Below are 144,179 nucleotides of genomic sequence, written 5' to 3' on the forward strand. Positions count from 1 at the left end.
TCTCAGTCAGACCATTAAGTCTGGTCTTTTTATGAGAATTTGGGGTCTGCATCCCACTGATCTCCTGCTCCCTCAGGAGTTCTCTGTTGTGCTCCCTGTCAGGGCAGTCATCGGTTGTAGCCGGGCACCATCTAGTTCTTCTGGTCTCAGGATGATGTAAGTCTCTAGTTCATGTGGCCCTTTCTGTCTCTTGGGCTCATAATTACCACATGACCTTGGTGTTCTTCATTCTCCTTTGATCCAGGTGGGTTGAGACCAATTGATGCATCTTAGATGGCCGCTTGTTAGCATTTAAGACCCCAGACGCCACATTTCAAAGTGGGATGCAGAATGTTTTCATAATAGAGTTTATTATGCCAATTGACTTAGACGTCCCCTTAAGCCATAGTCCCCAAACCCCACTCTTGCTCCACTGACCTTCGAAGCATTCAGTTTATCCTGGAAACTGCTTTTGGTCCAGTCCAGTTGAGCTGACCTTCCCTGTATTGAGTATTGTCCTTCCCTTCACCTAAAGTAGTTCTTATCTACTAACTAATCAGTAAATAACCCTTTCCCACCCTCCCTCCCTCTCCCTCTCCTAACCACAAAAGAATGTGTTCTTCTCAGTTTATACTATTTCTCAAGATCTTATAATAGTGGTCTTATACAATATTTGTCCTTTTGCCTCTGACTAATTTCGCTCAGCATAATGCCTTCCAGGTTCCTCCATGTTATGAAATGTTTCACAGATTCGTCACTGTTCTTTATAGATGCGTGGTATTCCATTGTATGAATATACCGTAATTTACTTAACCATTCATCCGTTGATGGACACCTTGGTTGCTTCCAGCTTTTTGCTATTGTGAACACTGCTGCAATAAAAATAAACATGGGTGTGCATATATCTGTTCGTGTAAAGGCTCTTATTTCTCCAGGGTATATTCTGAGGAGTGGGATTTCTGGGTTGTATGGTAGTTCTATTTCTAACTTCTTAAGAAAATGCCAGATAGATTTCCAAAGTGTACCATTTTACATTCCCACCAGCAGTGTATAAGAGTTCCAATCTCTCCGCAGCCTCTCCAACATTTATTATTTTGTATTTTTTGGATTAATGCCAGCCTTGTTGGAGTGCGATGGAATCTCATCGTAGTTTTAATTTGCATTTCTCTAATGGCTAATGATCGAGAGCATTTTCTCATGTGTCTGTTAGGTGCCTGAATATCTTCTTTAGTGAAGTGCGTATTCATATCCTTTGCCCACTTTTTGATTGGGTTGTTTGTCTTTTTGTGGTTGAGTTTTAACAGAATCAAATAGACTTTAGAGATCAGGCGCTGGTCAGAGATGTCATAGCTGAAAATTTTCTCCCAGTCTGTAGGTGGTCTTTTTACTCTTTTGGTGAAGTCTTTAGATGAGCATAGGTGTTTGATTTTTAGGAGCTCCCAGTTATCTGGTTTCTCTTCGTCATTTTTAGTAATGTTTTGTATTCTGTTTATGTCTTGTATTAAAGCTGCTAACATTGTCCCTATTTTTTCTTCCATGATCTTTATCATTTTAGTTTTATGCTTAGGTCTTTGATCCACTTGGAGTTAGTTTTTGTGCATGGTGTGAGGTATGGGTCCTGTTTCATTTTTTTGCAAATGGATATCCAGTTCTGCCAGCACCATTTGTTAAAAAGACTATCTTTTCCCCAATTAACTGACACTGGGCCTTTGTCAAATATCAGCTGCTCATATGTGGATGGATTTATATCTGGGTTCTCAATTCTGTTCCACTGGTCTATGTGCCTGTTGTACCGATACCAGGCTGTTTTGACTACTGTGGCTGTATAATAGGTTCTGAAATCAGGTAGAGTGAGGCCTCCCACTTTCTTCTTCTTTTTCAGTAATGTTTACTTATCCGGGGCTTCTTTCCCTTCCATATGAAGTTGGTGATTTGTTTCACTATCACATTAAAAAATGTCATTGGAATTTGGAACAGAAGTGCATTGTATGTATAGATGGCTTTTGGTAGAACAGACATTTTTACTATGTTAAGTCTTCCTATCCATGAGCAAGGTGTGTTTTTCCACTTATGGAGGCTCCTTTTAGTTTCTTGCAGTAGTACTTTGTAGTTTTCTTTGTATAGGTCTTAGGTCTTTTACATCTTTGGTAAGATTCATTCCTAAGTATTTTATCTTCTTGGAGGCTACTGTGAATGGTATTGCTTTGGTTATTTCCTCTTCGATGTTCTTTTTGTTGATGTAGAGGAATCCAAGTAATTTTTGTGTGTTTATCCTGTAACCTGAGACTTTGCCGAACTCTTCTATTAGTTTCAGTAGTTTTCTGGAGGATTCCGTAGGGTTTTCTGTGTATAAGATCATGTCATCTGCAGAAGATATTTTTACTTCTTCCTTGCCAATCTGGAAGCCCTTTATTTCTTTTTCTAGCCTAATTGCTCTGGCTAGGACCTCTAGCACAATGTTGAATAAAAGTGGAGCTAAAGGGCATCCTTGTCTGGTTCCCGCTCTCAAGGGAAATGCTTTCAGGCTCTCTCCATTTAGAATGATGCTGGGTGTTGGCTTTGTATAGATGCCCTTTATTATGTTGAGGAATTTTCCTTCAAATCCTATTTTGCTGAGAGTTTTTATCATGAATGGGTGTTGGACTTTGTCAAATGCCTTTTCTGCATCAATTGATAAGATCATGTGGTTTTTGTCTTTTATTTATATGGTGGATTACATTAATGGTTTTTCTAATATTAAACCAGCTTGCATACCTGGTATAAATCCCACTTGGTTGTGGTGGATTATTTTTTTGATATGTTATTGAATTCTACTGGCTAGAATTTTGTTGAGGATTTTTGCATCTATGTTCATGAGGGATATAGGTCTGTAATTTTCTTTTTTTGTGATGTCTTTACCTGGTTTTGGTATCAGGGATATGGTGGCTTCACGGAATGAGTTAGGTAGTATTCCATCATTTTCTATGCTTTGAAATACCTTTAGTATTAGTGGTGTTAACTCTCCTCTGAAAGTTTGGTAGAACTCTGCAGTGAAGCCGTCCGGGCCAGGGCTTTTTTTTGTTGGGAGTTTTTCGATTACCTTAACAATCTCCTTTTTTGTTATGGGTCTATTCAGTTGTTCTACTTCCAATTGTGTTAGTTTAGGTAGGTAGTGTTTTTCTAGAAATTCATCCATTTCTTCTAGGTTTGCAAATTTGTTAGAGTAAAATTTTTCGTAATAATCTGATATGATTCTTTTAATTTCAGCTGGGTCTGTTGTGATATAGCCTATCTCGTTTCGTATACGGGTTATTTGTTTCCTGTATTTCTATAGTTGATCTGGCCACTGGTTTATTAATTTTGTTAATTTTTTCAAAGAACCAGCTTTTGGCTTTGTTAATTCTTTCAGTTGTTTTTCTATTCTCTATTTCATTTAGTTCAGCTCTAACTTTTATTATTTGTTTTCTTCTGGTAACTGATGGATTCTTTTGTTGCTCACTTTCTATTTATTCAAGTTGTAGGGACAGTTCTCTGATTTTGGCTCTTCTTTATGTATGTGTGCATTTATCGATATAAATTGACCTCTGAGCACTGCTTTTGCTGTGTCCCAGAGGTTTTGATAGGAAGTGTTTTCATTCTCATTGCATTCTATGAATTTCTTTATTCCCTCCTTAATGTCTTCTATAACCCAGTCTTTTTTCAGCAGGGTATTGTTCAGTTTCCAAGTATTTGATTTCTTTTCCCTAATTTTTCTGTTATTGATTTCCACTTTTATGGCCTTGTGGTCTGAGAAGATGCTTTGTAATATTTCGATGTTTTGCATTCTGCAAAGGTTTGTTTTATGACCTAATATGTGGTCTATTCTAGAGAATGTTCCATGTGCACTAGAAAAAAAAAGTATACTTTGCAGCAGTTGGGTGGAGTGTTGTGTATAATTCTATGAGGTCAAGTTTGTTGATTGTAGCAATTAAGTCTTCCTTGTCTCTATTGAGCTTCTTACTGGAAGTCCTATCCTTCTCTGAAAGTGGTGTGTTGAAGTCTCCTACTATGATTGTGGAGGTGTCTGTCTCACTTTTCAGTTCTGTTTGTTTTATGTATTTTGAGGCCGTGTCATTGGGTGCATAAATATTTAATATGGTTATGTCTTCCTGGTCAATTGTCCCTTTAATCATTATGTAGTGTCCTTCTTTATCCTTTGTGGTGGATTTAACTTTAAAGTCTATTTTGTCAGAAATTAATATTGCTACTCCTGCTCTTTTTTCATTGTTGTTTGCTTGATATATTTTTTTCTATCCTTCGAGTTTTAGTTTGTTTGTGTCTCTAAGTCTAAAGTGTGTCTCCTGTAGGCAGCATACAGACTGATTGTGCTTCTTTATCCAGTCTGAGACTCTCTGTTTATTGGTGCATTTAGTCCATTTACATTCAGCATAATTATGGATAAGTATGTGTTTAGTGCTGTGATTTTGATGTATTTATGTGTGTGTTGTTGACAATTTCATTTTTCCACTTACTTTTTGTGCTGAGACGTTTTTCTTTGTAAATTGTGTGTTCCTCATTTTCATAGTAGTCGAATTTATGTTTGCTGAGTCGTTATGTTTTTCTTGGTTTTTATTTTGAGTTATGGAATTTTTAGACCTCTTTGTGGTTACCGTAATATTTACCCCTGTTTTTCTAAGTGAAATCCTAACTTGTATTGTCCTATATCGCCTTGTTTTCCTCTCCATATGGCAGCTCTATGCCTCCTGTGTTCAGTCCCTCTTTTTGATCTTTTACATAATGATTTCCATGATTCCCAGTTTTGAGCATTTTTTTCTTTCCAAAATTAATCTTAATTTGTTTTTGTGATTTCCCTATTTGAGTTGATATCAGGATGTTCTGGTCTATGACCTTGTGTTGTGTTGGTATCTGATATTATTGATTTTCTGACCAAAAAATTTCCTTTAGTATTTCTTGTAGTTTTGGTTTGGTTTTTGCAAATTCTCTAACCTTGTGTTTATCTGTAAATGTTTTAATTTCACCTTCATATTTGAGAGGGAGTTGTTCTGGATATATGATCCTTGGCTGGCAGTTTTTCTCCTTCAGTGCTCTATATATGTCATCCCATTGCCTTCTTGAATGCATGGTTTCTGCTGAGTAGTATGAACTTAATGATTCTCCTCTGTAGGAGACCTTTCTTTTCTCCCTGGCTGCTTTTAAAATTTTCTCTTTATCTTTGGTTTTGGCGAGTTTGATGATAATATGTCTTGGTGATTTTCTTTTTGGATCAGTCTTATATGGGGTTCGATGAGCATCTTGGATAGATACCCTTTGTCTTTCCTGATGTCAGGGTAGTTTCAACTATTCTCTCTGTATTTTCTGTTATCCCTCCCTGTTCTGGAACTCCAATCACATGCAAGTTATCCTTCTTGATAGAGTCCCACATGATTCTTAGGGTTTCTTCATTTTTTTAAATTCTTTTATCTGATTTTTCTTCAACTATATTGGTGTTAATTGCCTTATCCTCTAACTCCCCCACTCTGCATTCCAATTCCTCGATTCTCCTCTTCTGACCTCCCATTGAGTTGTCTAATTCTGTAATTTTACTGTTAATCTTTTGGATTTCTGAATTCTGCCTCTCTATGGATTCTTGCAGCTTATTAATTTTTCCATTATGTTCTTGAATAATCTTTTTGAGTTCTTCAACTGCTTTATCATTGTGTTCCTTGGCTTTTTCTGTACATTGCCTTATTTCATTTCTGAGGTCATCCCTGATGTCTTGAAGCATTCTGTGTATTAGTTTTTTATATTCTGCAACTGGCAATTCCAGGACTGTATCTTCATTTGGGAAAGATTTTGATTCTTTAATTTGGGGAGTTGTAGAGGCAATCATGGTCTGCTTCTTTATGTGGTTTGATATCGACTGCTGTCTCTGACCCATCTCTAAGATAATGTAGTGATTTATTTTATATTTGCTCACACTGAGTCTTATCTTGTTTCCATTTCTGTTAATATACTTAGATAGGCTACTAGATTGCGCTGTCTTGATTGTTGTAGCCTTTGAATCACTTATATCCGATTGCTAGGTGGTTTGGGCTGTTACCAGATATATAAGCCTAAGAGTCCATTCACTATTCTTGAGTAGAATCTGATTTTGGATTACCAAGTGTGTGGTGTAGACTGTCACCTATTCACTTAGAGGAATAGTGGTGATAGTTGTGTGCACCAGATTCTAGTAGCAGCAGGGGGTCACACTCCAGGGAGGGCAGGATGCTGACAGGCTTCCCCCAAGTGCCAGTGAGGTAGGTGTGTCTCTATTCCTAAAGCACTTTGGTGGGTGGGCTCTGCAACTGTACCTTAGGCACCCAATGCATGTACCTCTACAGATTGGTAGGTGTCACTTTCCTCAGACCCCTATGGCAGGAGGCTAGGTGGTTTGGGTGGAGCTTCAGCCCTCAGTTCCCCGTTGTGGGTCAGTGAGGGCTCTGTTTAATAGGTACAGATATCAGACCTGGGAAACTTGTCTTTCCAGTAATCAGCTAAAACAATTAAGTCAGATCAGTATCAGAATGCCTTTGCATTATAATAGCCACCTTGTTCCCTGTAGGGATGAAAGCCCAAGACGGTGGATCTCATATGCTTGGCTGGAGCTGGTTCTGTATTTTTAGTCCAATTTCAGGAAGTCAGGGAAGGATTTTTGGTCCCTGGGTTTTTTGTAGCCGCTTCTTTCAGGCCAGGAGAATGGGTTAGGAAAAGATAAAAACAAACAAACAAACAACCCGCAGAGCACTTCACTCTCTGGCTCAGGAAATTCCAATGTTAATGAAGCCGACTGGGAGGGGGAGGGGAGGGATCAGATAGATAGGAGAGAGTAGCACCCAGGAATATAGACAGTTACTTATCTTGCTTGGTGATGACTGTTTTATCTGATATTCCCAAGGGGTGTGTAGTCTGTGTGCGTTGGCTGGCTCCAGATTGTCCCGGAGGCTCAGGCCCACATCCTGTGCTTGTGCTGTCTCAGAAGCCGTGGTCAGTTCCTCTGCTCCCAGTCCAAAGCCCATCGCCAAGGTTCCTGGGCTGGGAAGCCACACTCCAGGCTCCAAAACCAGTCGCTGCCTCCCGGTGACTTCTCCTCCTGTCAGCTGCGTTGCTGCACTGCCTGCATGCACTGGCTGGAGTTCCCCCGATGTCACTTCTGGGGGCTAGGGCTGCATCCTGTATTTGCGCCGCCTCAGGATGCCCTGCTCAGCTCCTCTGCGCCCAGTCCAAAGCCCGGTGCCAAGGTTTCCTGACTGGGACGCTGGCTCCAGGCTCCGAAAACAGTCACTGCTTCCCCGTGGTTGCTTGTTCTCTCGTTAGCTGCGTCAGTGTGTATCCTGCTTGCACTGGCTGAGTCTCTGTCACTCAGGTCAACTCTTTAGATCTGTGTTTGATGGTCAGGGCTCTTAGATTGTCATGTATGTGATTGATTCACTTGTGTTTCCGAGTCTTTTTTGCAAGTGGGATCCGAGGTAGCTTCTACCTAGTCAGACATCTTGGCCCCGCCTCCTCGTTTCTTATTTTGATTACATTTTTTCTTTGTCAGTCTAGTGAGGGGTTTGTCAGTTTTATTGATCTTTTTCAAAGAATCACCTTCTGAATTTGATTCTTTCTACTGTTTGTCATCTTATTTATTTCTTCTCTGATCTTTATTATTTCTTTTCTTCTGGTAGCTTTAAGTTTAGTTTTTTTTTTTTTTTTTCTAGTTCCTCAAGCTGTAGAGTTAGACCATTTATTTGAGATCTTTGTTCTTTTTTTAATGTAGGTGTTTATTGGTAGAAATTTTCCTCTTAGGACTGCCTTCACTGCATTCCATAAGTTTTGGTATGATGCATTTTCATTTTTATTTATTGCCATTTTTTTTTATTTCACTCTTTTTTAAAAAATAATTTTTATTGTGATTTAAGTGAAAGTTTAAAAATCAAGTCAATCTCTCACACAAAAACCCATATACACCTTGCTATGCACTCCCAATTACTCTCCGCCTAATAAGACAGCCCGCTCTCTCCCTCCACTCTCTCTTTTCGTGTCCTTTTCATCAGCTTCTAACCCCCTCCACCCTCTCATCTCCCTTCCAGGCAGGAGATGCCAACATAGTCTCAAGTGTTCACCTGATCCAAGAAGCTCACTCCTCACCAGCATCCCTCTCCAATCCATTGTCCAGTCCAATCCATGTCTGAAGAGTTGGCTTCAGAAATGGTTCCTGTCCTGGGGCAACAGAAGGTCTGGGGGCCAAGACCACTGGGGTCCTTCTAGTCTCAGTCAGACCATTAAGCCTGGTCTTATGAGAATTTGGGGTCGGTATCCCACTGCTTTCCTGCTCCCTCAGGGGTTCTCTGTTGTGTTCCCTCTCAGGGCAGTCATCGGTTGTAGTTGGGCACCATCTAGTTCTTCTGATCTCAGGATGATGTAGTTGCTGGTTCTTGTGGCTCTGTCTGTCCCTTGGGCTCGTAATCATCTTGTGTCCTTGGTGTTCTTCATTCTCCTTTGATCCAGATGTGTCGAGACCAATTGATGCATCTTAGATGGCTGTTTGCTAGCGTTTCAGACCCCAGACACCACTCTTCAAAGTGGGATGCAGAATGTATTGTTAATAGATTTTCTTATGCCAATAGACTTAGATGTCCCCTGAAACCATGTTCCCCAGACCCCTGCTCCTGCTATGCTGGCCTTTGAAGCATTCAGTTTATTCAGGAAACTTCTTTGCTTTTGATTTAGTCCAATTGTGCTGACCTCTTCAGTATTGTGTGCAGTCTTTCCCTTCACCTAAAGTAGTTCTTATCTACTATCTAATTAGTGAATACCTCTCTCCTGTCCTCCCTCCCTCCCCCCTATTGTAACCACAAAAGAATGTTTTCTTCTCAGTCTAAACTATTTCTCAAGTTCTTATAATAGTGGTCTTTTACAATATTTGTCCTTTGCAACTGACTTTCACTCAGCATAATGCCTTCCAGGTTCCTCCATGTTATGAAATGTTTCACAGATTCCTCACTTTTCTTTATCCACTTGTGTGAATATACCATAATTTATTTATCCATTATTCTGTTGATGGGCACCTTGGTTGCTTCCGTCTTTTTGCTATTGTAAACAGTGCTGCAATAAACATGGGTGTGCATATATCTGTTTGTGTGAAGGCTCTTGTTTCTCTAGGATATATTCCAAGGAGTGGGATTGCTGGTAGTTCTTTTTCTAACTTTTTAAGGAACCGCCAAATCACTTTCCAAAGTGGTTGTACCATTTGACAATCCCACCAGCAGTGTAGAAGTGTTCCAATCTCTCCACAGCCTCTCCAACATTTATTATTTTGTGTTTTTTGGATTAATGCCAGCCTTGTTGGAATGAGATGAAATCTCATTGTAGTTTTGATCTGCATTTCTCTAATGGCTAATGATCGTGAACATTTCCTCATATATCTGTTAGCTACCTGAATGTCTTCTTTAGTGAAGTGTCTATTCATACCTTTTGCCCATTTTTTAATTAGGTTATTTGTCTTTTTGCAGTTGAGTTTTTGCAGTATCATGTAGATTTTAGAGATCAGGCGCTGATCAGAAATGTCATACCTAAAAACTTTTTCCCAGTCTGTAGGTAGTCTCTTTACTCTTTTGGTGAACTCTTTGAATGAGCATAAGTGTTTGATTTTTAGGAGCTCCCAGTTATCTAGTTTTTCTTCTATGTTCTCCATAATGTTTTTTATACTGTTTATGCCATGTATTAGGGCTCCTAATGTTGTCCCTATTCTTTCTTCCATGATCTTTATCGTTTTAGATTTTGTATTTAGGTCTTTGATCCGTTTTGAGTTCGTTTTTGTGCATGGAATGAGGTAAGGGTCTTGTTTCTTTTTTTGCAGATGGATGTCTAGTTATGCCAGCATCCTTTGTTAAAAAGACTGTCGTTTCCCCATTTAACTGTTTTGGGGCCTTTTTCGAATATCAACTGCTCATATGTGGATGGATTTATGTCTGGATTCTCAATTCTGTTCCATTGATCCATGTATCTGTTGTTGTAGCAGTACCAGGCTGTTTTGACTACTGTGGTGGTATAATAGTTTCTAAAATCACGTAAAGTAAGGCCTCCCGCCTTGTTTTTATTTTTCAGTAATGGCTTATTTATCCGGTCCTCTTTCCCTTCCATATGAAATTGGTGATTTGTTTCTCCATCTCATTAAAGAACGTCGTTGGGATTTGGTTCGGAATGGCATTAAATGTATAGATCGCTTTTGGCAGAATAGACTTTTTTTATAATGTTAAGTCTTCCTATCCAGGAGCAAGGTGTGTTCTTCCACTTATGTAAGTCGCTTTTGGTTTCTTGCAGAATTGTACTGTAGTTTTCTTTGTATAAGTCTTTTACATCTCTGGTAAGATTTATTCCAAAGTATTTTATCTTCGTGGGGGCTACTGTAAATGGCATTAATTTGGTGATTTCCTCTTCAATGTTCTTTTTGTTGGTGTAGAGGAATCCAACTGATTTTTGTATGTTTATCTTGTATCCCAATACTGTGCTGAATTCTTCTATTAGTTTCAGGAGTTTTCTGGAGGATTCCCTAGGGTTTTCTGTGTATAAGATCATGTCATCTGCAAATAGAGATACTTTGACTTTTTCCTTGCCTATCTGGATGCCCGTTATTTCTTTATCTAGCGTAATTGCTCTGGCTAGGACGTCCAGCACAATGTTGAATAAGAGTGGTGATAAAGGGCATCCTTGTCTGGTTCCCGATCTCAGTGGGAATGTTTTCAGGCTCTCTCCATTTAGGGTGATGTTGGCTGTTCGCTTTGTATATATGCCCTTTATTATAATGAGGAATTTTCCTTCTATTCCTATTTTGCTGAGAGTTTTTATCATGAATGAGTGTTGAACTTTGTCAAATGCCTTTTCTGCATCAATTGATAAAATCATGTGATTCTTGTCTTTTGTTTTATTTATGTGGTGTATTACATTAATTGTTTTTCTAATGTTGAACCACTCCTGTATACCTGGTATGAATCCCACTTGGTAATGGCAAATTATTTTTTTGATATGTTGTTGGATTCTATTGGCTAGAATTTTGTTGAGGATTTTTGCATGAGGGATATACATCTACAATTTTCTTTTCTTGTGGTGTCTTTACCTGGTTTTGGTATCAGGGATATGGTGGCTTCATAGAATGAGTTTGGTAGTATTCCATCCTTTTCTATGCTCTGAAATACCTTTAGTAGTAGTGGTGTTAACTCTTCTCTGAAAGTTTGGTAGAACTCTGCAGTGAAGCCATTTGGACCAGGGCTTTTTTTTGTTGTTGGGAGTTTTTTGATTACATTTTCAATCTCTTCTTTTTTATGGGTCTATTTAGTTGTTCTACGTCTGTTTGTGTTAGTTTAGGTAGGTAGTGTGTTTCTAGGAATTCATCCATTTCTTCTAGGTTTTCAAATTTGAGTACAGTTTATCATAGTAATCTGATTCTTTTAATTTCAGCTGGGTCTGTTGTAATTAGTCCATCGCATTTTTTATTCAGGTTATTTGCTTCCTCTCCTGCTTTTCTCTTGTCAGTTTGGCCAATGGTTTATCAATTTTGTTGAGTTTTTCAAAAAAACAGCTTTTTATCTGATTTTTCTTCAAATATATTAGTGCCAAGTGATTTATCTTTGAGTTCAGAAATTCTAGGTTCTACTTGCTCAATTCTGCTCCTCTGACTTTCTACTGAGTTGTCTAATTTTGTAATTTTATTGTTAATCTTCTGAATTTCTGATTGCTGTCTATCTATGGATTTTTCCAGCTTATTAAACTTTTCATTATGTTCCTGAATAATCTTTCTGAGTTTTTCAGTTGCTTTATCTGTGTGTTCCTTGGCTTGTTCTGTGTATTGCCTCATTTTCTTCCTGATGTCTTGAAGGATTCTGTATATTGAACTTTTGTATTCTGCATCTGATAATTCCAGGAATGCACTTTCATCTAGAAGATCCCTGGATTCTTTGTTTTAGAGCTTGTTGAGGTGATCATGGCCTGTTTCTTTATGTGACTTGATATTGACTGTTGTGTCTGAGCCATCTACAAGTTATTGTATTAGTTTTTGCTTGCTCACTGTGTCACAGTTGCTTGCTTTCTTTTGTTTTGGTGTACCCCTGTGGGTTGCTTGAGTGAGCTAGCTTGATTATTTTCGCCTTTGGAGGTCTGGTGTCCTATCCCCAGCTGGCTAGAGCTGTTATCAGGTATATCTGTCTAGGAGTTCATTCAGTTTTCTTGTATGAATTCAGCTCAGGTTTCCAGGTAGCTGATATCAAGTGTGTGGTACAGGCTCTGTCCTACAGTCTTAGAGGGGCAGGGGTGGTTGGCATACATACATGTATCTGATTGCAGCAGGGGGTCATGCTCTGAACAAGGCAGGGGGCTGAGAACCGACCCCCAAATGTCTCTGAGGAATACGCATCTCTGTTTCCTAGAGCATGGTGGTGGGTGAGCTCTGCAGAGGGACCATGAGCACCCAAAGTTTTTGTTGTAAGGACTGGGAAGTACCAGTTATCCCTGGACCCCTGTTGCGGGTGGCTGGGTGACCCAAGTGGAGCCACCAGTCCTTGGGTCCCTGTTGTGGGTAGGTGACGACCTTGTTTAATCGGCAAAGCAATGTCAAATGTCAAACACCTACCTCTCCACCGTACCACTGAAATTGTTGGAATTTGTCAACAAGGGCCAATTCTCCCGAAATAGGCCCACACAGGTCCATGCAGTAGGGAAAGATGCTCAGGGTCCACTGGCGGTTTATGCCTGGACAGGAACTGCTTCTGTCCTGAGCTCCCCCCAGTTAATGGAGCTAGCAAATTATCTTTTCCCCCTAGTTGGAAATTTTTTCCTTCCCCAAGACTGGGAGAACAGGTCCAGGTGCTCACCAGGGTCTCTCTCAGGCCTAAGGATTCAGCTGCTGAAGGTGGGTTGGGGGTGGGGGTGGCGCGGTAAAATATACGCAAGTACTTAGCTTTTGCCGAGAGCGCCCTTCTCCTCAGGTTCTGGAGGTGTGAGTGGGCTGTGTGGCTGGCTGCTTCTCCCTGAGGAAACTGCCGCAGAACGCTAGTACCGGCCTACCACCGCCACTGCCGTTCTGGGAATGGTGCCTGAGGGCTCCCCACGATTCAGGTTCGGTAACTCCTCTCCGCTTCTGAATGGTCTCTTCCTTCCCCTGCCCCTCAGTTCCTTGTCTAATCTTGCCTTTGATTCTCAGGGCTCCCAGCTTGTCACAAATATACTCATTTCACTTGTTTTTTCGGGTCTTAGTTGTAAAGAGGGCTCGACAAAAGAGTCTGTCTATTCCGCCACCTTGGCTCCGCCTCCTTAATTTCACTCTTGATTTCTTCCTTGACCGAATAGTTTTTTAATAGTGCATTTTTTAATTTCCATGAATTTGTATGTTTTCTAGTTTTACTTCTGCTGTTAATTTCTAATATTCCTTTGTGGTCAGAGAAGATATTTCACATAACTTCATTTTAAATTTGTTGAGACTTGTTTTGTTGCCTAGCCTATGGTCTATTCTGAAAAATGTTTCATGTGCACATGAGAAGAAAGTATATTATTCTGATGTTGGGTAAAAAAAATAAAAAAAAATTTTTTTTCTTTTGTTGGGTAGAGTGCTCTATATATGTCAATTAGGTCTAATTGGTTTATGGTATTGCTTAAGTCCTCTGTGTTTTCATTTACCTTGTTTTTAGATGTTCTGTCAAGCATTAAAAGTGGTGTACTGATGTACCCAACTGTTAATGTGGAATTGTGTATTACTCCTTTCAGATCTGTCAGTATTGGTTTTATATACTTTGGAGTATTGATGTTAGGTGTATATGTATTCATATTTGTTATGTCTTCTTGATGTTCTTGATGCAGTGACACTTTTATTATTGTGTAATGTCCTTCTTTATTTCTTATAATAGATTCTGATTTAAAATTTATTTCATTTTATATCAGTGTGGCCACTCTTTTTTGGTAACTAGTTGCATGGAACATGCTTTTCCATCCTTTTACTTTCAGTCTGTATCCTATATCATCTTTGTCCCATTATTCCCATATTTCTGCTATTTTTTATGTTTAGCTGCTTTTTTGTGTTGAGCCTTTTTGATTTCTTCTTCACTTTTGTATATTTTTTCTAAGTATTTTCTTAGTGGTTACCACAGATATTATAATGAACCACTTAAAATTGCTGCAACTTATTTAGCTTGCTGCCAACATATGACATACAAACAGCAAGTAGCATACAAAATTAGCGTATAAAACTCCATTCCTGTTTTGCTCCTCTTTCCCCCTTTTTGTCACATCATTATACCCTATATCTGATAGGTTTGATTTTGTATTTATTTCTTATGCATGTGACATTGTTTAGCTTATGGAACTTAACTATTGAATTTACCCCTTAAGAATACTGTCTACTTGGTCTCTATGCTTGCCAATGTCTCTACCTTTATTGCAGATTCCTCTCTCTCTTGTTTTCCCCCTTTCCCATGTGCAGATCAAGTATTTGTCTAGTATCCTTTCCTTTCCACTGGAAGAAGTTTCCTAAATAAATTCCCAGAGTTTCTGCTTATTTGGGAATGTCTTGATTTTCCCCTCATTTTTGAATGACAGCTTTGTGAGGTAAAGAATTCTTGATTGGCAATTATTTTCCTCCAATACTTTATATGTGTCGCTTCATTGTATTCTGGCCTCCAGGGTTTCTACAGAGAAATCCATAGTAATTATTACAAATGATCCTTGATAAGTTATATGGCGCTTTCTTCTTGTTGTTTTCAGAATTTTCTGTTTTTCTTTGGTTTTTATGAATTTTACTACAATGTGTTGTGATGAAGACCTCTATATTTTTTCTTCTTGGGGTTCACCTAGCTTCTTGGATTTGCAGGCTTGATTCCTTATTTAGGTCTGGGAAATTCTCAATGGCTACCTTTTGGAAAAATGTTTCTATACCTTTTTTACTATCGTGTTCTTTTCGAATTCCAAAAATCCTAACGTTGGATTTCTTAATTGAATTCTAAATTTCCATTTGGCTTTGTTTATCGTTCTCTGTTCTTTCCTCTTATTTCTCTTGAAACCTGATAAACCCAGTTACCCTGTCTTCTAGTTCACTTATTCTATCTCCTGTCTGTTCAAATGTATTGTTGAAAATTTCTCTTGCAATTTCTGATTCAATTATTTTATTCTTCAATTCCAGTATTTCTCTCTCTCTTTTTCTTTTGATTTCAGTCTCCTTATTGAGTTTTTATTTTGTTTCCTGATGTCCATTAGTTTATTTGTTGTGTGTTCTTTACTTTCTTTGAACATACTTAACATTGTTATCCGGGGGTCTTCTATTTTTCCCATTAACCTGGTTTCCATCAGAGAAATATCTGCTTCTTCATGGTTTCCTTTTTATTGGGCCATCTTCTTCTGTGATCATATACGTTTTATAATTTTTTTGTTGAATGTGAGAATTATAATATTTTACTGTGTTAGTCAGGAACTTAGAATTTTTTTATTTCCAGGAATTATTTTATGTATCTATAACTTAATTCCACCTTCTTCTCCTAAGTCCAACTAATGGACACTCTGGCCCTTTGACTCTTTCAGCATGGACTCAGTCTTTCTGTGGTTTGGTTGTGTGTATCCTTCCAGAAGGCTGCAACAGTGGGGCAGATTTCCCTCACATCTATTTGTGGGTGTGGGGCTTGGCTTTTCCTTTGTGGCTAATTGTGCAGGCTTGGGACTTTTCTGCTGGCTGAATGTGGAAGGAGTGGGGCAAGGCTTTCCCAAGGCAGAGTGTGGTAGTGCTTTGTGTCCTTTCCCCAGGGGCAATCCTTAGGAGCCTGGCTGTTAAGTAGGGAGGCAGTTGGTTACTGCTGGGTTTCCTGTTTGATGTACTTTTCTCTTCCTGGCCTGTGGATGGGTCCCATGGCTCTTCTTTGGCTCTGGGTCCTAATACCTACCTGTCTTTGGTCTCAGTGAGACTCAATAGCACTCACCCTCCAGCTTTTTGCTTCCCCCTGCCCCTGCCCAAGTGTGCGCTTGGGCTTCCCTGCTCATGTATTTCCACAACCAACCTTCATCACTTTAATCAGATTGTGATTTCCTTAGTTTCCTGGATTTCAAATCCAATCGTGCCAATATACCAGTATCTCTCACTTTTTCCCCAATTGAGAAGGCACCCCACCCACTTTGTTTGATCTTTCCAAAGCAATTTTCCTAATATCTCTGAGCTGGTGTGTGTCCTTATTGCAGATTCTGTCCTGGGTTCTTTTTCAGTGGCGTTTCCTGCCCAAGTCCCAAAATGGCTGCAGTGAGCTGCAACAGCAGGTAGGGTGCTGGCAGTCAGCAAAACTCAGCCTTTCCACCATCTCTGCTGTCTTTCCTGATTTGGTCTCACTCCTGTTTGGAGCTCCGGAATTTCTGTCTGTACTAATTTTCATTTGTTGTTCCCTGACTTAGTTGTAGGTGGATGTAAGGGAGCAACTGCTATTCCACCATCTTGCCCTGTCCTCCAGCCAGCAGTCTCTTGAAATTAATGTGTGTTGAGGGAAAATTTGGGCCTACAGAAAAATAGATAAAACAAATTACTGGCAATCCCAATAACTGGAAAAGTTCATTTCCTTCCAGTCTTTTTTCTCTGTGCATATGTACACATACTATATATGCATTCTACATTCTGTTCATTTTGTTTTACTTCATAGCATAAGAAATTAACCAGATAATTTAAAAACTATTATTTGAACAACTGGGTGAATAACCTATGAAGTAAGTGAAGTGAACCATAACTTATTTAACGTTTTCCCTATGTTGGAGATGATTTAACCTTTGCCATACATCATTTCTGATCCTTCTAGCCCAAAGCAAAGCACTACAAACCTGTGTGCTGGAGGTAAAGGACAGGACAGCCCTGGGGATCTCATGGCCTTAGAACCTTCTGGAACTGAATTAGGCCTCGGTCTCTCTTCTCCCCCTCCCACTGGCTGAGCACATCACAGCCCAGGACTCCTTAGCAGGGTTGGTTTCTAGGCAGTTTTCTCTTTTTCACAGTTAAGTTCCAGTCTTCCTGATAGGAGCCTGTTGTATGAGTGAGCTTGGGGTCCTGACTGGCACAGGAGCTCTGGGGGGCTGAAGGTAGATACTTGAGGGTAGGCTTTTTGAGCCTCGTTCTGCCACCTTCCAGTAATTCTCCCTAAAATGTGGCCAGTGTCTTAACCTTTTTGTACTTAGTTTTGTCTGTTTTTGAAGTTCATGTCAATGAAATCACATGTATGTCCTCTCTTGTGTCTGATTTCTGTTATCCAACTTTATGTTTATAAGGTCCACCCGTGTTGTGGTATGTACTTGTAGTAGTTTTGTTTTACTGGATGAATTTCTATCCATTGTAGTTTAGTGGACATTTGGGCTGTTTTTTAACTATTATGTGTAGTGCTGCTATGAACCTTCTAATACATGTCTTTGGGCGAATATGTTTTTGTTGTGTCTGTACCTTAGAGGGGAATTGCTGGGTCATGGGGAATGTCTACAATCAGCTACAGAATATACTGCCAATTTTCTAAAGTGACTGTACCATAGTATATTTTCACATCAGACTTCTACCTTTTTATATTATACTTTTGTACACTACTTGAGTACTTTTTCAAGTTCACACTATTTTTATAACTTAAAAAAACTCATCTGCTATCCTTTATATGACAGAAAGTTTCTTTTTATACTAAAGAAATAATAATAATAAAACTCTGAGACTAAATGACAGCTTTTCCAAAAAGAATGATTGGGAGACCTTACCCCAACTTTTATATGTGCACAGCACTGTCCTTGTGGAGATTGTTTTACTGCAACCAGCAAAACCAGGAGCACTAGGGCAGAGCCAAGATAGTGGAATAGACAGATGTTCCCGGCGAGCCCTCTTTAAAACAAAGACCTGAAAAAACAAGTGAAACGAGTATATTTGTGACAAGCTGGGAGCCTTGAGCATCAAAGGCAAGCTGAGAAAATGAACTAGGGGTAGGGGGAGGAAGAGACCATTCATAAGCAGAGAGGAGTTACCAGACCTGAATCACGGGGAGCCCTCAGGCACCATTCCCGGAGCAGCAGCGGAGGAGGGCTGGTACTAGCATCTGGCCAGTTTCCTCATGGAGAAGTAGCCAGCCACACAGTCCACTCACACCTCCAGAACCTGAGAAGAATGGCGCTCTTGGCAAAAGCTAAGTACTTGTGTATATTTTACCATGCCCCCCAAACCCCAAGTCAGCTTCAACGGCTGATTTCCCTGGGCCTGAGATAGGCACTGTTGACCACCTAGAGCCATCCTCCTGGCTTTGAGGAAGGAAAAGCTTTGCAACTGGGGGAAACGATAATTTTCTAGCTCCACTAACTGGGGGAGTTCAGGACAGAGGCAGCTCCTGTCCAGGCATAAACTGTCCATGGACTTTGAACATCTTTCCCTTCTGCATGGACATGTCTGGGCCTATTTCGGGAGAATAGTCCCTTGTTGGCAGGCTCCAACTGTTTCAGCTGTGTGGTGCAGAGGTGGGTGTTTGATGTCTGACATTGCTTTGCCCATTAAAAAAAGATCCTCACTTACCCACATCAGGGACCTAAGGACTGGTAGCTCCAATCTGGTCACCCAGCCACCTGCGACAGGGTCCAAAGATAACTGGTACCTCCCAGTCCTTACAACAAAAACTTTGGGTGCTCATGGTCCATCTACAAAACCCACCCACCTGCACCCTACAGGAAACGGAGGCACTTTCCTCAGACACACTTGGGGGTCAGTTCTCAGTCCCCTGCCTTGTTCAGAGTGTGACCTTTTGCTGCAATCAGATACCGGTATATACACCAATCACCCTGCCCTTCTAAGACTGTAGGACAGAGTCTGTACCACACACTTGATGATCAGCTACCTGGAAACCTGAGCTGAATTCATACAAGAAAACTGAATGCACTTCTAGACTGATATACCTGAAAATAGCTCTAGTTATCTGGGGACAGGAAGTCAGAGCTCCATATGGAAAAATAAGCTAGATCACTTAAGCAACCCATAGGGATATGCCAAAACAAAACAAAGCAAGAAGCTACGAAACACTAAGCAAGCATAAACTAATGCAATAACTTATAGATAGCTCAGAGACAACAGTCAATATCAAGTCACATAAAGAAACAGACCATGATCACCTCAACAGGCTCTCAAAACAAGGAATCCAGGGATCTTCTAGATGAAAGTGCATTCCTGGAATTACCAGATGCAGAATACAGAAGTTTAATATACAGAACCTTTCAAGACATCAGGAAGGAAATGAGGCAATACACAGAACAAGCCAAGGAACACACAGATAAAGCAATTGAAGAAATTAGAAAGATTATTCAGGAACATAATGAAAAGTTTAATAAGCTGGAAAAATCCATAGATAGACAGCAATCAGAAATTCAGAAGATTAACAATAAAATTACAAAAGTAGACAACTCAATAGAAAGTCAGAGAAGCAGTGTTGAGCAAGTAGAAGCTGGAATTTCTGAACTCGAAGATAAATCACTTGGCACTAATATATCTGAAGAAAAATCAGATAAAAGAATTTTTAAAAAATGAAGAAACCTTAGGAATCATGTGGGACTCTATCAAGGGAAATAACCTACAAGTGATGGGAGTACCAGAAGAGGGAGGGATAACAGAAGATGCAGAGAGAATTGTTGAAGATTTGTTGCCAGAAAACTTCCCTGATATCATGAAAGATGAGAAGATATCTATCCAAGATGCTCATCGAACTCCACATAAGGTAGATCTTAAAAGAAAGTCACCAAGACATATTATAATCGAACTTGCCAAAACAAAAGATAAAGAGACAATTATAAGAGGAGCAAGGGATAAATGAAAAGCCACCTACTAAGGAGAGCCAATAAGAATAAACTCGGACTACTAGGCAGAAACCATGCAGGCAAGAAGGCAATGGGATGACATTTAAAAAATTGAAGGAAAAAAATTGCCTGCCAAGAATCATATATCCATCAAAACTGTCTCATAAATATGAATTTGAAATTCAGACATTTCCAGATAAACACAAGTTTAGGGAATTCATAAAAACCAAACCAAAACTGCAAGAAATACTAAAGACAGTTCTGTGGTAAGAAAATCAGTAATATCAGGTATCGACCCAAGACTAGAACACTGGGCAGAGCAACCAGAAGTCGACTGAGAGAGACAAATCTAAAAAAAAAAACAAAGCAAGAATACAAAAAAAAAGCTCCAAAAAAGGTAACAGGGATGTTATTATATAAAAGAAGACAATATTAAAATAATAAAGACTGACTAGGAAATGTAATCATACACCTTTCATATGGAGAGGAATATACACTGATACAAAAAATAAAAATTAGGTTTAAATGTAGAAAAATAGGAGTAAATAATAAGATAACCAAAAAGGAGACGAACTATCCTACTCATCCAAATAAAATACAAGAAAAAAATAGAAACTCAGCAGAAACAAAATCAACAACAACAAAATATGAGGAAAGGACAATATATAAAGAAAATCTACTCAGCACATAAAATGAAGAGGGAACAAGTAACTGTCAACAACGCACAAAAAAAGACATCAAAATGATAGCACTAAATTCATACCTATCCGTAGTTACCCTGAATGTAAACGGACTAAATGCACCAATAAAGAAACAGACAGTGGCAGAATGGATTAAAAAACATGATCTATCTATACGCTGCCTACACGAGACACACCTTAGACTTGGAACCACAAACTAAAACTCAAAATATGGAAAAAAATATATCAAGCAAACAAAAATCAAAAATGAGTAGGAGTGGCAATATTAATTTCTGACAAAATAGACTTTCAAGTTAAATCCATCAGAAAGGGTAAGGAAGGACACTATATAACGATTAAACAGACAATACAACAAGAAGATATAACCGTATTAAATATTTATGCAGCCAATGACAGGGCTCCAAGATACATAAAGCAAACTCTATCAACATTGAAAAGTTAGATAGACAGCTCCACAATAATAGTAGAAGACTTCAACACACCACTCTCAGTGAAGGACGGGACATCCAGAAAGAAGCTCAATAGAGACACAGAAGATCTAAACGCCACAATCAACCAACTTGACCTCGTAGACATATACAGAACACTCCACCCAACAGCAACAAAGTATACTTTCTTTTCTAGGGCACATGGAACATTCTCTAGAATAGATCACATATTAGGTCATAAAGCAAGCCTTAGCAGAATCCAAAACATTGAAATATTACAAAGCATCTTCTCTGACCAGAAGGCCATAAAAGTGGAAATCAATAACAGGAAAAGCAGGGAAAAGAAATCAAATACTTGGAAACTGAACAATACCCTGCCCAAAAAGGACTGGATTATAGAAGACAGTAAAGATGGGATAAAGAAATTCATAGAATCCAATGAGAATGAAAACACTTCCTATCAGAACCTTTGGGACACGGCAAAAGCTGTGCTCAGAGGCCAATTTATATCAATAAATGCACACACACACAAAGAAGAAAAGGCCAAAATCAAAGAATTATCCCTACAATTTGAACAAATAGAAACCCACAGGCACCAGAAGAAAACAAATAATAAAAATTAGAGCAGAACTAAATGAAATAGAAAACAGAAAAACAATTGAAAGAATTAACAAGATCAAAAGCTGTTTTTTTTTTAAAAATCAACAAAATTGACAAACCATTGGCCAAACTGACAAAAGAAAAACAGGAGAGGAAGCAAAGAATCCAAATAAGAAATGAGAGGGGCGATATTACAACAGATCCAATTGAAATTAAAAGAATCATATCAGATTACTATGAAAAACTGTAACAAATTTGAAAACCTAGAAGAACTGGATGAGTTCCTAATAACCTACTAAATTAATGCAAACAGAAGTAAAACAAATAAATAGACCCATAATAGAAAAAGAGATTGAAAAGGTAATCAAAAAACTCCCAACAAAAAACAGCCCTGGTCCAGACAGCTTCACTGAAGAGTATTATCAAACTTTCAGAGAAGAGTTAACACCACGGCTACAAAAGGTATTTCAGAGCATAGAAAAGGAAAAAATACTACCAAACTCATTCTATGAAGCCACCATGGCACCACAAGAAAAGAAAATTATAGACTTATATCCCTCATGAACGTAGATGCAAAAATCATCAACAAAATTCTAGCCAACAGAATTCAACAACATATCAAAAAAATAATTCACCATGACCAAGTGGGATTCATACCAGGTATGCAGGGATGGTTCAACATTAGAAAAACAATTAATGTAAACCATCATACAAATAAAACAAAAGACAAGAATCACATGATTTTATCACTTGATGCAGAAAAGGCATTTGACCAAGTTCAACACTCATTCATGATAAAAAAAACTCTCAGCAAATTAGGAGTAGAAGGAAAATTTCTCAACATAATAAAGGGCATTTATACAAAACCAACAGCCAACATCACCCTAAATGGAGAGAGCCTGAAAGCATTCCCACTGTGATCGGGAACCAGACAAGGATGCCCTTTATCACCACTCTTATTCAACATGGTGCTGGACGTCCTAGCCAGAGCAATTAGGGTAGATAAAGAAGTAAAGGGCATCCAGATTGGCAAGGAAGAAGTAAAAGTATCTCTATTTGCAGAAGACATGATCTTATACACAGGAAACCCTAAGGAATCCTCCAGAAAACTACTGAAACTAATAGGAGAATTCAGCAGAGTACTGGGATACAAGATAAACATACAAAAATCAGTTGGATTCCTCTACACTAACAAAAAGAACATTGAAGAGGAAATCACCAAATCAATGTCATTTACAGTAGCTACCAAGAAGATAAAATACTTAGGAATAAAACACAGTACACTTCTGCAAGAAACCAAAAGAGACTTAACTAAGTGGAAAAACATACCTTGCTCATGGATAGGAAGATTTAACGTTATAAAAATGTCTATTCTACCAAAAGCGATCCATACATCTAATGCACTTCCGATCCAAATCCCAATGGCATTCTTTAATGAGATGGAGAAACAAATCACCAACTTCATATGGAAGGGAAAGAGGCCCCGGATAAATAAAGCATTACTGAAAAAGAAGAACAAAGTGGGAGGTCTTACTTTATGTGATTTTAGAACCTGTTATTCTGCCACGGTAGTCAAAACAGCCTGGTACTGCTACAACAACAGCTACATAGACCGGTGGAACAGAATTGAGAATCCAGACATAAATTCATCCAGATATGAGCAGTTGATATTTGACAAAGGCCCCAAAACAGTTAAATGGGGAAAAGACAGTCTTTTTAACAAACGGTGCTGGCATAACCGGATATCCATCTGCAAAAAAATGAAAGAAGACCCATACTTCACACCATGCACAAAAATGAGCTGATAATGGATCAGAGATCTAAATATAACGTCTAAAACAATAAAGATCATGGAAGAAAAATAGGGACATTAGGAGCCCTATTACATGGCATAAACAGTATACAAAACGTTATTAAGAATGCAGAAGAAAAGCCAGATAACTTGGACCTCCTAAAAATCAAACACCTATGCTCACCCAAAGAGTTCACCGAAAGAGTAAAAAGACTACCTACAGACTGCGAAAAAGTTTTTAGCTATGTCATTTCCGGTCAGCGCCTGCTCTCTAAAATCTACATGATACTGCAAAAACTCAACCACAAAAAGACAAATGAACCAATTAAAAAATGGGCAAAAGATATGAGTAAAGACTTCACTAAAGAAGACATTCAGGTAGCTAACAGATACATGAGGAAATGTTCACGATCATTAGCCATTAGAGAAATGCAGATCAAAACTATAATGAGAATTCATCTCACTCCAACAAGGCTGGCATTAATCCAAAAAACACAAAATAATAAATGTCGGAGAGGCTGTGGAGAGATTGGAAAACTTCTACACTGCTGGTGGGAATGTCAAATGGTACAGCCACTTTGGAAATTGATTTGGCGCTTCCTTAAAAAGCTAGAAATAGAACTACCGTGCGGTTCAGCAATCCCACTCCTTGGAATATATCCTAAAGAAACAAGAGCCTTTACAGGAACAGATATATACACATCCGTGTTTATGGCAGTGCTCTTTACAAAAGCAAAAAGATGGAAGCAACCAAGGTGCCCATCAACAGATTAAGGGATCAATAAATTATGGTATATTCACACAATGGAATACTATGCATGGATAAAGAACAGTGATGAATCTTTGAAACATTTCGTAACATGGAGGAACCTGGAGGGCATTATGCTGAGTGAAATTAGTCACTCATAAACGGACAAATATTGTATAAGACCACTATTATAAGAACTTGAGAAATAGTTTAAACTGAGAAGAAAACATTCTTTTGTGGTTATGAGAGGAGGGAGGGAGGGAGGGTGGGAGAGGAGTATTCACTAGTTAGATAGTAGATAAGAACTACTTTAGGTGAAGGGAAAGACAACACAATACAGGGGAGGTCAGCACAACTGGACTAAACCAAAAGCAAAGAAGTTTCCTGAATAAACTGAATGCATTGAAGGCCAGTGTAGCAGGGGCAGCGGTTTGGGGACCATGGTTTCTGGGGACATGTAAGTTAATTGGCATAAAGAAAACATTCTGCATCCACTTTGAAGAGTGGCGTCTAGGGTCTTAAACGCTAGCAAGCAGCCATCTGAGATGCATCAATTGGTCTCGACCCACCTGGATCAAAGAAGAATGAAGAACACCAAGAACACAAAGTGATTACGAGCCCAAGAGACAGAAAGGGCCACATGAACCAGAGACTACATCATCCTGAGACCAGAAGAACTAGATGGTGCCCAGCTACAACTAATGACTGCCCTGACAGGGAACACAACAGAGAACCCCTGAGGGAGCAGGAAAGCAGTGGGATGCAGACCCCAAATTGTATAAAAGACCAGACTTAATGGTCTGACTGAGACTAGAAGGACCCCAGTGGTCACGGCCCGCAGACCTTCTGTTGGCCCAGGAGAGGAATCATTCCCAAAGCCAACTCTTCAGACATGGATTGGACTGGACAATGGTTGGAGAGGGATGCTGGCGAGGAGTGAGCTTCTTGGATCAGGTGAACACTTGAGACTATGTTGGCATCTCCTGCCTGGAAGGGAGATGAGAGGGTAGAGGGGGTTAGAAGCTGGCAAAATGGTCAAGAAAAGAGAGACTGGAAGGAGGGAGCAGGCTGTCTCATCAGGGGGAGAGTAATTGGGTGTATGTAGTAAGGTGTATATAAGTTTTTGTGTGAGAGACTGACTTGATTTGTAAACTTTCACTTAAGGTACTATAAAAATTATTTAAAAAAATAAAAAGACCAGACTTAATTGTCTGACTGAGACTAGAAGGGCCCAGGTGGTCATGGCCCCTAGACCTTCTGTTGGCCCAGGACAGGAACCATTCCTGAAGCCAACTCTTCAGACATGGATTGGACTGGACAATGGGTTGGAGAGGGATGATGGTAAGGAGTGTGCTTCTTGGATCAGGTGGACACTTGAGACTATGTTGGCATCTCCTGCCTGGAGGGGAGATGAGAGGGTAGAGGGGGTTAGAAGCTGGCAAAATGGACATGAAAAGAGAGAGTGGAGGGAGAGAGCGGGATGTCTCATTGGGGGAGAGTAATTGGGAGTATGTAGGAAGGTTTTTTTTTTTTTTTTTTAGGAAGGTGTATATAAGTTTTTGTGTGAGAGACTGACTTGATTTGTAAACTTTCAATTAAAGCACAATAAAAATTATGAAAGAAAAAAACAGAAACCAGGAGTGCTAGTGGCAGGGTTGGCATTAAGGGGAGCACTGGGCCCAGGGAGTAGCCCCTGGCAGGCCTCTCAATTTCATGTTTTGGCCACGAGGAAGGGCAGGTAAGAACATCAGTTGTGAATACTCCAGCATATGTCTTGCAGTTGGGTAGACCAAGCTTCTGATCCTCTGTTTTTTTTTTTCCTTAGAAAAGGTGCTAAGGCATTCCTAGGTAGCACAAACAATTAATGATCTCCGCTACTAACTGAAAGGATGGAGGTTCGAGTCCACCCAGAGATGTCTTGGAAGAAAGGCCTGGTGATCTACTTTCAAAAAATCAGCCACTGAAAAACAGAGCAAAATAAAAGAGCCCTGGTGGCACAGTGGTTAAGAGCTATGGCTGCTAACTAAAAAGTCAGCAGTTTGAATCCACCAGCTATTCCCTGGAAACCCTATGAGGTCATTCTACCTCACCTTATAGTGTTGCTATGAGTTGGGATCAACTCAATGCCATTTTTTTTTTATTAACTTTTATTGAGCTTCAAGTGAACGTTTACAAATCAAGTCAGTCTGTCACATATAAGTTTACATACATCTTACTCTGTACTCCCACTTGCTCTCCCCCTAATGAGTCAGCCCTTCCAGTCTCTCCTTTCGTGACAATTTTGCCAGCTTCCCTCTCTCTCTATCCTCCCATCCCCCCTCCAGACAGGAGATGCCAACACAATCTCAAGTGTCCACCTGATATAATTAGCTCGCTCTTCATCACCATCTCTCTCCCACCCACTGTCCAGTCCCTTTCATGTCTGATGAATTGTCTTCGGGGATGGTTCCTGTCCTGTGCCAACAGAAGGTCTGGGGACCATGACCGCCGGGATTCCTCTAGTCTCAGTCAGACCATTAAGTCTGGTCTTTTTATGAGAATTTGGGGTCTGCATCCCACTCATCTCCTGCTCCCTCAGGGGTTCTCTGTTGTGCTCCCTGTCAGGGCAGTCATCGATTGTGGCCGGGCACCAACTAGTTCTTCTGGTCTCAGGATAATGTAGGTCTCTGGTTCATGTGGCCCTTTCTGTCTCTTGGGCTCATAGTTATCGTGAGACCTTGGTGTTCTTCATTCTCCTTTGCTCCAGGTGGGTTGAGACCAATTGATGCATCTTAGATGGCCGCTTGTTAGCATTTAAGACCCCAGACGCCACATTTCAAAGTGGGATGCAGAATGTTTTCATAATAGAATTATTTTGCCAATTGACTTAGAAGTCCCCTTAAACCATGGTCCCCAACCCCCCACTCTTGCTCTGCTGACCTTTGAAGCATTCATTTTATCCTGGAAACTTCTTTGCTTTTGGTCCAGTCCAATTGAGCTGACCTTCCATGTACTGAGTGTTGTCCTTCCCTTCACCTAAAGCAGTTCTTATCTACTAATTAATCAATAAAAAACCCTCTCCCTCCCTCCCTCCCTCCCCCCCTCATAACCACAAAAGTATGTGTTCTTCTCAGTTTATACTATTTCTCAATATCTTAAGTGGTTGTATGATTTTACATTCCCACCAGCAGTGTATAAGAGTTCCAATCTCTCCACAGCCTCTCCAACATTTATTATTTTGTGTTTTTTGGATTAATGCCAGCCTTGTTGGAGTGAGATGGAATCTCATCGTAGTTTTAATTTGCATTTCTCTAATGGCTAATGATCAAGAGCATTTTCTCATGTATCAGTTAGCTGCCTGAATATCTTCTTTAGTGAAGTGTGTGTTCATATCCTTTGTCCACTTCTTGATTGGGTTGTTTGTCTTTTTGTGGTTGAGTTTTGACAGAATCATGTAGATTTTAGAGATCAGGCACTGGTCGGAGATATCATAGCTGAAAATCCTTTCCCAGTCTGTAGGTGGTCTTTTACTCTTTTGGTGAAGTCTTTAGATGAGCATAGGTGTTTGATTTTTAGGAGCTCACAGTTATCGGGTTTCTCTTCGTCATTTTTGGTAATGTTTTGTATTCTGTTTATGCCTTGTATTAGGGTTCCTAGGGTTGTCCCTATTTTTTCTTCCATGATCTTTATCGTTTTAGTCTTTATGTTTAGGTCTTTGATCCACTTGGAGTTAGTTTTTGTGCATGGTGTGAGGTATGGGTCCTGTTTCATTTTTTTGCAAATGGATATCCAGTTATGCCAGCACCATTTGTTAAAAAGACTGTCTTTTCCCCAATTAACTGACACTGGGCCTTTGTCAAATATCAGCTGCTCATATGTGGATGGATTTATATCGGGGTTCTCAATTCTGTTCCATTGGTCTATGTGCCTGTTGTTGTACCAATACCAGGCTGTTTTGACTACTGTGGCTGTATAATAGCTTCTGAAATCCGGTAGAGTGAGGTCTCCCACTTTCTTCTTCTTTTTTCAGTAATGCTTTGTTTATCCGAGGCTTCTTTCCCTTCCATATGAAATTGGTGATTTGTTTCTCTATCAGCTTAAAAAATGACATTGGAATTTGGATCGGAAGTGTATTATATGTGTAGATGGCTTTTGGTAGAATAGACATTTTTACTATGTTAAGTCTTCCTATCCATGAGCAAAGTATGTTTTTCCCCTTAAGTATGTCTTTTTTAATTTCTTGTAGTAGAGCTTTGTGGTTTTCTTTGTATAGGTCTTTTACATCCTTGGTAAGATTTATTCCTAAGTATTTTATCTTCTTGGGGGCTACTGTGAATGGTATTGATTTGGTGATTTCCTCTTCGGTGTTCTTTTTGTTGATGTAGAGGAATCCAAATGATTTTTGTATGTTTATTTTATAACCTGAGACTCTGCCAAACTCTTCTATTCGTTTCAGTCGTTTTCTGGAGGATTCCTTAGGGTTTTCTGTGTATAGGATCATGTTATCTGCAAATAGAGATAATTTTACTTCCTCCTTGCCAATCTGGATGCCTTTTATTTCTTTGTCTAGCCTAACTGCCCTGGCTCGGACTTCTAGCACGATGTTGAATAAGAGCGGTGATAAAGGGCATCCTTGTCTGGTTCCCGTTCTCAAGGGAAATGCTTTCAGGTTCTCTCCATTTAGAGTGATCTTGGCTGTTGGCTTTGCATAGATGCCCTTTATTATGTTGAGGAATTTTCCTTCAATTCCTATTTTGCTGAGAGTTTTTGTCATGAACAGTGTTGGACTTCGTCAAATGCCTTTTCTGCATCAATTGATAAGATCATGTGGTTTTTGTCTTTTGTTTTATTTATGTGATGGATTACATTAATGGTTTTTCTGATATTAAACCAGCCTTGCATACCTGGTATAAATCCCACTTGATCGTGGTGAATTATTTTTTTGATATGTTGTTGAATTCCATTGGCTAGAATTTTGTTGAGGATTTTTGCATCTATGTTCATGAGGGATATAGGTCTGTAATTTTCTTTTTTTGTGATGTCTTTACCTGGTTTTGGTATCAGGGAGATGGTGGCTTCATAGAATGAGTTGGGTAGTATTCTGTCATTTTCTATGCTTTGAAATACTTTTAGTAGTAGTGGTGTTAACTCTTCTCTGAAAGTTTGGTAGAACTCTACGGTGAAGCCATCCGGGCCAGGGCTTTTTTTAGTTGGGAGTTTTTGGATTACCGTTTCAATCTCTTTTTTTGTTATGGGTCTATTTAGTTGTTCTACTTCTGAATGTGTTAGTTTAGGTAGGTAGCGTTTTTCCAGGAATTCATCCATTTCTTCTAGGTTTGCAAATTTGTTAGAGTATAATTTTTCGTAATAATCTGATATGATTCTTTTAATTTCAGTTGGGTCTGTTGTGATGTGGCCCATCTCGTTGCTTATTCGGGTTATTTGTTTCCTTTCCTATATTTCTTTAGTCAGTCTGGCCAATGGTTTATCAATTTTGTTAATTTTTTCAAAGAACATGCTTTTGGCTTTGTTAGTTCTTTCCATTGTTTTTCTGTTCTCTAATTCACTTAGTTCAGCTCTAATTTTTATTATTTGTTTTCTTCTGGTGCCTGATGGGTTCTTTTGTTGCTCACTTTCTATTTGTTCAAGCTGTCGGGACAGTTCTCTGATTTTGGCTCTTTCTTCTTTTTGTATGTGTGCATTTATTGATATAAATTGGCCGCTGAGCACTGCTTTTGCTGTGTCCCAGAGGTTTTGATAGGAAGTATTTTCATTCTCGTTGCATTCTATGAATTTCCTTATTCCCTCCTTAATGTCTTCTATAACCCAGTCTTTTTTAGGGGGGTATTGTTCAGTTTCTAAGTATTTGATTTCTTTTCCCTAGTTTTTCTCTTATTGATTTCTGGTTTTATTGCCTTGTGGTCTGAGAAGATGCTTTGTAATATTTCGATGTTTTGGACTCTGCAAAGGTTTGTTTTATGACCTAATATGTGGTCTATTCTAGAGAATGTTCCATGTGCGCTACAAAAAAAAGTATACTTTGCAGCGGTTGGGTGGAGAGTTCTGTATAAGTCAATGAGGTCAAGTTGGTTGATTGTTGTAAGTAGGTCTTCTGTGTCTCTATTGAGCTTCTTACTGGATGTCCTGTCCTTCTCCAAAAGTGGTGTGTTGAAGTCTCCTACTATAATTGTGGAGGTGTCTATCTCACTTTTCAGTTCTGTTAAAATTTGATTTATGTATCTTGCAGCCCTGTCATTGGGTGCATAAATATTTAATATGGTTATATCTTCCTGATCAATTGTCCCTTTTATCATGATGTAGTGTCCTTCTTTATCCTTTGTGGTGGATTTAAGTCTAAAGTCTATTTTGTCAGAAATTAATATTGCTACTCCTCTTCTTTTTTGCTTGTTGTTTGCTTGATATATTTTTTTCCATCCTTTGAGTTTTAGTTTGTTTGTGTCTCTAAGTCTAAGGTGTGTCTCTTGTAGGCAGCATATAGACGGATCGTGTTTCTTTATCCAGTCCGAGACTCTCTGTCTCTTTATTAGTGCATTTAGTCCATTTACATTCAGCGTAATTATAGATAAATAAGTTTTTAGTGCTGCCATTTTGATGCCTTTTCATGTGTGTTGTTGACAATTTCATTTTCCACATACTTTTTTGTGCTGAGATGTTTTTCTTAGTAAATTGTGAGATCCTCATTTTCGTAGTGTTTGACTTTCTGTTTCTTGAGTCGTTACGTTTTTCTTGACTTTTATCTTGAGTTATGGAGTTGTTTTACCTTTTTGTGGTTACCTTATTATTTACCCCTATTTTTCTAATTAAAAACCTAACTTGTGTTGTTCTATATCGCCTTGTATCACTCTCCATATGGCAGTTCTATGCCTCCTGTATTTAGTCCGTCTTTTTGATTATTGTGATCTGTTACATATTGACTTCCGTGATTCCCTGTTGTATTTTTTTTTAATTAATCTTAATTTGTTTTTGTGATTTCCCTATTTGAGTTGATATCAGGATGTTCTGTTTTGTGACCTTGTGTTGTGCTGGTATCTGATATTATTGGTTTTCTGACCAAACAATTTCCTTTAGTATTTCTTGTAGCTTTGGTTTGGTTTTTGCAAATTCTCTAAACTTGTGTTTATCTGTAAATATCTTAATTTCGCCTTCATATTTCAGAGAGAGTTTTGCTGGATATATGATCCTTGGTTGGCAGTTTTTCTCCTTCAGTGCTCTGTATATGTCGTCCCATTCCCTTCTTGCCTGCATGGTTTCTGCTGAGTAGTCTGAACTTATTCTTATTGAATCTCCCTTGAAGGAAACCTTTCTTTTCTCCCTGGCTGTTTTTAAAATTTTCTCTTTATCTTTGGTTTTGGCAAGTTTGATGATAATATGTCTTGGTGTTTTTCTTTTTGGATCAATCTTAAATGGGGTTCGATGAGCATCTTGGATAGATATCCTTTCGTCTTTCATGATGTCAGGGAAGTTTTCTGTCAGGGGTTCTTCAACTATTTTCTCTGTGTTTTCTGTCCTCCCTCCCTGTTCTGGGACTCCAATCACATGCAAGTTATCCTTCTTGATAGAGTCCCACATGATTCTTAGGGTTTCTTCATTTTTTTTAATTCTTTTATCTGATTTTTTTTCAGCTATGTTGGTGTTAATTCCCTGGTCCTCCACATGTCCCAGTCTGCATTGTAATTGCTCGAGTCTGCTCCTCTGACTTCCTATTGCATTGTCTAATTCTGTAACTTTATTGTTAATCTTTTGGATTTCTGAATGCTGTCTCTCTATGGATTCTTGCAACTTACTGATTTTCCCACTATGTTCTTGAATAATCTTTTTGAGTTCTTCAACAGTTTTATCAGTGTGTTCCTTGGCTCTTTCTGCAGTTTGCCTTATTTTGTATCTGATGTCTTGAAGCATTCTGTAAATTAGTTTTTTATATTCTGTATCTGATAATTCCAGGATTGTATCTTCATTTGGGAAAGATTTTGATTCTTTTGTTTGGGGGGTTGTAGAAGCTGTCATGGTCTGCTTCTTTATGTGGTTTGATATGGATTGTTGTCTCCGAGCCATCACTGGGAAACTAGTTTTTCCAGAAAATCCACTAAAAAAAATGCAGTCAGATCCCTATCAGAATTGCCTTTGGATTATAACCGCCACCTTGTTCCCTGTAAGGATGAAAGTCTGAGATTTGGATCATTTATGCTTGGCTCTAGCTGGTTCTGTGTTTTTAGTTCAATTAGGGGTGGATTTTTGGTCCCTGGGTGTTTTTTTTGTTGTTGTTGTTTTGTTCCTTCTCTCAGGCCGAAAGAGTGGGTTAGGAAAAGACCAAAAGAAAAAAAAGGGGGGGGAAGCAAAGCCGCCGCGGAGCAGGAGCCGTTCTCCCTCTGGCTCAGGCAATTCCAATGTTAATGAAGCCGCCTGGGGAGGGTGGGAGAGGGATCAGAGAGATAGGAGAGTAGCACCTCAGAATGTAGCCAGAGTTGCTTGTCTTGCTTGGAATGACTATTATATCTGAGATTCCTGCGGGGCGTGTCGCCTATGTGTCCTGGCTGTGTGGAGATTGCCCCCGGGGGTCTGGCCCGCTGAAGTCATGGTCAGATCCTCCGCTGCCAGTTCAAATTCTAGCGTCAAGGTTCTCCTGCTGGGACGCTTTACTCCCGGCTCCAAAATCAGTCGCTGCCTCCCAGGGACTTCTCGTCCTGCCAGCCACATCGCCACGCCGCACCAGCGAACCGGCTGGGCCCCCTCCCAGTGTTAGTTTAGGGGAGTGGAGCAGATCCCCGTGTTTGTGCCGTGACAGCACCCAGTCAGATGTCCGGCGGCACGATTCCCAGGCTGGGCCGCTGCTCTCCCAGCTCCAAGACCAGTCACTGCCTCCGGGGGACTTCTCCCAACGTCTGCTTCGCCACGCTGCCTGTGCAAACCAGCTGGGCCCCCTCCCGGGGTGAGTTCAGGGGGGGTAGGGCTGGGCCCCTTGTTTGCGCCATCAGGTCCCCTGGGCTCTGCCCTAAATTGGGCGCCAAAGGTTACATGACTGAGATGCTGGCTCCAGGCTCTGAAAACAATCGCTGCTTCCCCGTATTTGTTCATTTTCCGTCTCTAAATCTGTGTTTGTTGTTCAGGGTTCATAGATTTTTATGTACATGATCGATTCACTTGTTTTTCCGAGTCTTTGTTGCAAGAGGGATCCGAGGTAGCGTCTACCTAGTCCGCCATCTTGGCCCCGCCTCCTGGATGCCGCAATTTTTTTTTTAAATATCTACTTGGACAGGGTGGTTGTTAAGATGAAATTGGACCCGTTTCTGGCTTGGTTAATGATAATTATAAGCTCACAGTGCTTACTTTTAAGTGGCTGAGCAGGGAGCACTGAGAAGGGGCATAACAAACTAAAACAACCAGAGGTTGTTCAGAGTGATCTGTGTGAGCTACAGGGTAGCAGGGTGTATATTGTGTGTAGGTGGATTTGTGGCCTTTGGAAATGCTGAAAATCTCCTGCCTCTGGCAGTACCTTGTTTTAGCTATATGTCTCATGACACCATCTAGGACTAATATTTTACCCACAAACTGACCACAGAATGGTCTTATCTGTTGAGGTCAAGCTTGGAAGCCCCATCTGAAACTTGTTTGGTCAGCAAGTGCAGGGCCCCCACGTCACTGCTGATCAGAGGAAGTAAGCCACATTGCTCCTCTGTAGCCACGTGGTTAAAGTTCTTGGTCCAACCAGGGGACTGACCTGTCTTGTTTTCCCTGGGTTGATTTCCAGAAGCCCCTTCCTTCCTAATATTTTCTTTGTTCCCTTCCCCACAGAAGTTTTCATGGGCTTCTCTGGGCAAGAGTCAGCCCTGCTTAGCACTGATGACGACAACTTTGCTCTGCTGAATGATGGAACAGTCTAAGTGAAACACTATGTCCACCTGCAGGATGGGAGAAGGATGTTCTCTGTGCATGCCCAAAACAATGATGGTCAGGAGTCCTTGGTCACTGTGGCTTTTGTGAGCCAGCTTAAGCCTTCGGAGGAAGTAGTGTTAGCCCAGAGTTGTCCACAGCTGTGGGTATGGGCACTGATCTACGCAGGGTAGAATTTCCAGCTACCCAGAGGGGCTGCCAGAGAGTCAGAGCAGTGGGGCAAAAAGCTGTCTTGTGAGTAATCACCCTAGGAAAGCTCAGTGCCCTTTGTCCCTTAGATGTCCTCTCCCATCTTTCTCTCTTTATCTAAACCCCAAAAGAAGGCAATTCTAACAGTACTGACAGTTTCATGAGTCTCTGGGAAGATGGACCTAAGGCACTTGGCCACACTTCTTTGTTTCTTTTAATTTGATTTCTTGAATAGATGATATATCCACATGGTTTAAATTTTTTAAATATGAAAAAGTTATACAATGAAAAATTTCCACTTGCCTGTCTCCTTCTGCCTAATTTCCTCTCTACTCCCCCAACAGAAAACACAGATAGCCGTTGTTACCATTTTATCTTTTCAGAGTTTGGTTTACATAGACCAATGCAAATATAAAAATAGACCCTTATTCCTCCTCCCCTTTATGCAAAAGATAACACTATTCATATGTCTGCACCTTTCTTTCTACCCTTAAGAATATGTCTACATAATTCCTATCTCCTCATCACACATAACCAGTTATTAATTTCTCCTCTATGCTCATAGACTTTGTCTATATATAAGCTTTTGTTGTTGTTGTTAGGTGTCGTCGAGTTGGTTCCAACTCAGGGCCTGTGTTCAACAGAATAAAACACTGCCCAGTCCTGTAGCATCCTCACAATCATTAAACCCATTGTTGTAGCCACTGTGTCAATTCATCTTGTTGAGGCTCTTCCTCTTTTTTGCTGGTTTTCTACTTTACCAAGCATGATGTACTTCTCCAGGGATTGATCCCTCCTGATAAATCTCCAAAGTATGTAAGATGAAGTGCAGCCATCATTGCTTCTAATGAGCATTCAGGCAGTACTTCTTCCAAGACAGATTTGTTTGTTCTTCTGACAGTTCATGGTATATTCAATATACTTATACATAACCAAACATGAAAAATGTCTTCTTTTTATACTTTTTACACAAAAGCTGGAATAGAGCCCAGCACTGTATTAAGATGTTCTGAATCTTGCTCTTTTCAGTTAGCAACATATATTAAAGATCTTTCCATGTCAGCACATAGAGAGCTTCCTTGCTCCTCATTTTTGAAGATGCATAGTGTTCCACTCGGTAGACAGACTGTAGTGTTTTTACTCAGTCTTCTGTAAGTGAGAACTTAGGTTGTTTCCAAGTTTCCTTTTGCAATAGACCCAGCTAGGTCTTTCTCCTCACCCTTAACTCCTGTACATGAGGGGGCACTGAGATGCGTTTCTGATGTTTGCACATTTGGGTTAAGGGGTCTTCTCTTCCTGCAGAAGAAGAAGGCATTGAAGATATCCCCATCCAAACATATGAAGATGCAAGAGAATGTCTGACCTGGCCAATATTTGTCCCTGACAATGCCAAGGGTCCTTTCTCCCAGAGGTTATGTCAGGTATGACTATGGCCCTTCTCCCTGGAAGTCACTGGTGGCTGCAGGGACCCCACCCAGAGGCTTGAATGTGGAGTTTCTCCCTACTGGGCCTGTAGAGGGACAGCTCTATCATGGAAGCAGTCTGATAAAGTGGTCCTGCAGGCTCCCACCACACCACAGAGGATTCTTTGCTGCAATTATGAGATACTTTCACTTCATCAGTTGCCACTTTCTTTTGCTTCCAGCTCATATCCAATAATAACAAAGGCTCCAAGATTTTCTACAGCCTGGGGCTGATAGTTCCTGTCTTAGACTGTATTCTCTAGAGAAGCAAAACCAGTAAAAGCATAGAGAGAGAGAGAGAGAGATTTTTTTCAAGGAAATGGCTCATATGATTTTTAGAGGTTGTAACATTTCAAGTCCATGGGGCAACAAAGACGCTTTTTTGTATTCACGTAGCCACAGGAGCTGATGATCCCAAGATCGACAGGCAAGAACACTGGTAAGCTGCTAGCCTAAGTCCCAAGAAATGGAGGTCAAACAGGAGCCAGCTGCAGAATCTGGAAAAAGCAAAAGCCCCAGCAAATAGAGCAGGAAGGACTAGGAGGTGGAGGCCTGAGAGATGAAGGCTGAGGGGTCGGTGAGCTACCACAGCCCTCGCCCCCACTGGTACCATGCAGCAGATCCCATCATGGGGACGATCACATATCAAATCTCAACAGGGAAGTGATCATAACACTACACGGCTGCCAAAACACTGAGAATCCTGGCCCAGCCAGGACAACACACAATCTTAACCATCACATCCCCCCACCCCAAGGTTGTCTTTACCACACAGAAGGAGAGTGGCAGGTTGTTGTCGAATAAGCCACTGGACTGAGAGAAGATCGTCAAGTGTCTTAGTTATCTAGTGCTGATATAACAAAAATACCAGCTATGGATGGCTTTAAAAAACAGGAATTTATTCTTTCACAGTTTAGGAGACTAGACTTTAGAAATCATGGTGCCAGCTCCAGGTGAAGGGGTTCTCTCTCTGTTAGCTCTAGGGAAAGGTCCTTGTCATCAATCTTCCCCTGTTCTAGGAGCTTCTCAGCTCAGGGACTCTGGGTCCAATGGATGTGCTCCACTGCTGGCTCTACATTCTTGTTGGTGGAAGGTTCATTTCTCTCTGCTAGATTCTCTCTCCTTTTATCTCTTGTTAGATAAAAAGTTATACAGGCCACACCCCAGGGAAACTCCCTTTACATTGGAGCAGGGCTGTGATCTGAGTAAGGGTGTTGCATCCCACCTTAATCCTCTTTAACATGCTCTAATCTTGCCTTATTAACCACAGGCAGCAATTAGGATTTACTTCATATAGGAATATCACATCAGATCACAAAATATAGGACAACTACACAATACTGGGAATCATGGCCTAGCCAAGTTGGCACATATTTTAGGGGGACACAATTCAGTCTGTGACTCCAAGTATGAGGCAAGTAGCCTTTAGCATCAAGAGGGTAGGGTGAAGATGGCAGAGTAGTCAGATTCTTCCTGTGGTCCCTCTTACAACAAACACCTGAAAAAACAAGTGAATCAATTATATATGACAATCTAGGATCCCTGAACGTCAGACAAAGTTGAGGAGTCAGACCGAGTGGCAGAAGGAGGCAGAGACAGTTCAGACGCAGCGAGAATTTGCCAGACCTGACCTGGCTGGCACCCTGCAGGCTGGATCAGCTGGTGCATGCAAGCTGAGGCAAGTAGTACCGCTCAGGACAAGTTTTCCATATCAGGAGAAACCAAGTGGTAGAGAGTCTGCAGAAGCCTCCAGAGCCAGGGGGAGGTGGCACTGGATCTTTGAAAGTTAAGGGCAAGCGTCTAACCTACCCCCACAGGATCAAAACAGCCCTTCTCTAGGAAGTACCTCTCTCCCATTCCCCTACTCCTCCCCTGATCTGCTCTGGCTCCAGGCTGGTTTCAGTGATTGCCAAGTCCCTGGCATTTTCCCTGCTTTGGAGAGGGAACAAATGACAAACAGGAAAAAACAATCTGCCAGCTCCCATAAGCTGGGATCTAGGGGCAGGCACAGCCCCTTTGCCTAAGCACAGGCATCAAGGGTCCATGGACTTTGAATGCCTCTCATCCCTGCATAGACATGTGTGGGCCCATTTCAACAGAGTAGGCCCTCATTAGCATAGTACAACAGGACATATACCCAAAGCCTATTTTCAACCGCAACAACTAAGGGGGAGTGGCAGATTTGTGATATTTGACCCCACCCTGCCCTTTAAACAGGGTCCTCACCCACACATATCAGTGGCCTGAGGACTAGTAGCTCCACCCACTCCACCTAGCCACCCATGACAGGGGTCTGAGAAGAAGTAGTGCCTCCCAGTACAGCCAACAGCACTGGGTGCCCGAAGTCTGGCTGCAAAACTCACCCACCTATGTGCTCTAGAGAACAAGGACATGCCTTCTACCCAAGGACTCAGGGACAGCCATTTGCTCCCTAACTTGCTAAACACATAACCTTCTACTGTAGCCAAATACCTGTGCCTGCTCCAATTCTGCCTATGGAGCCCTGCTCATCTAGGACTGTAGGTGAGAGGCTGCACTACACACTTGGTGACCAAAAACCTGGACACCTGAGCTGAATCCACACAAGAAAAGTAAATGTATTCTTGGGCTCAGATACCTAGTACCAGCTCTAACCACCTGGTGACAGGACCTGAGAGCTTCAAAGGTGCCAATAATGAGAGTAGCTCACAAGACCAGCCTATTTGGACGTATCAAAACAAAAGAAGAAGCTAGGACACAGTAAGCAAACATAAAATAAATGTAATACCTTATTGATGTCTTAGAGACAACAGTCGATACTAAATTGCATAAGGAAACAGACCATGACGGCTTCAGCAAGCAACCAAAATAAAGAACCAGGAAACCTCTGGAGGAAGAGAAAGTCTTGGAATTACCAGAGGTAGAATTCAAAAGACATATACAGAGCTCAAAACACAGAGCTTTTCAAGAGATCGGGAAGAAGACCAGGCAAAACACAGACCAAGCCAAGGAACACAGAGACAAAACAATAGAGGAATTTAAGAGGGCTATAAAAGAGCAAAAAGACAAATTTAACAGGCTGAAAGAATCCATAGAGAGACATCAAATAGAAATCCAAAAGATTAGCAATAAAATTTCAGAATTAGACAACTCAATAGAAAGTCATAGGAGAAGAATTGAGGAAATGGAAGTCAGAATTAGTGAGCTTGAAGGTAAAGCATTTGACACCAATTTATTTGAGGAAAAATCAGGTAAAAAAATTTTAAAAATGAAGAAACTCCAAAAAGTATGTGGGGCTATATCAAGGGGAATAACCTTCAAGTGATTGGAGTACTAGAGTGGGGAGGATAACAGAAAATACAGAGAGAATTGCAGAAGATTTGTTGGCAGAAATCTTCCCTGATACTATGAAAAAGAGAAGATATTTCTCCAAGAAGCTCATCAAACCCCACACAGGGTAGATTCCCAAAGAAAGTCACCAAGACATATTATAATCAAACTTGCCAAAACCAAAGATAAAGAGAGAATTTTAAGAGCAGTTTTTTTTTTTTTTTTTAGGGATAAACTAAGTCATTTACAAAGGAGAGTCCATAAGACTAAGCTTGACTACACAGCAGAAACCATGCAGGTCAGAAGGCAATGGGATGACATATATAAAGCCTTGAAGGAAAAAAACTGCTAGCAAAAAAATTATATTTCCAGCAAAACTGTCTCTGAAATACGATGGCAAAATTAGGGTATGCCAGATAAACAGAAGTTAAGGGAATTTGTAAAAACGAAACCAAAACTGCAGGAAATACTAACAGGAGCCCTCTGGTCAGAGAATCAATAATATCAGATAACAACCCAAGACTAGAACACAGGACAGAACAACAGATATCAACCCAGATAGGGAAGTCACAAAACAAATGAAAGCTAAAACACAGAAAATAGAGAAACAGACATTAATATGTAAAACCTGACAACATTAAAACAAAGAACAGGGACTAAATAATGTAGCCATAGAACTTTTATATGGAAAGGAAGTTAAGGTGATATCAAGAAATAAAAGATTGTATTAAGAAAACATTCTGCATCCCACTTTGGAGAGTGGCGTCTGGGGTCTTAAACGTGAACAAGTGGCCATCTAAGATGCATCAATTGGTCTCAATCCACCTGGATCCAAGGAGAATGAAGAACACCAAAGACATAAGGTAATTATGAGCCCAAGAGACAGAAAGGGCCACATAAATCAGAGATTACATCAGCCTGAGACCAGAAGAACAAGATGGTGCCCAACTACAACCAAGGACTGCCCTGACAGGGAACACATCAGAGAACACCTGAAGGAGCAGGGGAGAAGTGGGATGTAGACCTTAAATTCTTGTAAAAAGACCAGACTTAACAGTCTGAGACTAGAAGGACCCTGGAGGTCATGGTTCCCAGACATTCTGTTAGCCCCAAGCTGGAACCATTCCCAAAGCCAACTCATCAGACAGGGATTGGACTGGACTATAAGACAGAAAATGATACTGGTGAGGAGTGAGCTTCTCGGATCAAGTAGACACATGAGACTATGTGTGCAGCTCCTGTCTGGAGGGGAGATGAGAAGGTAGAGGGGGACAGAAGCTGGCTGAATGGACACAATAATAGAGGGTGGAGAGAAGGAATGTGCTGTCTCATTATGGGGAGAGAAACTAGGAGTATATAGAAAGGTGTATATACATTTTTGTATGAGAGACTGACTTGATTTGTAAACTTTCACTTGAAGCAGAATAAAAATTTAAAAATAAATAAAAATAGCTATTTTAAAATAAAAATTCTATAACAAAAAAGAAATAAAAGATTGGTTTAAACTTAGAAAAATAGAGGTAAATTTTAAGGTAATCACACAGGAAACTAACAACCCTACACATTAAAATAAAAAAAGAAGAAAAATATAAAGACTCAGCAAATACAAAATCAACAACAATGAAAAAGATGAAAAGAAAATACATAAAGAAAAATGACTAAGCACAGAAAATTAAGTGGAACAAAGAAACTGTCAACAACACACACAAAAAAAGTCAAAATGATAGCCGTAAACTCATACTTATCAATAATTACACTGGATGTAAATGGACTAAATACACCAATAAAGAGGCAGAGAGTGGCAGAATGCATAAAAAGACAAGATCACACCTTAGACTCAAAGGCACAAACAAACTAAAACTCAAACCATGGAAAAAAATATACAAAGCAAACAAGAAAGAGCAGGAATGGAGATATTAATCTCTGACAAAATAGACTTTAAACCAAAATCCACCGCAAAGGATAAGGAAGGACACTATACAATGATTAAAGGATCAAGACACCAGGAGGACATAACCATAATAAATATTTATGTACCCTACAACAGGGCTCCAAAATACATAAAACAAACTCTAACAGCACTGAGAAGAGAGATAGCTCCATAACAATAGTAGGAGACTTCAACACACCACTTCTGGTGAAACACAGAACATCCAGAAAAAAGCTCAATAAAGACACGGAAGATCTGAATGCCACAATCAACCAACATGACCTCATAGACATATACAGAATGCTCCGCTCAACAGCAGCCAAATATACCTTCTTTTCCAAAGCACACTGATCATTCTTCAGAATAGACCACATAGTAGTCCACAAAGCAAGCCTTAGAACACAATCCAAAACATCAAAATATTACAAAGAGTCTTTTCTAACCATAAACCCATAAAAGTAGGAATCAATTACAGAAAAAGCAAGGAAAAAAAAATACATGGAAACTGAACAATACCTTGCTCAAAAACTACTACGTTATAGAAGAAATCAAGTATGGAATAAAGAAATTCTTAGAACGAAATGAAAATGAAGACACATCCCACCAGGACCTCTGGGACGTAGCAAAAGCACTGCTCAGAGGTCAATTTATAGCAATAAATGGACACATTCAATAAGAAGAAAGGGCCAGAATCAAAAAATTAACACTACAACTCGAACAAATAGAAAGAGAACAGCATAAAAAGCTCTTGGGCACCAGAAGAAAGAAAATAATAAAGATTAGAGTAGTAGCCTTTAGCATTCAATGTAAACGTCCTATTGGGGGACAAGAAGCTGGCCCTGCTGAGGAGAGTAGCCACAGGTGGATCCCAGGCCTGTGTGCCCACAGCTATTTGGTCATGCTGTATCTGAGAATGGTGTCTCAGTGGAGGAGTCACTGGATTATCATGACAAACAAGAATGACTATAAGCCCAAGTTCACCCAGGATGTCTTCAGAGGAAGTGTCTTGGAGGGGACACTGCCAGGTAAGAGGATTCCAGAGGGGACTGCTGTGGGTCTGTTGGGTGTAGACCTGGTCTTGAGTTAACTTCTGAAACCATCTGGGGATCAACCCAGACCCTTAAAAGTTGGAAGACCCCTCTGCATCTGATTTCCTTGAGTGTGCATCAGATCACATGGAATCTTCTTAAACTTTCAGACTCCCCTACTCCTTCTCAATATTCCTGAACCAGAATGATCCTGGGGCAGAGCCCTGGAATCTGTAAAAATAAAAATTTTCCAGAACACTCAGATGATGTAAAACACTAACGTTGTATCTGCGAATGCCTAGATTTGAATTTTGACTTTGCTTCTCTGCCAGCTGTGACCCTGGCAAGTTCTTGACCTTGAGCCTCAAATCTCACATCTGGAAATGGGGCTAATATCTACCTGAGTAACTGTGAAGATTAGAAATAGTATGTGAATCCTGTTATGTAATATAAGCACCTGACATGTGCTTATTCAGTGAATGGCAACTACAAGGAAAGCAGCAAAGGATGGAAGGTGTTAGAACATGGTTTTTTGTTTCTAATAATTTATTTAATTTTTGTTGAACATACACACACACACACACACACACAAAACCTGTTGCCATGGAGTCAATTCTGACTTATAGCAACCCTTCAGGACAGAATAAAACTGCCGCGTAGGGTTTCCAAGGAGCACCTGGTGGAATAGAACCGCCAATCTTTTGGTTAGCAGCCACAGCTCTTAACCACTACTTCTCCAGAGTTTCCATACACAACATAAAAATAACATTAATTCAGCAGTTTCAGTGGCATTGATTACATGATTCAAATTGTGCAACTAATCTCACCATCCTTTTCTGAATTATTCCTCCACTGTTAACATAAATTCACTATCCCCTAAGCTTCCTGTCTAACTTTTACAGTTGTGGTCGTCAAATTGATCCCATACAGATAGTTCTTTAAGAGAGACCACAGTTTTTATTAATTAATTTTTAATTATATATTATTTTGTTTTCAGTGAAAATTTACACAGTAAATTGGGTCCCCATTTGACGATTTCTATACAATTTGTTCTTTTTTTTTTTTATACAATTTGTTCAATGACATTAGTTAAGTTTTTTCACAATGAGTCAACATTCTCTTTCATTGCATTCTGTTTGTTCCATTTCTGGTACTCTAGTTTTCCTGCACCCTTATATTCTCATTTTTGTGGAGCGTAATTGTTGATCTTTTGGTCTTGTATAGCTGGTTTGGTTTTGTTTTTAAAAGGGCATGGTAGGAGGGGGCCAAGATGGCTGACTAGGTAGATGCTACCTTGGATCCCTCTTGCAACAAAGACTCAGAAAAACAAGTGAATCGATCACATACATGACAATCTACGAACCCTGACCAACAAACACAGATTTAAAGAGTTGACCTGAGTGACAGAGACGGAGAACGAATGACCACGGGGAAGCAGTGAATGTTTTCAGAGCCTGGAGCCAGCGCCCCAGTCAGGAAACCTTGGCGCCGGGCTTTGAACTGGGTGCATGGGAGCTGAGCACGGCATCCTGTGATGGCGCAAACACGGGGTGCAGCCCTTCCCCATTGAACTAACCTCGGGAGGGGGCCCAGCCAGTCTGCGTGGGCGGTACAACGCGGCTGGAAGGAGAAGTTACTGGGAGGCAGCGACTGGTTTTGGAGCCGGGGTGCGGCGTCCCAGCTGGGGAACCTTGGCGCGGGGCTTTGGCCTGGGCACAGGGGAGCTGAACACCGCATCCTCTGACGGTGCAAACACGGGGTGCAGCCCCAGCCCCTGAACGGACCTCGAGGGAAGCCCAGCCAGTGTACACAGGTGGCGCAGCGATGCGGCTGACAGGAGGAGAAGTCACCGGGAGGCAGAGACTGGTTTTGGAGCCGGAAGTGCAGGGTCCCAGCCGGGGAACCTTGACGCTGGGCTTTGGACTGGGAGCGGAAGAACTAACCGTGGCTTCTGAGACAGCACAAGCACGGGACGCGGGCCTGACCCTCGGGGACAATCTCTACCCAGCCAGTGCACACAGGCGACGCGCCCCTCGGGAATCTCAGATAAAAGAGTCACCCCAAGCAAGATAAGTAACTTTGTCTATATTCCGGGGTGCTACTCTCTCCTGTTTTGCTGAACCCTCCCCTCCCCTTCCCAGGCAGCTTCATTAACATTGGAATTTCCTGAGCCAGAGGGACTCAGCAAACATAAAGTCAAATACTATGAAAATGAGGAACACACAATTTACAAAGAAAAACATCTCAGCACAAAAAATAAGTGGAAAAATGAAATTGTCAACAACACACATAAAAAAGCATCAAAATGACAATGCTAAACACATACTTATCTATAATTACGCTGAATGTAAAAGGACTAAATGCACCAATAAAGAGACAGAGAGTTTCAGACTGAATAAAGAAACACGACCCGTCTATATGCTGCCTACAAGAGACACACCTTAGACTTAGAGATACAAACAAACTAAAACTCAAAGGATGGAAAAAAATGTATCAAGCAAACAACAAGCAAAAAAGAAGAGGAGTAGCAATATTAATTTCTGACAAAATAGACTTTAAACTTAAATCCACCACAAAGGATAAAGAAAAAAAGGACACTACATAATGATAAAAGGGACAATCGACCAGGAAGATATAACCATATTAAATATTTATGCACCCAATGACAGGGCTGCAAGATACATAAAACACATTTTAACAGAACTGAAAAATGAGATAGACACCTCCACAATTATAGTAGGAGACTTCAACACACCACTTTCGGAGATGGACAGGAAATCCAGTAAGAAGCTCAATAGAGACACGGAAGACCTAATCACTACAATCAACCAACTTGACCTCATTGACTTATACAGAACTCTCCACCCAACTGCTGCAAAGTATACTTTTTTTTCTAGCACACATGGAACATTCTCTAGAATAGACCACATATTAGGTCATAAAACAAACCTTTGCAGAATCCAAAACATCGAACTATTACAAAGCATCTTCTCAGACCACAAGGCCATAAAAGTGGAAATCAATAACAGAAAAATTAGGGAAAAGAAATCAAATACTTGGAAACTGAACAATACCCTCCTGAAAAAAGACCGGGTTATAGAAGACATCAAGGAGGGAAAAAAGAAATTCATAGAATGCAACGAGATTGAAAATACTTCCTATTAAAACCTCTGGGACACAGCAAAAGCAGTGCTCAGAGGCCAATTTATATCGATAAATGCACACATACAAAAAGAAGAAAGAGCCAAAATCAGAGAACTGTCCCTACACCTTGAACAAATAGAAAGTGAGCAACAAAAGAATCCATCAGGCACCAGAAGAAAACAAATAATAAAAATTAGAGCTGAATTAAATGAATTAGAGAACAGAAAAACAATGGAAAGAACTAACAAAGCCAAAAGCATGTTCTTTGAAAAAATTAACAAAATTGATAAACCATTGACCAGACTGACTAAAGAAATACAGGAAAGGAAACAAATAACCCGAATAAGAAACGAGATGGGCCACATCACAACAGACCCAAATGAAATTAAAAGAACCATATCAGATTATTACAAAAAATTATACTCTAACAAATTTGCAAACCTAGAAGAAATAGATGAATTCCTGGAAAAACGCTACCTACCTAAACTAACGCATTCAGAAGTAGAACAACTAAATAGACCCATAACAAAAAAAGAGATTGAAACGGTAATCCAAAAACTCCCAACTAAAAAAAGCCCTGGCCCAGATGGCTTTACTGCAGAGTTCTACCAAACTTTCAGAGAAGAGTTAACACCACTACTACTAAAGGTATTTCAAAGCATAGAAAATGACGGATTACTACGTAACTCATTCTATGAAGCCACTGTATTCCTGATACCAAAACCAGGTAAAGACATCACAAAAAAAGAAAATTATAGACCTATATCCCTCATGAACATAGATGCAAAAATCCTCAATAAAATTCTAGCCAATAGAATTCAATAACATATCAAAAAAATAATCCACCATGACCAAGTGGGATTTATACCAGGTATGCAAGGTTGGTTTAATATTAGAAAAACCATTAATGAAATCCACCATATAAATAAAACAAAAGACAAAAACCACATGATCTTATCAATTGATGCAGAAAAGGCATTTGACAAAGTCCAACACCCATTCATGATAAAAACTCTCACCAAAATTGGAATTGAAGGAAAATTCCTCAACATAATAAAGGGCATCTATACAAAGCCAACAGCCAACATTACTCCACATGGAGAGAGCCTGAAAGCATTTCCTTTGTTAACGGGAACCAGACAAGGATGTCCTTTATCACCGCTCTTATTCAACATTGTGCTAGAGGTCCTAGCCAGAGCAATTATGACAGACAAAGAAATAAAGGGCATCTGGATTGGCAAGGAGGAAGTAAAATTATCTCCATTTGCAGATGACATGATCTTATACACAGAAAACCCTAAGGAATCCTCCAGAAAACTACTGATACTAATAGAAGAGTTTGGCAGAGTCTCAGGTTATAAGATAAACATACAAAAATCACTTGGATTCCTCTACATCAACAAAAAGAACATCGAAGAGGAAATTACCAAATCAATACTATTCACAGTAGCCCCCAAGAAGATAAAATACTTAGGAATAAATCTTACCAAGGATGTAAAAGACCTATACAAAGAAAACTACAAAGTACCGCTACAAGAAACTAAAAGGAGCCTCCTTAAGTGGAAAAACATACCTTGCTCATGGATAGGAAGACTTAACATAATAAAAATGTCTATTCTACCATAAGCCATCTGTACATACAATGCACTTCCGATCCAAATTCCAATGTCATTTTTTAATGTGATGGTGAAACAAATCACCGACTTCATATGGAAGGGAAAGAAGCCCCAGATAAGTAAAGCATTACTGAAAAAGAAGAAGAAAGTGGGAGGCCTCACTCTACCTGATTTTAGAACATATTATACAGCCACAGTAGTCAAAACAGCCTGGTAATGGTACAACAACAGGCACATAGACCAACGGAACAGAATTGAGAACCCAGATATAAATCAACCACATATGAGCAGCTGATATTTGACAAATGCCCAGTGTCAGTTAATTGGGGAAAAGACAGTCTTTTTAACAAATGGTGCTGGCATAACTGGATATCCATTTGCAAAAAAATGAAACAGGACCCATACCTCACACCATGCACAAAAACTAACTCCAAGTGGATCAAAGACCTAAGCATAATGACTAAAACGATAAAGATCATGGAAGAAAAAACAGGGTCAACGTTAGCAGCCTTAATACAAGGCATAAACAGAATACAGAAGATTACCAAAAATGACAAAGAGAAACCAGATAACCGGGAGCTCCTCAAAATCAAACACCTATGCTCATTTAAAGACTTCACCAAAAGATTAAAAAGACCACCTACAGACTGGGAAAGAATTTTCAGCTATGACTTCTCTGACCAGCGCCTGATCTCTAAAATCTATATGATTCTGTCAAAACTCAACCACAAAAAGACAAACAACCCAATCAAGAAGTGGGCAAAGGATATGAACACGCACTTCACTAAAGAAGATATTCAGGCAGCTAACTGATACATGAGAAAATGTTCTCGATCATTAGCCATTAGAGAAATGCAAATTAAAACTACGATGAGATTCCATCTCACTCCAACAAGGCTGGCATTAATCCAAAAAACACAAAATAATAAATGTTGGAGAGGCGGCGGAGAGATTGGAACTCTTATACACTGCTGGTGGGAATGTCAAATGATACAACTACTTTGGAAATCTATCTGGCGTTATCTTAAACAGTTAGAAATAGAACTACCATACAACCCAGAAATCCCACTCCTCGGAATATACCCGAGAGAAATAAGAGCCTTCACACAAACAGATATATGCACACCCATGTTTATTGCAGCTGTGTTTACAACAGCAAAAAGCTGGAAGCAACCTATGTGTCCATCAACGGATGAATGGTTAAATAAATTGTGGTATATTCACACAATGGAATACTACACATCCATAAAGAACAGTGAGGAATCTGTGAAACATTTCTTAACACGGAGGAACCTGGAAGGCATTACGCTGAGCGAAATTCGTCAGAGGGAAAAGGACAAATATTGTATAAGACCACTATTATAAGATTTTGAGAAATAGTATAAACTGAAAAGAACACATACTTTTGTGGTTACGAGGAGGGGGAGGGAGCGAGGGTGGGAAAGGGGTTTTTTACTGATTAGTTAGTAGATAAGAACTACTTTAGGTGAAGGGAAGGACAATACTCAATACATGGAAGGTCAGCTCAACTGGACTGGACAAAAGCAAAGAAGTTTCCTGGATAAACTGAATGCTTCAAAGGTCAGCAGAGCAAGGGCGGGGGTTTGGGGACTATGGTTTAAGGGGACTTCTAAGCCAATTGGCAAAATAATTCTATTATGAAAACATTCTGCATCCCACTTTGAAATGTGGCGTCTGGGGTCTTAAATGCTAACAAGCGGCCATCTAAGATGCATCAATTGGTCTCAACCCACCTGGAGCAAAGGAGAATGAAGAACACCAAGGTCTCACGATAACTATGAGCCCAAGAGACAGAAAGGGCCACATGAACTAGAGACTTACATCATCCTGAGACCAGAAGAACTAGTTGGTGCCCGGTCACAACCAATGACTGCCCTGACAGGGAGCACAACAGAGAACTCCTGAGGGAGCAAGAGATCAGTGGGATGCAGGCCCCAAATTCTCACAAAAAGACCATACTTAATGGTCTGACTGAGACTAGAGGAATCCCGGCGGTCATGGTCCCCAAACCTTCTGTTGGCCCAGGACAGGAACCATTCCCGAAGACAATTCATCAGACATGAAAGGGACTGGGCAGTGGGTAGGAGAGAGATGCTGATGAAGAGTGAGCTACTTGTATCAGGTGGACACTTGAGACTGTGTTGGCATCTCCTGTCTGGAGGGGGGATGGGAGGATAGAGAGAGTTGGAAGCTGGCAAAATTGTCACGAAAGGAGAGACTGGAAGGGCTGACTCATTAGGGGAAGAGGCAGTGGGACTATGGAGTAAGGTGTATATAAACTTACATGTGACAGACTGACTTGATTTGTAAACATTCACTTGAAGATCAATAAAAATTAAAAAAAATTTGAGTTACATACAATGATTCATAATAAAGAACTCACACACTATTTTGTGACACTCATGAAAAAAAAAAGATATAAAAAAGAGAATCATGCAGAGAGACATGGGGACCTCATACCACCAAGAAAGCAATGCTGGAAGCAGAGCATGTCCTTTGGACCCGAGGTTCCTAAGCAGAGGAGCTCCTATGCCATGTGAAGTTTGATGACAAGGACCTTCCTCCAGAGACAACAGACAGAGAAAGCCTTCCCCTGGAGCTGGCACCCTGAGTATGGACTTCTATTCTACTAGAATGTGAGAGAATAAACGTTTGTTCATTAAAACCAAAAAAAAAAAGGGCATGGTACTCACAGGTAATATCCTTTTTTTAAATTTACTTTTTATTTATTGTGCTTTAAGCGAAGGTTTACAAATCAAGTCAGTCTCTCATACAAAAAACTTATGCACGCCTTGCTATGTACTCCTAGCTGCTCTCTCCCTAATGAGACAGCACACTCCCTCTCGCCACCCTGTATGCCTTGAGTCCATTTAACCAACTCCTGTCCTCCTCTGCCTTCTCATTTTGCCTGCAAACAGAAGCTGCCCACATAGTCTCATGTGTCTACTTTAGCCAAGAAGCTCACTCCTCACCAGTATCATTTTCTGTCTCATAGTCCAGTCAAATCCCTGTCCGTAGGATTGATTTTGGAAACCCCGGTGGCGTAGTGGTTAAGTGCTACAGCTGCTAACCAAAAGGTCAGCAGTTCAAATCCACCAGGTGCTCCTCAGAAACTCTATGGGGCAGTTCTTCTCTGTCCTATAGGGTCGCTATGAGTCGGAATCGACTCGACGGCAATGGGTTTGGTTTTTCTTCTTTTGGTTTTAGAATTGTCTTTGGGAATGTTTCCAGTATTGAGCTAACAGAGGGTCCAGGAATCCCTCTAGTCTCAAACCATTAAGCCCGGTCTTTTTATGAAAATTTGAGGTCCATATCCCACTGTTCTCCTGCTCCATCAGGAATTCTCTGTTGTGTTCCCTGTCAGTCATCATTTGTAGCCGGACACCATGTAGTTCTTCCAGTTTCTGATGGAGTCTCTGGTTTATGTGGCCCTTTCTGTCTCTTGAGCTCATATTTACCTTGTGTCTTTGGTGTTCTTCAGTCTCCTTTGCTCCAGGTGGGTTGAGACCAATTGATGCATCTTAGATGGCCACTTGCTGGCATTTAAGACCCCACACACCACTTACCAAAGTGGGACACAGAATGTTTTCTTAATGCATTTTGTTATGCCAATTGACCTAGATGTCCCCTGAAACCATGGACCCCAGGTCCCTGTCCCTGCTACTCTGGCCTTCGAAGTGTTCAGTTGGTAATATCCTTTGTTTTGTATGCTGCTCTGTTATTCACTAAAAGGTGGTCTCAGGATAGTTTCCGTTCAAGGTTTAAAGAATCTCTCTGGGTAATAGACTCAGGGAGTTCTCTGGTCTCAACTGGTCCAGCAAGTCTGGACTTTTTAAGAATTAGAGTTCTGTCCCACATTTTTTCTGCCATTCTAACAGGTCCATGTATTGTGGCCCTGTTCAGAATGGTCAATAGTGGTAGCTGGGCACCATCTCATTCTTCTGGCCTCAGGGTAGATGAAGCCATGGCTCGTGTAGGCTTTTATCTCTGTGGACTTATTTCTTCTCTGAGGCTTTGGTTTCCTTCTTTCTCTTTTGCTCCTGACAGGTTGTTTCTTAGATGGCTGCATGCAAGATTTTAAGACCCAGATGCTACTCAGCTCACTAGGATGCAGAACGTGAACTTTGTGAACTATATTATGCCAATTGCCTGAGTTGTCCTATGAGACTAAGGTCCTATCCCAGAAAACCAATCTCTTAAGGTGTTTGGTTATGTCTGAGAGGTATCTGTAATTATGTCCTTTATGACTATATATGCCCGCACACACATATATACACATATATAATTACTTCTATCTGTGCACGTGGTAGGTATGTACCTGTACCTACCTGTCTTGGTTATCTAGTGCTACTGTACACATATACCACAAACGGATGGCTTTAACAAAGATAAATTTATTCCTCACAGTAAAGTAGACTAAAAGTCCAAATTTAGGGCATCAGCTCCAGGAGAAGGCTTTCTCTCTCTGTCAGGACTTTCATCATTGTTCCCCTAGACTAGGAGCTTCTTCGTCCAGGGACCCCGGGTCCAAAGGATGCTCTCTGCTCACAGCACTGTTTTCTTGGTGGTATGAGGTCCCAAACTCTCTGTTCCCTTCCCTTTCCTTTTCATCTCTTGAGAGATAAAAGGTGGTGCAGACCACACCCCAGGGAAACTCCCTTTACATTGGAATAGGGATGTGACCTGGGTAAGGGCGATGTTATAGTCTCACCCTAATCCTTTTAACATAAAATTACAATGACAAAATGGAGGACAACCACACAATGCTGGAAATCATAGCCCAGCCAAATTGATACACACATTTATGGGGGAACATAATTCAATCCATGATACTACCTGTACACCTATAGGCCTATACAAGTACGTACATGACAATTTTTAGTCATTGTTAGTGTCATTGCTAAATTATAGATGCCAAAATTATTTAGTACAAATATCCTTTTCTCTTGAGCGCCTCTTAGTGACATTATTTACGTTGGTCAAGCTGTGGTCACTACACCTACGTTCAGTGCTACTTTTCCCATCTCCAAAAATAACAAGTATCTACTAAGGCATGATCCCTCTCCCCCCTTCCCTGGTGAACATCAGTGAACATTGATCTCTGTATATATATCTCTTCTTGTCTTCTTATATAAATGGGATCATACAATATTTGTCCTTATGTAATTGACTTATTTCACTTAGCATTATGTCCTACAGGTTCATCCATGTTACAATATGCTTTGCGGACTCATCGTTGTTCTTTACGGTTGCATAGTATTCCATAGTATATATGTACCACGTTTTGCTTATCCATTCATCTGCCGATGGGCATTTAGGTTGTTTCCTTTTTTTTTTTTTTGGTATTGTGAACAATGCTGCAATGAACATCTGCGTGCATGTATCTGTCTGAGTCTCTTTAATTAGATCTGTAGGGTATATACCTAGGAGTGGGATTGCTGAATCATGAGGTATTTCTAATTTTTTGAGACAGCACCATACCATTTTCTGTAGTGATTATATCATTTTACAGTCCCACCAGCAATGCGTAAGTGTTCCAATCTTCCCATACCCTCTCTAGCATTTGTTATCTTTTTTTTTTTAATTAGTGCCATATTAGCTGGGGTGAGATGGTACCTCATTGTAGTTTTGATTTGCATCTTTTTAACAGTTAATGATAGTGAGCATCTTTTCACGTGCGTGTTGGCTGCTTGAATGTCTTCTTTGTGAAGTGTCTATTTATGTCCTTTGCCCATTTTATAATTGGGTTGTTTATCTTTTTGTTGTTGTCTACAAATTTTAGAGATTAGGCCCTTATCAGACATGTTGTTTCCAAAGATATTCCCAGTTTGTAGGTTGTCTTTTTACTCTTCTTGATAAAATCTTCAAATGAGCATGTGTTTAATTTTTATGAGGTCCCAGTTATCTATTTTGTCTTCTGATATTCATGCTTTTGTAGTTTGTTTGTTAGACTGTTTTTATAGAAGATTAGTTTCCATTGTTTTCTTCAAGGAACTTTATAGTTTAAGGTTTAACATTGATCTTTGATCAACCCATTTTGAGTTATTTTTAGTGTTTGGTATGAAGTATGGGTCTTGTTTCATTTTTCTGTAAGTGGATATCCGGTTTTACCAGCACCATTTATTAAGGAGTCTGTTTCTTCCCCACTGAATGCACTTTGACCCCTTGTCAAAAATCAGTTGTCCACAAGTGGATGGATTTATTTCGTGTTCTCAACTCTATTCCATTGATCCATGTGTCTATCATTGAACCAATACTAGGCTGTTTTGATTAAAGTAGCTGTATAGAATGTTTTGATAATAGGGAGTGTGAGGTCACCTACTTTGTTCTTTTTCTTCAATATTACTTTGACTATACAGGGTCTCTTTCCTTTCCAGATAAAGTTGGTCCTAAGTTTTTCCATTTCAGTAAAGAATGCTGTTGAGATTTTTATCTGAATTGCATTCTACCTATAGATTGCTTTAGGTAGAATTGACGTTTTTGCTATATTAAGGCTTCCAAACCAGGAGCATGGGATGTCTTTCTATTTATATAGGTCTCTTTTGGTCTCTCGTTCTAGTGTTTTGTAATTTTCACTGTATAAGTCTTTTATGTCCCTGGTTAGGTTAATTCTTAGGTATTTTATCATTTTGGCTATTGTAAATGACATTACTTTCTTGATTTTCTCTTTGGAGTACTCTTTGTTAGTGTAAAAGAATCCAACTTATTTTTCTGTATTGATCTTGGACCCTGCAACATGGCTGAATTCTTCGATTATTTCTAGCAGTTTTCTTGTGCAATCTTAGGGTTTTGTATGTATAGGATCGTGATCAGGTCATCTGTGAATACAGATACTTTTACTTATTCCTTTCTGATTTGGATACCTTTTATTTCTTTTTTCAAGTAATGCTAGAGATTTATTGGTTGATCATACAATTCTTGAATTGGGCAACACACAGCATAAAACTGAGTGTTCCAAACAAATGGGCAGTATTTGTTTTTATAATCTGAGGAATAAAGAAAGTCAGGCAAGTCCAGGCAGTTTCGATCAGTCTTTCAGATATTCATCAAAATGTCCCTTGAAGTTCTTTCTTCTTTAGAAATGTCAGTTTTGCTAAGAAGACAGATGATGCAGGGCTCCAAGGGGTCAATGCCTGCTGACTCAGGTTTCCAGGTGGCTAGATGCCTGTATGTCTGGAATGTAGGGGCTAACGACACAGGAACAAGTTAGTTATTTCCTCTAAAGTTTACTTTATTTATTATCTTAAACTTTTGCCCTGTGAAACCAGGCACTGGTGATATTCTCTGAGCTTCACATAAGTGTCTCCATTTTGTTTTTAGTTTCTACATTGGCCACTAGTGCCGATGTAGTTGTTCCATTCAGACTATTTTTGTTTGTTTCCTAGGACTGCCACAACAAATTATCACAAACATGATTGTTTAAGACAACAGAAATTTACTCTCTCAGAGTTCTACAGGCTGGAAGGCTGAAATTAAGACATCAGCAGGGACACACTCCTGCCCAGGATGGGCTCTAGGGTAGAATTCTTCTGTGCCTTTTCCAGCTTCTGGTGTCTCCTGGCATTCCTTGGTTTGTGAGAACATAACTCTAATCTCTGCCTTTATCTTCACATGACCTTCTTCCCTGGATCTCTGTGTCTTCTCATTTTCTGTCTCTTATATGGACAACCATCATCAGATTTAGGGCTCATTCTAATTCAGGATGATCTCATCTTAAAATTCTTAATGTAATTACATCTGCAAAAACCCTTATTACAATTAAGGTCACATTCTGAGGTTTGGAGTAGACATATCTTTTGGGGGGACACAATTCAATTCACTACACTATTCATAGAGGCTAACCCTTCAGTCACTTCAACCTTGGCATAAGCTCCTCAAATGAACAACAACTGAGCACTATCGTACCCATAAGCCTATTGCCATTGAGTTGATTCCAACTCATAGTAAGCCTATAGGACAGAGTAGAACTTCTCCATAGGGTTTCCATGAAGAGATTCCTGGATTTAAACTGTTGACCTTTCGGTTCGCAGCCAAGCTCTTAACCACTGTTCCACCAGGGCTCTGAGCAGTATCATAACATCAAGCAATACATCAAAAGCCAAGGAAAAACACTCAAATCATTTGACTTTTTTTCTAACACTTGATTGTGCTTTAGGTGATCATTTACATAGCAAGTTAGTTTTCCAATCAGTAATTCATACACAAATTGTTCTGTGACATTGGCTGCAACCCTCCCAATGTGTCAGCACTCTCCGTATTTCCTACCTGGGTTCCCCATTTCCGTTCATCAGTTTCCCTGTGCCTCCCTGTCTTCTCTTCTTTGGTTTTGGGCAAAGGTTCCCCTTTTCTTCTCAATAGTTGATTGTTCTAAGGAACACATTCTTCTCAGGTGTTATTGTTTATTTTATAGTCCCATCTATTATTTGGCTAAAAGGTGGCCTCTGGGAGTGTCTTCAGTTAGAAAGTTGTCTTAGGGGAGTAGTCTTGGGGGTTCCTCTAGTCTCTTTTGGACCAGTAAGTCTTGTCTTTTTTAAAATTTATTTATTTGAATTTTGTTCTACATTTTTTACCCGTTTGAACTGGGACCTTCTATTGTGAACCTGGTCAGAGTGGTTGGTAGTAAAAACCAGGCACCATCTAGTACTTCGGGTCTCAGGATAGAGGAGACTGTGCTTCATGTGGGCCATTAGTCCTTTGGACTAATTGCTTCCTTGAGTCTTCACTTTTCTTCATTCTCTTTTGCTCTAGGCAGGAGGAGACCAATAGACCAATGGTTGCTTCTTAGATGGCTGCTCGCAAGCCTTTAAGACTCATCAGACTTGGGTGCAGAATATTGTCTTCACTGTGTTTCACCAATTGACCTAGGTGTCCCCCAAGATCATGGTCCATAGCCTTCATGTCCAGTAGTTCAGTTCAGATGTCTAAGTAGTTTCTATAGCTGTGCCCCCAAGTACTCTATTATGTATATGAGTATACTTGCAGCATTTACAAATATGTATGTAGAAATATACACACATGCATATAAATATAAATATATATTTATATACACACACACACAAATGCACGGGTGTGCTCTCTCACCTATTTAGCATACATATTTACCTATGTATATACAAATTCAAATTGTTGCTTATTACTACTGTTGTTGCAGGATTTTATATATTATAGCATTTACCATAGCTGTCTGAAATTTATGCTTCTTTATCTCTCAGTGTCTTGCTTTGCCTTGGTCACGTTATACTGACTTCCCCCATGTTGCATATTGCCTTTCCCTTCACCAGAACTAACACTTATCATGATCATGTCATCTGACAATAGAGATAGTTTTACTCATTCCTTCCCGATTTAGTTAACTTTTATTTCTCTTTCTTACCTTGTTGCTCTGGCTAGGACTTTGAGAACAATATTGAATAAAAGTGGCGATAATGGGCATCCTTGCCTTTTTCCCATTCTCAAGGGGAAGGCTCTCAGTCTTTCTCCATTGAGAATAATATTGGTTGTTGGTTTTGCATATATGCCCTTAGTTATATTGAGAAATGTCCCTTTTATCCTTATTTTGGTTTTTATCAGGAAGGGTGTTGGATTTTATCATATGTCTTTTCTGCATCAATTGATACGATCATATGGTTCTTTTCCTTAGTTTTATTTATGTGGTACATTACATTGATAGATTTTCTAATATTGAACCACCTTTGCAATCCTGGTTTAAATCCCACTTGATCATGGTGTATTATTATTTTTTTAATATATTGTTGAATTTTGTTGAAAAATTTTACTTCAATATTCATGGGGGATATTGGTCTGCAGTTTTCTTCTTTTGTGATGATTTTGCCTGGCTTTGTTATCAGGATGATCCTGGTTTCATAGAATAAGTTAGGGAGTATTCTTTCCTCTTCTATGATTTTGCAGAATTTGAGTAAAATCGGCATCAACCCTTCTCTGAATGTTTGGTAAAACCCCCCAGTGAAGCCATCTGGTCCTGGGCTTTTTGTTGTTGTTGGCAGTTTTTTTTATGACATCTTCAATCTCTTCTTTCGTTATGGTTCCGTTTAGATTTTTCTACCTCTGTTTGTGTAAGTTAAGGTAGTTAGTGTGTTTCTAGGAGTTTGTCCATTTCATCTAGACTTTCAATTTTGTGGGAGTACCATTTATCATAGTATTCTGTTATGTTTCTCTTTATCTCATTTGTATTTGTTGTAATGTCTCCTATTTCATTTCTTATTTTGCCTCTTCTGTTTTTTTTGTTTGTTTGTTTTTTCTTTTGTCTGTTTAGCCAGTCATTTGTCTATTTTACTGATCCTTTTAAGGAGCCAACTACTGATTTTGTTGATTTTTTTTCCTGTTGTTTTTCGGTTTTTGATTTTGTTTATTTCTGTTCTGATCTTTATTATTTCCTTACTTCTGGTAGCTTTGGCCTTCTTTTGCTCTGGCTTTTCTACTTGTTCAAGTTGTCATTTTAAGCTATTGATATTGGATCTTTTTTTTATGTAGGCAATTATTTCTTCTTTTATTACTGTACTTTAGGTGAAGGTTTACAGAACAAACTGTTGTTGTTGTTAGGTGCCCTCGAGTCGGTTCCAACTCATAGCAACCCTATGCACAACAGAACGAAACACTGCCTGGTCCTGAGCCATCCTTACAATTGTTATGCTTGAGCTCATTGTTGCAGCCACTGTGTCAATCCACATCGTTGAGGGTCTTCCTCTTTTCTGCTGACCCTGTACTCTGCCAAGCATGATGTCTTTCTCCAGGGACTGATCCCTCCTGACAACATGTCCAAAGGATGTAAGATGCAGTTTTGCCATCCTTTCCTCTAACGAACATTCTGGCTGTACTTTTTCTAAGACAGATTTGTTTGTTCTTTTGGCAGTCCATGGTGTATTCAATACTCTTCACCAACGCCACAATTCAAAGGCATCAACTCTTCTTCAATATTCCTTATTCATTGCTCAGCTTTCACATGCATATGATGCGACTGAAAATACCATAGCTTGGGTCAGGCTCACCTTAGTCTTCAGGGTGACATCTTTGCTCTTCAACACTTTTAAGAGGTCCTTTGCAGCAGATTCACCCAATGCGATGTGTCTTTTGATTTCTTGACTGCTGCTTCCATGGCTGTTGATTGTGGATCCAAGTAAAATGAAATCCTTGACAACTTCAATCTTTTTTCCATTTATCATGATGTTGCTCATTGGTCCAGTTGTGAGGATTCTTGTTTTCTTTTTTTTTTTATGTTGAGGTGTAATCCATACTGAAGGCTGTGGTCTATGATCTTCATTAGTAAGTGCTGCAAGTCCTCTTCACTTTCAGCAAGCAAGGTTGTGCCATCTGCATAACGAAGGTTGTTAATGAGTCTTCCTCCAATCCCGATGCCCTGTTCTTCTTCATATAGTCCAGCTTCTCGTATTATTTGTTCAGCATACAGATTAAATAGGTACGGTGAAAGAATACAACCCTGATGCACACCTTTCCTGACTTTAAACCAATCATATCCCCTTGTTCTGTCCGAACAACTGCCTCTTGATCTATGTAAAGTTTCCTCATGAGCACAATTAAGTGTTCTGGAATTCCCATTCTTCGCAGTGTTGTCCATAGTTTGTTATGATCCACACAGTCAAATGTCTTTGCATAGTCAATAAAAGACAGGTAAACATCCTTCGTTATTCTCTGCTTTCAGCCAGGATCCATCTGACATCAGCAATGATGTCCCAAGGTTCCACGTCCTCTTCTGAAACCAGCCTGAATTTCTGGCAGTTCCCTGTCGATAAACTGTTGCAGCCGAACAAACTAGCTTCTTGTTAAAAAGTACACATATTGTTTTATGATATTGGTTACCATCCCACGACATGTTATCACTCTCCCCTTCTCAACCTTGGGTTCCCTGTTACCAGCTTTCCTGTCCCCTCCTGCCTTCTAGTTCTTGTGTGCAATTATTTCTATATATCTCCCTCTGAGTATTGCTTTCGTTGTGTCCCAAAAGTTTTGACATGTGTTTTCATTTTTTTTGATTCTGCTTTTTAATTTCTCTTTTGATTTCTTCTATGACCCCATAGTTTTTAGTAGTGTATTATTTTGTTTCCATGTAGTTATTTTTTTTCCTCATTCTTCCTGTTGTTGATTTCTAGCTTTATACCATTATGATCAGAGAAGATGCTTTATGATTTCAGTCTTTTCAAATTTGTTGAGACTTGTTTTGTGACCTAGCATATGGTCTATTCTGGAAAATGATCCATTTGCACTGGAGAAAAATGCTTATTGTTCTGCTGTTGGGTAGAGTGTTCTTTATATGTCCATTAGGTCAAACGGGCTTATGGCTTTATTTAAGTCCTCAATGTCCTCACTGATCTTTTTAGATGTCCTGTCTAGAATTGAGAGTGGTGTGCTGAAGTCCCCAACTATTATTGTGGTGTTGTCTATTTCTCTTTTTATATTAGTCAATATCTGATTCATGTGTTTTAGAGCATTGATGTTGGATGCATATGTATTTATAAATGTTACGTCTTCTTGATGGATTGACCCTTTTATTATTATGTAATGTCCTTCTTCATTGCTTGTAATAGATTTTGATTTAAAGCCTTTTTTGTCTGATATCAGTATAGCCACCCTTGCTCTTTTTTGGTTACTGACTGCATGGAAAAAATTTTTTTTCCATCCTTTTGTTTTCAGTCTGTTTGTTTCCTTATGTCTAAGGTGTTTTTCTTATAGGCAGCAAAACAATGGATCATTTTTTAAAATTCATTTTGTTACTCTGTCTTTTGCAAGGAAAGTTTAGACCATTTACATTTAAATTTATTACTTAAATAAAGTACCCACTTCATTCATTTTGTTATTTGCTCTTTGAGCGTCTTACATCTTCTCTGTTGTTTTATTCTTTTTTTTTTTTTGTTACTTTTTGTGTTTGGTCGCTTTTTTATGATGATTCTTTATGATTTCTTCTTTCTTTTGTGTATTTTTTATAGATGTTTTCTTACTGGTTACTACAGATATTACATTACATAACTTGCATTTGCAACAACACTTAACAAACAAACAAATAACATACAACATTAACATACTAAGAGACTATTCCTGTTTTGCTCCTCTCTCCCTTTTTCCTGAGGGTGAGTCTCCATTGGCATCATTGTACATCCTATATCTGATAGGTTTACTATGTACTTCTTTCTTACACACTTGATGCTGTAGAGCTTGTACAAGTTAGCTAATAAGTTTATTCCCTGAAAATATTATATACTTGGTCCTTATATTTGCCCATGAAATTGCTTTTTTTTGGGGGGGGGGGGAGATTGCTCTCTTTCTTTTAAAATTTCCTTGTGTAGATTGGAGTATTTGTTTAATGTTCTTTCTTTTCCCTTTGGAGAACCCCTTAAGTAATACCTTCAGAGCTGGTCTGGTAATGACAAGTTCCCAGAGCTTTTGTTTATTTGGGAATGTCTTAATTTCCCCTCATTTTGAATGACAGCTTTGTTCAATAAAGAATTATTGGTTGACAACTGTTTTCCTTGACTATTTTATGTATGTCAGTCCATTGTTTTCTGGCCTCCAGGGTTTCTGGGGGAGAAATCCACAGTAATTGTTATAAAGACACTTGCTATGTTATATAGTGCTTTTCTCTTTCGGCTTTCAGATTCTCTGCTTGTCTTTGGTTTTCAGAAATTTTATTAGGATGCTATCCAGGGTGGATCTTTTTGTATTTCTTCTTATTGAAGTTCATGTAGTTTCTTGTATTTGCAAGCTTGGTTTCCTGTTCATGTCTACGAAATTCTCTAAGATTATCTCTTGGAAAAAAATTTTTTTTCAGTTATTATCATGAGGCTCTGAAATTCCAACAATTCTAACGTCAGATTTCTTAATTGAGTCCCATATTTCCATTTGGTTTTGTTCAGATCCTTTGTTTTCTTTCTCTTGTTTCTTCTGGGACTTGATAAGTTCAGTTACTCTGTCTTCTAGTTTACTCATTCTACCTTTTGCCCATTTGAATGTATTGTTGAATGCTTTTCTTACATTTTCTAAATAAGTTATTTTTATTCTTCATTTACAGTAATTCTCTCTTTTTTTAGGTAATGTTTTCAATTTCTTTATTCTGTTTCTCATTTTGTCCCTCAATTTGTTTCCCGATCTCCATTAGTTTGTTTTCTGTTTTTTTTTTTTTTTAAACATATTTAATACCTTTGTCTTGAAGCCTTCTATTTTTATTATCCTGGTCTTCATTGGAGAAATTTCTGCTTCTTCATGTTTTTCTTTTGATTGGTCCTTCTTCTCTTGTGATTTTATGTGTTTTATTATTTTTCGTTGAACATGGGGCATTTTAATATCCTTTTGTGATAACTTGAAATTGTTTTATTTTTATGGAAATAGTTTTGTTAGGTTTACCTCCACTATCTTCTCCTAAGTACCGTTACTAAGCACTCTTGAACTTAAGGTATTTCAGCACTGAGTCAGCAGCTCTGTCTGAGACTTTATCTCTGTTATTCTTTGCCTCTAGCCTAATGCCACAGCTTTTAGTGTCTTGAAAAGTTTTAAGTCTCTGGGTACTTACTCTGGCTGGTTCTCCCTAGGGTGGCTGACTTTACTGGTGTGTGAGGGTCCCTCTATCTTCTATGAGTTTGGCTGTATCCCAAACTACACTCCTGGGGCTGGATTTCTTCCCTTCTCTCTGTGGGATTAAGGGATGATTTCCTCTGTGGTTGATTGCATATACATGAGAGTTTTCTGCTGACCATGATAGAGATGTGGAGATGGTGGGGTTCAGATGAAGGTGATGTGGCTTGGCTTTCCCAAGTTGAGAGTGGGGAGCACTTTATGATCTCCCACATGGGTGACTATGAAATGGTTCTCCCACAGTGCCCGATTGCGGGCAGGGAACAAGTTGTTTCCCACTGTGTTGTCTGTTGTATTTTTCTCACTCCGGCTGATGGATGTACTGCTCCACTTTTCAGTATCTCTGGGTCCTAGCAATCTTTGGCTTCTGGTCTTGGTGTCATTCAACAGTACCCACTTGAGACACCTTAGCCTCACTGCTCCCCCCCAAGTATGCAGCCTGTGAATATCTGCAGCTAAGTTGTGCCTCCTTAATTGGACTACACCTTCCTCAGTTTCTGGGGCCCTGGTGGTGCAGTGATTAAAGTGCTTGGCTGCAACCAAAAGGTCAGCAGTTTGAACCCACTAGGTACTTTGTGGGTGAAAGATGTGGCAGTCTGCTTCCATAAAGATTGCCTCCTTGGAAACCCTATGGTGTAGTTCTATTCTGTCCTACAGGATTAGGAATTGGAATTGACTTGATGGCAATGGGTTGGGTTTTGGGTTCTTTCAGTTTAGCACCTGTACTGCATTCTTTTTTCTAGTTGTTGCCTGTCATTTTCCCAAAATGGCTGCAATGAGTGGAGTTCTCCAGATTCCAGTGGCCAGAATCCTCCAGTATCTGGGCCAACCTCACTATTCCTCTCATCTGTATTTGAACTTACCTTAACTTTGCAGCATCTCAGTGGCCATCCAGAGGTCTGAGATCTCAGTCTCCACCTGTTTCTATTAGTTGTTCAGTGGGTTAGTTGCAGAGGGATAAATAGGAGTGACCAATCACTCTGCCATCTTGTCCCACTTCCAGAACTATGGTTTTTAGAAAGCTGAAAATAAATTGCCATGGCTGGAGAAAAGGATGGCAGGGGCCAGCCAAATACTAGGGAAGTATCAATGACCTTACAAAGACAGGTGCTGGTGGAAACGGTTCCTCCTCTTCTTTTCTCTCTGTTGTGGAGAATTACAGAGAAGTGTGAAATGGCTAGACTGCCAATAACAGAAACCCCCACAATAAAAACAGTGGCTTAAACAAGATGAAGCTTTTTTTTTTTTCCTTTTTCTTCTTACATTCTGATATGTCTAGAGGTAGTCAACACAAGATGGAAATTCATAATGTTGGGAACCTAGGTTGGAGACTTAGTGGGGCAAAGAGCTGCCTTGGGTGAGGTAGTGGAATAGCTTAGGTGGAATTGTTCCTTTTATCTTGTTGCTCTGCTGTTTTGGCTTTTGTTTTCAAGGTAATCTTGTGATGCTTCTGGAGCTATAGGCATCACCTTTGGAAGGAGGGAAGGGGTCAGAAGAACACCCCCATACTTGTAAAAACACTTCTTCCAAAATTCTCATTTGTCAGAACTTAGTTGTATGGTAACAGCTACTTTCAAGAGAGACTTGGAGAGTCTTTTTTTCTGGTAGGCCTATGCCCAGCCTAAAATTAAGATTCTGTTTTAAAGGCAGAAAGAGAGAATGGAAAAATGAGTACCAGTTAGCAGCCTCTGCCAAAAAAGTGGTACATGAGTGCAAGCTGGAGGGCAGGGAGGAACCTCTCAGAGTCCCATAAGTGGGCAGAGTTGGACTCAGAGTTGGAAAAGGAGGGCACTCAGTCATCTCATGTCCCCTCCAGGTACTTCTTTGATGAGTGTGACAACCACATATGAGGATCATGCCATCAACACCTACAATGGGGTGGCTCCTTACTCGTCCATAGCCAGTTGGATGGAGGATTAACAGCTGCAGAGGGTGGAACAGTCTCAGGATAGTTAGCTTCTGAGCTCTGAACATGCTGTGCTTTCCACTTTGACAGAACGAGAACTGGATGCCCAAAAATGTGGTGAGCCATAAGGTAGAGAGGCTGACAATGGCTGATCTGGATGTCCCCACTCAACTGGCATGGCATGCCACCTCCCACATTGTAACAGGTGATGACAGGGACCATTTTACCATCACCACCCACCCTGAGAGCAACCAGCATATCCTGATAACCAAGAAGGTGAGTCAGTTTTGGCTTTATACAACAGTAACTCCAAGGGTAGTCAGGCCTGAAGCTTCCAGGATAAGAAGGCCATGCCTGCATTAGCTGCAGGAAACATTATGTTGGGCCACCTGCCTCATTCACCAGGAAGTGCATTAGGCCAGTGGCTTCCAACATGGTCCTGCCCCTTCTTGTGTTGGGGATACCTATGTTCAAAATGAACCTTACATATGCATCCAATTCATAGAACAGGTAAGAGTTGCTGATCTTATTGAAGCAGAACCGTGGAGTCACTCCTCCCAGATCCCATTGTCCCACAGCTGCCCCAATCAGTCTTCTCACAAGGAAAGTCTCCAAACTGCAGAAGTTGTATGTTTTATTTGAATTCATGCTTATTTTGCATTCAACCCATAACACTTATCTTGGTGTTTGAATAGTAAAGTGTTTAAAATTACTTAGTAGGTAGGCATACTGTGGTGCAGTGAATTGCTTAATATGGCCCTTTTAGCCACGTATTGTCTTGTAACTCTCACACAATGATTGGGTGGGTCTATGCAAATAAGGTGTTTTTGACCCACCAAGTGTATCGGACAGCCTACTAAGAATGTAAAAAAAAAAGTGCATGGAACCCCTGTGGGAGTGGGACCATGCAAATAAGGTGTATGGAACGCTAAGGAGTTTGCCATCTTGCTAGGTTTAAAAGAGAGCCAATCCCACAGCAGAGGGGAGACCTCACTACCATCAAGAAAAAAGAGCTGGGAATGGAGTACTTCCTTTAGACACAGGTTCCCTGTGCTGAGAACCTCTGAGACCTAGGGAACAGAGAGAGAGAGAACTGTAACACCAAAGATGGCAAGAGATAGTGAGAAGCAGCAGCAGAGAAATGGTGGCAGCTGAACCAGGATACTAGCAGAAGATGGGCACAGTGGGCATCCCAGTCCATGGAGAAAGTGCCTTCAGGCAGGAGGATTCCTGGTAGAGTGAGGTGACTCTGGACACCTACTGGCAGAGCTAAAGAGCTTTGTTATACTTTTCGGAGCAGGGCAGAGGCCAAGATGAGCAGGGCCTAGGGCAAGGGCTGAGAGAGTAGGCCTGTTCTGAGGGGGCCTAGAGGAGCCTGTCCTGAGGGGCTAGGAGCCCTTCCTCAGGGAACGGAGAGGTGCCTGTCCTCAGGGGGCTGTGGAAACCCCTGCATGACCAAGAGGAGCTGAAAAAGTTGTCCTGCACTGAAGAAGGGAACTTTTGCCTACATGCTTCCTGATCCCAGTTGCAGCCTGTTGATACTTGTCTTAGTCATCTAGTGCTGCTATAACAGAAATACCACAAGTGGATGGCTTTAACAAAGAGACATTTATTGTCTCACCGTCCAGTAGGTTACAAGTCCAAATTCGGGGTATCAGCTACAGGGGACGGCTTTCTCCCTCTGTTGGCTCTAGAGGAAGATTCCTTGTTATCAATCTTCCCCAGTCCAGGAGCTTCTCAGGCACAGGGACCCACGTCCAAAGGCGCGTCTTGCTCCTGGTGCTACTTTCTTGATGGTATGAGGTCCCTAACTGTCTGCTTGTTTCCCTTTCCTTTTATCTCTTTTGAGATAAAAGGTGGTGCAGGCCACCACCAGGGAAACTCCCTTTACATTGGATCAGGGATGTGGCCTGGTAAGGGTGTTACAATCCCACCCTAATCTTCTTTAGCATAAAATTACAATCACAAAATGGAGGACAACCACACAATACTGGAAATCATGGCCTAACCAAGTTGATACAAACATTTTTTGGTGGACATAATTCAATCCATGACATTCCACCCTTTGGCCCCCCCCAAAATCGCATGCTTGCCACATGCAAAACATATTCATTCCATCATATCATAGCAAAAGTCTTAACTCCAAATCCAAAATCCAAAAATGTATCTTCATCTGTGAAATCTAGAATATAAGTTATCTGCTTCCAAAGGCACAATGGCAGAACAGGCACAAGCTAGACATTCCAATTACAAAAGGGAGAAATTGAAGGGAAAGAAGGCATAACAGGCACCAAACAGATCAGCAGAACACATTACATTAGCCCTCAAGGCTTTGAAAATAATCCTCTGTTCTCCGAGACAATTTACACAATGGCATTGCCCTCCAGATTCTAGGTATTGGCCACACTCTCCAGATTCTGAGTGGAGGCTCCTTGGCCCTGAATTTCAGCTCCACCTTCCAGGCCCACTGAGACAGCAACTCTGCTCCCTCAGCTTTAGGCAAACCATTGTCCTAGTCCATCCAAGTGGCAACTCTACACTTAGAAACACCAGAGGTCCTGGCCATGCCTTTCGAGACTGAGGCAGCTCAGCTTCTTGTGTTGTCTCTTCAGCTTCTGTTTCCTGGTTTCTTGGCCTCTTGGCTCCTTAGACCTGAAGCCCACATCTGCCCTGCTGGGGCAAGTGTTTCAAAGCTCTGTAGCTCCATCAGTAAAGGCTCAGAGACATCCCACTCCACCAGGAAGTTTTTTGTACACAGGCACTCAGCTCTCTTGCTCTGTGGGTCAGCTCCAGTGCTGTCTGGTGCTGGTCTCCTGGTTCTGCTGCTTCTGGTTCTCTGCTGCTGCAGGTTCTCTGCTGCTGCTGGCCTTCTGTTACTGCTGTTCCTCTATCCATTCACAGCTTCAAAACCGCTTCCATATGTTAGGTATCTGTTAACACAGAACCCCACTTTCAGTACCAAATTCTGTCTTAGTCATCTAGTGCTGCTGTAACAGAAATACCACAAGTGGATGGCTTTAACAAAGAGAAATTTATTCTCTCACAGTCTACTAGGTTACAAGTCCAAAATCAGGGTGTCAGCTCCAGGGGATGGCTTTCTCTCTCTGTTGGCTCTGGAGGAAGATTCCTTGTCATCAATCATCCTCTGGTTGAGGAGCTTCTCAGATGTAGCAACCCCAGGTCCAAAGGACGTGCTTTGCTCCTGGTGCTACTTTCTTGGTGGTATGAGTTCCCCAACTCTCTGCTTGCTTCCCTTTCCTTTTATCTCTTGTAAGATAAAAAGGAGATGCAGGCCACACCCCAGGATAACTCCCTTTATGAAGGATCAGGGATGTGACCTGGTAAGGTGTTACAATCCCACCCTAATTCTCTTTAGCATAAAGTTACAATCACAAAATGGAGGACAACCACACAGTACTAGGAATTATGGCCTAACCATGTTGATACACACATTTTGGGGGGGACATAATTCAATCCATGATAATACTGATCCCAAGTTGTAACCTGTTACTTCCTTAATAAACCCCATAAGTGTTAGTATGGTCTGTGAGTCCTGAGTGGCCATTGCAACAAGTTATCAAACCCAGCAGAGAAGAAGAGTGCCATGGGAGGGACAGCTGGTGTCAGAATTTATAGAAAGGTTGGAGCGAAGCGGTATGCTTGACCTCCACCTCATCAGCCTTGGACTAATTGAAGTTGATTTCGATTCTTTCCCCTCTTTGTGAAGCTAGACGAGATCTGACACCACTGTGCCATTTTTACACAGAATCTTTCCTCTCAAAAGCCTTTGAATAAAATTGGGGCTTCAAGAAAATAAGCCTTATCTTTCTTTGATTTCTTTTACCTCCTAATTTCATTACAACAAATGCCACCACCACCACCACCCCAACCTCCCATTAAGTAAGCAGAATTTTACATAATACTTTTAAGAATATTCTCAACAGTTTCAGAATATTCAGGGTTTCCTTTTGCAACAAATAGATGGTAGTGCCTCTTTTACATTCCAGAATGAAGTTCATTTTTTAAAAAATAATATTTTATTGTGTTTTCAGTGAAGGCTTACACAGCAGTTTGAGTTCCCAGTCAACAATTTCTACATAGTTCAGGGACATTGGTTATATTCTTCACAATGGGTCAACATTCTCATTATTTCTGTTCTGGTTGTTCCATTTCCTTTAGTTTCCCTGCACCTTTACATTCTCATCTTTGTTTTAAAGTAATTAATTATGGCCAACAATTTTCTGATTACCATATTGTTCAATATTTTGACCATCACTCCTGCACAGGACCTCTCCTTCCCACCCTCCTAGAGGTTGAATAGGCACCCAGGGGGAGGATGTTTCCCCTCCTACTCATGTATGCCTGCCAGAACAGTCTCCCCTTCAACCGTTACTTCCCATTCACAAGTGAGATGCTTAAGAGCCTAGAGGCCATGATTCCATTATCCAGTTGGCATGAGGGGGCTTTGAATGATGACACCAAAACTCTTAAGCACTCTGGGTGTTACTTTTCTCAGCTTTTCCTCTCCAGCTACCACATTCTGAGAGACCCAGTAGGGTAGGTGGAAATGCACCCAGACAGTGGGCAAGTCACTGTTGTGGCCAACTTGAACCTCAAGGATGAACGGTTTGTGAAGAATGACATCTATGAAGTCATAGTCTTGGCCATGGACAATGGTGAGAGCTTCTTCCCAATCCTTCTACAAGGGGCATTTTTTCCCATGTGGTATGACACAGCACGTTTCCTTCAACCCCATAGTAGGAACATGGTGGGGAGGAATGTCAGCAAACCAATCTTGAGAGTCAAAGGGGTCTTTTACAGGAGTGCTTTAAAGATTGATCCTAAGGTGGCTGGCCATGATTCAGATTCTCTAAAACCCCTGAGAGTTAAGAGGAGTTGTTACCTTGAGGGCTTCCTTCTGCCTAAGTTTGTGGTTCACTGAACCCTGAATTGGCTTGTCAGTTTCCTCTTGTGATTGATTGATAAGGCATTGCTGGGATTAATGACTTGAGCAAGATCTAAGGCTGCATCTGGGATCACTGGGAAAGTGTCATGATTGATTATTGATAACAGATTGTGATTGCCATTTCTGGCTTGATACATAGTCAGCCTGGGTCTGGAGGCAGTTGAGAGGTTACAGCAGGGCTGTGAAGGGAAGCTTTCCTGAAGCTGATCAGTAAACATTAGATTAGCCCCAAGGTGGCCAATAGGTTTCCCCTTGTGATAGATTGGTAGTGGTTGTCTGGCTGAAGTGACTGCTACTATGTTGTAATCCATTGGTAATGTCTTCCATGGACATTAAATGAGAATGATGGCATGATTGTCAAGTGTTTGCCAACACAGCCTTGATCTATACTGAAGCTGGGGCATGGAAGGTATTGAGAAGTTACAGCTGGGCAGTAAACAAGAGTAAACAAGCTGATTGGATAGGTCATAGGGGAATTTAACATTGATTCATCAACCCAGCCAAGGGCAGATATGTGTAATTGCAAACAGGGAGCCCTCCTACTATGGGTACTGAAACCCTCCTACTAAACACTTATCAACATCGACGACCATGGCCCAGTCCCTGAGCTCTGTCAGATCTGCAACCAAGTACTGAACACCACAGTCAAGGACCTATCCCCAACACTTCCCCTTTCCAGGCCCAACTCACCTACAAATCAGACGTCTACTGGATGGCAGATGTCAGTAAGAACGGTAATTGAGCAGTGGTGGCAGGTGGGTGCCAGCTCTGCTGGGTGGGCTTCTGCCTCATACCAGGACCCTGCGCACATTCCCTTCCCAGCATCTTGTGGGTCACGGAGGTAACCATCTCCTCCAGAAACTCAATCAAATGCTATTTGGTAGCCTAGTATAAGCTTTTGGAATCCCACAGGGGCTCTTAGAGACCATTCTAGCTGAGCCACCTTCCTTGTACAGATGGAAAAATGGGTGCCTAGAGAAAGAGGGAGTGACTTACCCAATATAAGAGTCAGGGTCCCAACACAGTAATAGTAGTTTACACATACTAAGAATGCTTACTATATGCTAGACACTGCTGCAAATACTTTATTTAGATTAGATAATCTTCACAACTACCATGTGAAGAAGATACTATTGTCACACCCTCACACACACACACCCATCTTACAGAAGAGGAAACTGAGGCTTACAAAAGCTTAAATATCTTACCAGAGGTGTCATCACTACAAAATGATGGCAACAGGATTTGAACCCAGATGGTCTGTCGAACCATTAGGCTCTGTTATTTATTGATATGCAAGATGCTTTTTTTTTTCCATATTTAATATTTCTACCACCTTCTGTGATCAGTATTTTTATTCCTATTTACTGATGAGGCTCAGAGAGTTTAAATTGCATGACCAAGGCACCGAGTGAGTGAGTCATAGAGCAGAAATTAAAGCCAGACTTTGACACTAGAGCGCCTGGCCCCCACACCACTGCTTCTATCCACCTCCCTGTCCTGTTTCTTTCCAACCCACCAGCTCCAAGGTTCTCAGCCTTCTGTGAGTTTATACTTGTCTCAAGGACTTGAGAAGAGTCCTACTGGCATCAAGTGAGTGAGGATTCAAGGTGAGGGTTTAGTGGTTGAGGTTTCAGGGTGCACCCCAAGCGCTAATAAAGCCCCTGTAGAAAGTGCATGACCATGGTTTAAACTGTTATCCCTTCTTCTTGGGGTTAGGATCCCCCAGGAGGGAAATGAGGAACTGATATATTTAGGCCCCACCCCAAAGAAACTAAATGTTCATTTCTATTATTGCTTATAAGCCCAGCCCAGAAAGGACTCAGGAGACCTGTTTCAGACACCCACAATGTCTCATTTTTAGGATGCCTGTGATTTGGGGGTATATATCCAGCATCTTTCCTTTGGGAGCCCAAGTTTGTTTTCTGTCACCCCCTTGTGGCCCAGAGGCCATTTTTTTTTTTTTTTCTTCACTGAACATATAATGTAAGAGCTTGGACTCTGGAGCCAGAATGCTTTGGTTTAAGACCGAAGTCATCCATTTACTAGCTTTATGAACTTGCACAATTTACTAAATCTCACTGTTCCTCAATTTCTTTATCTGTAGAATGGGAGTCAATAATTAAACCTACTCTCATACAGCTATTGTGACAATTAAGTAAATGAATACATGAAAAACATCTTGCCTTGCGTATAAGTGCTCAGTACATGCAAGCTGCCATCCTCACCACTGTCTTTTCCCAACAAAAGCCCAAAAGCCCTGTGGAAATGTTAACGTTATGACCAAATCCCAATGGTACCAGTACCTGATAGTAATGTTGATACCTGAGTCCTGGTTTTAACCTAGTTTTCTTGTTCCACTTTGTCCCTGTTGACAGGGGAATTAATCCAGACTTCAGCTCTATGTGACTTCAGCCTACCTACTTAACCTCTCAAAACCTCAATTGTAAAATAAGGATAATAATAGAAACCACCTTTTAAAGTTGTGGTGAGCAATTAGAGTTAGGTTTGGCACATAGTAAGCATCGATTTGGCCTCCATCATCAATATCATCAGCACCACCATTAACTGAAGAAATCAGCCCAACAGCATGGGAACAGGATGTTGGTAGGGTGTTTGGCCTCTCTGCATGGTAGACCAAATACTCAGTCTGCAGAACTGTCTCTACCTGCTGGTACTGAAAAGGAATGGCATGAATTCTCCTTTTGGGACTTTCTAAGAGGGGGAGTGGTGAGTTAGAAATGTGGGGGTTGTTTATGGTTACCACTATGATTGGGAGACACTACTGGCATTTTGGAAATCCTGGTGGCTAGCTATGGCTGTTAATCAAAAGGTCAGCAGTTCAAATCCACCAGGCACGCCTTGGAATTTCTGCGGGACAGCTACTCTGTCCTATGGGTCTCTATGAGTCAGAATCGATTTGACAGCAGTGGGTTTGTTTTTTCATTTTTTTTTTTGGTTTACTGGTATTTAGTGATGGGGACCTGCAATGCTTAGAAAGTTCTTTATGATAAAAAAAAAATACTGCTACTCAAGCCTATAGCTCCCCCTTGAGAAACTTGGGTCTAAAATGAAGGGTGCTATGTGCAGATCTTTCTTTAAAGAGACCCTTGACCCTCAAAAATTTTCCTCCCTAACTCTAGGACTGCCACACAGTCTCCCCAGAGTTGTGTCCTTTGTGTGGGCCGCGTCTGCTCTGTGGTTAGCCAAAATCTGCCACTGACTTCGGAACTTTGAAGCCTAGTTAGCCCAATGCCTATTTCTTGTATCCCTGAATATGTGTGATATCATTAGTCCTGTGATAACACAGATTGGCATCCTATCTGATCCTCTTAACAATACCAGTTATCTAAGCATGGCAGGTGTCATTTGGATTTATTAATAACCGAATATTCACTTTAAAACTAGGTGTTTCATATATAGAATTCATTCATACATTTGAGGTATAAAGAATATATTTTTTATTGCAAGAGCAAGCTGTTGCAATAATATATGCTAGTAAATTTTAAAGTAGTGAAAATAGAAAAATAAGTGGCCAGTTAATAGGAATATTAAGAGACTGTGTTAGCTAGATCTCTTAGGGAGATAAATGTATTCTTTTTGAAGCAACATTTCAGCAGTTGATGGTGCTGAAAAATTATTGGTCCTGCATGACATCACTTTTAAAACTTTATTTTAAAAAATATTGCAATTGTTGATACTTTTCCAAGTAAATTGATGAATTTATTCTTTTACCACAATAAATAATCCTTTCCATAATGACAAATTTGGCTTTGACCAAATATCTATTTTGAACACTCAACCAAAGCATGTTTTTGGGATATTTCTCCATGTTACCCAGATGCAGATGTATAGTATACTCAGTTCCCCCAACATATGGTACTCCAAGGCTGATAAATTGTCCACTCTAGGAGACACAGTGGCCTTGTCCCTGAATGAGTTCCTGAAGCAAGACACATATGATGTGCACCTTTTTCTGTCTGACCACGGCAGGGCCACCGTGTGTGACTGTGACAGCCATGTGAAGACCTGCCCCAGATGCTGGAAGTGGGGTTTCATCCTATCCATCTTGGAGGCTTTCCTGGCCCTGTGGCATGAGTACCAGGATGTTAAAAGAGCTGATTCTATCTTGAACTTCTGGGACTAAGGGACCATTGCCCATCCATTCCTTGAACTTTTTTTTTTTATGTTGTACTTTAGATGAAGGTTTACAGAACAAACTAGTTTCTCATCAAACACAGTACACACATTGTTCTATGACATTGGTTAACAACTCCACAACATGTCAACACTCTCCCTTCTCATCACTGCGTTCCCTATTACCAGGCTTCCTGTTCCCTCCTGGCTTCCAGTCCCTGCCCAAAGGCTGGTGCACCCCTTTAGTCTTGTTTTGTTCCATGGGTCTGTTCAGTCTTTGGCTGGAGGGTGAACCTCAGGAGTGACCTCGTTACTTAGCTGAAAGGGTGTTGCGGGACCATACTCTCTGGGTTTCTCCAGTCTATGTCAAGCCAGCAAGTCTGGTCTTTCTTTTTGAGTTAGAATTTTGCTCTACATTTTTTCTCCAGCTCTGTCCAGGACCCTCTATTGTTATCCCTGTCAAAGCAGCCAGTGGTGATAGCCATGTACCATCTAGTTTTACTGGACTCAGCCTGGTGGAGGCCATGGTAGATGTGGCCCATTAGTCCCTTGGACTAATCTTTCCCTTGTATCTTTAGTTTTCTTCATTATTCCTTGCTCCTGAAGGGGTAACACCGGTGGAGTATCCTCGATAGCCACTTACAGGCTTTTAAGACCCCAGATGCTACTCACCAAAGTAGAATGTAGAACATATTCTTTATAAACTATGTTATGCCAATTGAGCTAGATGTTCCCTGAGACCATGATCCCCACAGCCCTCAGTCTACCAATTCAGTCCCTCAAGGAATTTACATTCCTCGAACTCTTAATTCTAGGAGTGTCCTCCAGCCAGTAGCTATTTACGAAGCTTTTGAAATGCGCAGGTTTTGGGTTACAGTAGTGAGCAAACAGACTTGACCCTGTTGGATGGAGTCTAGTGGCTAGAGCAGTTCTCAGATGTGGCCTCCAGGTCAGCAACATTAACATTACCCAGAATTTGTGAGAAAGGAAAATTAACAGGCCCCACTTCAGACCTAGTGACTCAGAAACTTGAGGAGGTCTAGAAATCTGTGTTTTAACAAGCCCTCCAGGAGACTCTGATGTAGCTAGGATTTGAGAACCACTAGTCTAGGGGGCAGAGTTTAATTAAAAATTGTCTTTTCCCTAAAGGTAGAACCTATCACAGCTGCTCCTACTACTCCTTGACTTGTCCTTACACAGAAAACACACATTCAATCAGATATGAATACAACAAGATCAAGCTTAAAATAATTCAACATACTTATTAAGTCAGGATGGCACAAATGGTTAAGCACTCAGCTACTAACAGAGTGGTTGGTGGTTTGAATCCACCCAGAGGCCCCTTGGGAGAAAGATGTGGCAATCTAATTCCAAAAGAAAACTTTATGGTGTGCTGTTCCTCTCTGACACACATGGGGTTGCCATGAGTTGGAATTACTCAACGGCAACTGGTTTCAGGTTTTTTTTAACTATGTGCCAAGCACTGTTTTGGCCACTGGGAGTACAGCACTTAACGAAATAAGAGTGTCAAGATAGGGGGGACATCTGCAGTTCTAAATAGGATGGCTAGGAAAAGCCTTGCTGAGAAGGGGATATTCAAGTAAAGATCTGAAAGTTTAGGAAGCATATCATGCATATATTTAGGGGAATAGCATTCCAGACAGAGGGAACATGTATGAAAGCCCTGAGGCAGGACTATGTCTAGTGCGTAGAAATAGCAAGGAAGCCAATATGGCTGGGAAAGAGTGAGTGAGAGGGAAAAGCATAGATGAGGTCAAAAAGTTGATGGGGATCATCATATTGGACCTTGTAGGCTCTTGTATGGACTTTGGCTTTTATTCTGCATAAAATGGGAAGTCAGCAGATTTTAAGCAGAGGAACGATGTGATTAGATTTAACTTTTACAGAATTTCCACTCAACAGACTTTAGTGGAGAGCAGAGTAAAGTCAGAAAAAACAGTTTAGGAGGATGTTGCCATAATCCAGGAGTGAGATGATGGTGGCTCAGACCAAGATGATAGCATTGGAGGTGATCAGAGGTGATGGTCGTACAGTGAGATAGAGTCCATTCAGACTGATGTGTGGTTTGAGGGCAATAGTCATCAATGATTCTAGGGCTTTTAGCCTGAGTAATTAGGAACATGGAGTTTCCATTTACAGACTGGGGAAGGACAGTGGAAAGAGCAACTTTGCCAGGCCAATCCAAATGGAGATATCAGTAGGCATTAGACATATAAGCCTTATAAGACATATAAGGTGAGAAGTCGAGGTCACCTCCTACCTTCCCCCAGGCCCAGTGAGAATGAAAATAAATAAGGAGTTACAGTTTAGCTCACATGGTGTGTGTATCCCGAGAACCTGTGGATTTCCAACGAAAGCTAGGTCTGTCTTGTCTGGTCAGAAAGAACCAGAAGTTCCATCAGCAGGCAAAAAGATGATAAACCTAAGCAGTGGCTGTAATGTCTTACATCCAACTGCCTCAAAGAGGGGGCCAGAGGGCATCCTCCTAGTATGGGGTTAACTGAGTGTAGTCATGGCAATTAGGAAAAGCAAACAGCCATTAGCTATCTAGTACTCCCATATAAAAAGAACTTGCCAATCATAATCTCTAAAAACCAGTTTCTGTCTTAAAATCCTAACTTAGCATTTACACCTAAATTCAAAGTATTGCACCATATTAGTGTTGCATTATCTTGCTTTAAGTTAAACCCTAGGCTTATTAAGGAGCCATCTGGTGACTAGAAGAGAGTTTCATTTAAAGGTAATGTCTTCTTGGAGGTCCCCATCCCCATAAAGGAGGATTTTCATAAGGACAAATACACCAACATGGGGAAGAATGATAGTAAATGATACGGAATTATAGGTGGTGGTAATGAAGTCAGAATACTTCTAAAACGAAGTAATATTAAGCTGAGATTTGAAGGATGAGAAAGAACCATGTATATGCACAGAGAGTGTTGTAGGTGAAGAAATAGCCCATATGAAGATTCTGAAGTGAGGAATTGTGTGGCATACGTGAGGAATTCAGAGGAGGCTAATGTAGCTAGACATTGGTGGTGATTGGAAGGGTTGAAGACAGAAGCAGGGGCCTTGTTAAGGAGTTTTTTTTCCCCCTAAGAGCAGATGGAACCATTTAAGTGTGTTAAGCAGGGAAGGAACATGACATAGAGGTTGTTGCTCTGGTTACTGAGTGGAGGGGTGTAAAATTAAATGGGGCCCTAAAGGTTTAGGGGTATTGGCCAGACATGTGGTTTGGTCGGGGGGGTATTCACTCCTGAACCCTTTCAGCCCTCCTTCTGGTGCTCTTTTGTTGATGAGAAAGAAGCAAAAGGGCAAGAAGCCTCTTCTGGTCCCAGAAGACAACACCTGGAACATCTTCCACAATGGCAAACAGGAAGGTGATGAAGAAAACCAGGTGAGGCACTGGGAGATCTAGGAGCTGGAACTAGGTGCCCTCAGGGTACAGGCAGTGATAGTTGAGCCAAAAACTGACTACACTGGCTACCTTGACCAGACCCTGGTATGAAGCATCAACCTTCATGTAGAATCGACCATCAACTTTCCTCCAGCCAAGGTGACTTTGAGCTTGTACTTAATTTAGAAAGATAGAGGTGAGTAGAAACTAGGGCTTTAAGAAATTTCTAACCTTTAGCTGTTGTCTAAAACTTACACATGGGCCAAAGCATCCAGGTGGTAAGGAGGATCCTTATCAATCTATGATCTTTATTTTCATAAAGGACTATGACATTACCCAAGTTCACCAGGGTCTGGAGGTCCAGTCTGAGGTGGTTCTCCACAATGATATGGTGCCAAATTTCATCCCCACACCCATGTACTGTCTGCATCTAGCCAACCCAGATAAAACTGGCACCTCATCATTGAGGTGAGGCTTAGGGGCAGTCTAAGTGTCTTAGGCTGGGTTGTCTAGAGGAGCAAAACCAGTGTAGGGTATATATATAAATATAGAGAGATTTGTCTCAAAGATATGGCTTACACAGTTGTGGACACTGCAAGTCCCAAATCCGTGGTTCAGGCATCAGGCTGGAGGCTTTTCCTGACTCATGCAGTTGCAAGGCCCACCAAACCCCAAATTGGCAGGTCAGGTAGAATGCTGCTCACTCACAGGGTTGCAAGAGCTGGCTAACTCCAAAATCTGCATGTCAGCCAGCAGACTGCTGGCTCACGTACAAGAACTGGAGGTCAGAGGATGATGAGTCAGAAGCAGGATCCAGAGCAAGAAAGCTTTGCCAGAAAGTCCATATTGGATGCAGGCCACACCCCCAAGGAAACATTAATCAGATCACAAAATAAAGGATAACTACATAATACTGAGAATCATGGCCTAGCCAACCTGACACATAACATTTACCATCACAGTTCACACTTTGCCAACTTGACATCAGTACACACCCTCTTAAACCATACATAATCTCTAAATAAAGACAATTATAAAGTCATACTTGCATCTAATATGCTACCATTAACATGTGTACAACTGAAAATGTACCAACACCATTTAAATCTTATATTTTATGTGATGGAATAAGAGAAGGAAGAAAACAAAAATATTTGTTTTGTATACACACACATATCATAAAAAACATATATATGCGTACATGCACATATAAGAAAACAAGGAAGAAATACCCATAATAATTACAGTCCTTGTTTCTGCAACTGGTCACATGTTCACAGATGGTATTTAGAATTACCTTCTTCTACCACCCATTCCATGTTCTCTTTGTTCTGAAAAAGCACACCAGCTGGTTATAATCCTTTGCCTGGTGGGGTGACTCAAATCTTCATTCCCAAAGGGTCTGGGCCGTTAGTAGTCATGTCAGAATTGGGTTGCTGTAGTTTTCCATTGACTTTAATCACAGGACATGGTAGTACTAAGAGACACCCTAAAGGATCTTCTGTATTCCAGACATACTCTTCTTTACCTCCATTGTGTCGTATCAATCTGATTTCTCCTTGGTAATCAGGATCAATCACACCAGCCAATAGGGAAGCTCCATTCATTGCCTGTTGATCCAGAGGCATGAGGGTGACATTCTTAACTTCCTGTTCAATGGAATCAGTGATGTGTCACCAGGTAGCAGCATTCCTCCATTTGGAACTAACACCTCTATACCCACAGAGCCTAGGGTTGCAGGCACAGGAAACAAAAATTTGGCAAGTGGGTCATTAGGGGTAATAGTGAGTGGTTCCACTGCCATTTCCACCCCTTGATTCCTGAACCGATGAATCCTGGCAATAGGAGAATGAGAACTATCTATTGGACTCTGGTTTGGAGCTTATACAGCCTCCTGGAGAACATTGCTCCACACCTCCAAGGTGTAGCCACCTAGTTGATGCCATAAGTGTATCTTTAGAAGGCCACTCCATCGTTCTATTAAGTCAGCTGCTTCCAGATGATGGGAAACATGTAAGACCAGTGAATTCCCAGAGCATGGGCCCATTGCCACCCTTCATTTGCTGTGCCTTGATCCAAGGCAATGCTGTGTGGGATACCATGAAGGTGGATAAAGCATTCTGTAAGCCCACAGATGGTAGTTTTGACAGAAGCATTGTGTGCAGGGAAGGCAAATATGTATCCAGAGTAACTGTCTATCCCAATAAGAACAAAATGCTGCCCTTTCCATAATGGAAGTAGTCCAATGTAATTGACCTGCCACCAGGTTGCTGGCTGATCACCCCCTAGGCATGGTGCCATATCAGGGACTTAGTGTTGTTCTCTGCTCCTGGCAGATGGGGCACTCAGTCATGGCTGTAGATAAGTTGGCCTTGGTGAATGGAAGTCCTTGTTGCTGAGCCCATGCATAACCTCCATCCCTTTCACCATGGGCACTTTGTTCATGAGCCCAACGGGCAATGACAGGAGTAGCTGGGGAAAAACGTTGACTGGTATCCACAGAGTGCATCATCCCATTCACTTGATTGTTAAAATGCTCCTCTGCCGAGGTCACCCTTTAGTGAGCATTCACATGATATACAAATATCTTCACTTCTTTGGCCCATTCAGAGAGGTTTATCCATATGCTTCTTCCCCATGCCTCCTTGTCACCAATTTTCCAATCATGTTCCTTTCAAGTCCCTGACCGTCCAGTCAAAGCATTGGCCACAGCCCATGAATCAGTACACAGCTGCACATGTGGCCATCTCTTTTCCAAGAAAAATGAACAAGCATGTGCACTGCTCAAAGTTCTACCCACTGGGAGGATTTCCCTTCACCACTGTCTTTCAGGAAGGTCCCAGAAAAGGACTGTGGTGCTGAAGTTGTCCGTTTTTGAGTAGTGCTTGCATATTGCATGGAACTGTCTGTAAACCAGGCACAAGTTTTCCCTTCCTCAGCCAACTGATCATAAAGAACTCCCCATGAGGCCATAGGGGCAGATTGGGAGAGGGGAGATAATGTAACAGAAGTGGAGGCCATGGGCATTTGAGCCACTTCCTCATGTAACTTGCTTATGCCTTCAGTTCCTGCTCAAGCTGGATCTTGTATACACCACTTCCATTTAATGATGGAGGGCTGCTATGCACTTTTGACTTTACGACTCTATGGGTCAGACAACACTCAGTTCATGATGAGCAGAAATGTCTAGAACATGGTGACTTGGTGTCTCATGGTTAAGCGTTCAGTCTCTACTAAGGCCCAGTAACAAGCTAAAAGCTGTTTCTCAAAAGGAGAGTGGTTATCTGAAGGGGATGGCAAAATAGTAAGGGTCTGCACTGTGATTCACCAATTGGGGCCTGCCGAAGACTGAACAGCATTTCTATCGCAACTGACACTTCAAGCACCATTGGCTTAGCCCGATCATACGATCCAAGTAGCAGAACGGCTCATACTGCAGCCTGAGCCTGTTGCAGAGGTGTCTCTTGTACTGGGCCCCACTAAAAACTGTTGATTTTTTTAGTCACTTGATAAATAGACTGAAGTAGCACACCGAAGTGAAGGATACAGGTAACCCCTGGTTCTCAAAAGATTGCCTTAAGGCACTTCACTTTTTTTTTTTAATTTTTATTGTGCTTTAAGTGAAAGATTACAAATCAAGTCAGTCTCTTACACAAAAACTTATATACACTTTGCTACATACTCCCAATGATTCTCCCCTTGATGAGACAGACCACTCCCTCCCTCCACTCTCTCTTTTCATGTCCATTCCACCAGCTTCTAACCCCCTCTACCCTCTCATCTCCCCTCCAGACAGGAGATACCAATATAGTCCCAAGTGTCCACCTGATCCAAGAAGCTCACTCCTCACCAGCACCCCTTTCCATCCCATTGTCCAGTCCAATCCCTGTCTGAAGAGTTGGCTTTGGGAATGGTTCCAGTCCTGGACCAACAGAAGGTCTGGGGGCCATGACCACTGGGGTCTTTCTAGTCTCACTCAGACCATTAAGTCCGGTCTTTTTATGAGAATTTGGGGTCTGCATCCCACCACTCTCCTGCTCCCTCAGGGGTTCTCTGTTGTCTTCCCTGCCAGGGCAGTCATCGTTGTAGCCAGGCACCATCTAGTTCTTCTGGTCTCAGGCTGATGTAGTCTCTGGTTCATGTGGCCCTTTCTGTCTCTTGGGCTCATAATCACCTTGTGTCCTTAGTGTTCTTCATTCTCCTTTGTTCCAGGTGGGTTGAGACCAATTAATGCATCTTAGATGGCCACTTGCTAGCATTTAAGACCCCAGATGCCACTCTCCAAAGTGGGATACAGAATGTTTTCTTAATAGGTTTTATTATGCCAATTGACTTAGATGTCCCCTGAAACCATGGTCTCCAACACCCTGCCCCGCTACACTGGCCTTCAAAGCATTCAGTTTATTCAGGAAACTTCTTTGCTTTTGGTTGAGTCCATTTGTGCTGACCTCTCCTGTGTTATGTGTTGTCTTTCCCTTCACATAAAGTAGTTCTTATCTAATATCTAATGAGAAGCCACTTCACTTTTGAGAAAAACCTATTTGGGTAGCTGTTTGTGCTAACAGAAAGAAACCCAAAGAGCATTTTTGCTTTTACCAAAAAAGGCAAAAAGCTAAAATAACATTCAGGGTTTGTTTTGAAGCAGCTGTTAAAGAGGCAGTGTACAATACGAGCAGGAAGAGTGATGTCACCAAGCTCCTTCCCTGGCAACTGCATTCAGCATCTCAGCACCACAGCTTTGAACAGTGTCAGTGATTTCAATTTATTCTAGGCATTCATTAGCAAGATGTACCCTAAGGTATCAGCAAAGCTTAAGGAACGTTGTAAAGGTGTTATGCTTAGCATAAAACTGCCCTTTCAGAGTGCTCCCTGTTTTCTCAATTCTGGTAAGGAAAACTATGAAGTACATACATTGTTTCTACTTTATATAGGCTGTGTATGCCTCCAAAATCCAAAGTGGACCACCAGGTGTTGTGTCTCATTTTTAGTTGTAGGAGGGGTCAAATGCAACAAGTTACCTTTCACTTAAGGAATATCTCAACATGCCCCATACCACTGGACCTCTAGAAATTTCACTGAGGTGAAAGGTACCTGAATTTTTGTCAGGTTAATTTCTAACCTCTAGCACACAAACGTCTTACCAGCAAGTCTAGAGTCATTGATACTTCTTCCTTTCTAGGTCCAATCAGCGTAATGCCATCAGTGTAATGGACCAGTGTGAAGTCTTGTGGAAGGGAAAGGTGACCAAGTTTCCTTGGGGCTATATTATGCCATAGGGCTGCAGAGCTCATGTACCCTCCCCCCTCCCCCCAGGCAGGCCAGTGGAGGTGTACTGCTATCCTTGCCAGCTGAAGGCAAAATGCTTCTGGTGTTCCTTCAAAACAAAAATCAAGAAAAAGCCATTGGCCAGATCAAAAGCTGCATACCAGGTACTGGGAGATGTATTAATCTGCTCAAACAATGAAACCACATCTGGAACAACAGCTACAATTTGAGTAATCACCTGGTTAAGTTGTCAATAATCCACTGTCATTTTTCAAGGTCTATCTATTTTTTGCACTGCCAAATGGCCAAATTTAATGGGGGCATGGTGGGAATCACCACCCCTACATCCTTCAAGTCCTCGATGGTGGCAGTAATCTCTGTAATCCCTACAGGAATGCACTATTGCTTTTGGTTTACTATTTTCCTAGGTAGGGGCAGTTCTAATAGATTCCACTTGGCTTTTCCTACCATAATAGACTTTACCCCACATGTTAGGGATCCAGTGTTGGGGTTCTGCTAGTTGCTGAGCATGTCTATTTCAATCATGCATTCTGGAAATAGGTAAATCACTACAGAATGGGTTTGAGGACCCCCTGGGCGTACTGTGAGACAGGCCTGAGCTAAGACTACATTAATAACCTGACCTCCATATGCCTACACTCTGACTGGTGGGCCAAAGTGACATTTTGTGTCTCCTGGGATTAGTGCCAGTTCAGAGACAGGGTCCAGTAATCCCCCAAAAGCCTGCTTATTTCCTTTTCTCCAATGAACATTCACTCTCATAAAAGGCTGCAAGATCCCTTTGGGGAAGGCTGGTAGAAAGTATAAATTTTTGGCAGTGTAGTGGGGTCCTTCCTCAAGGTGACCCAGTCTCCCCTTCATTCAAGGTGTTGTGGGTCTGTAAACTGGCTTAAGTCTGGGAATAGACTGAGGGGCTGTGACTCTATTATGGCAATTCAAGTTAGACTGCTGTTAATTTGACCTAGAATTCTTCCACTTGTACAGATAAGTAAATATTTTACTCCTAGGGACGCCGTGACAAAGTAGCCAACACCATAAGTCCTTATGAGTTAGATTATTCTGATTACTGCTTTGACTCTGCTGTCCATTATGGTTACCATGCCCACCTTGTCTTTAGTGATGGAGTGTCACCACTTGGCCTCACCACCCTGGGATCCAATCAGCCCCATTATAGTTCCGTGTCTTAGCTCAGTTAGGGAAATTCCCACCGTCAAATCTGACTTACATAAAATAGCAAACACAACAGTCTTCAAGGATGCTAGGTCTCCCTTCACAAATTTGTTCCTCACCGTTGTGGTGAAAGTAGTGTCCTCTGGGTACTCCATACATGGGTCTTGAGTCCAACTTGATACATCCATTCTAACATGCCAGTTTCCCTAAGCCTTTGGACACCTTCTTCTACAATATGCCAAGGTAGACCTGGCATTTCAACTTGATTTAGTGTAGGCCACCACTTAATCCATGCTTCAGTGAATCAACCAGTCTTAGGCTGGGTTCTCTAGAGAAACAAAACCAGGAAAATGTATATATATAGACACAGATTTATATCAAGGATGGCTCAAGCAGTAGTTGAGGTTGGAACTTCCCAAATTCGTGGGTCGGGCTGGAGGCTTCTCCTGATTCAAGTAGGCACAGGGACAGGTGAACCCAAGATGGACAGGTCAGAAAGCAGGGCTTTTGCTCACAGGCTGCCAAGACAAATGAATTACCACATCAGCAGGCAAGATACCAAGTAAGCTGATAGCTCAAGTACCAAGAATTGGAGGTCAGATGAACAGGAATCAGCTGCAGGATCCAGAGAGAGCAAAAGCCCACAACCCTTGCCAGAGTCCACCTATATTGGATGTAGTCCACACCTCCAAGTAAACTCCCTTTCAACTGATTAGCTACTCACAGCATATCCCATCATAGAGATGATCGCATTATATCAAAAATCATCAGAGAAGTCACCTGCCTGCCAAACTACATCATAACTGCCAAACTGCTGAGAATCATGGTCCAGCCAAGTTGACACACTACCTTAATGATTACACAACCAAATAAACTATTACATCCTTTTCTAACCACTCAAGTTTCATTGAATGAAGAATCTATGCTTAGTGGACTCGTATCAATATCAGACTGATCCAGAGTTATGTTCCTTGCACTATTATCCCACACCCTTAATAGCCAAGCCAAAACCAAGCCCATTGCCATTGAGTTGATTCAGTCTCATAGTGACCCTATAGGACAGAGTAGAACTGCGTCATAGGGTTTCCAAGGAGCTGCTGGTGGATTTGAACTGCTGACCTTTTGGTTAGCAGCTGTAGCTCTTAATCACTACACCAGCCATTGCCACACACACTCCCCAGGTTTCTAAATCAAGCAGTTCTTTCAGAGTGTACTTCCTCCTCGGTCACACTGTTCTTCACCTCTTGAGGCTCGCTGGGGCTTAAGTCTAGTTATAGGTTTAGAAGCAAAAACGGGTGGTAGGGTTGGGTTCTGAGGACATTCAGCAGTATCTCTTAAAGCATCTGCCTCAGCCGATGTCCCAGGCAATGCCCCAGCCATTGCTCCAAGTGATGTCTCAGACAAAGGCTCTTCAGACACAGCTTGGTTAATCTTATTAACCCTCGTTTAGCAGACAAAGATGGAGTAATCTCTTCAGTTGGGAGTAAGAGGGCTGGCTCTGTTGACAGGAGTGATTCAACGAAATTTAGGGGTTCAGTATCCTCAGATTTCTGATTATCTGCCCATATGTCCCCATCCCAAGTTCCAAGATCCCATTTCTTCCCAATCAATGCCCTCACTTTAACTTCAGACCCCATTTGAGGTTGGGAATTTAACTGGTGTTGTAATTCAGTCACTCTTACAATAGGACACTGGGTTTGGTTTTCGGCAATAACAATTCTGTTACTACAAGAAATGAGGCTTTCCTTCAGGGCACAAGTGGCAACTATCAAGTCTTTTATGTGAGAGCTGAGCTGTGAATCTGAAGTCCTGAGCTCATTTCTTTCTTTCACCACTTTGTCTAGTGAAATTAGAACCAACCAATCTGCTTCCTTATATTTCTAAGTTTGACTGAAATGCTGAAAGACATCAAACACATAATCATCTGGAGCCTTGTTTCTCATAAATATTTGATCCGATGGTGGTGATATTTTATGTATTTCTACTGCCACCTCATGCCATGAATTAGCAGTGCTCTCTTCCCTATGGAATTAGAGTCATTGGTGTATTTAGGTCTAGACAGACTTAAGAACCAATTCAGAAAACTCATCCTTAAGATTTTTTTCTCCTAGTACCAATCTCGGTACCCAATATCTTAGGCTGGGTGCTCTAAAGGAGCAAAACCAGTGAAAAATTATTGTTCAAATGGATGCCATCTAGTCATTTCCCACTCATAGTGACCATACGTACAACAGAACAAAACACTTCTGGTCCTGCACCATCCTCACGATCATTACTATGTTTGAGCCCATTGTTGCAGCAACTGTGTCAATCCATCTCATTGAGGGTCTTCCTCTTCCTTACTGACCTTGTGCTTTACAAAGCGTGATGTCCTTCTCCAGGGACTGGTCCCTCCAGATAACATGTCCAATGTATGTGAGATGACGTCCTGTCATCCTCACTTCTAGAGAGCATTCTGTACAGAATTGTTCATTCTTTTGGCAGCCCAAACCTTCACCAACACCACAACTCAAAGGTGTCAATTCTTCAGTCTTCCTTATGCATTGTCCAGCTTTCACATTCATAGGAGGCTATTGAAAACACCATGGCTTGAGTTAGGCACACCTTAGTCCTCAAAGTTACATCTTTGCTTTCTAACATTTTAAAGAGGTCTTTTGCCACAGATTTGCCCAAAGCAATACTTCGTTTGTTTTCTTAACTGCTGCTTAAATGGGTGTGGAACGTGGATCCAAGTAAAATGGAATCCTTGACAATTTCAATCTTTTCACCATTTATCATGATGTTGCTTATTGGTCCAGTTATGAGGATTTTTGTTTTCTTGATGTTGAGATGTAATCCATACTGAAGGCTGTAGTCTTTGATTTTCCTCAGTAAATGCTTCAAGTCCTCTTCACTTTCAGCAAGCAAACTGTTAATGTGTCTTCCTCCAATCTTGATGCCACATTCTTCTTCATATATCCCAGTTTCTCAGATTATTTGCTCACCATACAGATTGAATAGATATGGTGAAAGGATGCAACCCTGATGCATACCATTTCTCATTTTAAACCATGCTGTATCCCCTTGTTCTGTTTGAACAACTGCCCCTTGAACTATGTACAGGTTCATCATGAGCATAATTAAGTGTTCTGCTGCAATTCCAGTTCTTTGCATTGTTATTTATTATGATCCTCACAATTGAGTGCCTTTGCATAGTCAATAAAACACAGGTAAATATTTTTCTGATATTCTCTGCTTTCAGCCAAGGTGCATCTGACATCAGCAATGATATCCCTTGTTCCAAGTCTTCTTCTGAATCTGGCTTGAATTTCTGGCAATTCTGTGTCGATGTACTGCTGCAACCACTTTTGAATGATCTTCAGAGAAATTTTATTTGTGTGCAGAGAAGGTGGGGCCAAGATGGTGGAGTAGTCAGGCGCTTCCTGTGGCCTCTCTTAAAACAAAGACACACACAAAAAAAGTGAATTGATTATATATGACAAGCTAGGAGCTCTGGACATCAAAGGCAAGGTTGAGGAATTGGACTGAGTGGCAGGGGAGAAATGGTTCAGAAGCAGGGAAGAGTTGCCAGACATGATCTGGTGGGAACTGGCACTCTGTAGGCCAGTTATGCTGGAGTGAGTGTGGTGAGGCAAGCAGTGGCATTCAGGACATGTTTTCCACATCAGGAGAGAATGAGCGGCAGAGAGTCCTCTCAACCCTCCAAAGTAAGCAAGAAGTGGCTCTTAATCGGCAAAAGATAATTTAACCTACCTCACAGATCCAAAAATATCCCTTCAGGAAAAAACTCTCTCCCAATTACCTGCTCCCTTCCCACTCTGCACTGGGTCTAAGAAGGCTGCGTCCCCTAGGTGGGAAGAAGGACCCTGCACTCACCTTGAGCCATTCTCCTGGCCTTGGAAATGGAATAAATTAACAGTTCCCCTAAACCAGGAACTTAGGGCAGAAACAACCCCTTTGTCTAGGCACAGGCATAAGGGGTCCACAGATTTTGAATGCCTTTCACCCCTGCCTAGACCTGTGTGGGCCCATTTCAACAGTATAGGCCCTCATTAACATGGTACAACAAGGTATGTACCTGAAGTCTAACTTCAAATGTTTCAGCTACACCTTGGAGAGGCAGGTTCATGCCATTCAACACCACTCTGCCTATTAAGCAGGGACCTTGCCTACCCACATCAGGGGCCTGAGAACTGGTAGCTCCATCCATGACACCTGGCCACCTGCAACAGGGCTCCAAGAATAAGTGGTGCCTCCCAGTCCTTACAGTCAACAGCACTGGGAGCCCATAGTCCAGCTGCAAAACCCAACAACATATGTGCTCTAGGGAACAGGGACACACTGTCTTGAAAGAAACTCAGTGGCAGTTATCAGCCCCTTTCCTGGCTCAGTGCAAGACCCCCCTACTGCAGCCAGATACCTGTGCCTATACCAATCACCCCTGCATGTCTAGGACTGTGAGAGCCTACACCACACCCTTGGTGACTGATTACCTGGACACCTGAGCTGAGTGCATACAAGAAAAGTGAATGGAATCATAGGCTCACATACCTGGTAACAGCTCTAACCACCTGGCAACAGGACATTAGAGCTTCAAAGATGCCAATAATCAAATAAGCTCACTCAAGCAGCCTTTTTGGGAATATCAAAACAACAAAACAAGAAGCTAGGACATAGTAAACAAACATAAAATAAATAAAGACAATAAATTATTGATGACTTGGAGACAACAGTTAATATCAAATCACATAAAGAGGCAGAAATGTGGCTTCAACAAGCTTCCAAAACAAAGAATCAAGAAATCTTCAGGATAAAGAGTATTTCCTGAAATTACTAGAGATAGAATACAAAAGGTTAATATACAGAACTCTTCAAGAGATCAGGAAGGTGATCAGGCAAAACACAGAACAATCCAATCAGCACACAGACAAAGCATTAGAGGAATTTAAGCAGATTAGACAAGAGCATAATGGCAAATTTAATAGGCTGCAAGAATCCATAGAGATACAAAAGAAATTCAGAAGATTAACAATAAAATTTCAGAATTAGACAATTCAATAGAAAGTCATAAGAGCAGAATTAAGGCAATGGAAGTCAAAATTAGTGAGACTGAAGATAAAGTGCTTGACACCAACATATTTAAAGAAAAAGCAGATAAAAGAATTAAAAAAAAAAATGAAGAAACCCTAAGAATTACATTGAACTATATCAAGAAGGATAACCTATGAGTGATTGGAGAACCAGAAAGAGGGGGATAACAGAAAATACAGAGATAATTGTTGCAGATTTGTTGGCAGAAAACCTCCCCGAAATCAGAAAAGATGGAGATATCTATCCAAGATGATCATTGAACCCCATACAAGTTAGATCCCAAAAGAAAGTCACCAAGGCATATTATAATCGAACTTGCCAAAACCAAAGATAAAGAGGGAATTTTAAGAGCAGCTAGGGATAAACAAAAAGTCACCTACAAAGGAGAGTCAATAAGACTAAGCATGGACTACTCAGCAGAAATCTTGCAGGCAAGAAGACAATGGGATGACATATATAAAGCCTTGAAGGAAAAAAAAATTGTCAGCCAAGAATTATATATCCAGCAAAACTGTCACTCGAATATGATGGCAAAATTGGGGGATTTCTGGGCAAACAGAACTTTAGGGAATTTGTAAAAACCAAACCAAAATTACAAGAAATTCTAAAGGGACCCCTCTGGTTAGAAAGTCAATAACATCAGATAACAAACCAAAACTAGAACATGGGGCAGAGTAACCAGATATCAATCCAGATAGGGAAATCACAAAAATAAATCAAAGCTAAAACACTCAAAACAGGGAAACAGAGAAGTCATTATGTAAAAGATGACAACATAGAACAAAAAAGAAGGACTACAAAATGTAGTCATATATCTTTCATATTGAGAGGAACTCAAGGCGATAAAGAGAAATAAAAGAGTGGTTTAAGCTTGGAAAAATAGGGGTAAACATTAAGGTAACCACAAAGGAAACTAAAAATCCTGCACATCAAAATAAAAAACAAGAAAACCATAAAAATTCAGCAAATACAAAATCAACAACAATGAAAAAGAGGAAAAACATATAAAGAAAAATGACTCACCACAGAAAATTAAGTGAAACTAAGAAACTGTCAACAACAGACAAATAAGACATCAAAATGGCAGCACTAAACTCATAAAAAAAAAAAAATACCTATCAATAATCACACTGAATGTAAATGGACTAAATGCACCAATAAAGAGATGGAGAGAATGGATAAAAAACATGATCTGCCTATATGCTGCCTGCAAGAGACACATCTTAGACTTAAAGACACAAACAAACTAAAACTCAAAGGATGGAAAAACATATATCAAGCAAAGAACAATCAAAAAAGAGCAGAAGTGACAATATTCATTTCTGACAAAATAGGCTTTAAAGTTGAATCTACCACAAAGGATAAGGAAGGGCACTATATAATGATTAAAGGGCCAAAACACCAGGAAGACAGAACCATAGTAAATATTTATGCACCCAATGACAGGACTCCAAAATACATAAAACAAATTCTAACATCATTGAAAAAAGAGATAGACAGCTCCACAATAATAGTAGAATTCAACACACCACTTTCATTGAAGGACAGAACATCGAGAAAGAAGGCTCAGTAAAGTACAAAGTACAAGGAAGACCTAAATCCACAATCAACCAAACTGACCTCATAAACATATACAGAACACTCCACCCAGCAACAGCCAAGTATACTTTCTTTTTCAATGTAGTTGGAACATTCTCCAGAAGAGAACACATATTAGGCCATAAAGCAAGCCTTAACAGAATCCAAAACACTGAAATATTACAAGGCATCTTTTCTAACCCTAAAGCCATAAAAGTAGAAATTAATAACAAAAAAAGCAAGGAAAATATCAAACACGTGGAAACCGAACATCTTGCTAAAAAACTATTGAGTTATAGAAGAAATTAAGGATGGAATAAAGAAATCCATAGGATCAAATAAGAAAGAAAACACATCCTACCAGAATCTTTGGGACTTAGCAAAAGCAGTGCTCAGAGGTCAATTTATAGCAATAAATGTACACTTCCAAAAAGAAGAAAGGACCAGAATCAAAGAATTAACCCTACAACTCAAATGAATAGAAAGAGAACAGCAAAAGAAGCCCCCAGGCACCAGAAAAAAGCAAATAACAAAAATTACAGCAGAATTAATAGAAATAGAGAACAGAAAAACAATCAAACGAGTTAAAATACCAAAAGCTGGTTCTTTGAAAAGATCAACAAAATCGATAAATCATTGGCCAAACTGACAAAAGAGAATCAGGAGAGGGAGCAAATAATCCAAATAAGAAATGAGATGGGAGGATATCACAACAAACACAACTGAAATTAAAAGAATCATAAGAGAATACTATAAAATATTGTACTCTAACAAATTTGAAAACCTAGAGAAAATGGACACATTTCTAGAAACACACTACTTACATAATCTAACACAAATAGAGGTAGAAGAACTAAATAAACCTATGACAAAAGAAGAGACTGTAAAGGTAACTTAAAAACTGCCCCACCCCCACCCCCAAGAAAAGCCATGGCCCTGATGGCTTCACTGGAGAATTCTACCAAACTTTCAGAGAAGAGATAACACCACTACTACTAAATGTATTTCAGAGCATAGAAAAGGATGGAATACTCCCAAACACATTTTATGAAGCCAGCATAACCCTGACGCCAAAACAGGTGAAGACACCATAAAAATTGAACATTACAGACCAATGTCCCTCATGAACTTAGATGCAAAAACCCTGAACAAAATTCTAGCCAATAGAATTCAACAACGTATCAAAAAAAAAAAAAAAAAATTCACCATGACCAAGTGGGATTCATACCAAGTATTCAGGGATGGCTTAACATTAGAAAAACGATCAATGTGATGAACCAAATGAATAAAACAAAAGACAAGAAACAAATGATCTTATCAATTGATGAAGAAAAGGCACTTCGCAAAGTCCAACACCCATTCATGATAAAACTCCCAGCAAAATAGGAATAGAAGGAAAATTTCTCAACATAATAAAAAGGATTTATGCAAAGCCAACAACCAACATCATCCTAAATGGAGAGAGTCTGAAAGCATCCCCCTCGAGAATGGGAACCAGACAAGGATGTCCTTTATCATTACTCTTATTCAACATTGTGCTGGAAGTCCTAGCCAGAGCAATTAGGATAGAAAAAGAAATAAAGTGCATCCAAATCAGTAAAGAAGAAGTAAAAGTATCTCTATTTGCAGATGATGTGACCTTATACACAGAAAACCCGAAGGAATCCACAAGAAAACTACTGGAACTGATAGAGTTCTGCAAAGCATCAGGATACAAGATAAACAGACAAAAATCAGTTGGATTCCTATACACCAACAAAGAGAGCTTCAAAAAGGAAATCACCAAATCCCCCAAGAAGTTAAAATACTTAGGAATAAATCTAACCAGAGATGTAAAAGACCTATACAAAGAAAACTGCAAGATGCTACTGCAAGAAACCGAAAAAGCCCTACATAAGTGGAAAAAGATACGTTGCATATGGTTAGGAAGACTCATCATTGTGAAAATGTCTGTTCTACCCAAAGCAATCTACAGATAAAATGTAATCCTGATCCAAATTCCAATGGCATTTTTTAATGAGATGGAGAAACAAATCACCAACTTCATATGGAAAGGGAAGAGGTCCCATATAAGTAAAGCATTACTGAAAAAGAACAAAATGGGAGGCCTCACACTACCAGATTTTAAAACCTTTTATACCACCACAGTTGTCAAAACAGCATGATATTGGTACAACAACAGATACATAGACCAACGGAATAGAATTGAGAATACAGACATAAATTCATCCAGATATGAGCAGCTGATATTTGAAAAAGGCCCAAAGTCTGTTAAATGGGAAAAAGACAGTCTCTTTAATAAATGGTGCTGGCATAACTGGATATTCATCTGCAAAAAAGTGAAACAAGACCCATACCTCACACCATGCACAAAAACTAACTCAAAATGGATCAAAGATCTAAATATAAAATCTAAAACAATAAAGATCATGGAAGAAAAAAATATGGACAACACTAGGAGCCTTCATACATGACATAAACAGTATGCAAAACCTGTATGCACAAACACCAGAAGAGACTGGGAGCTCCTAAAAATCACTTTATGCTAATCCAAAGAGTTCACCAAAAGAGTGAAAAGACCACCTACAAACTGGGAAAAAATTTTGGCCAGGACAAATCAGATCAGTGTCTAATCTCTAAAACCTACAAGATACTGCAAAACTTCAACAACAACAACAAAATGACACAGTTGAAAAATAGGCAAGCAATATGAACAAGCACTTCACCAAAGAAGACATTCAGGCAGCTAACAGATGCATGAAGAAATGCTCGTGATCATTAGCCATTACAGAAATGCAAATGAAAACCTCAATGAGATCTCACCCCAACAAGGCTGACATTAATCAAAAAATAATAACAATAATAATAATAATAAATGTTGGAGAGGTTGTGGAGAGACTGGAACACTTATACACTGCTGAGGGAATATAAAATGGTACAACTACTTTGGAGATAGATTTGGAACTTCCTTAAAAATCTAGAAATAGAACTACCATATGATCTAGCAATCCCACTCCTTGAAATACTTCTTAGAGAAATAAGAGCCTTCACGTGAATAGACATATGCACATCCAAGTTCATTGAAGCACTGTTCACAATAGCAAAAAGATGGAAGCAATCAAGGTGCCCATCAACGGATGAATGGATAAACAAACTATGGTGTATTCACACAATGGAATACTACACAACTATAAAGAACAACGATGAATCCGTGAAACATCTCATAAGGTGGAGGAATCTGGAAGGCATTATGCTGAGTGAAATTAGTCACGAAAGGACAAATATTGTATGAGACACCCATTATAAGTACTTGAGAAAAGATTTAAACACAGAAGAAAACATTCTTTGTTGGTTATGAGGGTGGTGAGGGAAAGAGAAGAGTACTCACTAATTAAGTAGCAGACAAGAATTGTTTTAGGTGAAGGGAAGGACAACACACAATATAGGGGAAGTCAGTACAAATGGACTAGTCCAACAGTTAAGAATTTTCCTGAATACAACCAAACACTTCTAGGGACAGAGTCTCAGGGGCAGGGGTCTGGGGACCATGGTTTCGGAGGACATCTAGGTCAACTGGCATAACAAAGAGTATTTAAGACAATGTTCTGCATCCCACTTTGGTGAGTGGTGTCTGGGGTCTTAAAAGCTAAGATGCATCAATTGGTCTCAACCCACATACAGCAAAGGAGAATGAAGAACACCAAAAACACAAGGAAAATAGGAGCCCAAGAGTAAAAAAGGGCTACATAAACCAGAAGCTCCATCAGCCTGAGACTGGAAGAACTAGATGGTGCCTGACTACCACCAATGACTGCCCCAACAGGCAACACAACAGAGAATCCAGGATGGAACAGGAGAAAAGTGCAATGCAGACCTCAAATTCCAGTAAAAAGACTAGACTTAATGGTCTGACTGAGACTGGAGGGACCCCAGTGGTCATGTCCCCAAACTAAAACCATTCTCAAAGCCAGCTCTTCAGACAAATATTAAACTGGACTATAAGACAGCTCCTGTAGACACATGAGACTATGTGGGCAGCTCCTGATCTGGAGGTGAGATGAGAAGGCAGAGGGGGACAGAAGCTGATTGAATGGACACAGAAATACAGGGTGGAGAGGAGGAGTGTGCTGTCACATTGTAGGGAGAGCAACTAGGGTCATATAGCAATGCATGTATAGGTCTTTTTGTGAGAGGCTGACTTGAATTGTAAACTTTCACTTAAAGCACAATAAAATTTTTTTCTTTTAGTTTGTGTGTGATATTAATGATATTGTTCAATAATTTTTGCATTCAGTTGGATCCCATATATTCCATCTGGCAACGTCCACATGTATAAAAAAAAAAAGAAAAAAAATTTTTTTTTTTTTTTAGTCACTGTTAATGTTGTTGAAAAAAGGTATTTGCTGTTAAAAAGCTGCTAGTCTTGCAAAATTCTATCATGTGGTCTCCAGCATAATTTCTGTCACCAAGGTCATATTTTCCAACTACTGATCCTTCTTCTTTGTTTCCAACTTTTGCATTCCAATCACCAGTAATTATCAATGCATCTTGATTGCATGTTAAATCAATTTTAGACTGCAGAAGTTGGTAAAAATCTTCAATTTCTTCACCTTTGGCCTTAGTGGTTGGTGTGGGAATTTGAAGTCTTATTAACTGGTCTTCCTTGTAGGCATATGAATATTATCCTGTTACTGATAGCATTGTACTTCGGGATAGATCTTAAAATGTTCTTTTTAATGATGAATGCAAAGCCAATTTGTCATTCCTGGCATAAAAATATATATATATATAATTGTCAGATTCGAAATGGCCAATACCAGTCTATTTCAGCTCACTAATGCCTAGGATGTTGATGTTTATGTTTATTCCATTTCATTTTTGATGATTTCCAATTTTCTTAGATTCGTGCTTTGTACATTCCATGTTCAGATAATTAATGGATGTTTGCAGCTGTTTCTTGTCTTTTTGAGTCATGCCACATCAGCAAATGAAGGCCCAGAAAGCTTGACTCCATCCACATCATTAAGGTTGACTCTACTTTGAGGAGGCAGCATTTCCTCAGTCAAATTTTGAGTGCCTTCCAACCTCAGGGGCTCATCTTTGGACACTATATCAGACAGTGTTTCACTGCTTTTCATAAGGTTTTCACTGGCTGACTTTTTTCAGAAGTAGTCCACCAGGTCTCTAGTCCGTCTTAGTCTAGAAACTCAGCTGAAACTTGTCCACCATCCGTGACCCTGCTGGTTCTTGAATACTGGTGGCATAGCTTCCAGCATCACAGCAACATGTAAGCTCCCACAGTATGACAAGCCGACAGATACGTGTGGGTGAAACATATACATATATATATATATAGACAGACAAATTTACTTCAAGGAAATGGCTCACACAGTTCTGGAGGCATCAAATCCACGGGTCAATCATCAGGCTGGAGGCTTTTCCTGACCTACATAGTCACAAGGGCTGCCAAACCCAAAATTGCCGGGTCAGGCAGAAGGCTGCTGGCTGATATCCCAAGAACTAGATGTCAGAGGATGATGAATCAGATGCAGGATCCAGGGTAAGTGAGCTTTGCTAGAACTTCCATGTATATTGAAAGCATGCCACACCCAAGGAAATTCTCCTTATATCAAATTTTTAATAAAGGATAATTACATAATATTAAGAATAATGGACTAGCCAAGTTGACACAGAATATTAACCATCACACTAAGATAACCCTTTATTTCAAGACTAGTGCCCACAGTACAGGAGAAAGAACATGGGCTTGGAGTCTTGGCTCTAGATTCAAATCTTGGTTCCACCACCAGCCAGCTATGTGACCTATGGCAACTCCTGGAACTTGGGCTTGTTTCCTCCTCTGTAAAACCCTAACTTGCCAAGTGGTGAATAATAGATTAGGAGGGATTTATGCACTTATTCAACAAAAACAATGGTTGATAGGTGATTCCAATATGCACCAAAGTTTGAGAATCTCAGTTATGGGTTGTACAGTGCAGTGAATTACTTAATATGGCTCTTTTAGCCTTAGTTTTTGTAACTCCCACCAGATGACTGGGTGAAACCATGCAAATGAGATGCAAGTGGCCCACAAAGGGACTGGTCTGCTTGCCAATAATGTAAGTAAGGTGTATGGCACCCTTGTGAGGGTGGGACCATGCAAATAACATGTATGGAACTTAATTAAAGGATTGGTCAGTGTTGCCATCCCACTAGCCTTAAAGGGAGACAGAGAGAGATAGAGAGAAAAGAATTGTAACACAGAAGCAGTGAGAGATGGTGGCACAGAATTACCAAGAGTTATAGTGGCATGAGACAGCAAGAACCAGGAGACCAAAGTGAGAGTCCTGCGGGGGGGCTTGTCGACCCATGGAGCTCAGAGTTGTAACACTTGCCTGAGAAGGCCCCCAGCAGGGCCCAGATGCAGAAGGCCCCCAGCAGGGCCCAGTGGCAGCAAGGCCTCACCATGGCCTGGTGGCAGAAGGCAAAAAGTAGCTTTCCTGATCAAACAACTGCATCCTGAGTTATTCCTGTTACTTCCAAGTTGATTCCAATCTGTAGTTTTGCCTTTTCTTCCCTTATAAACCACTTAACCGTAAGTATAGTTCGTGAGTTCTGTGAGGTTGTTACAGCAAATTATTGAACCCAAAAATGGAAGGGAGAGTACTGAGGGGTGGGGAAATAGTTGATGTTAGAGATGATGGAGTTGTACAGCAGCTTGGAAAAGTTGCACATTATGGACATCTTTAGCCTCCTTCTCATAGGAACTGGCTTTGTGCTGATCCTAAAAAAAGAAATTATTGGTTTTCTGGAGGCAAGGCAAAGACGGCAGAGTAGTCAGATGCTTCTGATGATCCCTCTTACAACAAAGGCCTGAAGAAGAAGTGATGTGATTATATTTATGACAAGCTACGAGTCCTGAACATCAAAGGCAAAGTTAGAGAACGGATTGAGTGGTAGGCAGACAGAGAGATGGTTCAGAAGCAGAAAGGAGTTGCCAGACTTGAACTGCCAGGAATGCTCAGGCACCACTCCCAGGAGTGACTGTGGCAGGCTGGCGGTAGCCTTCTGGCCACCGTTTCCTCAGGAAGAGAAAGCCAGCCGCACAGCTTACTCACACCTCCAGAACCAGATAAGAACAAAGCTCTTGGCAAAAGCTAAGTACTTCTGTATATTTTACCATGCCCCCAGCTCCCAAGCTGGTTTCAGTGGCTGTCAACTTTCCTGGGCCTGAGATAGGCTCTGCTGAGAGTCCTGAGCCATTCTCCTGGCCTTGGAGAAGGAACAAACTTACAATTAGGGGGAAAAGATAATATCCCAGCTCCACTAACCTGGGGAGCTCAGGACAGAAGTGACTCCTGTCCAGGCATAAATGGTCCATGGATTTTAAATACCTTCCCCACCTGAATGGACCTGGTTCTTTGAAAAAATTAACAAAATTGATGAACCATTGGCCAAACTGACAAAAGAAAAACAGGAGAGGAAGCAAATAACCTGAATAAGATATGAGATGGGCAATATCACAACAGACCCAACTGAAATTAAAAGAATCGTATCAGATTACTATGAAAAATTGTACTCTAACAAATTTGGAAACCTAAAAGAAATGGGTGAATTCCTAGCAACACACTACCTACCTAAACTAACACAAACAAAGGTAGAACAACTAAATAAGTCCATAAAAAAGAAGAGACTGAAAGGTAATTAAAAAGCTCCCAACAACAACAACAACAAAAAAGCCCTGGCCCAGACAGCTTCACTAGAGAGTTCTACCAAACTTTCAGAGAAGAGGCAACACCACTACTACTAAAGGTATTTCAGAGAATGGAAAAGGATGGAACACTCCCAAACTCATTCTATGAAGCCAGCATATCCCTGATACCAAACCAGGCAAGAACAGCACAGAAAAACAAAATTACAGACTTATATCCCTCACAAACATAGATGCAAAACTCCTCAACAAAATTCTAGCCAATAGAATTCAACAACATATCAAAAAAATAATTCACCATGACCAAGTGGGATTCATACCAGGTATGCAGGGATGGTTCAACATTAGAAAAACAATTAATGTAATCCATCATATAAATAAAACAAAAGACAAGAACCACATGATCTTATCAATTGATGCAAAAAAGGGATTTGACAAAGTTCAACACCCATTCATGATAAAAACTCTCAGCAAAATAGAAATAGAAGGAAAATTCCTCAACATAATAAAGGGCATTTATACAAGGCCAACAGCGGGCTTCAACCCAAATGGAGAGAGTCTGAAAGCATTCCCCTTGAGAATGGGAATCAGACAAGGATGCCCTTTATCACCACTCTTATTCAATATTGTGCTGGAGGTTCTGGCCAGAGCAGTTAGGCTAGATAAAGAAATAAAGGGCATCCAGATTGGTAAGGAAGAAGTAAAAGTATCTCTATTTGCAGATGACATGATCTTGTACACAGAAATCCCTCAAGAAAACTACTGAAACTAATAGAAAAGTTAAGCAGAGTTTCAGGATACAAGATAAACATACAAAAATGAGTTGGATTCCTCTACACCAAGAAAAAAACATCAAAAAGGAAATCACCAAATCAATAGCATTTACTCTTGCCCCCAAGAAGATAAAATACTGCTGGTGAGGAGTGAGCTTCTTGGATCAGGTGGACACTTGAGACTATGTTGGCATCCCCTGCCTGTAGGGTAGATGAGAGGGTAGAAAGGGTTAGAAGCTGGCAAAATGGACACGAAAAGAGATAGTGGAGGGAGAGTGCAGGCTGTCTCATTAGGGGGAGAGTATTTGGAAACTCTATGGGGCAGTTCTACTCTGTCCTATAGAGTCGCTGTGAGTCGGGATCGACTCGATGGCAGTGGGTAGCAAGGTGTATATAAGATTTTATGTGAAAGACTGACTTGTGAACTTTCACTCAAAGCACAATAAAATTTTTTTTTTAAGTAATTTTTTATTTAGCTGGTTTAAGAATGGTGGGGTTTGTTGCAAGGGCCCAGTCTCACTGGAATACGTGCTTTCAGAAATAAGGGAATAAACAGGAGAATGGAGAAACTTCTGGTTTTTGAATGGATAATAAACCCCAGGGTTAAAGTAGCTGTTATATTGCAATCAATTATCCAAGGAAAACGCTGTTCTTGGGAGTTAGGAGTGGTTGGTCTAACTCCAGAGGAACTGACTAACTGGATGCATATGGAAATGTGGAGTGATAAGGAAAGGGTGAGACTTACTATTCCTTGGTTTCTGTTATCAGTAATAGCTGGAAGGGCAGGGAAGAATTGTATCACTGAACTAAACACAGATCTTGTTCTGTTGGAGACATGATCTTTAGCCTCAGGGCCAACCTAAAAAGGAAAAATTGTGTCAGAATGACAGGAAGTACTCCTAGGACTGCTGGTCTCCAAGAGTTAGCCTGGGAAGGGAATGGGTAGACCAGAAACTACTGAAACTAGGGGGTATAAAAAAAAAAAAAAAAAAGTTTTGTTTTTTTTTTTTAAAGGAATTACTTCAGTTTGTAGATTGGTATTGTCAGCTTCCTGAAACCTCATTACTATTGTTAGAGCTACTAATTTAGGGGCACTGTTTTTAATTTTGAATGCTGTAGAATGGAAGAATATGTTTGGGTTGATGCAAGACCTCCAACTCACTATTGTCAAAAATGATACAAGATACAGTTACATAGCAGGTTAACCCAGAGGGTACAGCCAGCCTGGTGAACTGGATAAAATTTACAGTGAGACTTGTTTACCCTGAGAAGGGAAACTGCCCCTCTTCCCCTGTAAATACCCAATGGAACACTCTAGAGAAAGTAGCTGATGTGTTTCTTATGCAAGTCATGATGAAGTGGCTTTATGGTGATTAGGATATTCATTTGGTGAGTATGTCTTTTACACAGGTCATGGCAGATATGGTAATCAAAGGAGCCCCTTCTACATGGGCACCCCATGTAACCTTGCTACTGTGAAACAAAGCAACGATCCTAGAAACATTCTCAGGTCTGTTGGCACAGCTTCCCCACATGGGTCTTACAGATGCAAGAAACATAAGGATGATTCATAGGAGAATGGGAAGAGGCAATGGGGAAAGAACTTACTCCAGAAGAACAAATATTTTTAAATGATTACTAAGAAATGGGAAGAATATAATGGACATTGATGGAGTTGAGACAAAAGTTCTAATGCAGCACTACAGGAGGTTGGGTAGACCAACAAAAACACCTGCAGGTTCCAAAACATGAAAGAGGCTTGAACATGTCCATTCTATTCACCCCAGTCAGGGGAAATTTAATGATGGTAAGTCCCATCTGGGACCATTTGAAGCAGGGGCTCAGCTAGTTGATCAAGATAAGGATTGATGAGGGGGCCAGAGTCTTCTTGTCCAGGCCCCATCAGGGAACCTGAGGCCATATGCACATGTGTGGGTGAAATGGCTCAGGGGTGGGGAAAAGACATCCTTGGGGCTCTTGGACACAGAAGCCCAATATACTGTAATCCAAAAACCTGTCAATAAAATCATGAAGGAGCCTAAACTTAGGTATGGGGATGCATCTGTTGATGGGACTAAAGTGAAAGTTTGGATGAGAATTGGAAGATTCAAACAGATCTTGTATGAAGTAGTTGCATCTCCCTTACATGAATGTGTTATCGCTATGGATATTATGTCTAACTGGGGAACATTTCCTCTACTTGATATTGTAAAATGGAAGGCTTGTAAGTCTGCCCTTAGGCCAGTATTGATTGGACATGCTAAATAGGAATCATTAGAATTGTCCAAACCAACTCAGGTTGTTAATTTGAAACAGCATAGGATACCTGGTGGACAAAAGGAGATTACTGGTTTGATTAAAGACATTCTAAAGGCTGGAGGGTTGGTGCCAAAAAATTCTCTGTATAATTGCCCAGTAACACCCATGAAAAAGGCAGATGGCTGGTGGAGGCTGACAGTAGACAATCAAAGCCCAAATAAAGTAGTGCTACCTGTGGTTTCAGCTGTTCCAGATATGATACCAATGGTGCAGAAAATACAGCAGGCTAAAGGAGACTGGTACTCAGTGATTGATCTTGCAAATGTTTTTTTCTCCATCCCAGTCTCAGAAAAGAGCCAGTCACAGTTTTCTTTCACATGGAAAGGATCCTAATTTACTTTTACTGTAATGCCACCGGGTTACTTGAATTCACTAGTTTACTGTCATAGTTTGATTAGAAGAGACTCAGACTTAGTGGAAATCTCAAAGGTAATGATATATCGCAGTGATGATATTATGTTAATTTCAAATGCCAAAGAACAGACTAGGGTTGATTTGAATACACTGGTGGCCCACGTGACCAAAAGAGGTTAACAAAACCAGCAAAAATCCAGAGCCCTGACCAAACAGTGAAATTCTTGGGAATAACTTGGGCGGGTGCCACTCATGACATTCTGCAGGCTACCAAAAATAAGTTGCTGTTGCTACCTACCCTCAAGACTAAGAAGGAGGCCCAATGTTTGGTTGGTCTAGCTGGATTTCAGAGAGTGAATATTCCACATCTGGGAATATTGTCGGCCTTGTCCATAAAACTACTTGGGAAAAAATCGTACTCTAATGAGGGCCAGAGCAACAGCAGCTATGTCTGAATTACAGAAAGCTGTCTCCCTCTCCCCGTATTTAGGCCCTTATGATCCACATTCAGACATGATTTTGGAGGTGTCTGCTACACATGCTGATGCAGACTGGAGCTTATGGCAAAAAAACTGAGAATGCTGCCATATGGCAACCACTGGGATTCTGGACTAGGAAGTGTCCTGATACTGCAGCACGATATGCGCCACTTGCAAGGCAATTACTCACCTCCTATGGGCATAGATTGAGACTGCCTCAATAATAGAAGGACATAAAATCATGAGACCTGAAATACTCGTAATGTCTTGGGTTATGTCAGAGAGACACTCTAGTGAGGAAGGTGGTATCCCAAGTAGTTCCATAATAAAAGGGAAGTGGTTCATACAAGACCAAGCTACTTGGGGGAATTCAGGGAGGAACCCACCACATCCATGAGCAGATAGCCTCTTTTCCCATAGATCCTACCTTGGAAGCAACTGAGAAGCTGCCAGAGCCCATTGCTACATGGACAATGAACAATTGTCCTATGAACAATTTTCTGCTGACTTACAGAAGGCTGCTTGGTTCACAGCTGGAGGTTCCAGGGTACATGGACTACATATGACGTGGAAAGCTACTGCATTCAGAAGCAGATGGAAAGACCCAAATTGAAGAAGGTAAGAACAATTCAGCTCAATGGACTGTATTTCTTGCTCTCTTCCTAGCTGTGATGGAAGAATTGGGCAATGGCGAGAGCCCATGTGTTTGGATTGTCACTGATTCATGGGCAGTAGCCAATGGCCTAGGTATATGGTCAGGCAAATGGGCAATACAAAATTGGACTATTAAGGGGACACCCTTGTGGGGTATGGACCTATAGAAACCACTCTGGGAATTTAGAGGGTGCATTAGTGTTGGACATGTCAGTGTCCATCAGAAGACCCTCCCTTCCTGAATTGGAAGGAGATTGGAATCAACAAGTGAACCTATTGGAATGCTCACTTGAGATGGCCATTTGGGCCCATGAAATAAGCTGACCTGGGGATGCTGAAGCAATGCAGAGATGGTCTGAATCTAGACACACCTCTCTTGCACCCTCTGAGGCACAAAATGCCAATAAGGTCTGCTCTGTCTGCCAGCAAGAAAAATAGAGGTTGCAGACGGTTATAGGGAAGATTCTCTGGGAGGGAGGCCATGCACATAGCTGGTAGTGGATTATATTGGATTAAAAATGCTGGTTGCACAAGGTGGAAACAAATGAGCCTTCAGGGGAATAGATACTTACTCTGGACTGGGCTTTGTGTACCCCATGACAGATGCACATGTCAAAAACACCGTTAAGGGATTGGAACAAAAAGTACTTATCAATTTGGGCCACTGAGTTATGTTTCATCAGACCAAGGAAGACACTTTATTGCCCATAGGGTGCAACAATGGGCCAAGAAACATATAGTAAGCAGACATACCATGTTGTATACCACTCTCGACAGAGAATTGGAATAACCAATTGAAACATTTGTATCTAAAATGGAGGCAGACAAAGGCATGAAGGTCTGGCTCACATGCCCTCATGAGTATGTGCTCATACTCATCATGATGGGGACAAAGGGAGGATCACTACTGGACAGATTCCTACACTTCTCTTGGGAATCTTGGGAAGAAGGGATTGAGGAGAACACCAGTTCCCATATCACCTAAAATTGCTTTTTTCTTGCCAGATGCTGTGTTCCCAGGACCAGGGATGCAGCTGTGGATGCCGGAAGCAAGGGTGATCCCTAAGCAAGAGACTGTAACTATAGCCCTGAACATGTATACCAGAATTCCCAGGGGCCTAATGAGATAGATTGTACCTTTGGGGTTGACAGCGAACACTGCCATATTTCCTAGTGAGTGAGATAGCCCACTAGTGTGGTACCAATATAACCTATTCAGCACGAATGGGAGTGGACTGAGAGTGAAGCTCTTGCTAGACTGGTGTTGCCACCAGCAATCTGGGCTAGCACAGCAGCTGAAACTGATGTCTTTTCCCAAGGTGGAAAAGTTTGGATAGAAATAAATGACACATGGAAGGAAGAAGAAATAATAGCTGAAGGTAAAGAAATGAATAAACAGGTTACGCAGCAGGGAAAATCTAACATTATGCTGATATTTCCAGAGAGATTCAGAACAAGGAAATAATCTTTCCTCAGTTAAATTTTATCAGAACCCAGAGAGGATGAAGCTGTGATGGCTATTGGAGAAACTGACCAAATCAGATGGATACCTGCAGCAGACATGAATGACTGGTACCTGAGTAACCTCACCCTGAGTACTCTTTGCCCTATTTCAGGACTAATTGTTAATAACTGTTTTGGATTGATAAAGTGATTGGGAGGGGGAAGTTAATCCTTCAAATATGAAAGGACCAATGGTTCAATGAGCCAGGAGGTGGCCTGCAGTGCAGTGAATTACTTAATATGGCCTTTCTAGTCATAATTTTTGTAACTTCCAGCAAATGACTGGGTGGGGCAATGCAAATGTGGTACTTGTGGCCCACCAAGGGGATTAGATAGTTTAGTGATAATGTAAATAAAGTGCATGGTATCCTTGTGGGGATTCAAATAAAGTGTATGGAACCCTAACAAGGGTATGGGTCAGTTTTGTCATCCCACTAGGCTTAAAGGGACACAGAGAGAGAGAGGGGAGCTCTAACGCTGAAGACAGCAAGAGATGACTGTGCAGCAGTAGCAAGAGCGATAGTGGCAGAAGATGGCAGGTATCAGGAGAATGGCTTGAAAGGCTTGCAGTGGGGTTTGCTGAACCACAGAACTAAGAGTTGTAACACTTGTCCAAGAAGGCCCCCAGCAGGGACCAGCAGCAGCAAGGCCCCATCAAGGCCTGACAGAGGGCAAGAAAAAGCTGTCCTGATGGAAGAAATGCATCCTGAGTTATTCCTGTTACTTCCAAGCTGATCCCAATCCTGAGTTGTACCGTGTTACTTCCCTAACAAACCACTTATTTTTAAGTACAGTTTGTAAATTCTGTGAAAGTAATTTGTTGATGCAAATTACTGAATCCAAAGATGGAAGGGAGGCTACTGAGTTGAGGGGAAGTAGCTGATGTTAGAGATAATGGAGTGGTACAGCAGCTTGGAAAATTTGGACATTACAGACATCTTTAACCTGCACATCATGGGAACCACCTTTGTGCTGATCCTTATAAAAGAAACTGCTCATTTAGATAAGTACCTAGCACAGTCCAAGGACAGTAGTTCCCAAACTTGCCTGCACATTGGAATCACCTGGGAAACTTTTAAGAATACTGAAGCCTCTGACCTCTAGAAATTGTGATTTAATTGATCTGGAATGTAGCCTGAGTTTCAGTTTTTAAAAAAAGATCCCTGGGTTATTCAAGTTTGAGAATCACTGGCAAGCACATGGCATTTATTAGGTAATGCTAAATGTTGTTACTAATAGCTGTCAAATTATCTCCCATGTACTTAACTCTGGTTGCAAATTTGATTTATCTGAGGAATTTCAAAAAATATCAATGCCTGAGATCTAGGCATCTACTTTATTTTCTTAACTTCCCAAGTGATTCAAATACACACTCGGCATTTTTGAGAACCAGCGAACTAGGCACATAAAAAAGGAGGTATGTAATATGAGCCAACCACAGCTTGTACTTAGTTAAAAAGAAAAAACTTTTTTTTTCTTTTTTAACTTAGTTAAAAAAAAAATGCCATCAATAAATGGAGGTTCTTTTTTTTTTAAAAAAAAAAAAGTATTTTATTGTGTTTTTGGTGAAGGTTCACATAACAGTTTAGGTTCCCATTCAACAATTTCTACACAAATTTTTCAGTGACACTGGTTACATTCTTTACAATGTGTGAACATTCTTGTATTTCCATTTTGATTGTTCTGTTTCCATTAATCTAGTTTCCCTGCTCCCTTACATCCTCATCTTTGTTTTAAAGTAATTGTTGTCCATTTGGTCTCATATAGGTGATTTTTAAAGGAAAACAGTATTTATGGATGATATTATTTTTTGAAGCAATTTGTTATTCAGCTACAAGGTGACCTCAGGGGTTAGTTTCAGTTCAAGGTTTGAAGAGTATCTCAGGACAACAGTCTTGGGGAGTTGTCCAATCTCAACCAGTCCAGTAAGTCTTTTTTTTTTTTTTTTCAGTAATTTGAGGTTCTGTCCCATATTTTTCTCCCATTCTATCAGGGTCCTGATTAGAATTGTCAGTAGTAGTAACTGGGCACGATTTAGTTCTTCTGGTCTCAGGGTAGATGAGGTAATGCTTTCTGAAGACTATTTGTTCTGCAGACTAGTTTCTTCTTTGAGCCTTGGTTTCTTTGTTTTACTTTGGCTCCAGATGAGTAGAGACTAATAGTTTTTATCTTAGCTTCTTGCAAGATTTTAAGACTTAAATGGAGATTCTTAATAACAAAAAAGAAAGGAAGGAAGGAAGGAAGAAAGAAAGAGAAAGGGAGGAAGAATCTCCATTTAAGTCTTAAAAGCTTACAAGGAGGGAGGGAGGGAGAGAGAGAAGAAAGAAAGACAGAGAGGAGAGAGAGAGAAAGAAAGAGAGAGAGATAGAGAGACAGAAAGAAAGACAGACAGACAGAGAAAGAGAGAGAAAGAAAGACAGAAAGAGAGAAAGACAGAGAGAGAGAGAAGGAAGGAGGGAGGGAGGGAGAGAGAAAGAGAGAGAGAGAGAGAAAGAGAGAGAAAGAAAGAAAGAAAGAGAAAGAGAGAGAGAGAAAGAAAGAAAAAGGAAAGAAAGAAGAAAGAGAGAGAGAGAGAGAAAGAGAGAGAGAGAGACAGAAAGAAAGAAAGAAAGACAGAAAGAAAGACAGAAAGAAAGACAGAAAGACAGACAGAAAGGAAGGAAGGAAGGAAGGAAGGAAGGAAGGAAGGAAGGAAGGAAGGAAGGAAGGAAGGAAGGAAGGAAGGAAGGAAGGAAGGAAGGAAGGAAGAAAGAAAGAAAGAAAGAAAGAAAGAAAGAAAGAAAGAAAGAAAGAAAGAAAGAAAGAAAGAAAGAAAGAAAGAAAGAAAGAGAAAGAAAGAAAGAAAGAAAGAAAGAAAGAAAGAAAGAAAGAAAGAAAGAAAAAGAAAGAAAGTAAATTAGTTGAAATTCAAAACTGCACCAGATGCAGGGAGCAGCAGTGGACAGAGGACATGGTCGGGGGTCAGGGCTGCTCATCCTGACTCAGTCCCTCTCCCTGTTTTCTCTTTAACAAAGAGGGAAAGTAAGCTTTTTACCCTTTTTGCCTTCCAGAAACAGCTTGATGGTGAGACTCTGTTCTTTACTCTGGGTGTATTTGAGAGAGTTCTATACAAACATATTCTCATAAACTGGAAAGCTACTGAAGACATCTGGTTTGGAGAAGATGGCTTAGACTTGGAGCTGGATGCCTGGAACATTTCTTCCAATTAGAGGAAGACAGTTTCTACAATGTCTGTATGTTGGGCATTTTTCCAAATACTATCTTTTTTAAACCCCACATCACTTTGTGGGGTAAGGGTCCTATTATTATCTTTGTTTTACAGATGAGAAAATAATGTTCATCTACATGCCAAGTACTATTTGTAATAAGTGCTTCATACATATTTACATATATTCATTTATTCCTCTTAAAACTGTATAAAGTATCACTATTTTACAGATGAGGAAACAGATGTATAGGGAGGTTAAGGGACTTGCCTGAGGTCACAAAACAAGTATGTGGACTCTGAGTTCTAACTCGGGTTGCCTGATTTCAGAGTCCCGGCCCTTGGCCTCTGTCACTGGTCCAGGTCACATTGAGCACTTGCTGTGTTTTGGGCCCTGTTTTAAGTACTTTATGTGCATTTTTTTAAGACACAAATACAGATACTCCTCAGAAATAATCAAACACCTTTCAACATTGGTTTTCTGTATTCAAAGGCTTAGGACCATAGTCTCACGGGACAACTCAGTCAGTTGGCATAACATAGTTCACAAAAGTCATCATCTACATCCTAGTGAAGTGAGTCAACATTTGGGGTTTTGTAGTTATCTAGTGCTGCTATAACAGAAATACCACAAGTAAGTGGCTTTAACAAAGAGTTTATTCTTTCACAGTTTAAGGACAGAGTAGAACTGCCCCATAGGGTTTTCAAGGAGCACCTGGTGGATTTGAACTGCCGACCTTTTGGTTAGCAGCCATAGGTCTTAACCACCACACCACCAGGGTTCCCTTTAGGAGGCTAGAAGCCCAAATTCAGGGTGCCAGCTCTAGGGGAAGGCTTTCTTTCTCTGTTGGCTTTGGGATAAGGTCCTCATCATCAATCCTCCTAGGTAGAGGAGCTTCTCAGTGCAGGAACCCTGGGCCCAAAGGACGTGCTATTCTCCTGACTCTTGTTTTTTGGTGGTGTGAAGTCCCCACGTCTCTCTGCTCCCTTCTCTCTTTTATATCTCAGAAGAGCTTAACTTAAGACACAACCTAATCTTTTAGATTGAGTCCTACCTCATTAACATCATAGAGGTAAGGTTTACAGCACACAGGAAAATCAGGTCAGATGACAAAATGGTGGACAATCACAAAATATTGGAAATCATAACCTAGCCAAGTTGACATACATTTTAAAAAATTATTATTATTTTTTTTTCATTTTAGGGGGATACAATTCAATCCATAACTGGTCTTAAAAGCTTGCAAGTGCCCAAAACACAACTACGGGTCTCAACTTATCAGGAGAAAAACAGTAAGAAGGTAACCAAAACCACAGAGAAGAAACAAGTCTACGAGAGCCACAATCTCATGTACCCTGAGACCAGAAGAACTAGATGGTGGCCGGCTATCACCACTGACCACTATGACTAGGGCCACAATAGTTGGTCCCAGATAGAGTGGGAGAAAAATATGGAGCAGAAATCAAGTTCTTACTAAAAAAAAAAAAAAAAAAGCCAGACAAACTGGAATTGTAGAGAACAGAGGACCCTCTGAGACTATTGCCCTAAGATACTCTTTAAACTTGGAACTGAGCTTATCCCTTGAGATACTCTTTAAACCTAAAACTGAGCCTATCCCCCAAGATCAGCTTTTAGTGAAATAGCAGAGTAATACACAAAATTAAGGATATTACCCATAAGATCGGTCCCCTACTTAAAAATCATCAGTATGATATCAACAGGTCAACAATTTCTCAAAAGAAAAGATGATAAGGGGCCGGAGAAACTATAGTACTGGACATGGAACAAAAAGAACACAAAGAGAATGCTGACACATTGTGATAAATGTAACAAATGTCACTGAACAATTTGTGTGGAAATTGTCAAGTGGAAAACTAACTTGCTTTGTAAACTTTCACCAAAACTCAATAAAAGGTCTACTTTATATGTACCTCTAGAATCCCTGGGTGGTGCAAACATTTAAATCACTTGGCTGCTAACCAAAAGGTTGGTGGTTTGAGTTCACTCAGAGGTGCCTTGGAAGAAAGACCTGGTGATCTATTTCAAAAAAAAAAAAAAAAAACCCAGCTATTGAAAACCCTATGGAGCACAGTTTTACTCTGACACACATCTGGCCTCCATGAGTTGGAATTGACTGGACAGCAAATATATCAAACCCATTGCCGTAGAGTTGATTCTAACTCATAGTGATCCTACAGGACAGAGTAAAACTGCACATATGGTTTCCAAGGCTCTAAATCTTCGCAGAAGCAGACTGGTGGGTTAGAACCACTGATATTTTGGTTAGAAGCTGAGTCCTTAACCGCTGTGCCACCAGGGCTCCTTTATACACACACACACATGCATCTCTAAAACCTTAAAGGAGGGAGAAATGGCCTCACAATGAGGAAATGGAGGCTCAGTAAGTTTAGTCAACTTACTTGCGTTCTCGCAGCTGGCAAATGTCAGAGTCCCATTCTGCTGGGATGACTGAGACAGTCATCTGCTGTCTTGCCACAGAACCTGGAGGCCACCAACAGCGACCCCACAGCCCCACCCTGACTCCCTTGTTAGTGTTCCACTACGACTTCAGCCTCCGACCAGGACCAAGATTATGATTATCTGAATGAGTGGGGCAACAACTTCAAGAAGCTGGAAGCATGTACTGTGGTGAGAAGGACAACTAGGCCACCCTGCCTGCAGGGCCAGGAATTAAGCTCCAGGCCATAGCACCCTCCTCTAAGAGGTCTCGAGTTCACCTTTCCACCAAGAATTTAGAGATTGTCAAGAAGTGGCTTAGCAACTTGGAGGGGCGAGTCCTCAAGTCTGACTCTAAACGAATTAGCCTTTCAGAGTGGAGGGATGTGGGCAGATTGACTTTAACTCTGAAAAGCTCTCAGCCTAGGTCAGGGTTGCCTTGGAGGCCAAATTTCTGGGAATTTCTCGTCTGCCATAATATGCTCGGCCCTGTGTCCTGGGCCTTACAAGCCCTGACCCTCCCATGATGACTTTCTATCTGGAATGGACACTTCTCCTTAGAAAGAGGCATCTTCTTGCACCATGATTTCTTTTTCTTTCTTCTCTTTCTTTTTTTAATGCTATTTTTGAAAAGTTAGAGGCAGGTCTTCAACCATCGCCTTGGTTCCTCCAGAGCTACTGGGTTCACCATTCCCTTCCTGCCTTCCTCTCTCACCAGCAGCCCCCTGAGAACTCCCATCTCATTTAGGGGATCACTGCATTTTTATACTGAGTGTGTCTAGGTTGCCCCCTGTTGTGTGCTGTAGATGAAAGGTAATGACAATCGTCTAAATGTACCAAATTTTTTATTAAAGGAATTTTTCCCAGGGCTGCTTTATTATTATATAAGTCACAAACCATGCAATTCATATATATATATATATACGTAATATATAATACAATGGTTTTTAGTATTTTCAGAGTTGTACAAGGAGGGACGAACAATTTTAACCCTATTCACCTCGCTTCAGTTTCCTCCCAATGGGAGCAGAAGCTCATGATTAGTTAACAAGCTCAGGTAGGCCCAGATGGGGACTGTGCAGGGATGGGCTGGGGTTGGGGGCCAACCTTCTTCCCTCCTCCCTAGAAATTCAGACCTGCTTTTCTATGTGAAGAGCCCTCATATTATAATGGTTAAGCACTCGCCTACTAGCCAAAAGGTTGGTGTTACAAACCTACCTGTTGCTCAGTGGGAAAAAGATGTAGCAGCCTGCCTCCATAAAGATTACAGCCTTGGAAACCCTATATGGCAGTTCTACTCTGTCCTATAGGGTCACTATGGAATTGACTAGATGACAATGGGTTTTTTTATGTAAGACAACCCACCAGAGTAGCAGGCAATGTCTTTCCTGGAAAGATGGCTGCTCTTTCTGTGGTACAGTATGTAAAGATTCCCTCTTCAGTGCTGTGGGCTTTGTGTGAAAAGGCAGGGGCTGGGCAAGATTCAGAGTCTTTGGGTGGTGCAAATGGTTAAGCACTCGGCTACGAACCGAAAGATTGGAGGTTCGCATCTGCCCAGAGGTGCCTAGAAAGAAAGGCCTGGCAATCTACTTCTGAAAAATTGGCCATTGAAAATCCTATGGAGCATAATTTTATTCTGATACACATGGGGTTGCTATGAGTCAGTGCGATCTCCACACAGGGCTTAGAGCAATGGACACACAGAACTCAAAGACCATACTCATGATTTTGGGGTTTATTAGGGAAGTAACAGGCTACAATTCAGGTTCAGGAATGCTCAGGATACAGTTCTTCCATCAGGACAACCTCTTTTTAGCTGTGCCTGCAGGCACACCTCTCTCTGGCCCCTTGGCTCCTGCTCCTGCTCAGGCAAGTGTTAAAAAGCTCTTTTAGCTCTGCGATTAGTGTCCTGAGGCACACCACTCCACCAGTAAGCGTTGGCCCTAAGGCACTCAGCTTTAGCTCCATTAGTTGGCAAACCTAGCTCCACCAAGTGCCCAGAGGCACCCTACTTCACCAGCAAGCCTTCTGCCCAGGCACTCAGCTTTCTTACTCCATGAGCTGGGAAGCCTACTGTGCTGTCTCCTGCCAGTCTCTCCTGCCACTGTCTCTCTGCCACTGCTTCTCACCATCTTCAGTGTTACAGCTCTCTCTCTCTCTCAGTCTCCTGGTTTCAGGAGCTTCTCAGTGCAGGGATCCCTGGTCCAAAGGATATGCTCTGCTGTTGGCTCTTCTTCCTTGGTGGTGGTGAGATCCTCTCTTTGCTCCAAAATTGGCTTTCTTTTAAGCCTAGCCAGATGGCAAAACTGACCAATTCCCTTGGTGAGTCACAATTACCTTATTTGCACAGTCCCACCCGATTACTTGGGTGGGCGTTACAAGATCATGGCAAGAAAGGCCACTCAAAAGTGATCTATCATACCATAGGTGGAAATGCAAATTCTCAGCAAGGGTTCAAACAGAAAGGAGCCAGTTGGAAGCCCTGGCTCCACGGCAACTAGAACTCAAAGTGCAGCCTCTGGGCCAGCTGCATCAGCATCACCTGGGAACCTGTTAGAAATGCAAATTCTGCTGAATCAGAAACTCTGGGAGCAGGAACTAAGATCTGTTTTAATAAGCCCTTCAGTTTAAGACCAAGGCTCTGAAAGATGAAGCTAAGGGCATCCTGAAGCCTCAGCCTCTGGTTGGGAAATCAAAAGGGAATTAAGTAGGCTGGAAAGTCCTATCCCTATTGTCGTCAGAAATTTCTCACCTGTCCTCAGTCCATAGCGCCATAGCCCACAAGCCAAGATCTCCTCCTGGCTCTCCAACTTTTGGCTCCTGCTGCTTCAGATTCCCCTTTTCCAAGGCACTACTGCTTTTGCTAATAAGGTTGTGTTGGAGGATTGGGTGTCTCAGCCAGCAAACGCCCGCTGCCCTTATCTTTTTTTTATCTTTTTGTTGTTTAGAATACACACAACAGAATGTACACCAAATCGACAATTTCTACGTGTACAATTCAGCAACATTGATTACATTCTTCAAGCTGTGCAACCATTCTCACCCTCCTTTATTGGATTGTTCTCCCCCCATTAACATAAACTCACTGTCTCCTGAGTTTCCTATGTAATCTTCCAGGTTGCCATTAGTTTGATCCCATATGAATACTTCTTAAAAGGGCATAATGCTCAGGGAAAACATTCTTAATTAGTTAAGCTAAACTCAACTAGTTTGAAATTTAAAGACTTCAGGCTGCCACACCTATTCTTAAACTTCGAGAAGCCTGAATAAAGCTTGAACCCTACCTCTAGTTAACGATAAGAATAAAACCAAATGCCCACTGTTCAGGCTGGCCTTCCTTCTCTGAGATTTTTTGGGGGGAATTGAGGAGGAAAATCCTGGCCTCTGTGGATGGATCTAGATTCCCTTGGCAGTGGAACCAGTTACCAGCCTCTGCATGGTTTGGAAAGAATGAGCCCAGACACCATGCTGTGGGACTGTTAGGTCACACTCTCATTCTAGGCCTGCTTTCTCATCTGCAAAAGGGGAACTTAAGACCCTGGCTTTTAGGGCCTATAAAAAGGAGTCAAAATGCTTATAGCTGGTAAATCACCACTGGAGTTCCTGGATAGGGCAAACAGTTAAAGTGCTTGGCTGCTAACTGAAAGGCTGGAGGTTCAACTTCATCCAGAGGCTCCTCAGCAGAAAGACCTGGTGATGTACTTTTAAAAAATCAGCCAATGAATGCCTTATAGAGCACAGTTCTACTCTGATACACATAGGGCCACCATGAGTCAGAATCAACTTGATGGCAACTGGTTGGTTAAGTTACCAGTGCTAACCACACAGAGCAAGCGCTAACCCTAAGTAATTAGTGCATGCTGCCATACCAGTGAGGACCACCTGATGCTTGATTTACTAATCCTTCACATTTCATGATTCATGTGCATACATAAATGTATAAAATAAAACAATCATGAACCTCTCTTCCTATTACATCTTAATGCCTGGGAGTAACCCCCGTGAAGAGTTTTGTGAGCCTCCTTCTCATTTTTTTTTCTTCAATGCATGTACACACACATTTTGTATTGATGCCTTTTCATAACAGCATTCTACAGTTGGATATATTATTTAATCTTACCACCATCCATTGGTAATTGGTAATTCGGGGTTTTGCCCATAACAATGTTAAAATAAACATCCTTGAACACCCATCTTTGGAGATGCTTCCAAGCCATCCCTCCAATCTTCTGGGATAGGTGAGGCGGAATGTGGTCAAAGCTGCCTGACACTGGGTGGAGGGTTCAGTCTAGGATGGCAGGTTGGAGCTGAAAGGACCTCTAGGGCTCATTCTATTAAGTGATTTTTTTCCCCAAGCTTTTAAAATCCAGAGCCACAGAATCCAAATTCAACAGAAAAAATAATAAAAGTGGAATTTCGGCTGAATAAGAGGTTGGGATGCCTGGAGACTTGTCTCTTTGCCCTCATTCTCCCAAAGTATCTCCTTAAAAACCATTGCTGTAGAGTCAATTCTGACTTATAGTGACCCTATAGGATGGAGTAGAACTGCACCATATGGTTTCCAAGGAGTGGCTGGTGGATTTGAACTGCTGATCTTTTGGTTAGCAGCTGAAGTCTTAACCACTGCACCACCAAGAACTCCCAAATACAGAGAGTTTGAAAATTGCCTTTATATACCTCTATTATTTTTTCATAGATGGAATGATGGAGGCTCCAAGAGAAGTGACTCTCAGGCCTCACTTCAGGCCATGCCTTTCCCTTGCAACAGTCCTTTTTTTTCCCAAGGGACTGCATCTAGGACTCGCCTCCTTCATGGGCCTTGCTCTACTCTTGAGAGGCCTGGAGGGATGACTCTTATCTCCGGAAGCTACGTGAGTAGCTGATCCTCCTGAATTCCTGGCTCCCCATGCTGGGCGGAGCCCTGGTGGTGCAGTGGCTAAGAACATCAAAGAGGAAATCACCAAATCAATACCATTTACAGTAACCCGCAAGAAGATAAATACTTAGGAACAAATCTTACCAGATATGTAAAAGATTTATACAAACAAAACTACAAAACACTTCTGCAAGAAACCGAAAGAGACCTACATAAGTGGAAAAACATAACTTGCTCATGGATAGGAAGACTTAACATTGTCAAAATGTCTATTCTACCAGAAGCGATCTATAGATTTAATGCAATTCTGATCCAAATTCCAATGGCGGTTTTTAATGACATGGAGAAAAAGATCACCAACTTCATATGGAAGGAACAGAGGCCCCAGATAAGTAAAGAATTACTGAAATAGAACAAAGTGGGAGGCCTCACTAGACCTGATTTTAGATCATATTATACCATCACAGTAGTCAAAACGGCCTGGTACTGGTAAAACAACAGATACATAGACCAATGGAACAGAATTGAGAATCCAGACATAAATCCATCCACATATGAGCAGTTGATATTTGACACAGGCCCCAAATCAGTTAAATGGGGAAAAGACGGTCTATTTAACAAATGGTGCTGGCATAATGGGATATCTGCAAAAAAGTGAAACAAGACCCATACCTCACACCATGTACAAAAACAAACTCAAAATGGATCAAAGACCTAAACATAAAATCTAAAATGATAAAGACCATGGAAGAAAAAATAGGGACAACATTAGGAGCCCTAATACATGGCATAAACAGTTTACAAAACCTTACTAACAATGCAGAAAAAAAACAGATAACTAGGAGCTCCTAAAAATCAAACACCTATGTTCATCCAAAGACTTCACCAAAAGACTAAAAAGATTACCTGCAGACTTCGAAAAAGTTTTTACCTATGACATTTCCAGTCAGTGTCTGATCTCTAAAATATACGTGATACTGCAAAAACTCAACAACAAAAAGATAAAAAACCCAGTTAAAAAATGGGCAAAAGATATGAACAGACACTTCACTAAAGAAGACATTTAGGTAGCTAACAGATACATGAGGAAATGCTCATGATCCTTAGCCATTAGAGAAATGCAAATCAAAACTACAATGAGATTTCATCTCACTCCAACAAGGCTGGCATTAATCCAAAAAACACAAAATAATAAATGTTGGAGAGGTTGTGGGGAGACTGGAACACTTCTACACTGCTGGTGGAATGTAAAATGGTACAACCACTTTGGAAATCGATTTGGAGTTTCCTTCAAAGCTAGAAATAGAACTACCATACGATCAAACATCCCACTCCTTGGAACGTACCCTAGAGAAATAAGAGCCTTTACAGGAACAGATATATCCACACACATGTTCATTGCAGCACTGTTTACAATAGCATAAAGATTGAACCAACCAAGGTGCCCATCAACGGATGAGTGGATAAATAAATTATGGTATATTCACACAATGGGATACTATGTATTGATAAAGAACAGTGATGAATCTGTGAAACATTTCATAGCATGGAGGAATCTGTAAGGCATTACGCTGAACGAAATTAGTCAGTTGCAAAAGGGCAAATATTGTATAAGACCACTCTTATAAGAACTCAAGAAATAGTTAAAACAGAGAAGAAAAATATTCTTTTGTGGTTACGAGAAGGGGGAGGGAGAGGGGTATCCACTAATTAGATAGTAGTTAAGAACTACTTTAGGTGAAGGGAAAGACAACACACAATACAGGACATGTCAGCGCAACTGGACTAAACCAAAAACAAAGAAGTTTTCTGAATAAACCAAATGCTTTGAAGGCCAGTGTAGCAGGGTTTGGGGGTTTGGGGACCATGGTTTCAGGGGACATCTAAGTCAATTGGCATAATAAAATCAATTATGAAAACATTCTGCATCCCACTTTGGAGAGTGGTTTCTGGGGTCTTAAACGCTAACAAGTGGCCATCTAAGATGCATCAACTGGTCTAACCCACCGGGAGCAAAGGAGAATGAAGAACACCAAGGACACAAGTTAATTCTGAGCCCAAGAGACAGAAATGGCCACATAAACCAGAGACTACATCAGCCTGAGACCAGAAGAACTAGATGATGCCCAGCTACAACTGATGACTGCTCTGACAGGCAACACAACAGAGAACTCCTGAGGGAGCAGGAGAGCAGTGGGATGCAGACCCTATATTCTCGTAAAAAGACCAGACTTAATGGTCTGACTGAGACTAGAGGGACCCTGGTGGTCATGGCCCCCAGACTTTCTGGTAGCCCAGGACAGGAACCATTCCAAAGCCAACTCTTCAGACAGGGATTGGACTGGACAATGAGATAGAAAAAGATGCTGTTGAAGAATGAGTTTTTTGGATCAAGTAAACACTTGAAACTATGTTGGCATCTCCTATGTGGAGGGGAGTTGAGAGGGCAGAGGGGGTCAGAAGCTGATGGAATGGACACAAAAAGAGAGAGTGGATGGAAGGAGTGGGCTGTCTCATTAGGAGGAGAGCAATTAGGAGTATATAGCAAGGTGTATATAAATTTTTGTAAAAGAGACTGCTTTGATTTGTAAACTTTCACTTAAAGTACAATAAAAATTAAATAATAATAATAATATAAAATAAAATAATTAGAAATAAATCTAACCAGGGACATAAAACACCTATACAAAGAAAGCTACAAAACACTGCTGCAAGAAGCCTATGTAAATGGGAAAACATAGCATGCTTATGGATAGAAGGACTCAACATTGTGAAAATACAATGCAATTCTGATCCAAATGCCAACAGCATTCTTTAGCAAGATGGAACAACAAATCACTTACTTTATATGGAAAGGGAAGAGGCCCAACATAAGTAAAGCACTATTGAAGAAAAAGAATAAAGTAGGAGGACTTGCACTACTTCACCTTAGAACATACTACATAGCCGTGGTAGTCAAAAGAAGCTCGTATTGGTACGATGACAGATACATTGACCAATGGAACAGAATGGAGGATCCAGATGTAAAGCCATCCACCTAGGGTCACTTGATCTTCAACAAAGCCCCAAAGTCCATTAAATGGGGAAAAGATAGTCTTTTTAACAAGTGGTACCAGCAAAACTGGATGTCCATCTGTACAATAATGTAACAGGACCCATACCTCACACTATACACAAAAACTAATTCAAAATGTATCAAACACCTAAGTACAAAATGTGAAAGTATAAAGGTCATAGAGGAAAAAATAGGGTCAATACTAGAGGCCCTAATATAAAGCATAAACAGCACACAAATGATAACTAACAATACACAAACACCCAAAGATAAGCTAGATAGCTGGGATCTCCTGAAAAGTAAACATTTATGCTCTTCAAAAGACTTTACCAAAAGATTAAAAAGAGAACCTACAGACTGGGAAAAAAAAATTTGGCTATGACAAATCGAACAAAGTTCTAATCTCTAAAACTATAGGAAAATCCATCACCTCTACAAAAAAAGACAATTCAATTAAAAAATGGGCAAAGATATGGACATACACTTCACCAAGGAAGACATTCAGGCAGCTAACAGACATGAGGAAATGCTCAAGATCACTAGCCACCAGAGAAATACAAATCAAAGCTACAATGAGATACCATCTCACCTCAACATTGCTGGCACTAATAAAAAAAAAAAAGAAACAGAAAATAAAAAACTTTGGAGAGGTTGCAGGAAGATTGGAACTCTTATGCAATACTGGTGAGAATGTAAAATGGTACGACCACTATGGAAAAATAAGGTGCTTCCTTAAAAAGCTAGAAATAGAAATACAATATGATCCAGTAATCCCACTACTAGGAATATGTCCTAGAGAAATAAGAACCATCCCACAAATAGACATATGCACACCCAAGTTCATTGCAGCGCTATTCACAATAGCAAAAAGATGGAAACAACCTAAGTGGCCATCAACAGATGTATGGTAACAAACTATGGTACATACACACAATGGAATACTACTCAACAGTAAAGAACAATGATGAGTCTGCAAATCATCTCACGACTTGGATGAATCTGGAGAGCATTATGCTGAGTGAAATAAGTCAATCACAAAAGGACAAATACTGTATGGGATCACTATTATAAAAACCCAAGAAAAGTTTTACACACAGAAAAAAACAATCTTTGATTGTTACGAGGGAGAGGAGGGGTGGGAAATGGAAAACACTAAATAGTAGACAAGTTAACTTTTGTTATGGGAAAGACAGTATGAATTTTTTTTTACTGTACTTTAGATGAAGATTTACAGAACAAACTAGTTTCTCATTAAACAGTTAGTACACATATTGTTTATGACATTGGTTAACCACCCCACGATATGTCAACACTTTCCCTTCTTAACTTTAGGTTCCCTATTACCAGCTTTCCTCCCCCTCCTGCCTTCTAGTCCTTTCCCCAGGGCTGGTGTGCCCCTTTAGTCTGTTTTATGGGCCTGTCCAATCTTTGGCTGAAGGGCGAACCTCAGGAATGACTTCATGACTGAACTGAAAGGGTGTCTGGGGTCCATACTCTCAGAGTTTCTCCAGTCTCTGTCAGGACAGCAAGTCTGGTCTTTCTTTTTGAGTTAGAATTCTGTTCTACATTTTTCTCCAACTCTGGGACTTTCTATTGTGATCCCTGTCAGAGCAGTCAGTGGTGGTAGCTGGACAGCATCTAGCTGTAGTGGACTCAGCATGGTGGAGGCTGTGGTAGATTTGGTCCATTAGTCCTTTGGACTAATCTTTCCCTTGTATCTTTAATTTTGTTCATAAGACAGTAAACAATTTTGGGGAAGTTAGCTCAACTTGACCAAGGCAAGCTCATGGAAGCTTCATAGATACATCCAAACTCCCTGGGGGACCAAATTACTGAGCTGAGGGCTGGGGACAATGGTCTTGGGGAACATCTAGCACAATTGGCATAACATAGTTTATAAAGAAAATGTTCTACATTCTACTTTGGTGAGTAGCATCTGGGGTTTTAAAAGCTAATGAGTGGCCATCTAAGATACTCCACTGGTCCCACCCCTACTGGAGCAAGGGAGAATGAAGAAAACCAAAAACACAAGAGAAAGATCAGTCCAAAGGACTAATGGACCACGAGTACCACAATCTCTACCAGAATGAGTCTAGCACAACTAGATGGTGCCACCACCAACTGCTCTGACAGGGATCACAACAAAAGGTCCTGGACAGAGCTGGAGAAAAAGGTAAAACAAAATTCTAACTTACAAACAGAGCAGGCTTACTCTGGTCTGAGAGAGACTGGAGAAATTCTGAGAGTATGCCCCCTGGACACCCTTTCAACTCAGTAATGAAGTCACTCCTGAGGTTCAACATTCAGCCAAAGATTAAACAGGCCCATAAAACTAAATGGGTACATCAGCTCAGGAACAGGGATGAGAAGTCAGGAGGAGACGGGAAAGCTGGTAATGGGGAACCAAGGTTGACAGGGGGAGGGTGTTGGCACATCGTGGGATTGGCAACCAATGTCACAAAACAATTTGTGTATTGATTAATGAGAAACTAATTTGCTCTGTAAACCTTTATCTAAGGTACAAAAAAAAAAAAAAGGAAAGCAATGTGTGCCACTTTGGCTAGGCCATGATTCCCAGTACTGTGTGGTTGTCTTCCATTTTGTGATCTAATATGATTGTCCTGTGTGTTGTAAATCCTAACCCCTATGATGTTAAAGAGGCAGGATTAGAGGCAGTTATGTTAATGAGGCAGAACTCAATCTACAGGATGTGATTGTATTTTAACTCAATCTCTGTTGAGATATAAAAGAGAGAAGAAATCAGAGAGGAGAGGGACCTCATTACGATCAAGCAAAAAGAACCAAGAGAGGAGTGCATCCTTTGGACCCGGAGTGCGTTCTTTGGACCCGTAGTCCCTGTGCTGAGAAGCTCCTAAACCAGGGGAAGATTGATGACAAGGACCTTCACCCAGAACAGAGGAAGTAAGCCTTGCCTTGGAGCTGGCACCCTGAATTCGGACTTCTAGCTTCCTAAACTGTAAGAGAATAATCTTCTGTTTCTTAAAGCCATCCACTATGCTATTTCTGTTACAGCAGCACTAGATAACTAAGGCAATTGACATAGATTCGCTGCCGCCTTAGGTTCTTATCTAATCTTTCGAGTTGTTGTTGTCAGTTTGATCCCATACAGATAGTTATTAAAAGGCAGGCTTTTTTTTTTTTACTAGTTAAGCTAAACTATTATTTGGTTTTAAGAAGGTGTCAGGAGATATTTTTGGTTTAAAGTTTAAAGGTTATCTCAGGGCAACAGTTTTAGGTGCTCATCCAACCTTCATGGCTCTAGGAAGTCTGGAGTCCGTGAGAATTTGAAATTCTGTTTTGTGTTTTTCCCCTTTTGATCAGGATTCTTCTGTAGAATCTTTGATCAAAATGTTCAGTAATGGTAGCTGGGCACAATTTATTTACTTCTTTTGGTGTCATGGCAAAGGAGGCAGTTGTTCATAGAGGCAGTCAGCCATGTACTCCATATCGACCTGTTCCTATTCATGATTCTCCCTCTTCCTCTGTTACTCCAGGCAGACAGAGACCAACTGTGCCTTGGATGGCTGCTCGCAAGCTTTTAAGGCCCCAGGTGAATGCCCTGCTTATTAACCTTGGAAACCTTGATTCCGACACTGGAATAAAAAATGTCTTGTGAGAACACATTGTACAAAAGAAAAAGAGCGATCAGAGAGAAGAAAAATTATTTCCCTACAGGCAGTACATTCATGCTCAGAGATCATATATGTTGCTTAACTACGGAGAAAATTCAATTCAACACATATTCACTGAGCGACTTAATATGCTAGGGACCACAAGGGGATCCAATGAAAAAAAAACCCAAGGAGATAGAGGCCCAGCCCTTGACCTCAGGCAGGCAGCTTGATCTGGTTATGGAGACCAGACATGGTTACACATACACTTGCACACACATACTCATGCACTCTCACCCACACACACAAACACATACATTCTCACCATTCACATACATGCACACCCACACACACTGTCATACACACTCTCACACGCAATAATTAATAGACATAATACTTTCACAAACACTGACTAAGCATGGTAGAAGGCACTAGCCAGGAGAAAAATGTCCCCACTCTCAAGAAACTGAAAATTTATTGTGGTAAGGCAAGCAGCTAAAAAATGATTTTAAAAAGAGGAAGAGAAAGTTGAGAGCCATAAATGAAAATAAAAACTTGTATTTACCTAGTACTTTCTTAACATTCCATATACTTTCCCCTGGATGTCATTTGTAACACTCCTTCTGGTTTCTCTCCCACCTCTCTGGTGATTCCTTCTCAGTTTCTTTGGTGGGTCGTTTTCCTCATTTTGCCCCTTAAATGTAAAGAGTCCGCTGCTTTCCCAAAACAACACTCATGGGTGACCTCTCATATATCCACGGCCTCAACTATGAATTATAAGCTGATTACTTTTGCTTGAAGGCCAGCTCCATGAGGACAGAAATCTTGCCTAGTGCGTTGATCCATTTCCTTAATATAAATCTGTCTATATATTTATATATATATATATAAATTTATATATATATACGCACACTTTACTGGTTTTGCTTCTCTAGAGAACCCAGCATAAGACATTTAGTACAGAGAGTGGTTTTCCAAATTTGTTCTTAATTCTGGTTAGTCTTAAAGATTTTGATGATTCTGCTGCCAGTAGTAAAGAGGGCACTGCTGATCTATGGTGAGAGGTGACAATACAAATATGCTTAATGTCACCACCAATAGATCAGGTATTTGTGAAAGACGAGGTTCTAGGTGACTGCATGCTTGGTATCTTCCTACAACTTTGTCATAATAAGAAGTACAAGGAAGCTTGTTGGTTGATCCTACTTTTGCTAGACAAACTGGTGAAAGAAAGAGATTCACTCAGGGCTTCAAAGCTCAGGTACTATATAAACAATTTCGAAGTTTCCACTTGTGCTTTGAAAAAGCCTTATTTCTTGTAGTTACAGAGCTGATATTGCCAAAAACAAAAACCAGAGTCTTATCATAAGAGTGGATGCATTATAGCACCAACTCAACTTGCCAGTCTCAAGAGGTATCTGAAGTTAAAGTGAAGGCATTTATTGGGAAGAGCAGGGATCCCGAAACCTGGGATGGAGACATATGGGCAGATAATCAGGAAGCAGGAGAAACTGAGCTCCTAAATTCCATTCAATCACTCCTGCCAACAGAACCAGCCCTTTCATTTCCATCTGAAGAATTACTCCATGTTTGTCTACTAAACTACCCTCCTCAGTAAAACCATTAGCTCCTTCACTCCCATCCAATGAGATGAACCTAGCTGCCTCTAAAGGGAACTTGTCTGAGTCATTGCATGCTGAATGTTCTCAAAACACTTTCCCACTGATTTTGGCTTCTAGACCTATAACTGTACTTAAGTGCCAGGGATCCCCAAATGGTGAAGTACAAAGTGTGACCCAGGAGGAGGTACACTACACTCCAAAAGAACTGCTTGACTTTTCTGATATGTACAAACAGAAACCTGGGGAATATGTGTGAGAATGGCTATTAAGCTTGCGGGAAACTGGTGCAAGGAACATAAAGATGAATCAGTCTGAGTTTATTAATATGGGCCCACAAAGCACAGATACCTCATTAATGTTTCAGCTTGAGAAGTTAAGAAAGGATTTAACAGTTTATTTGGTTGGGTCACTGGAGCATGGATTATGCAGTGGCCTACACTAAATCAAGGTGAAGTACCAGACCTGCCTTGGTATACTAGAGAAGATGGTATCCAAAGGTTTAGGGAAATTGGCATGCTAGAGTGGATTTATCAGGTTACACACACAGACCCACACATGGAGTGCCCAGAGGACACACTGTGAGGAACAAATTTGTAAAGGGAGCTCCAGCATCCTTGAAGACTGCTGTGATTGCCAACTCAGATTTGACAGTGGGACTGCCCTAACTGAATTAGACACCTAACTACAAGAGGACTGATTAGACCCCACGGTAGTAGGGGCCAAATGGCTGCACTCAATAAACAAATGCAAGGTGAGCCTGGTTACTGTAAAGGACAGCAGACTCAATGTAATCAGAATAGTCTGACACATATGGACTTATGGCATTGGCTACTTAATCACAGTGTCCCTAGAAGTGAAATAGAAGGAAATTTACTAAAAGTTTACTTGATCTGTACAAGTGGATGAATTTTAGGTCAAGTGAACAGCAGTCTAACTCGAATCACCAGAATACAGAGTCACGGTAACTCAGTCAATTCCAGACTTGAGTGAGTTAAAAGGCCCACAATCTCTTGAATGAAGGTGAGGACGGGTTCCCTTGAGAAAGAACTCCAATACACTATGGAAAATTTATACTATTAATCTCTCTCCCAGCCTTCACCAAAGGGATCTACAGCTGTTCATTGGGGAAAAGGTAATAATCAACTTTTGGGGATTACTGGATACTGGCTCTGAACTGACACTAATTCCACAAAATCCAAAACATCACTGTTGTCCACTAGTCACAGCGGGGGCATATGGAGGTCAGGTTATTGATGGAGTCTTAGATCACGGCCATTTCACAGTAGGTCCAGTGGGTCCCTGAACTCACTGTGTAGTGATTTCCCCAGTTGCAGAATGCATAATTGGAATAGATATACTCAGCAACTTGCAGCACCCCCACATTGGATCCCTGACAAAGGGAGTAAGAGCTCTTATGGTGGGAAAATTCAAGCAGAAGCCATTAGAACTGCTCCCATCTAGAGAAAAAGTAAACCAAAAGCAATACCGCATTCCTGGAGGGATTGCAGAGATTACTGGCACCATCAAGGACTTGAAGAACGCAGGGTTGGTGATTTCCACCACATCCTCATTCAACTCACCTATTTGTTCTGTGCAAAAAACAGATGGATCTTGGAAAATGACAGTGGATTATGGAAAATTTAACATGGAGGAGGCTCCAATTGTGGCTGCTGTTACAGATGTAGTTTCATTCATTGAGCATTTCAATACATCTCCTGGTACCTGTATGTAGTCATTGATCTGGCTAATGCCTTTTTCTCCATACCTATTTCAAAGGACCATCAAAAGCAGTTTGCCTTCACCTGGCAAGGCCGGTAATACAGCTTCAGTTGCCTACCTTAGGGCTACATCAATTCTCTAGTCTTAAGTCCTAATTTAGACTGCAGGAAACTTGACCACATCTCCCTTTCACAAGACATCACACTGGTCCATTACACTGATGACATTATGCTGACTGGACGTAGTAAGGAAGAAATGTCAACGTCTACGGACTTATTGGTAAAATATTTTCATGACAGAGGGTGGGAAATTACTTCCACAAAAATTCAGGCACCTTCCACCTCAGTGGAATTTCTAGGGTTCCAGTGGTGTGGGGCATATTAAGATACTCCTTCTAAAGTGAAGGATAAGTTATTGTATCTGGCTCTTCAGACAACTAAAAAGGAGGCACTGTGCCTAGCGAGCCTCTTTGGATTTTGGAGGCAACATATTTCTCATTTGAGTGTGCTACTCTGGCCTATTTATCACGTGATTTAGAAAGCTGCTAGTTTTGAGTGGGGCCCAGAACAGGAGAAGGCTCTGCAACAGGTTCACACTGCTGTGCAAGCCACTGTGCCACTTGGGCCATATGATCTGGCTGATCCAATGGGGCTTGAAATGTCAGTGGCAGATAGAGATGCTGTTTGGATTCTCTGGCAGTCTGTTATTGATGTTGAATAAAAGCGGTGATAAAGGGCATCCTCGTCTGGTTCCCGTTCTTAAGGGAAATGCTTTCAGGCTTTCTCCACTTAGAGTGATGTTGGCTGTTGGCTTTGTATAGATGCCCTTTATTATGTTGAGGAATTTTCCTTCGATTCCTATTTTGGTGAGAGTTTTTATCATAAATGGGTGTTGGACTTTGTCAAATGCCTTTTCTGCATCAATTCATAAGATCATGTGGTTTTTGTCTTTTGTTTTATTTATATGGTGGATTACATTAATGGTTTTTCTAATACTGAACCAGCCTTGCATACCTGGTATAAATCCCACTTGGTCATGGTGGATTATTTTTTTGATGTTGTTGAATTCTATTGGCTAGAATTTTGTTGAGGATTTTTGCATCTATGTTCATGAGGGATATAGGTCTGTAATTTTCTTTTTTTGTGATGTCTTTACCTGGCTTTGGTATCAGGGAAATGGTGGCTTAATAGAATGAGTTAGGTAGTATTCCATCATTTTCTATGCCTTGAAATACCTTTAGTAGTAGTGGTGTTAACTCTTCTCTGAAAGTTTGGGAGAACTCTGCAGTGAAGCCATCTGGGCCAGGGCTTTTTTTTTCTTGGGAGTTTTTTGATTACCTTAACAATCTCTTTTTTTGTTATGGGTCTATTTAGTTGTTCTGCTTCTGATTGTGTTAGTTTAGGTAGTCAGTGCTTTTCCAGGAATTCATCCATTTCTTCTAGGTTTGCAAATTTGTTAGAGTACAGTTTTTTGTAATAATCTGATATGATTCTTTTAATTTCATTTGGGTCTGTTGTGATGTGTCCCATCTTGTTTCTTATTCGGGTTATTTGTTTCCTTTCCTGTATGTCTTTAGTCAGTCTGGCCAATGGTTTATCAATTTTGTAATTTTTTCAAAGAACCAGCTTTTGGCTTTGTTAATTCTTTCCATTGTTTTTCTGTTCTCTAATTCATTTAATTCAGCTCTAATTTTTATTATTTGTTTTCTTCTGGTGCATGATGGATTCTTTTGTTGCTCACTTTCTATTTGATCAAGTTGTAGGGACAGTTCTCTGATTTTGGCTCTTTCTTCTTTTTGTATGTGTGCATTTATCAATATAAATTGGCCTCCGAGCACTGCTTTTGCTGTGTCCCAGAGGTTTTGATAGGAAGTATTTTCATTCTCGTTGCAGTCTATGAATTTCTTTATTCCCTCCTTAATGTCTTCTATAACCCAGTCTTTTTTGAGCAGGATATTGTTCAGTTTCCAACTGTTTGATTTCTTTTCCCTAATTTTTCTGTTATTAATTTCCACTTTTATGGCCTTGTGGTCTGAGAAGATGCTTTGTAATATTTCGATGTTTTGGATTCTGCAAAGGTTTGTTTTATGACCTAATATGTGGTCTATTCTAGAGAATGTTCCATGTGCGCTAGAAAAAAAAGTATACTTTGCAGCAGTTGGGTGGAGAGTTCTGTATAAGTCAATGAGGTCAAGTCGGTTGATTGTAGTAATTAGGTCTTCCATGTCTCTATTGAGCTTCTTACTGGATGTCCTGTCCTCCGAAAGTGGTGTGTTGAAGTCTCCTACTATAATTGTGGAGGTGTCTATCTCACTTTTCAGTTCTGTTAAAATGTGTTTTATGTATCTTTGCAGCCCTGTCATTGGGTGCATAAATATTTAATATGGTTGTATCTTTCTGGTCAATTGTCCCTTTTATCATTATGTAGTGTTCTTCTTTATCCTTTGTGGTGGATTTAACTTTAAAGTCTATTTTGTCAGAAATTAATATTGCTACTCCTGCTCTTTTTTGCTTATTGTTTGCTTGATATATTTTTTTCCATCCTTTGAGTTTTAGTTTGTTTGTGTCTCTTAAGTCTAAGGTGTGTCTCTTGTAGGCAGCATATAGACCGATCGTGTTTCTTTATCCAGTCTGAGACTCTCTGTCTCTTTATTGGTGCGTTTAGTCCATTTACATTCAGCATAATTATAGATAAGTATGTGTTTATTGTTGTCATTTTGATGCCTTTTTATGTGTGTTGTGGACAATTTCATTTTTCCACTTACTTTTTTGTGCTGAGATGTTTTTCTTTGTAAATTGTGTGTTCCTCATTTTCATAGTATTTGACTTTATGTTTGCTGAGTCGTTCCGTTTTTCTTGGTTTTTATTTTGAGTTATGGAGTTGTTATACCTCTTTGTGGTTACCTTAATATTTACCCCTATTTTTCTAAGTAAAAACCTAACTTGTATTGTCCTATATCGCCTTGTATCCCTCTCCATATGGCAGTTCTATGCCACCTGTATTTAGTCCCTCTTTTTGATTATTGTGATCTTTTACATATCGACTTCAATGATTCCCTGTTTTGAGCATTTTTTTTAAATTAATCTTAATTTGTTTTTGTGATTTCCCTATTTGAGTTGATATCAGGCTGCTCTGTTCTGTGACCTTGTGTTGTGCTGGTATCTGATATTATTGGTTTCCTGACCAAACAATATCCTTTAGTATTTCTTGTAGCTTTAGTTTGGTTTTTGCAAATTCTCCAAGCTTGTGTTTATCTGTAAATATCTTAATTTCGCCTTCATATTTCAGAGAGAGTTTTGCTGGATAAATGATCCTTGGCTGGCAGTTTTTCTCCTTCAGTGCTCTGTATATGTCATCCCATTGCCTTCTTGCCTGCATGGTTTCTGCTGAGTAGTCTGAACTTATTCTTATTGATTCTCCCTTGAAGGAGATCTTTCTTTTCTCCCTGGCTGCTTTTAAAATTTTCTCTTTATCTTTGGTTTTGGCGAGTTTGATGATAATATGTCTTGGTGTTTTTCTTTTTGGATCAATCTTAAATGGGGTTCGATGAGCATCTTGGATAGATACCCTTTCGTCTTTCACGATCTCAGGGAAGTTTTCTGCCAGCAGATCTTCAACTATTCTCTCTGTGTTTTCTGTCCTCCCTCCCTGTTCTGGGACTCCAATCACATGCAAGTTATCCTTCTTGATAGAGTCCCACATGATTCTTAGGGTTTCTTCATTTTTTTTTAATTCTTTTATCTGATTTTTTTTCAGCTATGCTGGTGTTAATTCCCTGGTCCTCCAGATTTCCCAGTCTGCATCCTGATTGCTCGAGTCTGCTCCTCTGACTTCCTATTGCGTTGTCTAATTCTGTAATTTTATTGTTAATCTTTTGGATTTCTGAATGCTGTCTCTCTATGGATTCTTGCAACTTATTAATTTTTCCACTATGTTCTTGAATAATCTTTTTGAGTTCTTCAACTGCTTTATCAGTGTGTTCCTTGGCTTTTTCTGTAGATTGCCTTATTTCATTTCTGAGGTCATCCCTGATGTCTTGAAGCATTCTGTAAATTAGTTTTTTATATTCTGTATCTGGTAATTCCAGGATTGTATCTTCATTTAGGAAAGATTTTGATTCTTTAGTTTGGGGGGTTGTAGAAGCAGTCATGGTCTGCTTCTTTATGTGGTTTCATATCGACTGCTGTCTCCGAGCCATCACTAAGATATTGTAGTGATTTATTCTATATTTGCTCACTGAGTCTTATCTTGTTTTGTTTTCTTTCAATATACGTAGATGGGCTACTAGATTGCGCTGTCTTGATTGTTGTAGCCCTTGACTTACTTATGAGCTATTACCAGCTGGTTTGGGCTGTTACCAGATATATATGCCTGAGTCCATTCACTATTCTTGAGTAGAATCTGATTTTGGGTCATCAAGTGTGTGATGCACACTGTCACCTATCCACCTTGAGAAGTAGTGGTGATAGTTGTGTGCACCAGATTCTAGTAGCAGCTGGGGTTCACAGTCCATGGGGGGGCAGGATGCTGACAGGCTTCCCCCAAGTGTCAGTGAGGTAGGTGTGTCTCTATTCCTAAAGCACTTTGGTGGGTGGGCTCTGCAGCTGTACCTTAGGCCCCCAATGCAAGTACCTCTACAGATTGGTAGGTGTCACCCTCCTTAGACCCCTAAGGCAGGAGGCTAGGTGGTCTGGGAGGAGCTTCAGCCCTCAGTTCCCTGTTGTGGGTCAGTGAGGGCTCTGTTGAATACACAGAGATATCAGACCTGGGAAACTTGTCTTTCCAGTAAATCTGCTAAAACAAATGCAGTCAGATCCCTATCAGAAATGTCTTTGCATTATAATAGCCACCTTGTTCCCTGTAGGGTTCAAAGCCGGAGACTGTGGATCACATATGCTTGGCTGGAGCTGGTTCTGTGTTTTTAATCCAATTACGGAAGGATTTTTGGTCCCTGGGTTTTTTGTGGTTGCTTCTCTCAGGCCAGAAGAATGGGCTAGGAAAAGACCAAAAAAAAAAAAAAGGAAAAGAAAAACGGCGGAGGAGTTCTCCCTCTGGCTCAGGAAATTCCAATGTTAATGAAGCCACCTGGGAAGGGGAGGGGAGGGTTCAGAAAAACAGGAGAGAGTAGCACCCCGGAATATAGACAAAGTTATCTATCTTGCTTGGGATGACTCTTTTATCTGAGATTCCAGAGGGGCGCGTCGCCTGTGTGCGCTGGCTGGGTAGAGATTGCCCTCGAGGGTCAGGCCCACGTCCCATGCTTGCACTGTCTCAGAAGCCACGGTTAGTTCCTCCACTCCCAGTCCAAAGCCCAGCGTCAAGGTTCCCCGGCTTGGATGCTGCACCCCTGGCTCCAAAACCAATCTCTGCCTCCCGGCGACTTCTCCTCCCACCAGCCGCGTTGCCGCCCCGCCCGCACAGACTTGCTGGGCCCCCTCCCGAGGTCAGTTCAGGGGGGTAGTGCTGTCCCCCATGTTTGCGCAGTCACAGGATGCCGTGCTTAGCTCCCCTGCACCCAGTCCAAAACCCGGCGCCAAGGTTTCCTGACTGGTACGCTGGCTCCAGGCTCTGAAAACAGTCGCTGCTTCCCCGTAGTTGTTCGTTCTCCATCTCTGTCACTCAGGTCAACTCTTCAAATCTGTGTTTGTTGGTCAGGGTTCATAGATTGTCATGTATGTGATTGATTCACTTGTTTTTCCGAGTTTTTGTTGCAAGAGGGATCCGACGCAGCGTCTACCTAGTCAGCCATCTTGGCCCCCTCCGGCAGTCTGTTATTGATGAATAACAGCTCAGACCCTTAGGATTTTGGAGGAAAACCCTCTAATCCTCTGCAGATAACTACTCTCCTTTAGAGAAACAGCTTTTGGCTTATTACTGGGCCTTAGTAGAAACTGAATGCTTAACCATGGGACACTAAATCACCATGCGGCCTGAACTGCCTGTCATGAGCTGGTTGTTGTCTGACCCACAGAGTCAAAAACTTCAGCATGCACAGGAATAGCTGTTGTTCTTAGGTGCCATCGAGTTGGTTTTGACTCATAGCGACCTTATGCACAACAGAACGAAACACTGCCCGGTCCTGAGCCATCCTTATAATCGTTGCTATGCTTGAGCTCCTTGTTGCAGTCACTGTGTCGATCCACCTCGTTGAGGGTCTTCCTCTTTTCTGCAGATCCTGTACTCTGATGTCCTTCTCCAGGGACTGATCCCTCCCAACAATATGTCCAAAGTATGTAAGATGCAGCCTTGCTATCCTTGTTTCTAAGGAGCATTCCGGTTGTACTTCTTCCAAGACAGATTTGTTTGTTCTTTTGGCAGTCCACGGTATATACAATATTCTTTGCCAACACCACAATTCGAAGCTGTCAATTCTTCTTTGGTCTTCCTCATTCACTGTCCAGCTTTCACATGCATATGATGCGATTGAAAATACCATGGCTTGGGTCAGGTGCACCTTAGACTTCAAGGTGACATCTTTGCTCTTCAACACTTTAAAGAGGTCCTTTGCAGCAGATTTACCCAATGCAATGCGTCTTTTGATTTCTTGACTGCTGCTTCCATGGCTGTTGATTGAGGATCTAAATAAAATGAAATCTTTGACAACTTCAATCTTTTCTCCGTTTATCATGATGTTGCTCATTGGTCCAGTTGTGAGGATTTTTGTTTTCTTTATGTTGAGGTGCAATCCATACTGAAGGCTGTGGTCTTTGATCTACATTAGTAAGTGCTTCAAGTCCTCTTCACTTTCAGCAAGCAAGGTTGTGTCATCTGCATAACACAGGTTGTTAAGGAGTCTTCCTCCAATGCCCTGCTCTTCTTCATATAGTATCCACATAAAATGAATGCAAAACACCAAAATATTAACTGTGGTTATCACTGCCTGATAGGGTTATCGATAATTGAAGAAGTTTTTCTTTCACCTTGATGCTTTTTCTTAATTTTGTGAAACCGACATGTGCTTATTTTAATAAAAATGATATCAATAATTTTCTTAAAGAGAAGTCTTGAAAGATAAGCACAAGGCAATCATTTCATTCTATAGATGAGATTTTAGGAAAGATTGCATTTGACAGTTAGAAAAAAAAATCCAAGCTTCCTGTTTTGTAAAGAATACCATTCATGCTCAGTATATTTGAATACAAAACCACACCAAACCGATTCCAACTCATAGTGACCCTATAGGGCAGAGTAGAACTGCCCATAGGGTTTCCACAGAGCAGCTGGTGGATTTGAACTGTTGACCTGTTGGTTAGTAGCTGTGGTTCTTAACCACTGGGCTACCAGGGCTCCATATTTGAATAATTACTGCAAATTTTAAAGGTTGCTATCTGTCAGGTCTTCTTCTAGGCTGTGAACTCCTTAAAGGAGCTTCTGCTTATTTGGCATTTACTAGGTGCCAGACCCTTTACATCTGATTTGTCATTAAACCTTCATCACAGACTGTGAGATAGGTAGTGAGGCCCAAAGTCTGGCATTTATACAAGGGTGCACATTAGGGAACCCCTTGAGTTTATTTAACATAAAGCCCAAGGTTCATAGTTGAAACTGTGAGACAAAGAACTCCATTTGGCCTTTGTCTCCAGCTCCTGAAAATAAACATAGAAATTTGCCAGCAGTCAAGGACCCTTTGTTTTCTAAAATAAATAGCCAGGCAACATGCAAACTTGTACAAAGAGGGAGATGATGCAATCAATCATGCATATCATGATTAATAATCATGCATATCTCCCATAACCAGGATTCATGGGTCCAGAAATCAAAGGGAGTGGCACAACTCTATTACTCCTAGTGACCTGTCCCTACAACTTTGTTAACTTAGAGGTTTAGAGGAACCCTCTGGCCTGGAGATGCATCACTGATTCCACTGAACTGGTAATTAAGAATGCTGCTTGGGGATACAAGATAAACATACAAAAATCAGTTGGATTCCTGCACCTATAAAAAGAACATCGAAGAGGAAATCACCAAATCAATGCCATTTTTTACAGTAGCCCCCACAAAGATAAAATACTTAGGAATAAATCTTACCAGAGATGTAAAAGACTTATATAGAGAAGACTACAGTACACTTCTGCAAGAAACCAAAAGAGACTTACAGAAGTGGAAGAACATACCTTGCTCCTGGATAGGAAGACTCAACATTGTAAACGTGTCTATTCTACCAAAAGTGATCTATAGATACAATTCCAATCCAAATCCCAAGTACATTCTTTAATAAGATGGAGAAACAAATCAACAACTTCATATGGAAGGGAAAGAGGCCCCAGATAAATAAGGCACTGAAAAAGAAGAACAAAGTAGGAGGCCTTACTTTACCTGATTTTAGAACCTATTATACCGCCACAGCAGTCAAAACAGCCTGGTACTGGTAAAACAACAGATACATGGACCAATGGAACAGAATTGAGAATCCAGACATAAATCCATCCACATATGAGCAGTTGATATTTGACAAAGGCCCCAAAACAGTTAAATGGGGAAAAGACAGTCTTTTTAAAAAATGATGCTGGCATAACTAGATATCCATGTGCAAAAAAAATGAAACAAGACCCATACCTCACTCCATGCACAAAAACTAACTCAAAATGGATCAGAGACTTAAATATAAAATCTAAAACGATAAAGATCATGGAAGAAAAAATAGGGACAATGTTAGGAGCCCTAATACATGTCATAAACAGTATATAAAACATTACAAAGAATGTAGAAGAAACACTAAATAACTGGAGCTCCTAAAAATCAAACACCTATGCTCATCCAAAGACTTCACCAAAAGAGTAAAAAGACTGCCTACAGACTGGGAAAAAGGTTTTAGCTATGACATGTGTGAGCAGCGCCTGACCTTTAAAATCTACATGATACTGCAAAAACTCAACTGCAAAAAGACAAATAACCCAATTAAAAAATGGGCAGAAGATATGAATAGACACTTCACTAAAGAAGACATTCAGGTAGCTAACAGATACATGAGGAAATGTTTACAATCATTAGCCATTAGAGAAATGCAGATCAAAACTATAATGAGATTTCATCTCACTCCAACAAGGCTGGCATTAGTCCAAAAAACACAAAATAATAAATGTTGGAGAGGCTGTGGAGAGATTGGAACACTTCTACACTGCTGGTGGGAATGTCAAATGGTACAACCACTTTGGACATCGATTTGGCACTTCCTTAAAAAGCTAGAAATAGAACTACCATACGATCCAGCAATCCCACTCCTTGGAATATATCCTAGAGAAGTAAGAGCCTTTACACGAACAGATATATGCACACACATGTTTATTAAAGCACTGTTTACAATAGCAAAAATGGAACCAACCAAGGTGCCCATCAACGGATGAATGGATAAATAAATTATGGTATATTCACACAATGGAATACTACGCACCGATAAAGAAAAGTGAGGAATCTGTGAAACATTTCATAACATGGAGGAACCTGGAAGGCATCAAGTTGAGTGACATTAGTCAGTTGCAAAAGGACAAGTATTATATAAGACCACTATTACAAGAACTTGAGAAATAGTTTAAACTGAAAAGAAAACATTCTTTTGTGGTTACAAGAGAGGGGAGGGAGGGAGGGTGGGAAAGGGGCATTCACTAACTAGATAGTAGATAAGAACTACTTTAGGTGAAGGGAAAGACAGCACACAATACAGGGGAGGTCAGCACAATTGGACTAAACCAAAAGCAAAGAAATTTCCTGAATAAACTGAATGGTTCAAAGGCCAGTGTAGCAGGGGCAGGGGCCTGGGGACCATGGTTTCAGGGGGCATCTAAGTCAATTGGCATAATAAAATCTATTAAGAAAACATTCTGCATCCCACTTTGAAGAGTGGCGTCTGGGGTCTTAAACACTAGCAAGTAGCCATCTAAGCCTGGATCAAAGGAGAATGAAGAACACCAAGGACACAAGGCGATTATGAGCCCAAGAGACAGAAAGGGCCACATGAACCAGAGACTACATCATCCTGAGACCAGAAGAACTAGATGGTGCCCAGCTACAACCAAGGACTGCCCTGAGAGGGAGCACAACAGAGAACCCCTGAGGGAGCAGGAGAGCAGTGGGATGCAGACCCCAAATTCTCATAAGATCAGACTTAATGGTTTGACTGAGACTAGAAAGGCCCTGGTGGTCATGGCCCCCAGACCTTCTGTTGCCCCAGGACGGGAACCATTCCCGAAGCCAGCTCTTCAGACATGGATTGGACTGGACAATGTGTTGGAGAGGGATGCTAGTGAGGAATGAGCTTCTTGGATCAGGTGGACACTTGAGACTATGTTGGCATCACCTGCCTGGAAGGGAAATGAGAGGGTGGAGGGGATTAGAAGCTGGCGAAATAGACATGAAAAGAAAGAGTGGAGGGAAAGAGCGGGCTGTCTCATTAGGGGGAGAGTAATTGGGAGGGTGTAGCAAGGTGTATACGGGTTTTTGTGTGAGAGACTGACTTGATTTGTAATCTTTCACTTAAAGCACAATAAAAATTATATATAAAAAAAAAAGAATGTCACTTGGCCGCTTTGGGCTCCTCATGCCTCTGGATCAGTGGGCAAAGAAAGGAGTTACCATATTGGCAGGTGTGATTGATCATGATTACCAAGAAGAAATAGGACTGATGTTACATAATGGAGGTAAAGATGACTATGTCTGGAATGCAGGAGATCCCTTAGAGTGTCTCTTAGCTCATCCATGCCCTGTGATTAAATAGTTCTCAAGTCTGGTTAGTCTTAAAGATGTTGATGACTATGATTCCAGTAGTAAAGAGGGCACTACTAATCCATGGTGTGAGGTGGCAATACAGATATGCAAAATATCACCACCAATAGATTAGGTATTGGTGAAAGATGAGGCTTTTGGTGATTGCAAGTATGATACCTTTCTACAATTTTGTCACAATGAGAAGTACAAGGAAACTCGTACGATAGTCCTACTTTTGCTAGACATTCTGGTGAAGGAGATGAATTCAGGGCTTCTGAGTCAAAGCTCAAGCACCGCATAAATGACCTCAAAGTTTCTGCTTGTGGCTTTAAAGAAAGTCTATTTATTGTAGTAACAGGACAGATATTGCCAAAAACCAAAGCCAGAATCTTACTGTAAGTTGGCTAAATTACAATACGAACTCACTGCCAAGCTCAAGAGGTGTCTGAAGTTAAAGTGAGGGCATTGATTGGGAAGAAATGGGATCTTAAATCCTGGGATGAGGACATATGGGCAGGTAATCAGGAAGCTGGAGACACTGAGACCCTAAATTTCATTGAATCACTCCTTCCCACAGAATCATTAGCCCCTCCACTCCTATCTAATGAGATTAACCCAGCTGCATCAAAAGCACCATTGTCTAAGTCATTGTCTGGGATATCACCGGAGTCAGATGCTTTACAAGGCAATGCTGAATGATCTCTAAACATTTCCCCACTGATTTTGGCTTCTAGATCTATAACTAGACTTAAGTCCCAGTGAGCCTCAAGGTGAAGTACAAAGTATAACCCAGGAGGAAGTACACTACACTCTGAAAGAACTGCTTGACTTTTTGAATGTGTACAAACAGAAACCTGGGGAATATGTGTAGGAATGGTTATTAAGGGTGTGCGATACTGGTGTAAGGAACATAAAGATGGATCAGTCTGAGTTTATTGATATGGGCTCACTAACCACTGATTCTTCATTCAGTGTTTCAGCTCAAGAAGTTGGGAAACGATCTAGTTTATTTGGTTGGGTTGCTGAAGTGTGGATTATGTGGTGGCCTACACTAAATCATGGTGAAGTACACGACTTACCTGTGTATACTGGAGAAGAAGGCATCCAAAAGCTTAGGGAAATTGGCAATGCTAGAGTAGATTTATCAGGTTACACCCACATACCTACCCATGGAGTGCCCAGAGTACGCACCTTTGACCACAACTGTGAGGAACAAATTTGTGAAGGGTGCTCCAGCATCCTTGAAGACTGCTGTGATTGCTATTTTACGCAAGTCAGATTTGACAGTAGGAACTGCCCTAACCAAATTAAGGGCACCTAACTATGATGGGTATAACTATGATGCCACTGATTGGACCCTGTGGTGGTAGGGGTCAAGTGGCAGTACTCGATTTACAAAGACAGGTTAGGCGTGGTTACCATAATGGACATCAGAGTCAAAGCAGTAATCAAAATAGCTGACTTGTATGGACTTACATCATTGGCTACTTAGTCATGGTGTTCCTAGGAGTGAAATAGATAGGAAACCTACTAAATATTTGATCTGTACAAAAGGATGAATTCTAGTTCAAGTGAACAACGGTCTAACTAGAATTGCCAGAATACAGAGTCACTGTCCCTCAATCAATTCCAGACTTGAGTGAGTTTATAGACCTACATTCTCTTGAATGAAGGGGAGGGAGGGTCCCCTTGAGGAAGGACTCAAACAAACTGCTAAAAACTTACATTGTTAATCTTTCTCCCAGCCTTCCCCATAGGGACCTACAGCCTTTTACAAGAGTGACTGTTCATTGGGGAAAAAGAAATAATCAGACTTTTTGGGAATTACTGGATTCTGGCTCTTAACTGACACTAATTCCAAGAGTTTCAAAACATCACTGTGGCCCACTGGTCAGAGTGAGGGCATATGGAGGTCAGGTTATTAAAGGAGTCTTAGCCCATGTCCATCTCACAGTAGTTCCAGTGGGTCCCCAAACCCATCCTGTAGTGATTTTCCCAGTTCCAGAATGCATAATTGGTATAGATACACTCAGTAACTGACAGAATCCAGTTGGATTGAATCCCTGACAAATGGAGTAAGGGCTATTACGGTAAGAAAAGTCCAGTGGAAGCCATTAGAACTATCCCTAGCTAGAGAAATAGTAAACCAAAAGCAATACCACATTCCTGGAGAGATTGCAGAGATTACGACCACCATCAAAGATTTGAAGGATGCAGGGGTAGTGATTCCCACCATACCCTCATTCAACTTGCCTATTTGGCCTGTGCAAAAAACAGATGGATCTTGGAAATGACAGTGAATTATCAAAAACTTAACCAGGAGGTGACTCCAATTGCAGCTGCTGTTCCAGATGTAGTTTCATTTTTGAACAATTTAATATATCTCCTCATACCTGGTATGCACCTATTGATCTGGTGTCTTAGTCTTCTAGTGCTGCTGTCACAGAAATATCACAAGTGGATGGCTTCAACAAAGACAAGTCTATTTTCTCACAGTCCAGCAGGCTAGAAGTCCGAATTCAGAGCACTGTCTCCAACAGAAGGCTTTCTCCCTCTGTTGGCTCTGAAGGAAAGTCCTTATTATCAGTCTTACCCTGGTCTGGGAGCATCTCAGCACAGGAACCTCAGGTCCAAAGGATGTGCTGTGCTTCCAGTGCTGCTTTCTTGATGGTAAGATGTCCCCAACTCTCTGCTTGCTTCCTTTTCCTTTTTATCTCTTGAGAGATAAAAGGTGGTTTAGGCCACATCCCAGGGAAACTCCCTTTACGTTGGATCAGGGGTATGACCTGGGTAAGGGTGGTGTTACAACCCCACCCTAATCCTCTTTAACATAAAATTACAATCACAAAATGCAGGACAACCACACAATACTGGGAATCGTGGCCTAACCAAGTCGAGACACATATTTGGGGGGGACACAATTCAACCCATGATATCCGGCTAATGCCTTTTTCTCCATACTTGATTTGAAGGACCATCAGAAGCCGTTTGCCTTCACCTGGCAAAGCCAGCAATACACCTTCAGTTGCCTACCTTAGGGCTACCTCAACTCTCCAGCCCTATGTCATAATTTAGTCTGCAGGAAACTTGACCACATTTCCCTTCCACAAGACGTCACACTAGTTCATTACATTGATGACATTATGCTGATTGGACGTAGTAAGGAAGAGATGTCAATGACTCTGGACTTATTGTAGAAACATTTGTGTGCTGTGCTAGAGGGTGGGAAATTAATTCCACAAAAATTCTGGCACCTTACACCTCAGTGAAATTTCTAAGGTTCCAGCGGTGTGGGGCATGTTGAGAGCTTCCTTCTAAAGTGAAGGATAAGTTTTTGTATCTGGCTCCTCCCACAACTAAAAAAGAGGCAAAACGCCTAGTGGATCTCTTTGGATTTTGGAAGCAACATATTTCTCATTTGGGTGTGCTACTCTGGCCTATTTATCAAGTGACTTGAAAAGCTGCTAGTTTTGAGTGGGGCCCAGAATAAAAGAAGGCTCTGCAACAGGTCCATGTTGCTGTGCAAGCTGCTCTGCCACTTGGGCCATATAATCCAGCTGATCCCATGGTGCTTGAAGTGTCAGTGGCAGATAGAGATGCTGTTTGGAATCTTTGGCAGGCCTCTCTTAGTGAATCGCAGCACAGAACCTTAGACTTTTGGAGCAAAGCATTGTCATCCTCTGCAGATAACTACTCTCCCTTTGAGAAACAGCTTTTGGCTTGTTACGGGGCCTTAGTAGAGACTTATCGCTTAACCATGGGACAACAAGTCACCATGCAGCCTGAGCTGCCCATCATGAAGTGGGTATTGTCTGACTCACAGTCAAAAAGTTGGACAAGCACAGCAGGACGCCATCATTAAATGGAAGTGATATATATGAGATCAGGCCTGAGCATGACCTGAAGGCAAAAATGTTGCATGAGGAAGTGGCAAATGCCCATGGTCTCCACTCCTGTCACATTACCTTCCATTTCCAAGTCTGCAACTATAGCCTCATGGGGAGTTCTTTATGATCAGTTGACTGAAGAAGAGAAAACTCCTGCCTGGTTTGCAGATGGTTCTGTGTGATATGCAGGCACCGCTCATAAGAGGACAGCGGCAGCACTACTGCTCTTTCCTGGGTCCTCCCTGAAGCCCAGTGGTGAAGAGAAATCCTCCCAAAGGGAAAACTTCAAGCAGTGCACCTGGTTCCTCACTTTGCTTGGAAGGATAAATGGTCAGATGTGTGATTGCATACTGATTCACAGGCTATAGCCAATGGTTTGGCTGGTCAGGTATTTGGAAGGAACATGATTGGAAAATTGGAGACAAGGATTTATGGGGAAGAGGTATTTGGATAGATCTCTCTGAACGAGCCAAAGAAGTGAAAATCTTTGTGTCTCTTGTGAATGCTTACCAAAGAGTGACCTCAGCAGAGGAGGATTTTAACTATCAAGCGGGTAGGATGATGCATTCTGTGGAAACCACTCATCCTCTTTCCCTAGTTACTCCCGACATTGCTCAATGGGCTTATGAACAAAGTGGCCATGGGCAGAGACGGAGGTTATGCATGGGCCCAGCAACATGAACTTCCACTCACCAAGACCAACTTGCTACAACCAGCAGCAGAGACCAACACTGTGTTCCCAATATGGCACCATCTCTTGACGTTATCAGCCAGCAACCTGGTGGCCAGTTCATTACACTGACCACTTACATCATGCAAAAGGCACCATTTTGTCCTTACTGGAATAGGTACCTACTCTGCATATTGATTTGCCTTCTCTGCACGCAGTGCTGCTGTCAAAACTACCATCAGTGGAATTAAAGAATGCCTTATCCACCATCATGGTATCCCACACGGCATTGTCTCAGATCAAGGTAGTCACTTCACAGAAAATGAAGTGTGGCAGTGGGCCCATGCTCATGAAATTCATTGATCTTACAGTGTTCCCCATTGTCTTAGGCTGGGTTCTCTAGAGAAGCAAAACCAGTAAAGCATATAAATATATAGAGAGAGATTTATATCAAGGAAACAGCTCACGCAATTGTAGGGGTTGGAACGTCCCAAGTCCTTGGGTCTGGATAGAGTCCTTTCCCAATTCACAGAGCTGCAGAGCTGATGAACCCAAGACAAGTAGGTTGGAGAGCCGGGCTACCGCTTACAGACTGTGATGGTCGAGGAATCCCCAAGGTTGGCAGGCAGGACCACAAGGTTTCTCTTGAGTCGCATAGCTGTAGGGGCTGGTGAACCCAAGATAGGCAGGTCGGGAAGCAGGACTCTTACTTGGAGGCCATGTAGATTGGCGAATCCCAAGATGGACAGGTAAGCTGCTAGCTCAAGTACCAAGAACCAGAGGTCAGACAAGAGACAGCTGCTGGATCCAGAACAAGCCAATAATTTTTGCAAGATGAGCAGGAAATAAGTAGGTGGCAGAAGGAGGAGAGATGAAGGCTGAAGGGGTGGTGAGCTGCCACAGGCCCTGCCCCCAGCAGTACCACTCAGCAGCTTCCATCATAGGAGTGATCACATATCAAATTTCAACAGGGAAGTGACCACAACATTATACAACTGCCAAAACACTAAGAATCATGGCCCAGCCACGTTGACACACATTCTCAACCATCACACCCATAATCCTGAAGTAGCTGGCTTAATAGAATGATGGAATGGCCTCCTAAAGATGCAATAGTGGCACCAGCTAGGTGGCAATACCTAGCAGTGTTGGGGCAATGTTCTCCAGGAGACTGTATATGCTCTAAACCAGCGTCCAATATATGGTGGTGTATCTCCCACAGCCAGCATTCATGGGTCCAGGAATTAAGGAGTGGAAATGGGAGTGGCACCACTCACTATTACCCTTACTGACCCACTTGCAAGATTTTTGCTTCCTGTCCCTTCGACCTTATGCTTTGCAGGTCTAGAGGTCTTAGTTTAAAAGGGAAGAATGCTCTCACCTGGAGACATATCACTGATTCCATTGAACTGGAAGCTAAGAATGCCACCTGGCCTCTTTGGGCTCCTTATCCCTCTGGATCAACAGGCAAAGAAAGTAGTTACCTTCTTTGGTGTGATTGATCCTGACTGCCAAGAGGAAATCAGATTAATATTATATAATAGGTGTAAAGGAGAGCATGTCTGGAATGCAGGAGATCCCTTAGGGCGTCTCTTAGTACTACCATGTCCTGTGATTAAAGTCAATGGAAAACTACAGCAACCCAATTCCTACATGACCACTAATGGCCCAGACCCTTCAGGAATGAAGGTTTGGGTCACCCCACCAGGCAAAGAACCATGACCAGCTGAGGTGCTTGCTGAGGACAAAGGGAATACGGAATGGTGGTGGAAAAAGGTAGTTCCAAATACCAGTTACAGCCCTGTGACCAGTTGCACAAACTAGGACTGCAATCGTTATGAGTATTTCCACTTTGTACATGTGCGTCAAATACTTTTGTTTTCTTCACTTATAAGATGTAAACAGTGCTACTGAATTTTTGATTGTATGTGTGCTCGTTGTATCATGTTAGGCCAAAGTATGACTTTATAATTGTCTTTATTCAGAGATTACGTATGGTTTAAGGAGATGTGTACAGGTGCCAAGTTGACAAGGGATGGACTATGATGGTTAAGATTGTGTGTCAACTTGGCTGGGCCATGATTCTCAGTCTTTTGCCAGTCATATAACGTTGTAATCATGTCCCTGTTGAGATTTGATATGTGATCACCCCCATGATGGGATCTGCTGTGACTAGCCAATCAGTTGAAGGGGAGTTTCCTTGTGCGTGTGGCCTTCATTGAGTGTGTGCAGATGTTTACCCAGGGCTGGGGGCTTTTGCTTTTTCTGGATTCTGCAGCTGGCTCCTGTTCATCTGACCTCAGTTCTGGGACTTGAGCTAACAGCTTACCCATGTTCTTGCCTGTCAATCTTGGGTACCAACCCCTGCGGCTATGTGAATCAAGAAAAGCCTTTTTCATGACCCACGGATCTGGGACGTTTCAGCCTCTACAATCATGTGAGCAATTTCCTTGATATAAATCTCTTTCTCATCCTCTCTCTCTATATACATATATATTTATATGCTTTACTGGTTTTGTGTCTCTAGACAACCCAGCATAAGACAACTACTAATCAACCAGATCGTTCAGGAATGAAGGTTTGGGTCACCCCACCGAAGAACCATGGCCAGCTGAGGTGCTTGCTGAAGGTAAAGGGGATATGCAATGGGTGACGGAAGAAGGTAGTTCTAAAAACCAATGAATACTGCAATCTTTATGAATATTTCTTGCTTGTATTTGTATATCAAATATTTTTTGTTCTCTTATAAAATTTAAGCTATAAACAGGGCTAGTGCATTTTTGGTTGTATGCGTGTTACTTGTCTTATGTTAGGCACAAGTATGACTTTATAATTGTCTTTATTTGGAGATTATGTATGGTTTAAGGAGATGTGTACAAATGTCCAGTTGACAAGTGGTTGACTGTGATGGTTAAGGTTGTGTGTCAACTTTGCTGGGCCAGAAATTTCAGCAGTTTGGCCGTTATGATACAGTTTAGCACTTATGTAATGATGTTATCACCTCCATGAAGAGATCTGCTATGAGTAGCCAACCATCTGAAAGACAGTTTCCTTGGGAGTGTGGTCTGCGTCCAATATATATGGACTTTCTGGCAAAGCTTGTTTGCTCACTCTGTACCCTGCATCTGGTTCGTCAGCCTCTGACCTCTGGTTCTTGGGACTTGAACCAGCAGCTTGCCAATATTTGGATTCATCCTGTTGGCCTGCAGCCTGCATGCAGTCTTACCTGCCAATCTTGGGTTTGTCAGTCCCTGCAGCTGTGTGAGTCAGGAGAAGCTCCCAGTAATGCCTGACCCACATACCTGGGACTTGCCATCTTCTACAAACTGCGTGAGCTATTTCCTTGAGATAAATCTCTCTCTCTGATTTTGCTTCTGTAGAGAACCCAGACTAAGATAATAAGTATTTGTTGAATAAATGCCTAAAGTTCAGTGCTTTCCTGTCTTATGATGTGCTATTCCTTCTAAGCAATTTTCCCCTAGTGATTCAGCTTAGTTTCTTTGAGGCTGGTGCAGGGCCTGGCACAAATTCTGGACTTCATAGCCATTTTAGAGGTTAATACAATTACCTGATTGCAAGAACTAACTGAAAACAGAACAAAGCTATGTTATTGCTTAATGGGGACCAAGTTTCTGTTTGGGCTGATGAAAAAGTTTTGAAGATAGGTAGTGTTAATGTCGCACAACATTGTGAATATAATTAAGGCCACTGAATTGTACATATAAAATGGTTAAAATAACAAATTTTGTGTTATATATATTTTACCACAATAAAATTAAAAATTTCAGTGTGGGACTATTTAGTGCCAAGGAGGAGGGCATATCTGTTCATGAAAAATTAAACAATTAAGGCCATTTTCATAAGCCCATGAAGTTATTCACAAGTATTCTCTTCCTGGCTGAAACACTGAGCCTGAAGAAAAATGATTAGTGAGGAAAAGAATATCTGATCCTCTTTTCAGATGAGTTCAATTCTCTTCTGCCAGAAACAAGTCACCGTTGACAGGGACACTTGCGCCCTGAAGATAGAAAATGTCATGCTAATTTTACCACCCAATTTTATTTATGTTTCAGGTCACTTTGCTGTTGCCAAGTTTTCCATTTGCTCAAAAGGGGCATTATAATAAAAGCTGGTGATATATTTAAGCTTTATAGAACCCTCTTAGACTGTCAAGTAGTTCTGATTTTCCCCAGAGGACCATGATATTCATGGAGGCACACTGAGTTTGGTGCTACAATAATCACAACACTGTTGTTGTTGCTGTATGACATTGAGTCAGTTTGGACTCATAACAACCCTAAAGGACAGAGTAGAACTGCCCCATATGGTTTCCTAGACTATAATCTTTACAGGAGCAGATTGGGCCTTTTTTCTTGCAGAGTTGCTGGGTAGGTTTGAACCACTGGCCTTTGGGTTAGCAGCCAAGTGCTTCACCATTGTGCCACCAGGGTTACTTCAACAATCACAATAGCTTCTATTTATTGAAACTTTATTATTTGCCATACAAGGGGCTAAACATTATATTGTCTCACTTCATGTCACAATTTCCCATTTTATAGGTGAAGAAACTGAGGTTCAGATGATTTAGGAACCTTGCAGAATGTCAGAACACCAATATGTGGCAAATTAGGACTTGAATTAGGACTCGTAACTCCTCGTTTATGACTATCTCCCCTATGAGTCAGAATCAACTCGATGGCAGTGGGTTTGGTTCTTTGGTTCCCCAAAAGGAGAGGGATTTGTAATTCAGCTGAGTTCTGAAATGGTGGGGGATGTGGATTATAAGGAGTCCTTGGGTGGTGCAAATGTTTAAGCACTTGAATAGTAACCAGGAGTCGGTGGTACAAAACTACCCAGAGGTGCCTTGGAAGGAAGGCCTATGGAGCAGTTCTACTCAGCACACATGGGTTTGCCATGAGACTGACTCCACGGCAGCTCGTTTGGTTTTCAGTGTGTGTAGATGATGAATCAGAGCATGCACAGTTTTTAGAAGACCGCAAAGTCCTGTGAAACCCCACTTATTGCCCAGATTTAGTGTATTGGTCTCTTTAGTATATTAAGTCTCTGAAGCTGATTAGGAGAGTTTGGCCCTCTCCCATTGTGCCAGCTGCTGATCCCTATGTGGACTTACAGATAGTAGCTACATTTCTGTCCTGGGTTGTACTAATGGTTAAGCCCTTGATTACAAGACAAAAGGCTGGCAGTTCGAACCCACCCAGAGGCACCTTGGAAAACAGGCCTAGTGATCTGCTTCCAAAAGGTCACAGCCATGAAACCCTATGGAGCAGTTCTAGTCTGCACACATGGGATTGCCATGGGTCTGAATCAACTAACAACAACTCTACCCAGGGCTGGCATGTCAGATCTTCCTGGTCTTACCTGTCTCTTATTCCAGCTGCTGCTGCACACATGCTCCAACTGACTTCACAGCAGTATTAGGTGCTTTGTTTGCCTCATGAGCAAACTGGTCATTCACCTCCCTGCTTGGGGAATTGCTGTCGAGGTCTCCATAAGACCCACCTGGTGCTCACACGTATGCAATTTGGGGGAGCAACATGGAAGTAGGGTGAATCTTTGACCAATGGGAAGCAAGAACTGATGGGTAAATTCTCCACCTCCCCCAGCTCCTGATAGGCAGAATTCAGATGCAGTTCACATAGTTTCCCCATGAGGACAGGGACTGACCCTATAGCTTTTCTTATAATACCTGGGGCTTAACGGCTGTTGAATAAATAAATATTTTTTCAGTGAATGTGTGCCCCACACCTAGCAATCATTTGCACACTGTAG

The 144,179-nt window shown here is 41.0% G+C and overlaps 1 pseudogene; it reads left to right on the forward strand.

Annotated features, from left to right (window-relative positions):
• Nucleotides 1-32,608: 32,608 nt before the first annotated feature.
• On the forward strand, nt 32,609-82,119 carry LOC100658124 (cadherin-3-like; annotated as a pseudogene).
• Nucleotides 82,120-144,179: the final 62,060 nt, after the last annotated feature.

The sequence above is a fragment of the Loxodonta africana genome, chromosome 23 (genome assembly GCF_030014295.1).
Source record: "Loxodonta africana isolate mLoxAfr1 chromosome 23, mLoxAfr1.hap2, whole genome shotgun sequence".
Classification (NCBI taxonomy): Eukaryota; Metazoa; Chordata; class Mammalia; order Proboscidea; family Elephantidae; genus Loxodonta; species Loxodonta africana.